This window comes from Pseudophryne corroboree, chromosome 10, assembly GCF_028390025.1.
Source record: "Pseudophryne corroboree isolate aPseCor3 chromosome 10, aPseCor3.hap2, whole genome shotgun sequence".
NCBI classification, from domain to species: domain Eukaryota; kingdom Metazoa; phylum Chordata; class Amphibia; order Anura; family Myobatrachidae; genus Pseudophryne; species Pseudophryne corroboree.
In genome coordinates this window covers 45,837,212-45,962,753 of record NC_086453.1, presented here as the reverse complement: position 1 = coordinate 45,962,753, position 125,542 = coordinate 45,837,212, and the positions used below count along the sequence as shown (strand labels likewise).

The window sequence follows — 125,542 nt, the reverse complement described above, 5'->3', positions numbered from 1 at the left end:
CTCTTGTAACCAAGCTCACACAAACCACCCCACCAACTCCCTCAGTGTCAATTTCCTCCTTCCCCAGGAATGCCAATAGTCCTGCAGGCCATGTCACTGGCAATTCTGACGAGTCCTCTCCTGCCTGGGATTCCTCCGATGCATCCTTGAGTGTAATGCCTACTGCTGCTGGCGCTGCTGTTGTTGCTGCTGGGAGTCGATCGTCATCCCAGAGGGGAAGTTGTAAGACCACTTGTACTACTTCCAGTAAGCAATTGACTGTCCAACAGTCCTTTGCGAGGAAGATGAAATATCACAGCAGTCATCCTGCTGCAAAGCGGATAACTGAGGCCTTGACAACTATGTTGGTGTTAGACGTGCGTCCGGTATCCGCCGTTAGTTCACAGGGAACTAGACAATTTCTTGAGGTAGTGTGCCCCCGTTACCAAATACCATCTAGGTTCCACTTCTCTAGGCAGGCGATACCGAGAATGTACACGGACGTCAGAAAAAGACTCAACAGTGTCCTAAAAAATGCAGTTGTACCCAATGTCCACTTAACCACGGACATGTGGACAAGTGGAGCAGGGCAGACTCAGGACTACATGACTGTGACAGCCCACTGGGTAGATGTATTGCCTCCCGCCGCAAGAACAGCAGCGGCGGCACCAGTAGCACGCCACCTCGTTCCTAGGCAGGCTATGCTTTGTATCACCGCTTTCCAGAATACGCACACAGCTGAAAACCTCTTACGGCAACTGAGGAAGATTATCGCAGAATGGCTTACCCCAAATGGACTCTCCTGTGGATTTGTGGCATCGGACAACGCCAGCAATATTGTGCATGCATTACATCTGGGCAAATTCCAGCACGTCCCATGTTTTGCACATACCTTGAATTTGGTGGTGCAGAATTATTAAAAAAACGACAGGGGCGTGCAAGAGATGCTGTCGGTGGCCAGAAGAATTGCGGGCCACTTTCGGCGTGCAGGCACCGCGTACAGAAGACTGGAGCACCACCACAAAAATCTGAACCTGCCCTGCCATCATCTGAAGCAAGAGGTGGTAACGAGGTGGAATTCAACCCTCTATATGCTTCAGAGGATGGAGGCGCAGCAAAAGGCCATTCAAGCCTATACATCTGCCCACGATATAGGCAAAGGAGGTGGAATGCACCTGTCTCAAGCGCAGTGGAGAATGATTTCAACGTTGTGCAAGGTTCTGCTGCCCTTTGAACTTGCCACACGTGAAGTCAGTTCAGACACTGCCAGCCTGAGTCAGGTCATTCCCCTCATCAGGCTTTTGCAGAAGAAGCTGGAGGCATTGAAGGAGGAGCTAAAACACAGCGATTCCGCTAGGCATGTGGGACTTGTAGATTGAGCCCTTCATTCGCTTAACCAGGTTTCACATGTGGTCAATCTGTTGAAATCAGAGCACTACATTTTGGCCACCGTGCTTGATCCTAGATTTAAAACCTACGTTGGATATCTCTTTCCGGCAGACACAAGTCTGCAGGGGTTCAAAGAACTGCTGGTGAGAAAATTGTCAAGTCAAGCGGAACGCGACCTGTCAACATCTCCTCCTTCACATTCTCCCGCAATTGGGGGTGCGAGGAAAAGGCTACGAATTCCGAGCCCACCCGCTGGCGGTGATGCAGGGCAGTCTGATGCTGACTTCTGGTCCGGACTGAAGGACCTGCCAACGATTACTGACATGTCGTCTACTGTCACTGCATATGATTCTGTCACCATTGAAAGAATGGTGGAGGATTATATGAGTGACCGCATCCAAGTAGGCACGTCAGACAGTCCGTACGTATACTGGCAGGGAAAAGAGGCAATTTGGAGGCCCTTGCACAAACTGGCTTTATTCTACCTAAGTTGCCCTCCCTCCAGTGTGTACTCCGAAAGAGTGTTTAGTGCCGCCGCTCACCTTGTCAGCAATCGGCGTACGAGGCTACTTCCAGAAAATGTGGAGAAGATGATGTTCATTAAAATGAATTATAATCAATTACTCCTTGGAGACATTCACCAGCAGCAATTGCCTCCAGAAAGTACACAGGGATCTGAGATGGTGGATTCCAGTGGGGACGAATTAATAATCTGTGAGGGGGGGGATGTACACAGTGAAAGGAGTGATGAATCGGACGATGATGATGAGGTGGACATCTTGCCTCTGTAGAGCCAGTTTGTGCAAGGGGAGATTGATTGCTTCTTTTTTGGTGGGGGCCCAAACCAACCAGTCATTTCAGTCACAGTCGTGTGGCGGACCTGGTCGCTGAAAGGATGGGTTGGTTAAAGTGTGCATGTCCTGTTTATACAACATAAGGGTGGGTGGGAGGGCCCAAGGACAATTCCATCTTACGCCTCTTTTTTCTTTTTTTCTTCTTTGCGTCATGTGCTGTTTGGGGAGTGTTTTTTGGAAGTGCCATCCTGCGTGATACTGCAGTGCCACTCCTAGATGGGCCAGGTGTTTGTGTCGGCCACTTGGGTCGCTTAGCTTACTCACACAGCTACCTCATTGCGCCTCTTTTTTTCTTTGCGTCATGTGCTGTTTGGGGAGTGTTTTTTGGAAGGGCCATCCTGCGTAACACTGCAGTGCCACTCCTAGATGGGCCAGGTGTTTGTGCCACCCACTTGGGTCTTTTAGCTTAGTCATCCAGCGACCTCGGTGCAAATTTTAGGACTAAAAATAATATTGTGAGGTGTGAGGTGTTCAGAATAGACTGAAAATGAGTGGAAATTATGGTTATTGAGGTTAATAATACTATGGGATCAAAACTACCCCCAAATTCAATGATTTAAGCTGTTTTTTAGGTTTTTTTGAAAAAAACACCCGAATCCAAAACACACCCGAATCCGACAAAAAAAATTCGGTGAGGTTTTGCCAAAATGCGTTCGAACCCAAAACACGGCCGCGGAACCGAACCCAAAACCAAAACACAAAACCCGAAAAATTTCAAGTGCACATCCCTAGTAATATCTGTGACAGTAACACAAGCACCAGCCGTTCTCTAGATATGAAGAAGCATCACCGATGCTGCTCCACAACTAGAAGCAACATAGCTACAATCACAGATGTTGCTCACATTCTATAATATTGGTGGTTACCGTATAGGAGAGCCTCATGCAGGTAAATGTGCTGATACTGAACTGTATAATACACAGCAGCTCTACAATGGAAACAGGAGGTCGGTGTTCCCGAACCACTGCTCCTCGCATGTGATGAACCTGTGCATGTCCAGAGCTGACTGACTACAGTGTAGTTGACGATTGTGGCCAGATTTCTGATGGAATGCTTCCACCTCTCTTGTCATGCATGTAAATGAGTGAGCACTACTATTGGGTAGTGGAGATGCTAATGATATCGGACTAACTCTGTAGCTGTCATCTACTAGGGACTGAAGGATTCAGTATGATATCCCAATGGACAGGATGCCGGCGGACATAATACTGACAGTGGCACCCCAACCATCATTATCCCGACATCCCCCTGTAAAGTACTCTAACTCTCCCCTGCCCTCTACCCTAACCTTCCCTTGTGGATGCCTAAACCTAACCCCCCTGGTGGTGTCTAACCCTAACCCTACCGTGTGGTGCTTAACTCTAACCCTCCCTGCTTGGTGCCTAACCCTAACCTCCCCTTGTAAGTGCCTATACCTAACCCTCCCTCCCCTTACCTTTCCCATCCCTGCACCCTACCCCCCCTTCTCATGCCTAAACCTAACCTACCCCCCCGTGGCAGGACGCCAGTGAGTCCCACTGGAAGAATAATCTGGATTTTGGCTGTCTGGATTTTGGCGCTGGTATCCTGAGCACTGTCGGTATTTAGACACCTGGTTTCTGGCGTCCTTCGGGATTCTGGTACCAGTTTATTGACCGCCAGGATCCCGTCCTTTGGGACATTAACTGTATACCGGACAGAATTGTCTGATGGAGCACATACAGCTGTAAACAGGCCAAGCCATAGTAGATGGGATGGGTCTACAGATCAGTACAGTGAGAAAGCAGTCTGAGCAGACATTGGCAGCATTTTCATCTTGTTTGCTAGACATGTATGTGGAGTCATCTGTTTTGCCTGGAAGCAATAATTTTGTGCTTGGGACAGATGTCACACTGCATCCATGACCTAGCCTGCCCATGCTGGTGCTGTGTCCACTTTAGCAGGTGGAGCCCACATTTTTTTTTACCTGGGTCACAGCTCAGGCTTCATACTGTAGCATTGGTTATAGTTATAGATTTTACGTAGTATGAACTAGAATGTTTCTTAAAATTATTTATTTTAACAAGGAAAAATATGGCTCTCATTATCAACTAAACACAAGACACATTGATAATGATGATGATTGACACAACTATCTTCTCTACTTTAGATTGTGTTTATCTACTTGAGATTGTGTTAATCTTAAAATACAACTTATCATCATGTACAGTATCATTCTCAATCCAGTATCTTTTATTTCAATAATGTTGCTTAGTAAATAAAATCTGGCAGCAATAAGCATCATGCAACGCTGATGATATGTGATCACTAATATATGTCACTTCAGAGACACAAGACATCTGTATTTACATGGCACTCTGATGGAAAGAGACAGTCTTTACTATTTGATCATCAATAAGTAGAAAAGGGTCTAAAAAGTAATTTTCATGGCTTCACCTTTAGTGGGTGACAAAAGTTTTAACAGAACGTAAGCAGAGACATATAACACAGAATTATGGTTTTATATGTGTGTATTGAGTTGCATATCTAACATCACCCACAGCAACCTGATATTGATGTTTGCCATAAATGTCCTCTTATTTGTTTAGTGCACACATATTCTGCAGCACTTTCTGCCCCAGTGGAGCTTACAATCTATATTCCCTACCACATGTACACGCACACACATTCACACTAGGGCTAATTTTAGTTGTGGACCAATTAACCAACCAGAATATTTTTGGATTGTGGGAGGAGACTAGAGAATTCAAAGGAAACCCACGCAAGCACAAGGAGAATATACAAACTCCACACAGTTACGGCCATGGTGGGAATCGAACCCATGACCTAAGTGCTGTGAGTCAGTGATGATACTCAGTACACTGTGTGTGCTGTCAGATTGCATTGGTCTAGAGCACAGGTTCTCAAACTCTGTCCTCAGGACCCCACACAGTGCATGTTTTGCAGGTCTCCTCACGGAATCACAAGTTAAATAATTAGCTCTACCTGTGGACCTTTTAAAATGTGTCTGAGTAATTAATACACCTGTGCACTTGCTGGGTTACCTGCAAAACATGCACTGTGTGGGGTCCTGAGGACCGAGTTTGAGAACCACTGGTCTAGAGAAACTAACTGAATAGACATGCCAAAACCATGTACTCCACAAAGTAAAAACCATACAGCCATGAAAATGCACCAACTTTCATGGCGAAGAAGCATCTGGAATTGGTGGCAACCATGTACCACCAGGATATGAAAAGCAGACCAGAAAGAGGAGGCCAATAAATACAATAGTTTAATATTAATGATTAATATATGTATAAAAGTTTCATAAAAAAAAAAACCTTTATTTTTATTTATACTTCATTTAGTTTTGGATCTACAGTGAATTTGTACAAGACGAAATGTATGCAGCAAAACTTAAAACACTGGTTAGAGTGACACATATCTTGCACTTGTGGCCCATTGTAACTGACTTGAGTGCTTCTGCCAAGTTTAGATCTCAGAACAAGGTACTGTAAAATCTCAGTTTGCCAGAAATTTCATCTCTTACTTGTTTTGTATTAGATACGAGTCCCACAATCGTGATCAGACATTATTTCACAAAGGAGAGGGTAGGGAAAGTGGGCTTTACCTGACCTTAAAAATAAATAAATAAATAAATAAATAAATAAATAAAGTAAAAATAAAATAGAGATGTGCAAAGACCCCCATGTTTTAATTTTGGTTCTAATTCATCAACATGTTTAGATTTTGATGTTTCCGTTCGAATTCGGAGTTCGGTTGATTTAAAAATATTCAATATCTATTGATGAAAAACAATAAAAACAGCTAAAATCATGTAATTTCTGCAATCCAAAACCCCAAATTTACATTTAAAATCTGAATTCCGAAGCGCGGGTAGAGTCGAACTGGGACTCGATTTGGATCGGAACTTCTCGAGGGAACCAGACTGGGTTTTTGGTTCGGTTTGGATCCACAAAATTTAGGTTGATTTTGATTTCTAGAGGACTGAACTGTACAGGACGCCGTCAGGATGCCATAAGGAGGACAGAGAGAGTTGTAGAAGGTAGAGTAGGTGGAAAGTGTACAATCACCTCTGTCAGTGTGTTTGGCAGGCACACAAGCAGCAACCGCAATACAGTGCACCGTGAAACCAACTGTTAGCCGGCTACTGTGTGTTTGTCAGAAAATAGTATAACCTGCAATCCAATGCTGCAAACAGGCGGTGTATTTGTTAAATTGTTCTTTTCTTTCACAAGGATAGCTAAACTGCAGTATATATTGCCACTTGTGTATGAGGGCTGGAAAAGAGTGATTTCAAGAATATTTCTCCAAAAAATACTTAGCTGTGCACCCCAGAGAAGGAATCTTTTCAAGTTATAAATAAAAATAATTTCAAAAAAAACCAACAAAATTTTTTTTTTTGCTGGTGTTAAAAAACAAACAACAAATCATTTCAAGTCTTATAATTCAATGTAAATCATACTTTTTCTCAAGAGTGTGTGTTTCAGAGAGGCAATTTATATAACTGTACTTTGTGATTGTGGAGGTGTGCCCATCAGCTGTGCCCCAAGAATAACAAGTGACAAAAAATACTTTTTTCCTGGTGTTAAAAAACAAACAACTTTTATCATTATTCAGTTGAAACAGTATTTTCCTAAAGAGAGTTTTTTTCAGAGAGGCAGCGTATATTACTGTACTTAGTGGTTGTGAAGGAGTTCCTGTCAGCTGCTAATCAAAAATAACAAGTACAAGAAACCCTTTTTTTTGTTGCTGTTAAAAAAAAAACAAAAAAACATTTCAAGTCTTTTATCATCATTATTCATTGTTATTTTCCTTAAGTGGGTGTGTTTTGGAGAGGCAGTGAATATTACTGCACTTACTGGCTGTGGAGTCTTTTAGTAAAAGTGCATGGTAATGGTAACAGACCAACATTTCCAGACCAACGGTATCTCATTGTGGGCCAGATGTACTAAGCCTTGAAAAGTGATACATTTCACGGTGATAAAGTACCAGCCAATTGGCTCCTGTCATTTTTCAAACACCACCAAGTGAACTTATTCAGGGAGAGTTCCCACTACATTGTCCAATTTTGTTTTTTTCTCATATATCCATAGTTAATATAAACAATCTTAAGGTGGTGCGGAATAAAAAAAAAACCCAGACTCGTATCTTTTGGAACCTCACATGTTCCACCTTCTCAGTCTGAGTCTAAATGTTCAGTATCACCTTTAAAATAAGAAAATAAGTGCACAAAAAGAAGAATACTAAAACTTTGAAAAAAAAATGTGTGCTCTCAAACTTTACAAATCACTGAGGAAAGTCTAAGGGTGTAGAGGCAGAGCCTGGTGTACAGGGCCAGACTAAGGATAGTGGGGGCCCTTGGACAACTAAGTTGTGATGTCCCCACCAATAAAATTGTCTCTTCCCCCACCGCTGACACTGCTATGCTCCTTAGGGAGCAGGAGAGAAAGTGAGGGTAGTGAGAAAGGGACATGTTGTCAGAGAGAGGAGAGAGAATGAAAAAGAGAAAAGGTGTCAGGGAAAAAGAGAGAAAGGATGTCAGGGAGAGAGAGAAAGAGAAGAGGGTGAAAAGGAAAGAGAGACAGTGTCAGGGAGAGAGAGAAGGTATCAGGGAGAGAGAGATGGTATCAGGGAGAGTGGAGAGAGGGAGAGAGAGAGAGAAAGAGAGAGAGAGAGAGATGGTGTCAGGGAGAGAGAGAGAGATCGAGAAGGCAAAAAGAGAGGAATTCAGGAAGAGAATTACCAGCATCTTACAGACCCATAACACTGCTTAATTTAGAATACAATATACTTACAAAGATATTAGCTGATAGGCTGAAATTTACAATCCCAGACATAGTACATGAGGACCAGATGGACTTTGTTTGGGTTTGTCACTCTGTAACAAATGTGCCTAAGGTGCTTTCTTTCATGCAGCATTATTAGGCATTCTCTCCTGGGGGTATATTTACTAAGGTCCCAATTTTGACCGAGTTTTTTTTTTCTTAGAGTGTCATCTCGGGAATTCACTAAACACAATTCTAGGCAGTGTTGGGTCTTTTCGTATTGTTTTCTCCGGCTAAGTTCACAAATACGAATGAATAGACCATCGGTCAAACACGCCTGTTATTTGATAGAACTCGGTAATTTACTAAGAATTTGTATTCACACTAACTGCCGACAATAGGCAAACACTGCCGGTAAAGCATAGAATTCATAAAAAAAAAGAAGTTTTAAAATAGAACTGCTTTTTCCTAGTGTGTTCAGATAGGCATGCACGGATCAGTGAGATGCTGATCGTTAATCAGAAGTGACAAAGAGAAACCTGAGGATTTTTCGCTATAACCTGCTGTTACTGGTGAAAACCCTCACCAGTGAAACTTACCCTTATTAGCAACACAAGTATTATGGCAGTAATTGATGTTTAAATGCTTAAATTGGTATTTAAATGCTTTAATCAGTAATAAACTAAAAACAATATTAGTTCATATTTACCATTTCCTTGTTGATTCATTCAATTACATTTCAATTGAATAAATCTTTTGCTAAAATGTTTCTCAGTTGGTGTTCTTTTAAACAGGGGGGAAGTTGGTCAATTTTATATATTCTGCAGAGCTCATTATCATATAATGACTTACTGTATTTAATGGGTTCTTCAGCTCAATAATTTTTCATGATCATTAAAGTAAACAACAGAATAATAAAATAAATGATAAATGGGGGTACAGTATATAGCCATGAGGCCCATATATTTATAAATCTGCTATACCTGTATGTATTAATAGTAGGGATGAGTGGGGTCGGTTCTCTGAGAACTGAACCCGCCCAAACTTTGAGATTCGAGTCCGGCCTGGTTTTGTGTGCCTGACTCGGATCCGAAAATGAAGCAAAACATCATCATCCTACTGTCAGATCTCGCGGGTTTTGGATTCTATATCAGAGCCGCGTGTCGCAGCCATTTTCACTCCAGACTTGGAAAGCGCACAGTAAGGACATGTTCCTTCTGTGTTGTAATTGGATAGGCAGGTTAGAGAAGGGGGCCAGGAGAGAGCAGAGGGGTTGTTTTACAGGCGAGTTGAGTTGAACTTTGATACTAGGGGTGGTTGTGTAGGTGTGCTGTGTTAGGGCTCTGCACTGCATATAGCATACTGTGGCTGTGTATAGGACCAGGTTTTCTCTGTCTATAAGGGGCTGTGTGACTGTGTGTACAGTCATGTGTCATACTACTAGTACTGCCGTACACTACTGCTATATATCTTCTGCGTGTGATCCAGAGCAAAAAATATATTTCTATTGGTGCATCACTCAGTGACTACTAGTACTGCTGTACGCTACTGCTATATATCTTCTGTGTGTGATCTAGAGCAAGAAATATATTTCTCTTGGTTCATCACTCAGTGACTACTAGTAATGCCGTACACCACTGCTATACATCCTCTGTGTGTGATCCAGAGCAACAGGTATATTTCTATTGGTGTGTCACTCAGTGACTACTAGTACTGCGGCTGCCATACACTACTGCTATATATCCTCTGTGTGTGATCCAGAGCAAAAAATATATTTCTATTGGTGCGTCACTCAGTGACTACTAGTACTGCCATACACTACTGCTATATATCCTCTGTGTGTGATCCAGAGAAAAAAAATCTATTTCTATTGATGCGTCACTCAGTGACTACTAGTACTGCAGCTGCCATACACTAGTCCCTGTTGCTGAAATCATTGGTTTGTCAAAGCGTGCATGTCCTGTTTATACAACATAAGGGTGGGTGAGAGGGCCCATTGACAATACCATCTTGCACCTCTTTTCTTTGCATTATGTGCTCTTTGGGGCATTTTTTGGGCATAGTACTCATTCACTGAGCATCTGTCATCTGTTTGATAAAGTTTTTGAGGTTACAATCTCATTCTATAATTGTGTTCATACTGTATCATGTTCCATTATCATTATTATTATTATTATTATTATTATTATTATTTCTATTATATTCTAAATATTATTTTTTTTACATTTTCTTACATTAATGGGTTTGTAGTTTTTAAGTTACACAAAGAATGCACTAGTAATAATCCCACTCTGTCTGTCCAAACTGCTTTCATTTTAGGTTTCATTTCTCTATGATGGAAAAAATTGTGTACCTTGAATTTGGCTACACACGTAGCATTTCTAGTGACTCATATTTAGAAATCTATCGGATACTGTCTAACATCTTCTACAGTACCATTTATATTTTGGGAATTCCAGGACACAGCTTAGATCTGGATTGCTGGATTCAAGATGAAGAAAGCCAGTGCCATATGGTTCCTCCATCTGGCCATAGCTAATTTCATATGTTGTGCATATCTTCCTTTCAAAGGTGGAGAATAGGCCTCGTATACAGAAGAACATATTTTCAAGACATTGGTGGTCATTCCGAGTTGTTCGCTCGCTGCTATTTTTAGCAGAGTTGCTAATAGGCAAAAAATCCGGCAGTTCTGCCCATGCGTATGCACCGCAGGGCACAAGCGCTAAGTAATTTTACACAAAACTATGCTATTTTACTCACGGGCAAACAAAGCTTTTCAGTCGCTCTGTTGATCGGAGAATGATTGACAGGAAGTGGGTGTTTCTGGATGGTAACTGAGCGTTTTCCGGGAGTGTGCTAAAAAACGCGGGCGTGCCAGAGTGGATGGAGAAACGAGGGAGTGGCTGTCCCGTCGCTGGGCATGTTTGTGACATCAAACCAGGAACTTAAACATCTTAGTGATATTTGGTGGACCCCTTTCTTTGAAAGTAAAGCATTCATAACCATAACCAGAAATAACGACACAGAGACTTGAATTTGGCAGAAAATTGCTAGCTATTTATTTGTCCCTAACCATTAGGAAACCTGTAATAAAAGAGATTAATTTAATATGCCGCTCCAGCTGGCATATGGTGGCGGCCCAAAAGAACGGCTCCTTAATCTAAATTAAACTTAAATAACTCAATCCTATAAATTTACTAAAAGCTTACCATAAACCGGTAATAGGTGACAACTCAACCCCCACAGTGGCTACCCACCGCTCCTGGGTGCCCTGCCGCTGCCTTCCCGGACGGGTGGTCAAGCGGCCATAAGTCGATGGAGGTGAGTGCACCTAAACCACAACAAACTGTAAAACACTACAGTTTTCTCTACCATACGAAACTGCCGTTCTTTTCCGCCAATAAATAGCCAACGAAAAACAGCCAACAACTTAGAGCCAAAGCACCACGTGCCACCATTTCCAAATACCAGGGCGGGTGGGTGGGAAACCGAATCACCAAGAGACTTAAAATGGCTTCACCTTCCCTATATATATCAAGCCCTCCCCTTAAAGAAGGCTGTACTTTCCTTACAGCTAGGTCCACCCCTCCCCAGATGTTTAACCCTTTCCTCTCCTATGCAGTCAATACTCTCTTCTAAACATCTTAGTGATATTTGGTGGACCCCTTTCTTTGAAAGTAAAGCATTCATAACCATAACCAGAAATAACGACACAGAGACTTGAATTTGGCAGAAAATTGCTAGCTATTTATTTGTCCCTAACCATTAGGAAACCTGTAATAAAAGAGATTAATTTAATATGCCGCTCCAGCTGGCATATGGTGGCGGCCCAAAAGAACGGCTCCTTAATCTAAATTAAACTTAAATAACTCAATCCTATAAATTTACTAAAAGCTTACCATAAACCGGTAATAGGTGACAACTCAACCCCCACAGTGACTACCCACCGCTCCTGGGTGCCCTGCCGCTGCCTTCCCGGACGGGTGGTCAAGCGGCCATAAGTCGATGGAGGTGAGTGCACCTAAACCACAACAAACTGTAAAACACTACAGTTTTCTCTACCATACGAAACTGCCGTTCTTTTCCGCCAACAGCGAAAGACTCATCCCCAACAGTCTTTCGCACCGCCACCATAAACCTACCCTAACTCCTGCAAAGCGAAACCTAGATCCTCCCGAAAAAACATCATCCCCTCATTGGATAGATGTACTCCATCGCGCCGGAAAAGGTGGCTGTCTTTTAACCGACTCCTCGGGTGGCGAACCACCCTCCCACCGTGGGACAGCACCCACTTTGCCACCGCTCCGTTCACCTTTTTCCGGGCCTCATCAATCTGGCGACCATCCGCCACACCCCTCCAACACAATCTTGGCACCATCATGGAAAAAACCAACACACAATCGGTCCATGCCGCGGTCACACTTGCCAGATCCTGTATCATGGCCCACCGCAGATCCAAGGATGTCCTCTTCCCCAGGTCGTTGCCACCTAGATGGACAACCAAAAACCCTAGGGACTCCATGCTTGCTGGCCTGACTCACTAACCTACTCCTCAGCTCACCCCACATCATTCCTCGCCAGCCAAGCCATCTGACACCCTGTGCTCCAAGCAATGCCTGAGACCCTTCCGAGGCCACAAACCTGGCCGCCCAGTAAATGTAAGAGTGGCCAACCACCCAAATGGGCAAATAGTCTCCGAACCATCCTGAAGGGAAAAAGAGGGGTAGAATTGATTACTAAGAGGCTTATTAATTGTTTATACTGAAGGATCTGCCAAAAAAGAAAACTTTAGATCTCGCTATTGCAGCAGTCACGGCCTAGCCGACTGCACCATGTTTCGTAGCCAATTTAAAAGCGCAATTAAAGACACAAAGGGGAAAGATCAAATAAAATAAACGAAATAAAAACAGGGGGGGGGGGGGAGGCGGGGGTATAAAATGGGAAACACATGTAATAACTCAGCTGGAGGTGAAACGTAAAGACCTGCTGAGGGACTCTGATTAGACCAAATTAGCCGAATTGTAGATTAGAATTCAGTCCGTCAAGTCAGGCAAAAAATCGCAAATAACTCCAGACCCCCGCTGCCGACTCATGCCAGCAACGGCGAGTAGCTAATCCCTGAGTAGGATAAAAAACAAAAAAAAAACAAAAGGGGTAACACCAACAGACGCACAACACCATAAAATCACAGAACTGTAACAACATAATACATTGCAAATTTAAACAAAGCCCAAGCGCAAACCGACCTCTCATGTGACGGGGCGAATATATCGTCTATAACTTGACGACTTCCATCGCCCCACCGCCTGTATTTCAGTTCTGGAGCAACCCGCCGCAGCAGCCAACGTCGCTGCGCCTATGCGAAAGGAATGGGTACCAAAAACAGTGGGTGGGAGGCCCAAGCCCGCCAAACAGCGACTCAGCATCCATCGAAACTGGTATTTCGTGACTGGCAGCCCATCATAATGCAACAGCCAAGACCCCTCCTTAACGGGTCGCACCACCACGTATTGCCTTGCCAGCCCCACCGGGCAAACGCTCTCCTCCAGCGCTGGAACCATTGTAACCCAGCGCCCTCTCCCCCCTTGATCCGTCTTGGAGCGTCGCAACCTGCACAGCAAGGACCTCTCACCCACTACTACGTCTCCGACCAGCATGCGCGAATCTGCTCTCTTGGAAGGCGCTACCAACTCAGAAACACGAAAGGCCCCGTGGTAAGCCATTGAGAACGCCAAACTAAACAAAAGCGTCTCAAACCTGGACGACGCGACTCGCCCTACTGCCTCGATGACGGCCGGCAACAACGCCGCATCGATGGGCCGCCTCCTATCCGGTGGCGACGGCGCGACTCGCGCCCATCCTTTCATTGCCTTCCGCAGAACCTCGCTTTTTGTTACGTCAGGGACGCCTCGCTGCTTGCAGAAAAATGAGATGCCTGCCAAATACCGCGAAACCACTGCTCGTGACCTACCAGAGACGTAAAGCTGCCACATAAAAGAAAGCATCAGCCGATGCCTGCTCTTACCTTGTTGCTGACGACCTTGGACAAACTCGTCCCACTCATTCCAAGCATGTCCGTAAGCCTTGAGCGTGGCTGGCGCGACTGACCGCAACGCTATACCCTCCAGTCCGGCCCGATCACCTGCCAAACCTAACCGGGACAGTGAAATCCTTGCTCGTTGGCCTCAGGTGCCAACAACCAACACCTCTCCCACTGTCCTCGCGACAAAGCGTCGACAATACCATTCTCCAAACCGGGCGCATGTTGCGCGCGGAACCACAGGTTCCTACGCAAGCATGTCAAAAGCAATTGCCCTAGCACCCGCATAACCACCAACGAATTTGCCCTTTGGTTATTAATCGCATGCACCACGCCCAGATAATCGCATCTAAACAAAATGCTGCGATTAGCCAGCCGATCGCCCCAGACCTCCAACGCCACCATAATGGGAAAAACTCCAGAAGCAAAAGGTCCTTCGTGAAACCCCCGCGATGCCATTCTGCCGGCCACGCGCACCAAGATCCCTCCAGATGGCAACCGAATCCAGAGGCGCCCGCTGCGTCGGTGAACAGCTGCAACCTAGCGCTGTCCGCCATTGGGGCCTGCCATATACACACCCCGTTGAAGTCCTCGAGGAACGAGGCCCATATTGCCAAATCCCTCTTAATCTCTGAGGACAAACGCACGAAATGGTGCGTTCTGGCACACCCCGCAGTCGCCCTTCACAGCTTCCGGCAGTACACACCTAAAAGCGAACTCAAATGAGCCGGAAGGCGCCTGGAGCCTTCTTAGGAACCACTACCACTGGAGAGATGACCAAGTCATCCCCCGAAGGAACACACCGCGTTGTTAAACGCGAAACATTTTCCTTTTGTGGTGGCACGCCCCCCTGCGCGGACTGCCGACCTACCTGACTTGGCCAATCCGCCGTCCGCGCCGAACCCCTGGGAGGACGACCCTGCGTGGTGCCCGTCCGCCCCCGGCTTCCGGGGCTCCTCCGCCTGTAGCGAAGCCCGGGTGACCTTGAGCCCAACCTCAACGTCCTTGAACCCGAAGTCCATGACCTGCAAACCTTCCTGTTGTTCCCTGAATTCCTGATCGTACCTGCGCCACTCCGATCCCGAAGACGTGCGCTGCATGTCATGTATGAGATGCAGGTACCTTATTATATTCGTGTGCTCTGCTGGCCTGTCCTCCAGGTAAGATGCCGCGAAGACCCAGAACCCGGCCAGGCAATTATCGAAGGTACGGAATGCCTCAGCCCCGATGCCCTTCTTTGCGCCGCCACCTTATACTCTTTCTTCGCGACCTTCGTCAATACGAACACGTCCACGAAGTCCCCCCTCCAAATCTTCTTGCGGCAGCTATCTCGCAGCCCCCGCAGTACAGCAGTATAGACGAATCGCACGACACCGGGCAAATTGCGAGCTTCTTGGCCCTACGCGCTTCCTCGCTAAGCCGCTTGCGCCTGTTCCGCTGCCCTCTTGGCGAATTTAGTTGCCCGCTTCTTTGCCCTATTTGTGCTACTGACTTCGGACGCCTGTGACGACATTGAAGATGAAGAGGAGGAAGAGGAAGAACTACGCGAACTAAAGCTCGTGGAGGAACCCGAATACCGACTGCACCACCTTACCTGATGCCGCCGACTCCCCCGACATGGAATCTTCCGGCGCGTCCCGATCGTTGCCTTCCTCCTCGAAATCTGCCATCGCCTCATCCCCGAGCTCCCTTGAAAAAGAGGAAGAAGCGGAGGACCCCTCCAGTACTCGCGGCACATGCCGCGGCCTCCGTGCTGGGGGCGTTGCGGCCGTGAGCTCCCCCGCGTCCTGCCCTGGACCCTGTTGTAATTCTGCGGCGGCCGTCCCGAGCTCACGGCAGGCGCGTGCCACCCGCTGCGCCGCCATAGCCCGCCGGAACGAACAGCCGTTCTAGGGGAGGCAGCCGCGGCTAGCGGCCCTAACACCTTCACCGCTGTGGCCAGGGCCGAGCCAGCGCTCCGGAGGGGTCGTGACTGCCCCAAAGCGCGGTCCTGGGTCCTTCGCCGGGGCCCGCGTGCGACCACGCGCTCGCCGCCCGACATGCGTGTGCCGGGCATCCGACGCACGCTGCCCTTGCGGGAAAGCGGAGGCACCGCTGTCGGCGCCCGCACTGCCCTTGCCTCTGAATTTGTCCCCTCTTCCCGTGTATCGGAACTATCCGATGCCGCAGAGGGGGGGGGGGTGACCGCCGCGAGTTCCTGCGGCGCGTGCAGCAGCCCCGCGGCCACTAACCCATTCCCTGTCCCCCCTCCTCCCCCGCAGGCCGCTAGATTCCGGCCCCGGGGGAGTGATCTGAAAAGACCGGGAACCCCGCGGCGCAGCAGAGCGCGTGCGCACCGCTCCGCTTGCAGTGGACACGGGCTCGCGCACCTCCTGTGCACGCACCCCGTGACCTCTTGCTGCCGCACCCCTTCTCCTTGGTATCGCACTGCCCTGCCAGTGATCATAATTGCCCTGTCTCCCCTCTATCCCCGGCTCCCGCCGGATTCCGGCTGCCTGGGAGATAGCAGGGGAGACAGCAGGGCCGGCGGCGCTGCTGCGCACACACGTGCGCGGCTAGCGGCGCCAAAGGCGAGCGTGGGCACGCGCGCACCTCGGGCGCGCGCCGCACTGCTCTCTGTCACCACAAGGCCTCTTGTCTGGGCTCCTGCATTAAGAGCCCCATTAGCTTAACCTGGTTGATCACTGCCTCTCCCCCTCCCCGCTCCACACCGTGTTCCGGCTGCGGGGGAGAGGGCTGAGGAGACAAGGAGGAAAGCGGCGCCGCTGCGCGCACACGTGCGCGAGCGGCACCGCCGGAGCCGCGCGTGGGCGCGCGCGCGTCCCACCGCTTCCGGTCCGTGCTCTCTCAGCCGAAGCGTTTGGGGATGACGTCGTGCGAGGCCCTGCAACAGGCCTCGCTCAGCTGGCCACCGTCCCCCGCCCAGTGCCCTCCCCCCGCCTGGAACCACTAGCCGGCCCCGGCAAGGGGGAAGAGCTGGGCATCGAACTCAGTCTCCGGTCCCTGGATGAGCGCCCAGTGCGGCGCGCTCCCGCGGGCACCCGGCACTGGGGCTTCCCCGGCCATGCCTGGAGGCAAGGGCTGCTGCCCGCCCACCTCCGTGCGGCCTGACTCCCTCTCTGATCCTCCTCGTCGGCCGCTCCCGCCAGTCACAGCCGGCCCGGCTTCCGCCAGATCCCTCTAGGAGGCCCTAGCCAGCTCGCCCCCGGAACCAGCCCCCACCGCCAGATGAGCGGTAACGGGCTGGGGTCCCGGCGGACCGTCGTGGGCGAGTGGCAGCCAGAGCACTGATGTGTGACCTAAATGCAGGGGGCTGACAATAGAGATGGCTACTGACTCTGTCTCAACACAGTAGCTGGAATCATCAGGAAGTGTGAATGATTCGAGTCACTCACTGTTTCATGAGTCGAGACAGCAGCAGCAGCAGCTTCTCTCAGACAGAGGGAGGAAACTCTGTGTCCTGTGTCCTTCAGTCAGTGTGTTCTGCTGTCTTTAGCTGTGATTGGCCAGAGGCTATACCAGGTGACACCCAGTGGGAGGGGGGAGGGAGCAGTCACGACTCACCAGTCAGTGAGTGCTCTGCTGCTGTGCCTGATCCATGTCATGAATCATGATTCATCCTGAGTCTGCCAGTGAGTGAGACAGTTGTACACTGTGTAGACTCAGTGACTCAGTGGATGGAGCTGATTCATGCAGCAGGAGGTGGAGCCCCTGTGGTACAGGGCTCTCGGCTCAGTGCTCACTGATCCTGCTCAGTGTGATTGTGGGTGGAAAACTCCCTGGAGGCTAGATAGTGGATGATATAATAAATCCAAGCCCACCTAAAATCATCCAATCAGCAAAGTATGCAAGATTAAAAAAAAACGTTTTTATTTGGTTTAGTTACAGAATGAATGATGTGTTTCATGGCTGTTAAGCTTTCTCTCCTCAGCCAGAAGTAATGTCATATTCTATAACTAGTATGCAATAAGTGGTTATTAATAATATATCAACATAACAGTAAATCTATGTTAATATATTATTATCAGGGCATAAGCAGCTGCCTCCCCCAGATACACTGTACAATCACTGCAGCTGAATAACTCCATGAGTCCAGCACTGATCCTCCAGCCCTGGCAACTCACTGATTCATGTGCAGTCTCTGCAACACATTCCACTACAGATGAGTCATGACTCATGTGCCGAGACACTGACTCCAGACACTTCACTGAACTGTAACTGTAACTTGCACAGCAAGAATCCCCTAATAAAACAAAGTTTTGCTTGCACTGCAGCACTCACCAAACCGAATCACCAAGAGACTTAAAATGGCTTCACCTTCCCTATATATATCAAGCCCTCCCCTTAAAGAAGGCTGTACTTTCCTTACAGCTAGGTCCACCCCTCCCCAGATGTTTAACCCTTTCCTCTCCTATGCAGTCAATACTCTCTTCAAACGGACTGAGGTGATCGCAATCTAGGAGTAGGTCTTGAGCTACTCAGAAACTGCAAGGAAATACTTAATAGCAGAATTGCTAATCTTTCGTTAGCAATTCTGCTATGCTAAAATACACTCCCAGAGGGCGGCAGCTTTGCGTTTGCATTGCTGCTAAAAGTAGCTAGCGAGCGAACAACTCGGAATGACCACCATTATGAAGAGTCAGTACTGGTGTACTGTATATTATGTGTGCTAGTGTAAATTTTTTGTCAGCCATGAGTATTGATTGCTGTGCATCGATAATGTGGCCAATTTGGTCTAAGAGTCATAGAACACCAAACCGTTTCCTCACAATTTCAGTACTAATTTGGGTTCTGAGTCTGATGTTGTGTTCCTCATGAAATTTTAAATATTGTGATTTTTGATATTTCTGAGTGTATGGGAAAATGTTTTCATTTAAATACTCACAAAAAAATGAAAATCATCATATTTGTCACAATTTTTTTGATCCCTTTCACCATTATTCTATTGTGCTATGGTGTCATTCTATATAACCTTAAAAAAGTTAAGAGAACACGTACTGTATCTCTCAGCAACCATATAGGATTATCATTTCAGTTCTGACATGTTTCTTCATCTGCTGGTTTCCGTATTACACTTGGCCACTAATGCCAATGATTGACACTTATTGGAAGATAGATAATACAATATATGTAATTTGTGTATGCCTGGCTTACTTCAGCAGTTGCATTAATCCCATCCTCTATGTGTTCATAGGCCAAGACTTTAAAGTGTCCTTTATAAAATCAATACCTTCCAGGCTTGAAAGAACTCTAAATTAGATCTCTACTTAGACTTCACAAGAAAACAAAACACACTGGAGATGTTCCCACTAGGCATGCTTAAAATACTGTATGTCCATCACACTTTAACGATCTCCATTCAGAAGTAAAAATGTACCTAAAACTAATAGATAACTAATTATAATGTACAAAAGGGTCAACTAAAATAAAATACAGTACATTAGAAAAGCTATTTATTTAGGATATAATGTATAAATATATGTACTGTACAAGTCAGTAAACTAAAGTCACCTGAAGGTTGAAAATCCTTGAAACTGTAAAAACAGAATATAAATGAGATACCTTTTACAACGGATATCTGAAACATATAATTGTTACAGTATTTTTAATTGTTGGCACAATTTATTTTGAACTACTGTACAGTATATATATATGTGACCCTCTGGTATATGTCATGTTACTGTAATGATAACAGGGGGAATTATTGAATGCTGTGTGTATATAATGAGCTAATAAGGGAATGGTTATTATAAATTAACGTGTGTATACTAGTATCTGAGGTAACTCACGTGATTGGGGTCATGGAAGTGGTACTAGTAGCTGGTATTACTAATATGTATATATTGACTACTGGCTAGGCACTATAGCCAGTGCGTGACTCTAGCTCAGGGCTGGCCAAACCGGTCCTCCAGGTCTACCAACAGTTCACATTTTCCAGACCGCCTAGCTGGTGCACAGGTGTAGTCATTACTAATTAAGATGTGCTGCATTCATTCCTAACTGACAATTCTACAGATCTCCAGGAGGCCTGGAAAACGTGACCTGTTGGTAGATCTCGAGGACCGGTTTGGCCAGCCCTGCTCTAGCTGATTGAGGGTGCCTTGAGACTGCTACTGACAAGGGGGGTCGCGTGCCGTGAGCGGGAAAAGCCGGAGTTCACAAGAATTTTCCAGCACTATGAGAAAGGGGGAGAGTAGCGCTGATTGCCCTGTTACCAGGGAGCCGCTGAGGAGGCATCTTCTCTCTCCCCTCCGCACTGCACAGAAAGAGCTGTGCTGTAAACATTGTGGCGCTAGAGGGGGAGGAAGAGACCTACCTCTGGCATGGCATCCGAAGAGACACGCCAGAAGCCGCCGAAGTCCCTACAGCGCAGAAGAAGATGGGAGGTGCGGCTGGCAGACGAGGAGGCATCTGCATCAGAGGCACTGGCTGGGAAGCATCAGTGGGGAGGTGGATCAGAGGCGCGGTTATCAGCAGAGGTGGTGCCAAAACCAGAGCTGCTGGCTGGGAGGCTCCTAGAAGGAGGAGAGAAGGAGGCGCTGTCACAAGCCGAGGCAGCATCAGCAGAGAAGCACATAGCCGGGTGAGTGTCAGAAGGAGAAGCCACTGATGACAGCGTGAGAGCCATCAGCAATCACAACTGGGTAGTGAGAGGCGTGCTGGGAGAAGGGAATCCCCCAGAGGAGGACTGCAGTGTCTATAAGACCCATGTCACCCCAACGGTCATCAGTAATTGTTCCCAGCCTCCTAGCTGATATTGAGAGCGGGGGAGCACTGTGAGGGGTAACCCAATATATTTGTATCAGCAGTGAACAACAGCCTCCTAGCTGAGTACGAGAGTGGGGGAGTGCTGAGGACACAGGACAGTTTGACATCATCCAATGGGTGATCAGGGGGAGGAGCCACATCTGAAGTGATTGGTCACTAGCTGGAGTGGTGATCAAAGACGTCTCAGGTCTGTTGATATACACTGCACTGCAGCCACACCACCACTATAGACCACACATTAATTCAGCGAGTGGCTTACTAAAGACAGACCTTACTGACTATTTAGTATTGCCTCTGTATTCTTCCTCAGTGAACTGTAACTTTATATCAACTCATGAGGGACAGGTTAAAATTCCGGGATTGAAGATAAATAATTTATTATCGGCCTTTTGGCTAAGATCAAGTGTAGTACCTGCTCAAGGGAAACACAGGGTGGAGTACCTGTTCTTACACTAGGAGCGTGAGAGGTTCCTAGATGTGGAATGGAGAAACACCTTGTGGAGTACCATGCCGGGGTGTGGCAATGCCTCTGGTCGAGAGGGGAGAAAAACAGGGCTTAGTATCCACCGTGCTTCTAAGGGGATGAAAGAGGGCCCCTTGCGTGGAGTGGAGAATGGCCTGGTCCAGTATCTTCTCTCGTACTGGGGGTTGACCCTGGCACAGAGTGGGTATGAAGCTTGGTCTGGCTGAGAGGTCGGGAGCCGCTAGAAGCTCGAGGTGTTTTGTGCCCCTGGAAGGGACAGGGGTGCCAGAACTGCACTTGGGTTTCAAGCCACCTTTGCACTAAGGCACTTTAGCACTTAGCACTTCAACCCTTCCTTTCTGCACCCACTTCCTTTGCCCTGGCCTTTTGGCTAGGGCAAGGATAATTTTTTATACCCCCTGGCCTTCTGGCTGGGGCTTATTTATTTATTTATTGCCCACGCACGTGTTTTGCACTTCTGCACAACACTAGCACTTTTTATGTTTTTTGTAGTTTGTCACGTCACGGTTTTTGTTTGGAGTTTAGGTGAGACCCTTATGGGCCACCCTCTCCCCTAGTTGCTGAGGCCCTCTACTTTTGGGGAGGGCCAGAGACTGATTTTGATCCCCAGGGGGAAGCTTCGGCCAACCTTGGGGATACACAACGGTCCCTCTGCGCTTCGGCAAGGGGGGATCCACAGTCCCTGTTTTCCCTCAGTAGGCCTTTTGGCTCTGAGGGTTAGGGGAGTAACGGGGCCCTTCACCTTTTGGAGAGGGTCCAAGAACCTATGCCCCCAGCACGTTTGGTCACAGACACTGGCTGATGAAGCCACACACCTCGTGCTTAAAAAAAAGAAAAGAAAAAAGAGTGTGTAACTTTCTGGCACATAGGCTAAGGCAATTCAGACAGTTCTCCTGCACTAAGGATAGGACTGGGGCAAATGATGGCTAACAGTGATAAAGGCTAGTTTCATAAGCAGATGACATGGGGAAGTCCATCAGAGCTCTGAATATACTGTATGTAGAAATCCGCATTTATTTACAAGCATGCAATCTGGAGCCAACTTGAATGTGACCCTGAATCCGCATAATATTTTACTAGATGCTACAGTGTAATGTATACAAGCTTATAATTGTCATGTTTTGCTTGATAACATTATGTACATAAACTAAATGTAGTGTACAACTGTTTTTTTAGCTTACGTAGCGAATAATATCATAGCAATTTTTTTTAATCATAAATATATTTTAGACAGTTTGGAAACTATTTCCTGACTAGTGCAATCCAAATAGACAGCTGTGGATAAACCTCTCGCCCCTCCGCTCACCGCTCTCACTGGATGCCTGATAGTTCACAGACCCCCCCCTATCCCTAACCCTAATGAGTGTGGATCATCAAATCGACAGTGTCTAGGTCGAGAATGTTTAGCTCGACCACTATAGGTCAGCAGTCACTAGGTTGACAGGGTGTGAAGGTCGACAGGGTTTCTAAGTCGACATGTGCTAGGTCGACAGGTCAAAAGGTTGACATGAGTTTTTTTATGTTTTTTGGGTGTCGTTTTCTCCGTACAGTGACCGGGAAGCCCAGTCACTGGGCTTCCCTCACCATGCTTCGGGCAAGGTGTCTCGCTCCGCTACTGCTTCGCTCGACACAAATTAGCATTCCAATCGTAGTCCACGTGGATTAAGTATAAAAAAGTTTTTAAAAATATTTTTTTTAAAAAGACTCATCGAACTTTTGACCTGTCGACCTAGCACATGTCAACCTAGAAACCCTGTCAACCTTCAGACCCTGTCGACCTATAGTGGTCGACCTAAACAATGTCGATCTTCAGACCGGATCCCACCCTAACACCCCCACCGTAGGCACAATATCAAAACCAGGCAAGCCACACTGTACCCCCACCATAGGAGAAAGCCACAAACATACCATGCACCTCTTCTTAACTGCAGGCTGAGCATATGGTGGCAGATTAACCACACCACTGATCATGCAGTAAGAGGTGGAACACAGAGTTTAGAGGGGGAAACATCTTGTAAGACCAGGTGAAGTTATTACAAAACATTAACCTTCCCCCCCCCCCCCCCCCCGTCATGTCCCATTACTCAGCACCTCAACTCACACCCCCTGCAGAGTAAACACAAGAAGGAAATTCTCTCTCACCTTACCACTGAATTTCCCAAAAATCTGCAATTTCACCCTCCTAACACACATACACATAGGTCCATCAATTCAGCACCTGACCTCTCAATGGAGGTCCAGAAATCACAGGAGCAGAAGGAAAAACAGATTGGCACTCATGCACAATATAAAGGGGTAAGTAAGCAGTAGGTTATATAAGACATTAACACAGCACAGGTGAGAGAGATGCAAGGAAAATAAAAGGAGAAATGGGAGGAAGATGGAGTGAAAATGGAGGAAGAGATATTGGGAAAGAAAGTTAGGATGGTAGAGGGAGATAGAGATGGGAGGAAGAGGGGAGAGAGAGACGGGAAACAGCGAGGGAGAGAGATGGGAGACAGCGAGGGAGAGAGATGGGAGACAGCGAGGGAGAGAGATGGGAAGAAGAGAGGGAAATGGAGAGATAAATTAGAGAAAGAGGAAAGTGCGACATGGAAAATGTCTTCAATGTAACATGAAATTTGTTCTATGTAGCGATGTAACATTTACCTGTTTGGTGAAGCTATGTATGTGATTATTAGCAGAGTAAGTGAGACCAAGCTGGATGGACAGAAGCTCTAGTCAATAGCAGGCCACACATGTCAGTGTGCATATGGTCTATTGTTATGTACAGCTACAAGTTTGTAGATTTTAAGAAAAACACAATGTAATATCTATGCGAAATGAGTGGAAAATATTTTATTTTATTTTTTTGGATTGTGCAATTTGTATGTACAGATTTAGCGATCACCGGATGTTATATGTCACAACCTGGCACGCCATGCAGCATGCCACATCGCAGTAAGATGAGTATGGTTACATCTCTATAGTGTGATTCTGCCTCTTTTTTTATCATTTGAAGCTTTGTGTTATGTGTATTGTATGTTACATCATAAAGTGAGTACGATTCAAAAATATTAAAATTGTACAATGTACAAGGAGTTGCTAGTTTCACATTATTCAATAATTACCACTCTGAAATTCTATCATCCTTACCACAATTATCATCCTTATTACCACTTTCATCATCATAGTCATCCTCATCACCATCATCATCATCATCATCATCATCTTCATCTTCTTCCTAGGTCCAAGTCTGTCCCAGGAAATATAATCTTTGTTATATCCAGTCATTAGCATCATGCTGATATATAACTTGTACTGCCTGTTTCCATCAGTAAAGTTAGTTTTTCTCTTAAAATACTTCTCAGTTTATGAATCAAATAAATCATGAGGGGACAGGAGTACTGTGATGCATATTCATTACATTGTGCAATCTCCTAAATATAAAATTGTCTACAAAAAGCCCATCTGCTGAATACATCCCATTTTACAAAAAAACACATTTGTACTAGTGACATGTAAATAAATTTCGTTCACATTGGTTCAAAACATAATTATTATATGTATTTTTATATAGAATTGACAATTAACATATAATGATGAATCATTATATTATTTATATAAAACAATCTAGTTAATATAATAAATATTATAAATAACAAATTATTCTAGAAAGTAGACAACTTTTATAGAGTACTACAGACTTTATGACAGTGAGTGCGGTATTCTTATTACCTTTATGTGCATAACACCTTATAAAAGAGTGTGTGGGCTACACTCTCCTAATTCTATTGATAGTGGTCATGTAAGAGACAGAAGCACCTGAAAGAAACCTTTATGGGCATAAGTTCTCATTTTCAAGTGTGAGTGGGTATCTTTCCTAATTCTATTGAGAGTCATTATGTAAGAGACAGAAGCACCTTGAAGAAACCTTTATGGGCATAAGTAGTTAAGGTCAAGTGTGAGTGGGGGGTGCCAACCCTTTTATTTACTAGAAATTTCCATACAGCGAAATAATATACCTAAATACAACAAACAACAAACACACCTTTATGTATATGCCACATATGTCTCCAGTGTGAGTGGGGTACACCCAATGTTGATGTCATTTGCGTGTGTGATTTGAAACTAGAATATTACGATTTACAGTATCTATTTTTAACACTATAGGGTTTATATATAAAGTTGGGCTGTAAAACTTGTCACTTTGAATTGTGCTGCTGCCTGATATTTAAAGGACAGCGCTTCTACTAGCCATGTCTTGCTAGTAAAAACATTGGGGGTAATTCAGCCCTGATCGCTCACTTGGGTTTTTTTTTTTTGCAGCGCTGCAAACAGATAGTCGCCGCCCATAGGGGAGTGTATTTTAGCTTGGCAAGTGTGCGAACGCATGTGTAGCAGAGCTGTACAAACAAATCTTGTGCAGTCTCTGCGCAGCCCAGGACTTACTCAGCCGCTGCGATCACATCAGCCTGTTAAGGACCGTTATTGACGTCAGGAACCCTCCCTGCAAACGCATGGACATGCCTGCATTTTTCCAACCACTCCCTGAAAACGGTCAGTTGACACCCACAAACAACTTCTTCCTGTCAATCTCCTTGAATAGATTCTTCGTAAAATCCATCGCACAGCAACGATCTGCTTTGTACCCCTGTGATGCGCCTGCACATTGTGGTGCATACGCATGTGCAGTTCTAACCTGATCACAGCGCTGCAAAAATGCTAGCGAAGCCTTTTAAAATCAGGCAGAAACACAATCTGAATTAGCAGGTTTTATAACCTAACTCTTCAAAAATAAACCTCTACAGCTTCCTTTTCTTTAATACAATATGCATGGGGTGAAAGTTTTTTGTTCAGTGAGAAAAAAAAATACTACACATTTGAATTCTTTGTGTTTTATGTCTATGAGAAAGAAGGCTTCCAGCCCTGTCTGCTGAGTAGCACCACCGGGACCGGATACAGCGGAAACAGCGCAAGTGGCCACATCATCACTCACCACCGAGTGAACAAAGAGAACTAAACATTACATCGTGAGGGTAAGTTGCACCTGGCAGGCTGGGACGCCGGCCTCCCAGAACACGACCTCCACCTGTGATCAATTATTGACAAAAGAAACGCCTCTGGGCACACTGTTTAGACTCACACTGAGGGGAAAGGAAATCCCTGCAGATAAAGACTGACTCCTATATATCTGGAACAAAGACACTCCTTTTCTCACAAGCTCTTTTTTTTTTTTTTTTTAAGGATATTCATCAAGCGGCAATACCATATTTTATTTCATCTTGTATTTAATTTCCCTATACATCGGATGTTCACACAATGGCCCTCATTCCGAGTCGTTCGCTCATTCTTTTTCATCGCATCGCAGTGAAAATCCGCTTAGTGCGCATGCGCAATGTTCGCACTGCGACTGCGCCAAGTAATTTTGCTAAGAAGATAGGATTTTTACTCACGGCTTTTCCTTCGCTCCGGCGATCGTAGTGTGATTGACAGGAAATGGGTGTTACTGGGCGGAAACACAGCGTTTTATGGGCGTGTGGATGAAAATGCTACCGTTTCCGGAAAAAACGCAGGAGTGGCCGGAGAAACGGGGGAGTGTCTGAGCGAACGCTGGGTGTGTTTATGACGTCAAACCAGGAACGACAAGCACTGAACTGATCGCACAGGCAGAGTAAGTGTGGAGCTACTCTAAAACTGCTAAGTAGTTTGTGATCGCAATATTGCGAATACTTCGGTCGCAATTTTAAGATGCTAAGATACACTCCCAGTAGGCGTAGGCTTAGCGTGTGTAACTCTGCTTAATTCGCCTTGCGACCGATCAACTCGGAATGAGGGCCAATATGCATGTTACTATTTGCAAATAAGGGCATTTATGTGTAATCCCAATATCAATTATATATGAATTATTGTACCATCTGTTATACTAAGCATTGTGACTTATAAAGGTATTTACAGATCATAGAGATACATCATTTCTCACATACAAACACCAAATAGAGGGTGAGCACAGGTATCCAAAACCTGTACGATAACACTAGCCCTAGAGTCTGGACAACTCTCCGTATACCAGCAGCCCCCTTGAACAAGATACACATACTGTGCGCTCCACGCAAACCCCTTGATTCCTTAAGCTTTTTTTAACTTTTATGCGGCCAGCTATTACATAGTTCTGGGTATGGACAAAAAAAATAGCTACTATTTAAAATTGCAAAAATTTGTGGCATGTGTTGCATCTTATTTATCTTTCTCTCCTTACATAATAAGTTCACTTCTTGAATTCGGGTTGGGATTGCAATGCCGGCGGACGATATGCCAGCGGGTCAGAATACTGACCGCGGCATCACGATGATCATAATCCCGACAGGGGAAGGTAAGTATACTTACCTTCCCCTAATGGCTCCCTAACCCTTCCTTGTAGCAGCCTAACCCTCCCCCTGACACAGCCTAACCCTAATCCTCCCCATGGTGTCTAAAACTAAACTATGGTAACAGTCTGTATACTGAAATTCTTTGATTCCAGTGTGTTTCTGGAAATGCAGAGTAAATTTGTTTGAGCCGGCAAACTGCCACATGCAACCTTCCCAAGTACACTGATAACTAATGCAGCAACATTAGCATAGAGGCACAAACACAACTGCAGCAAAACATGCAAGGCAAGCCACAATTGCCTCCGATTTACAGGGAGTATACCTCCACCCCCAGACTCCATCCTCTCAACAGACCCAACCCTTTTAGGGCTGCTTCCAGATATATTTACAGGGCCAGTGTAACCCACTCCCTGGCACCCTAACCCTAACCCAAACCCTAATCCGCACCCTAACCCTAACCTCCCGCAGCCTAACCCTCCCCTCAGTCTAACCCTCTCCTCCTGCAGCCTAACCCTCCCCTCCCGCAGCCTAACACTAGCCTTCCCTCCCCACAGCCTAACCCTCCCTCCACTCAGCCTAACCCTAACCCTCCCCTCCCGCAGCCTAACCCTAACCATCCCTCCCCTCAGCCTGACCCTCCCTCCGCTCAGCCTAACACTAACCCTCCCGCAACCTAACCCTCCCTTCCTACAGTCTAATTCTAACCCTCCTTGCAGCCAAATGCTAACCCCCACAGCCTAACCCTAACCCTCCCCCGCAGCCTAACCCTCCCCCTGCCCCCGCAGCCTAAACCTTCTCAGCATACTTACGTTCAGGATTCCGGCGCCGGCATTCTGGCGGTGTCAGGATTCTGGTGCTGGTCTCCTGATGGCCGGCATCTGTATGTTGTGTTGCCAACTACAGCCCGCTGATATTATGTTTGTCCTTACTACTACCCCCAACCAGTACCTACCACTACTATGATCACATAGATTACAGATAATTTCTATTGAAGTGTTGTTCCCTACACATCTGGTGTGCAGTGGGGGTGAGAGTTTTTTTCATGTATGGCAGCCTGTCTGTTCCCAGAATTGGCTTAAGCTGTTTTTAACTTGCATGCTGCCAGCTATTACATAGTTCTGGGTATAGACAAAAAAAATTAGTTACTATTTAAAATTGCAAATATTTGGTGCTTGTGTTGCATCTTATTTATTTTTCTCTCCTTACATAATAAGTACACTTCTTGAATTCGGGATGGGATTGCAATGCAGGCGAACGATATGCCAGCGGGTCAGAATACCGACCGTGGTATCCCGATGATCATAATTCCGACAGGGGGAGGTAAGTATACTCACCTTCCACTAATGGCTCCCTAACCCTTCCTTGCAGCAGCCTAACCCTCCCCCTGCCACAGCCTAACCCTAACCCTTCCCGAGGGGCATAAAACTAAGCTATAGTCACAGTCTGTATACTAAAATGCTTTGATTCCAGTGTGTTTCTGGAAATGCAGAGTAAACTTGTTTGAGCCGCAAACTGTCACATGCAACCTTTCCAAGTACACTGATAACTAATACAGCAACATTACTATAGAGGCACAAACACAACTGCAGCAAAACATGCAAGGCAAGCCACAACTGCCTCCGAAGTATACTGTAACCCCCAGACCCCATCCTCTCAACAGACTCACCCCTTTTACAGATGCTTCAGAAATGTTTACAGGGCCAGTGTAACCCACTCACTGCCACCCGCTACAGTGGGCATAATGTGTATACGGTGCACTACTAGCTGTTGGCATTATGTGTATAAGAGGCACTACTACTGTGGGCATTATGTGTATAAGCAGCACTACTACTGTGAGCATTATGTACAAGGGGCACTACTGTGGCATCTACTGTATAAGTTGTTATGTGAATTAGATTGTGCTACTGTGAGGAGTAAATTGAAATGTCTGTGTTATTGTGTGGATAAGTCCCTTCCTTGTGAGACCACATCATTTTATGCAGCACATTATCCCTTTGCAAAGTATGGGAGGGAGGGCACAAACACCCTAGCACTGCCCTGATTGTGCTAGAACATGAATGTCATGTGATACATACAAATCTATTAACTATCTTATTATTTAATATTTAGAGCACCTTCTACTGATGGCTTACGGTCATTAGGTCGACAAGACTTAGGTCGACAGTCATTAGGTTTACCACTATTGGTTGACATGCACTAGGTTGACAGGGTCATTAGGTCGACATGGTCATTGGGTCGACATGGACAAGGTCGACGTGGGAAAAGGTCGACATGAGTTTTCACTTTTTTTTCTTAATTTTAAGAACTTTTGGAGTACAATTAGCAATGGTAACCTGTGAAAAGCACAGCGGTAGCGGAGAGGACACGGTGCACTGGTTACTTTACAAAGAAAACGACACCAAAAAAAGTTGAAAAAACTCACGTTGCTGGCAATGTAGCAGGGGCATGCATCAGCGCTCAACACCGGGGCATACACATTGGGCGGTTTTGAGCTGCTTTCAGCTCAAAATCGTCCATTGTGTATGGGCCTTTGGACTTCAGTTTGCTGCTGAAAGAGCAGTAAGAGAGTCTGCAAATATAAGAATAAAAAAGCAATGAACACTTATTCCACAGAAACTTGTAGTGAGTACCCCATAGCAAAATACTTTATTAAGAAAACAATATACAGTACATCATTAGAAATGTAAATAATATGGACATAAAAGGACTGCAGAAAAGGAATTACTGATTCTGTAGTACTTTATATAAATGGCTTAAAAGTTTACAAAAAAATTGCCACAGTGGGTTTCAACAATGGTGGGAATGTAAGTGCCATCTTACAGCATATAGAAGATTCAAAGGATAAACTGGTTAGGCATTTCAGCGGGGGCCTGCCCCCTTCTTCACACTTGTATGTGCCAATCACTTTATTCAATGTATACTTTTTAAGTATCATTTATTAAGTTCGAGCTCTAGATTCTCATTATCAGAATACTGTAAGTTCCAAGTAGGCTCTGGAACAAAAGCCCATTCAAGCAAAGTCTGGCAGAGTTGAATATGAGTGTCCCTATAAAGTAGTAAGCTGTAAAGTGCCAACCCCACAAAGTTGATATATGAAAAATACAGGGGGAATGGGTGTAGACTGCACACCCTAGTGGTTGTAATAAGAGGTACTATCTGCTGAGATTTTATAGTACTACAAGAGAAGGAATGGGTGCAGATACGCTATGCAAGCATTACTGTCAGTTTCAATATATAATAAGAGGTTGTTAGCATATAATTGGCCAATGATATGGGCTTGCCCACTGCGTCCAGGTCACCTCTATCGAGCAAGTCCTTACACTTTGGGGTTCACATCATTTATTCAGGCATAATACCAAGTAAGTCCTATTATAATTCATATTGTGTCAGTTTTTTGGGGGGGTAAACATTGGGGCGTGGGGTCCCTTGAACTGTTCGATCTGGGCTACTCCAGGGCATCTACACCCATTCCTTCTCTTGCTGATATATGAAAAACCTGATCGTATTGATGGTGAAACATTATACTGTAGCTGGGTAAGGAAATTCTAGCTTTCCACAGTACTGTGGATTGATACTAATAGCAGATGCACTAAACCTTGGGGTCAAGATAAATTACCAGCCAAACAGCTCCTAACTGCCATGTAATAGGCTGTGTTTAAAAAATTACAGTAGCTGGTAAGGAAAGGCTTAGAGTATGGTATCTATTTGTGAATAGTGGGACTGCTAACAGGAACATCTTTTTGTATAAATTCACAGTTTCCCAAGGGCCTCAGAAGTATAAGAGCCCTATGATGATAGCTGAGGGTCCCCTTTCTCCAGGACTATCAGATTTTTTTTAAATTATCCCTAGGGAACCGGAGATATTGCACTTCTGGCTCCTGAGCTCTGATCCCCAAGTCCCCAGTGCCTCCTAAAAGGTGGGACTCTCTAATTATCCCATTAAAAGCTAAGAAATCTATTTCCAGGAACTGGAGATATCTGCAGTCAAGCAAGCTGCCCTCCTACTGGAAAATTATGTATATTAAGTCCACTCGACTATCCACCCCTCCCCTGAGTATTAAACACCCCCTACCACCCTGGAAGTCATGTACTGAGGCCCCTTCATTCAGCCCAATGCCACCTTCTACAGTGTAGTGTTCTCCCTCCAGCCCCATCTCCCTTCATCTGTGCAGTAAAGGAGTAATTAGAAGAAATTACTGCTCCAGGTCATACATGCTGAGCTGAAGATAGAACACCCCCAACCCCCCGCGTGTCATCACAGCTGCTGCTGATAGCACCCCCAATCTCTACCACTGGAGGATGAGTAGGGGGGCCCAGTGCATTGCTGTGCCCAGGGGCCTACACTGCTATTAAGATGGCCCTGCCTGTTAATGCTTTTACGTACACTAAAAGAACTATTGCAAAAGTCAGGCCCAAAAACAGGCATCTTCTGCAACCTCACATGCAGCACCAGGGGGCGCTTCTAGAGAGGAGGGGGCCCTGATGGAGCCTGGACACGGACGGCAGTGTTGTAGACTCTGGGCACTAGGGTCCCTAGGGGACCCTAGCACAGTCCCTCCTCCCTGATTGGCTGAAAGGACCCTCTTTGACAGGAGTCAAGGGGGTCCTGGCAGTCGGGGAAAGAGGTCCGATGTGTAAACATGGGACCCCTTTCAGTGCATGGATCGGGTATGCGGTTTGTTTTTTTGCCAAGTACGTGGATTATAAAAAAAGGACACGACACACTGGATTTAGGTGAGTATAATTTTATTTTCAGGTACCCTGGAATCGACGTTGAGACGTCGGCCGAGTCGGCATCTGAACATAGGTAAGTATGTATGTATGGAGGTGTTCATGTATGTAATAAACTTTTACTGTCACGGTGTGTGTGTCCTGTTTTTTGTTGGGTATTTTTTTAGTAGTAGTACTACAGGTACCAGCGGGTCCGGTTTTCCACCACATGCTGGTACTTGTGGTACGCCAAGTACCAGCTTGTGGGGAGGCTTGCTGGTACTTGTAGTACTGCTACTAAAAACAATATTCTGATTTTTTACACTTGGATATCAGCCCCCCATCCACCGCCCTTGGATGGGAGGGACAGCCTCGGGTTTCACCCCTGGCCCTTGGGTGGCTGGAGGGGGGACCCCTTGATTTAAGGGGTTCAGACTCCTCCAGGGTACCCCAGCCAGGGGTGACTAGTTGGGGATGTAATGCCAGGGTCACCAGGACAACAATAAAAGTGTCCCCCATCTCTGGTATTACGTACCTGGCTAGTGGAACCCTGCGCTTTTTGTCCCCCGTATTTTTTGCACCAGGACCAGGTGCAGAGCCCGGTGCTGGTTGATTAAATATGGGGGAACCCCAGTCATTTTTTTCCTCATATTTTTCAACCAGGACACTTTTTTTTTCTGAATTTGACATAATTTCCCACCCATTCCCACTGATAACCATGGCCCTCATTCCGAGTTGATCGCTCGCAAGGCGAATTTAGCAGAGTTGCACATGCTAAGCCGCCGCCTACTGGGAGTGTATCTTAGCATCTTAAAATTGCGAACGATGTAATCGCAATATTGTGATTACAAACTTCTTTGCAGTTTCAGAGTTGCTCCACACTTACTCGGCATCTGCGATCAGTTCAGTGCTTGTCGTTCCTGGTTTGACGTCATAAATACACCCAGCGTTCGCCCAGACACTCCCCCATTTCTCCAGCCACTCCTGCGTTTTTTCCGGAAACGGTAGCGTTTTCAACCACACGCCCATAAAACGCTGTGTTTCTGCCCAGTAACACCCATTTCCTGTCAATCACACTACGATCGCCGGAGCGAAGAAAAAGCCGTGAGTAAAAATACTATCTTCATAGCAAAATAACTTGGCGCAGTCACAGTGTGATTATTGCGCATGCGTACTAAGCGGATTTTCATTGCGATGTGATGAAAAATACCGAGCGAACGACTCGGAATGAGGGCCCATGCACGGATATCATGGATCTGTGCATGACTATCAGAACACCGTAAAAAAAAGCAGGTCTGTTTTAAAACTGCTTTTTTTCTTACGATTTGTATTTTTTCACGGCAGTGTTTGGCTATTGCCGGCAGTGTTTGTGAAATACACTTTTTAGTAAATTACCGAGTTGTATGAAAAAACAGGTGTATTTGACCGATGGTGTATTCATTCGTATTATTTTTCTTTGGTTTGAGTTTAGTAAATTACCGAGATGACACTTTGAAGAAAAAATACCATCTCTGTCAAAATCAGGAGCTTAGTAAATATACCCCATAGAGCCTTCTTTCTGCTCGAGTGTACTAATATATTCTCAGTGACTCTTGGGAGAACCAACAACTGACCTATATAAACACATTTAAGTGAATGAAAACCATATGTTGGTTCCAATTAAACTTTGCCAAGCAATATACAGTAACATACATATTCAAAAGGAATACAGATCAGTGCTGAACCCACACCATATTACCTTTTAACCTCCCAGAGACTTAACGTGCCTCACTCCATGTAAAATATTTTTACTGTACAATTTGCGGTCAAATTCCCTTTTATATTTATGTGTTCAGATTCCACCTTCTACTCATATGGAATTTGATGTTATCATGTTAACCGCCCACCCTTTATTGACCAGTTATTGTCTTTTATTAAATCCTGGTTATCTTATGATGTCTACTGGCTAAACTGGCTAGCTGCATTTAAGATGATACTACTCCCTAAGCTTATGTATTTATTTCATGCTTTCCCTAAGAGGTATTTAAATAAATGTCAGGCACTATTGACCTCCTAAGTTTGGAAAGGTAAATTTCGATTCTTTCAGTAGCATGGTGACTGGTCTCTCTCTTCTCCTCATGTCTAGAGATGAGCGGGTTCGAATGTAACGCCAGAATTAATGCCAGTTCGGTTTTATCCGGATGTTTCTTATTGGCTATCCAAAACACGTGAAGTCCGTGAGCCAATAAGATGCCGTTTTGAGAACTGAGTAAATCCGAGTAAAACCGAGTAAAACCGAACCCGCTCATCTCTACTCATGACCCGTTATTTGTTGTATTATGTAAGCCAGTGACTGGAGCCTCTAATACCTTTGAATAAGCTTCTTTGCTATATATTAAATGCAGCCAAATTGTTAATTGTGGCATACTGGAAGTACGCTACTGCCCTCTTATGCACGTACTCATTAATAAGATTTGGTATGTTGTTTTATGGAAAATATCACAGCCTTACTCCACAACAAAGAGGATACATTTCATGACATCTGGGTTCCCTTGTACCAATATTTTCAAAGACATATCCGTGGGAACAAATAGTCACTTTTTTTAGTTATGTCACAGGATTTTGTCACTTTGCCTCCAAAACGCTTGTACCTATTTTGCATGTCACAATCTGTAACAGTGATTACCCCTCTCTCTCCTTCTTTTCTGCAATCCCCCTTCACCCTTTCCTTTTGGTGGCTATGATATTTGACGTTCCTCAGTTGGTAGCAAATGGTTTCTAAAAATACAGTAACAAAACTGGACAGTTCGTTTTTTGTAGCATTCACTTTATATCTTATTTTATGACATTTTTATTGTCACTGTAATGTGTATGCGTCTGACCATTATACTGTATATGCTCATATTCCACTTTCATAAATATATTTTACAAAAAAGCAAGGTGGACTAGCTCTCTCAGATCTTTTTCATTACCAAGAAGTTACTGTATTACTCAATTGCAAGATACGACATGCCCCCCAGCTGCTAAGTATTGTATGGCCTTGGAGTCAACTACTTGTGCTGGCTTCCCACTTTCTGATCTCCTATGGACTCTCCATGCTTCCAGCCTTGCTATCCTCTTACCTCGTCTACTGTGCTGGCATTTTTGCAAGCCTTGCATAGATTAATTTCTTGTGCTGCATTGTGGTGACCAGTATACTACAGTACTTTAGTCCAGTGCTGCATCTCGTTGCCCAGTATCAGTTCTAGTCAGGGCCGTAACTACGTGTGTGCCAAGGGGGCTTGGCACACAGCGCAGTTGCCCTGGGGGCGCACGGCCAGCGGCATGTAATGAGTCAAATTGACTCGTTACATGCCGCCAGGGGTGTATCTTCCTATTGGCCAGGATGGCACTCGCCAGGGGCGCCAGGAAAGGAGGGGGCGCCGCCTGACTGTGCCACCCGTGGCCAAAGGATAGAAAAGCAGTACTGTCAGACTGTACCTGGTGAGAGTCTGTTACTACTACTACTACTACAGTAACAGACTCTCACCAGGTACACAGCAATTGTTAGATATTGTTAAGATAATAAAAAAGTGTCAGTGTTTGGGAGAAGGGACTGTAGTACCTGGAAAACTACACGATTTTCATGTATGTTAGATGTAAGTAAGTAGAAAGTAAATGAAAACTTTAACTTGTTGAGTGTAATAAACAAAATACATATCTTATCTATTTCAAGGCCATGTTCAAGGAAATGTATATCAGTTAATTGTATAATTGATCAGTTTATCTTGGAAGTGATGGCACCCTGATGTCTTTTTCTAACAGGAAACACTCCTTGCATCCAACTAATGGTGTTTGGTTAATGGCTGGGTCAATTTGAGGCTCATCTCACAGCATCTCATTAGCATTTCATTCAGGATGCAGTCAAGATACCGGCATTTGGCATCCCGGCGGTTGGAAAGCTGACGCCAGCATCCCGAAACTGCTCAGAATGCTGATGCTGGCATCCCAACATAGATAGCGATGCAGAATGCCAAAATCCGGATCGAGTTGGTGCCAAAGTCTCCACTGGTAAGCTACGTGGGAGGGTTAGGGTTAGGCTGCAAGGGCGGAAGGGCTAGGGTTAGGCTGCAGGGAGGGAGATTAGGAAGGGTGGGTTAGGGTTAGGCACCACTGAAGTGGCTTTTTTTTGGGGGGGGGGGGGTAAAGGTCAGGCTGTGGGAAAGGTGGGTTAGGGGGGAGGGATGGTGTAACGTGAATACGAAACACTACTGTGCGGTGTAATGTGAATAAGGGACACTACTGTGTGGCATAATTGAATTGGAAGTACTATTGTGTCCACTCCCTTCCCCCACAAGACCATGCACCATTTCCAATACTCACACCTTATTCCAAATGTGTGTAGGGAGGGCGCCAGCTCCCTACTTTGCCAGGGGCGCTCGGACCCCTAGATACACCCCTGCATGCCGCCTCTGAACTGCGCCGTGCGCCGCGCTGGAGGAGAGAAGACAGGAGCGCCGGGCAGCGGAGGAGGAGGGAGGGGGAGCAGGGAGCTGCAGCAGCGCTATTTGATTGGTAGTAAGCGCCGCTGCAGCATCCCCCTCTCCTTCTGTATTGGCTGCCTGGCGCTGCTGTGGATGCATCCCAGCATCCACAGCAGCGCCGGGCAGCCAATACAGAAGGAGAGGGGGATGCTGCAGCAGCGCTTACTACCAATCAAATAGCGCTGCTGCGGCTCCCTGCTCTCCCTCCCTCCTCCTCCTTCTCAACTGACTTCACACTACACAGAGAGGAAGATGCACGAGGAGCCTGTCAGCGGGGAGAAGGTAAGTATATCCCCCCCTCTCTCTCTCTCTCTCTCTCTCCTGCAATGTGTAAAAAGGGGTCCCATCTGCTGCAATGTGTAAAAAGGGGTCCCATCTGCCGCAATGTGTAAAAAGGGGGACTGGCTGCTGCAATGCGTAAAAAGGGGTCCCGGCTGCCGCAATGCGTAAAAAGGGGTCCCATCTGCCGCAATGTGTAAAAAGGGGTCCCGTCTGCCGCAATGTGTAAAAAGGGGTCCCGTCTGCCGCAATGTGTAAAAAGGGGTCCTGGCTGCCGCAATGTGTAAAAAGGGGGACTGGCTGCCGTAATGTGTAAAATGGGGTCCTGGCTGCCGCAATGTGTAAAAAGGGGGACTGGCTGCCGCAATGTGTAAAAAGGGGGACTGGCTGCCGCAATGTGTAAAAAGGGGGATGCTGTCTGCTGTAATGTATAAAAGGGGCTCTACCTGGTGTAGTGGCGCTACTGTGCAGCGTAATTTGAATAATGGAGACTACTGTGCACCGTAGTACGAATTGCTATTATTTTGTTGCCACGCCCCTTCCCGTGAAGCCACGCCCCTATAGTTTTCGCGCGACTACGGCGCGCACTGCGCCAATCTTGTACGGGGGGGCGCCAATGTCAGTTCTTGCACACAGCGCTAAAATGCTTAGTTACGGCACTAGTTCTAGTATCCACATCAGTGCTCAGTATCACTACTCATTGTCTTCTGCTGCATTGTGGTGACCAGTATACTACAGTACAATAGTCCAGTGCTGTTCTCACTGCCCGGTGTCAGTTCTAGTATCCTCATCAGTGTTCAGTATCACTACTCATTGTCTTGTGCTGCATTGTGGTGACCAGTATACTACAGTACATTCCTAAAAGTCCAGTGTCTTGTGCTGCATCTTGCTGCTGTAGGGTGCTGTGGTAGTGTCCTTTCACTGTGCATAGGTCATCATCATTCCAGTCACAGTGGTATCTGGTATCTATCTAGTGGTATCTAATTCCAGACATTACTGCAGTCTAATTCCAGATATATTACTGGCATATAATTCCACACATTAAAAAATGGAAAACAAAAATTTGGAGGGTAAAATAGGGAAAGATCAAGATCCACTTCCACCTAGTGCTGAAGCTGCTGCCACTGGTCATGGCAGAGATGATTCAATGTCATCAACGTCGTCTGCCAAGGCCAATGCCCAATGTCATAGTAGAGAGCATGTAAAATCCAAAAAACAAAAGTTCAGTAAAATGATCCTAAAATCTAAATTAAAAGCATCTGAAGAGAAGCGTAAACTTGCCAATATGCCATTTACGACAATGAGTGGCAAGGAACGGCTGAGGCCCTGGCCTATGTTCATGGCTAGTGGTTCAGCTTCACATGATGATGGAAGCACTCATCCTCCCGCTACAAAAATGAAAAGAGTTAAGCTAGCAAAAGCACAGCAAAGAACTGTGCATTCTTCTAAATCACAAATCCCCATGGATAGTCCAATCGGTTGCGATGCCTGACCTTCCCAACACTGGATGGGAACAGGTGGCTCCTTCCACCATTTGCACACCCCATGCAAGTGCTGGAAGGAGCACCCACAGTCCAGTTCATGAAATTCAAATTGAAGATGTCACTATTGAAGTACACGAGAATGAGATTATGGGTGTTGCTGGCGCTGTGAAGGAAATTGACAAGGAGGAGTCTGATGGTAAGGTGGTTTGTTTAAGTCAGGCACCCGGGGACACACCTGTTGTCTGTGGGATGAATAAGGCCATTGACATGCCTGGTCAAAATCCCCCCAAAAAACACGTCTTCGGTGTGGAATTATTTAAACAGAAATGCGGACAACAGGTGTCAAGCCATGTGTTGCCTTTGTCAAGCTGTAATAAGTAGGGGTAAGGACGTTAACAACCTAGGAACATCCTCCCTTATACGTCACATGGAGCGCATTCATCAGAAGTCATTGACAAGTTCAAAAACTTTGGGTGACAGCGGAAGCAGCCCACTGACAACTAAATCCATTCTTCCTCTTGTACCCAAGCTCCTGCAAACCACCCCACCAACTCCCTCAATATCAATTTCCTCCTTAGACAGGAGCGCCAATAGTCCTGCAGGCCATGTCACTCGCAAGTCTGCCAAGTCCTCTCCTAACTGGGATTCCTCCGATGTATCCTTGAGTGTAATGCCTTCTGCTGCTGTTGCTGCTGGCACTGCTGTTGTTGCTGGGAGTCGATCGTCATCCCAGAGGGGAAGTCGGAAGACCACTTGTACTACTTCCAGTAAGCAATTGACTGTCCAACAGTCCTTTGCGAGGAAGATGAAATATCACAGCAGTCATCCTGTTGCAAAACGGATAACTCAGGCCTTGACAACTATGTTGGTGTTAGACGTGCGACCGGTATCCGCCATTAGTTCACAAGGACTTAGAGAATTGCTTGAGGTAGTGTGTCCCCGGTACCAAATACGATCTAGGTTCCACTTCTCTAGGCAGGCGATACAGAGAATGTACACAGATTTCAGAAAAAGAATCACCAGTGTCCTAAAAATTGCAGTTGTACCCACTGTCCTCTTAACCACGGACATGTGGACAAGTGGATCAGGGAAGACTAAGGACTATATGACTGTGGCAGCCCACTGGGTAGATGTATTGCCTCCCACAGAAACAACAGCAGCAGCGGCACCAGTAGCAGCATCTCTTAAGCGCCAACGCGTTCCTAGGCAGGCTACGCTTTGTATCACCGCTTTCCATAAGAGGCACACAGCTGACAACCTCTTACGGAAAATGAGGAACATCATCGCAGATTGCCTTACCCCAATTGGACTCTCCTGGGGATTTGTGACATCGGACATTGCCACCAATATTGTGCGTGCATTACATGTGGGAAAATTCCAGAACGTCCCCTGTTTTGCACATACAATAAATTTTGTGGTGCAGAATTTTTTAAAAAACGACAGGGGCGTGCAGGAGATGCTGTCGGTGACCCGAAGAATTGCGGGTCACTTTTGGCATTCAGCCACCGCGTGCCAAAGACTGGAGCACCAGCAAACCCTCCTGAACATGCCCTACCATCAGCTGAAGCAAGAGGTGGTAACGAGGTGTAATTAAACCCTCTATATGCTTCAGAGGATGGAGGAGCAGAAAAAGGCCACTCAAGCCTATACATCTGCCTACGATATAGGCAAAGGAGGGGGAATGCACCTAACTCAAGCGCAGTGGAGAATAATTTCAATGTTGTGCAAGGTTCTCCAACCCTTTGAACTTGCCACACGTGAAGTCAGTTCAGACACTGCCAGCCTAAGTCAGGTCATTCCCCTCATCAGGCTTTTGCAGAACCAGTTGTAGAGAATGAAGGAGGAGCTAAAACAGAGTGATTCCGCTAGGCATGTGGGACTTATGGATGGACCCCTTCATTTGTTTTATCCAGGATTCACTGGGGATCAATCTGTTGAAATCAGAGCACTACATTTTGTCCACTGTGCTTGATCCTAGGTTTAAAGCCTACGCTGTATCTCTCTTTCCGGCAGACACAAGTCTGCAGATGTTCAAAGACCTGCGGGTGAGACACTTGTCATGTCAAGCGGAATGTGACCCGCCAACAGCTCCTCCTTCATTTTCTACCGCCACTGGAGCTGCAGGAAAAGGATAACATTTCCAAAACCACCAGCTGGCGGTGATGCAGGGCAGTCAGGAGCGAAAACTGACATCTGGTCCGGACTGAGGGACCTTCCAACGATAACTGACATGTCGTCTACTGTCACTGCACATGATTATGTCACTATTGAAAGAATGGTGGAGGATTATATGAGTGACAGCATCCAAGTAGGCATGTCAGTACATATACTGGCAGGAAAAAGAGGCAATTGGAGGCTCTTGCACAAACTGGCTTTATTTTACTTAAGTTGCCCCCCCTCCAGTGTGTACTCCGAAAGAGTGTTTAGTGCAGTCGGTCACCTTGTGAGCGATCAGCGTAGGAGGTTACTTCCAGAAAATGTGGAGAAGATGAAGTGTTCATCAAAATTAATTATAATCAATTCCTCCGTGGAGACATTTACCAGCAATTGCCTCCAGAAAGTACACAGGTACCTGTGATGATGGATTCCAGTGGGGACAAATTAATACTCTGTGAGGAGGGGAATGTACACAGTAAAAGGGGTGAGGAGGAGGAGGACATCCTGCCTCTGTAGAGCCAGTTTGTGCAAGGAGATACTGATTGCTTCTTTTTTAGTAGTGGCCCAAACCAACCAGTCATTTCAGCCAGTCGTGTGGCAGACCCTGTCGCTGAAATTATGGGTTTGTTAAAGTGTGCATGTACTGTTTATACAACATAAGTGTGGGTGGGAGAGCCCAAGGACAATTCCATCTTGCATCTCTTTTTTTTAATTTATCTTTGCATCATGTGCTATTTGTGGACTATTTTTTAAGTGCCATCCTGTCTGACACTGCAGTGCCACTCCTAGATGGGCCAGGTGTTTGAGCTGCCCACTTGGGTCACTTAGCTTAGTCATCCAGCGACCTCAGTGCAAATTTTAGCACTAAAAATAATATTGTGAAGTGTTCAGAATAGACTGAAAATGAGTGGAAATTATGGTTATTGAGGTTAATAATACTATAGGATCAAAATTACCCCAAAATTCTATGATTTAAGCTGTTTTTGAGTTTTTGTTTTTTTTTTAAACCCAAATCCAAAATGCACCCGAATCCGACAAAAAATCTTAAGGGAGGTTTTGCCAAAACACTTCAGAATCCAAAACACGACCGTGGAACCGAATCCAAAACCAAAACACAATACCCGAAAAATGCCAGCTGCACATATCTAACTAAAGGTAATATCTAAATTCTTATAATGTCCATCACAAATGTTAATGGTGTTTTCCATTCATATCTGGATCTAATTAAAGTATAGGTCCAGCGAAGGTCCAGTTTGGTAAATACTTTTGCCCCTTTAATCCTATCAAAAGCTCTGAGCTCATGTTTAAGGTGTATCTGTCCCTTATGGTGATTGCGTTTAGTCCTTGGGAATCAATGAAGAGCCTAAGATTTCTGATTTTCCCATCTTAATATACTCAGATACTGCCTGTGCATCAAAACAGAGGTAACACTCTACTTTGAGGAGGCAGTTTACTGGGTAACAGGTTGACATGGCAGTACCATTCCCAATGAACAGGTAGTGTTTCAGCTGAATTTTTTTGCTGAGCACACCTCAGAAGAACCAATATGGAGCCAGCAGGATGTCATCTTGTGAGATGGTGGTACTCTGAATGACTTGCTGTGAAGATATGATTGCAAGTAAGCATCTCTGATGGCATTGCATTCCCCAGGACAGAATTTGGGGATTGCTCCAATCTAAGAAAGTCACATGTAACAATGACCGTGGTAAACTCAAAACAGGACTCTCAGATGATGGAAAAAAGTACAAGATTAATTCCCTGTTGAAAGCACCAACCTGCATGGTTAGATTCTGTGTTTGACATTAAATGGTAGCTGTTTGAAATGCATTACCATTTAGGTTGATTATACAGGGATCTGCAATGGCAAACAAGAAATGCTTAGTTTCTGACCCTTCTTGGCCATAATAACATTTCTGTTTGCATTGCAACCTAGAAAGGTCTTGAGTTGCAAGGGCACATTAGGTTGGAAGGGCATGTTATGAATTTTTTTTTAAATTGGTAACACACCATGAATGGCCATGTAGGGGCCCCTGTGATTTGCTTTGTCAAGGGCCTACAATGTTGTTAAGAATGCCCTGATCTGGGCCTGGTCATGCTCTTGCTGCTCAACTCTGGCAAGAAGATGTTCCAGTAGTTCTTTAGGTGACATTCCCAGTGACAACCTTGTTTGGACCAGTGTATTTTGTGGCAAACTCACAGATGTGTATCATGGATGCAAACCTGTACTCCATGATTGCTGATATGCAGAACAGAGGCACAGAGGCTAATTTGCTGGTGATATTCACCAAGGACCCCCACAGGGAGGTTTGGGTATTGCTACACCCAACACCCAGGTGGCGGTCTTTTGTCTGGGTTCTTGTAATCTGACATGATGTGTATAGTAACAGAGTCATCAGTTTGGGTCAGACCGGATGGAAAAACTTGGGAATAGTGGCAGAAAGAGGGAACAGGAGACTGGAGTGGCAGAAACTGGGAACCGGACACAGGAGTGGCAGGGACTGGGAGCAAAACACAGGAATGGCATAAACTGAGAACAGAAAAGAGGAGTGACAGTAACTGGAAACCGAATTTTACTTGGAAATTCGCAAGCAAGCACAGAGGCTTTAATGGCAAAGTATGGTTTGGCAGCATATACTCTGGCACAGAAGAGTATCCAGGAACTTCCTTTTATAGGTGGTGATTCAAATTTGGCTCCATAACTGATATCCCATTTCAGCTTGCCTTTAGTGTGCAAAAAGACCATGCACATTCAGCAAATTAATGGACCCAAGGGAATTACTCTATAGTTAGGACCACCATTTAAATAAACAAACAAATAGGTGACTACAGATAGACAATGCTGTGTGCAATTTTGAGTGGAACTTAGAATCAGGGCCATTTTGTGTTTAATGGTTTTGATAGCAGTCTAATTCCATTCAAAGAGTTACAAGTGTGTCCTAATACATTTTTGATCCAAACAGATTCTCTCTGCGTGCCAGGCTTCAACATATGTTTTTTTGCTTAGTACAGATGTGTCTTATTAGTGATGTGCACCGGAATTTTTTTCGGGTTTTGTGTTTTGGTTTTGGATTCGGTTCCGCGGCCGTGTTTTGGATTCGGACGCGTTTTGGCAAAACCTCCCTGAAAATTTTTTGTCGGATTCGGGTGTGTTTTGGATTCGGGTGTTTTTTTACAAAAACCCCTCAAAAACAGCTTAAATCATAGAATTTGGGGGTCATTTTGATCCCATAGTATTTTTAACCTCAATAACCATAATTTTCACTCATTTCCAGTCTATTATGAAAACTTCACACCTCACAATATTATTTTTAGTCCTTAAAATTTGCACCGAGGTCACTGGATGGCTAAAAAGAGGTGCAATGAGGTAGCTGTGTGACTAAGCTAAGCGACCCAAGTGGCCGACACAAACACCTGGCCCATCTAGGAGTGGCACTGCAGTGTCAGACAGGATGGCAGATTTAAAAAATAGTCCCCAAACAGCACATGATGCAAAGAAAAAAAGAGGTGCAATGAGGTAGCTGTATGACTAAGCTAAGCAACCCAAGTGGCCAACATAAACACCCGGTCCATCTAGGAGTGGCACTGTAGTGTAAGACAGGATGGCAGATTTAAAAAATAGTCTCCAAACAGCACATGATGCAAATAAAAAAAGAGGTGCAATGAGGTAGCTGTGTGACTAAGATAAGCGACCCAAGTGGTCGACACAAACACCTGGCCCATCTAGGAGTGGCACTGCAGTGTCATACAGGATGGCAGATTTAAAAAATAGTCCCCAAACAGCACAAGATGCAAAGAAAAAAAGAGGTGCACCAAGGTCGCTGGATGGCTAAGCTAAGCGACCCAAGTGGCCGACACAAACACCTTGCCCATCTAGGAGTGGCACTGCAGTGTCAGACAGGATGGCAGATTTAAAAAATAGTCCCCAAACAGCACATGATGCAAAGAAAAAAAGAGGTGCAATGAGGTAGCTGTGGGACTAAGCTAAGCGACCCAAGTGGCCGATACAAACACATGGCCCATCTAGGAGTGGCACTGTAGTGTCAGACAGGATGGCAGATTTATAAGTCCCCAAACAGCACATGATGCAAAGAAAAAAAGAGGTGCAATAAGGTAGCTGTGTGACTAAGCTAAGCAACCCAAGTGGGCGACACAAATACCTGGCCCATCGAGAAGTGGCACTGCAGTTTTCTAGCGAGAGGATGAGTGCTTCCATCCTCATGTGAATCTGAACCACTAGCCATGAACATAGGCCAGGGCCTCAGCCATTCCTAGCCACTACGTGTCGTAAATGGCATATTGGCAAGTTTACGCTTCTCATCAGCCGCTTTTAATTTTGATTTTTGGGTCATTTTACTGAACTTTTGTAGTATACTTGATGACACAGAGGTAGAGCAGTGGACTACTGTACCGTACTGCTATAGGTGGTCACAGCAAAATTCTGCACTGCCCTACTACTATATACTGCACACAACTAAAATACAGCACAGGTATGGATGCATAGTATACTTGACGACACAGAGGTAGAGCAATGGACTACTGTACCGTACTGCTATAGGTGGTCACAGCAAAATTCTGCACTGTCCTCCTACTATATACTGCGCACAACTAAAATGCAGCACAGGTATAGATGCATAGTATACTTGACGACACAGAACTAGAGCAATGGACTACTGTACCGTACTGCTATAGATGGTCACAGCAAAATTCTGCACTGTCCTCCTACTATATACTGCGCACAACTAAAATACAGCACAGGTATGGATGCATAGTATACTTGACGACACAGAGGTAGAGCAATGGACTACTGTACCGTACTGCTATATATATATATTGGTGGTCACAGCAAAATTCTGCACTGTCCCCCTTCTATATACTGCGTACAAGTAAAATGCAGCACAGGTATGGATGCATAGCATACTTGATGACACAGAGGATACTGTACTGTACTGCTATATATATACTGGTGGTCAGTAAAATTTTGCACTGTCCTTCTACTATATACTGCACACAACTAAAATGCAGCACAGGTATGGATGCATAGTATACTTGACGACACAGAGGTAGAGCAGTGGACTACTGTACCTTACTGCTATATATATACTAGTGGTCACAGCAAAATTTTGCACTGTCCTCCTACTATATACTGCGCACAACTAAAATGTAGCACAGGTATGGATGCATAGTATACTTGATGACACAGAGGTAGAGCAATGGACTACTGTACCATACTGCTATATATATACTGGTGGTCACAGCAAAATTCTGCACTATCCTCCTACTATATACTGCGCACAACTAAAATGCAGCACAGGTATGGATGCATAGTATACTTGACGACACAGAGGTAGAGCAATGGACTGCTGTACCGTACTGCTATATGTATACTGGTGGTCACAGCAAAATTCTGCTCTGTCCTCCTACTATATACTGTGCACAACTAAAATGCAGCACAAGTATACTGTGTCGTCAGTATACTTGACGACACAGAGGTAGAGCAATGGACTACTGTACCGTACTGCTATATATATACTGGTGGTCACAGCAAAATTCTGCACTGTCCTCCTACAATATACTACAATGCAGCACAGATATGGAGCGTTTTTTAGGCAGAGAACGTAGATATTTTCAGCACACTGAGCACAGATATTTGCAGCACACTGAGCACAGATATTTGCAGCACACTAAGCACAGATATTTGCAGCACACTAAGCACAGATATTTGCAGCACACGGAGCACAGATATTTGCAGCACACTGAACACAGAAACTGAGAGAACGCAGCCACGTCCTCTCGCTATCGTCTCCACAGCACGAGTGAAAATGGCGGCGACGCGCGGCTCCTTATATAGAATACGAATCTCGCGAGAATCCGACAGTGGGGTGATGACGTTCGGGCGCGCTCAGGTTAACCGAGCAAGGCGGGAAGATTTGAGTCTGCCTCGGAACCGTGTAAAATGGGTGAAGTTCGAGGGGGTTCGGATCCCGATGAACCGAATCCGCTCATCACTAGTCCTTATAAATCTATCCTCAATACTTTACGCCACGCAATGTCAGATGTCTGATGGGAGTAATATGTCAGGTTCAATGCAACTCTGCTAGCATTGGGAATCTTTTATTGCAGAGAAAGCATCTTAGTCACAATGCACCAGGAAACACTAATAAAATGAATCAGAGACTAAGATGCATGTTTGGCGGATCACTCATTTAGAGGCAAGATGTATGAGGATACATCTGTACTTAGCAATAAACATCAGTTGTGGCCTTGGATGTGGCATCATTTTATAGTCCATTTATAGCATTAAAAGCTGCTATGATTGTTTCATATTTATAAGCTTAGAATGTATTTGCTTTTGTTTTGTAACCGACAACAATTTCAAGGCATGAGCAATCTTTTAATCTAATCAATCTGAGTCACACCAATGCATGTTAGATACTCAGATTATACACCCATGTGAGTACAGTGGTTTTTTATATCACAAAGATTATATTTATTATCACAAGGAGCTTAAATATAAATTTGCTCTTGGCAACTCTGAGATATGATAATTAGCAAACACTAAGGACACTGAAGGATCTTTAATGTGGTGATTTCTTCCATAAGGATACAAACTGCCGCAGCAATAACAATCTCAGGTAAGAGTCCAAAATATTCCATCCATTATCATTTGTAGATAAATATATGGAAAATAAATTTCACCAGTATATGCTGAAATTGTCTAAACAAAATTGGCTATCAAAATAAAATACAGGTATAAGGATAAAGCAGATGCTGCTTTGTAAATCAAGAGTAATTTGTTTGTTTTACAGTATTTAAAAAAAGGCATCTCTTTGAATATAGTAAAATGTAATTGATTATTATATATCAATCTATTAGTACATTTTGCTAAAACACTAGACAGGTTGAGTATCGCTTATCCAAAACTCAAAATCCCACATTTTTGGGTTCCCTACTGAGATAATGGCTTACATATTATATTATGTGTACATATATATATATATATATATATTACATAGGTATATAATATAATATACATATATATGTGTCGTTATCTCAGTAGGGGAACCAAAAATGTGGGATTTTGAATTTTGGATAATGGATACTCAACCATATATATATATATATATATATGAGAGAAAGAGAGAGATGGTATGCAGTTAATTTCTCAGCAGTTTAAATACCGACAGCGGAAACAATGCCGGCTGTCGAAATCCCGACAGATGCCCAGTTTTCCCTCTAGGGTGGTGGTTCATGCCACCACCCGAGGTGAAATAGAATAGTGTGCTGAGCTCGAAGCGCTGTGTCAGGATTTTGATTGTTGGGATACCAGTGTCGGTCTACATACCGCCAGGATCCTGACAGTCGGGAATTCATACTGAATCCATATATATCCTTTAACTCAAATTGCACAAAACCCTAATAGTTATATACAGAGGATGCAGATATGAGGTAGACATTAGTTGAAAGTAGCACTGATTGAAAAAACCGCATCACAAATTCTGGTAAAAAAAGTGCCTTATATACAGCTGCTGGCTAAAATTACTGCACACATACAGTAAGTAGTGTCCAGAGGGTGAGTGCTCACCAAAGCATTTTGTTAACCAGGACTTCCTCAGGGATGCAGGATCCCATGGTACCAATGTTCTGGAGGAGCTTCCATCCTCTGGATGAAAAGATGTTGTGGACAGTCAGAGCCGTCTTAACAGCAGTGTAGGCCCCTGGGCACAGGAATGCACTGGGGCCCCTACCCATCCTCTAGCGGTAGGGGTGGGAAGTGCTATCAGCGGCAGCTTTGATGTCCCACGGGCGGTAGGGGGTGTTCTATCTTCCGTTCAGCATGTATGACCTGGAGAGATAATTTCTGCTAATTACTCCTTTACTGCACATATGGGGCAGGAAGGTGAACACTAAACTGTATAACGGTGACATTGGGCTGAATGAAGGGGCCCTGGCATATGACTTTCAAGGTGGTAGCAGGTGTTTAATACATAGGGGAGGGGTCAATAGTGGAGTGAGCTTAATATTCATAATTTTATGGTGAGATGGCAGCTTGCGTGACTGCAGATATCTCCAGTTCTTATATAAAAAAACTAGAGAGTCCCACCTTTCAGGAGGTACTGGGGACTTGGGGATCAGAGTGCAGGAGCCAGAGCAATGCACCAACAAAAATATAAAACTGCATCCCAGGCATGTGAAGCTGGAGCAGGGACCAGCTACTGGAAGGCTGGTATCTCTGGTTACGGGCATAGTAGAGACAAGCTGCCAGTGTTCACCAAAAGGGGAGAGTCCCAGCTTTTGGATTATATCCTCAGACAGAACCTGAGATATCTGGCTGGGAAGAACAATTAACAGGCTTGGATGGGGATCATTGCTTTGAAGTTGGATATCTCTGGTTCCCCTGGGCCGATTTTCAAAAATCTGGTACCCCTGGAAAGAGGGGACCCTCAGCTATCAGCCAAGGGCATTTTTACTCCTGGGGCCATTGGGCAAGAGCCCATTGAGCATTGAGCCCATACAAAAAGACGGCCCTGTGGACAGTCAGTCTGTTTGGGGCTGCAGCTTTTAACAGATGAACACACTGATCAAGTTTTTAAATTGATCACATTTTAAATAGAGACTATAAAAATGAACTACATCCAAAAGCATTGTGAGAGATACTGTGATAGGCTCCTAAGCAAGATATGGATGGGTATGCAAATATGTTATTGTCAGAGAAGCATCCATGAGGAGTTAAAATACTACAATATGAGCATCTTTTTTGTTTTTTTCTTTTGTAATTTCATTTTGATCCATGTCTGGCTTCATCCTGAGGAGATTGGCCATATTTTTAATCTGAGTTATGTGTGGGTTTTTTTTTGGTTCATCTGACTGAAGGAAATAGACACAGTGCAAACATTTGACTAAAATAAAATAAAATAACTTAATTATACAAAGTAACAAAAAACAAGAGTACTACACAACTTTTGTCTAAGTTATCAGACAACACTGATTCATCTTCTTGACACAAGAGGTAGTTCAATTCCAAGGCATCCCATCTTTTGTATAGAATTAGCCAATAATACTTTGCAGTATATTGAAATATCTCCTGCTAAACCATATAAAGTAATAGCTACTGTACTTGATACCATTGATGCCAATGATAGGTAGAATAAGGCATCTCACCTAAAGGATGCAACCAATCTCAGCCTGAATAGATTCTTCTTAGAGCCTCAAGGGTCGCTAATTATGTATTAGTGCAGCACAGTCTATATTATATAATTATATATACAGTATGTATCTGTACCTGATTTCTTAATTACTAGTAATCACTCTTCATAAATAACACACAGAGCATACAGAGTGTGCTGGTGGAAGAGGCTGATATAAAGAAGTTTTATAAACATTGAAAACATAAAGAAGCTGGGTTAATTAAAAAGGCAGTAACACTTGGCAACTGGTAATATCTGAAGAAAAAGATTATTACAGGTTGAGTATCCCTTATCCAAAATGCTTGGGACCAGGAGTATTTTGGATATCGGATTTTTCCGTATTTTGGAATAATTGCATACCATAATGAGATATCATGGCGATGGAACCTAAGTCTAAGCACAGAATGCATTTATGTTACATATACACCGTATACACACAGCCTGAAGGTCATTTAATACAATATTTTTTATAACTTTGTGTATTAAACAAAGTTTGAGTACATTGAGCCATCAGAAAACAAAGATTTCACTATCTCACTCTCACTCAAAAAAGTCCGTATTTCGGAATATTCCATATTTTGGAATATATGGATATGGGATACCCAACCTTTATTATTATTATTACTATTATTATAATAATAATAAATATAAGAAGAAGTAGAAGAAAAAGAATAAGAATACTACAGATTGAGTCTTCCATATCTGAAATACTTGTAGCTAGTAGTATTTTGGATTTTTCTGTATTTTGGACTATCTGCATCCCATAATGAAATAGCTTGATTATGGGACTCAAGTCAAAACATGAAGTGTATTTGTTTCATGTACACCTTAAATAAATACACCAAACCTAACGGGTATTTTATACATTATTAAGTTTGTGCATGAAAAAAAAGTTTGTTTACATTGAAATATCAGAAAGCAAATGTGACAATACTGAATCTAAAAAAAAAAATTGGAATTCGGATATCAGATTATCAGACATGGGAGATTCAACCTGTAGTAATAAGTGTTATTCCAATTTTAATTAGAAAGTAAGTATTAGCAAGCTATTACTTTGTAACTACAGTATCTAATTAACGGCAATTAAACTTGCTTCTCCATGGTTGTGTTTGTTTTGTATTCCGGTTTTTGCAGATATCTGGAACGGCTGATATTCACTGAAACAAAAATGAAAAACCTCTAAACTATCAAAGATATTTGAACAGAATTTGTGAAATTTCCATTCTAAGATAATAAAGTAAGGAAAATAAAAGTAATCAATCAAAAGAAAATAATATGTATGTACTATTGACAATGTATGAACTTAAATACAGTGAGTGCGGTATGAAAGTAGAATGGATAGATTAAATGACAGCCATTTACATCATTAGCAAATTGGAAAAAATATCACTATCACCTGTTAACAAATGCTGCTTATACAGTACAATAATTGCTGAATTAAAATTTGATCTATTGAACTACTAAATAAATTAATATTAATGAGTATCAAAAAATAGAATACATTACCAAAATTATATATACACATCTAATAAAAATAAAAAGTTTTGTAATCACTGCCAAATACTGGAGGATCTTTTTACAGACAAAGAAAATAATTAGTTAACCAATAATTTATAGCCTTTATTTTATTTAAAATAATGAGGTAAATGCAGTTATTACTAAGAGTAGCGTAAAGTAATAATTTTATTATTATCACAAGAGAGCGCATGTTAATTTTAATATCAATTAAAATATTAACAATTAAAACACATAAACATATATAATCCACGCATCCCTTTTTTCCATATTAAATAAACTTCAGTAATATTTATTTATTTGCAGTTATTTATATAGTGCACACATATTCTGCAGCGCTTTACAGAGAATATTTGGTCATTCACATCAGTCCCTGCCCCAGTGGAGTTATCACATGTACACACATTCACAATAGGGATCATTTTTGTTGACAGCCAATTAACCTACCAGTATATATTTTTGGATTGTGGGAGAAAACTGGAGTACCTAGATGAAACCCATGCAAGTACAGGGAGAATATACAAACTCCACACAGTTAGGGCCATGGTGGGAATCGAACCCATGACCTCAGTGCTGTGAGGCAGTAATGCTAACCATTACACCATCCGTACCGCCCAATATATAATATTTTAGTAAGTAGCCTTAATAAATTATTGTGCAACAGATTTCTCCTTTAGAAAGTTCAAGCTGATATGACTGCATATATTTGTGTCCACTCCAGCTCTCAGGGGCAGATGTATTAACCTGGAGAAGGCATAAGGAAGTGATAAACCAGTGATATGTGCAAGGTGATAAAGGCACCAGCCAATCAGATCCTAACTGTTAATTTACATATTGGAGCTGATTGGCTGGTGCCTTCATCACCTTGCACATATCACTGGTTTATCACTTCCTTATGCCTTCTTCAGGTTAATACATCTGCCCTTCAGTGTACAATAAACAGCTTCATAGCATTTAGATGTAATTATCTAGCAGTCATGCTATGGTCAACACCCTTTTCAGAATGCACAGTGAAGAAATAGGTCACCACAGGTACAGAAGTCTCAGGCTCATGCAGATCACCATGTGATGGAAGCTGATGACACAACCCCCAGTCAGAGTCTTTCTCATGTGTACTCCCAGCGCTGAGTGTATACTCTAGATCCAGATCAGTCCTTCTGTGAACTGTGAGCTGACTATGACCAGAGTGATCCCCTTACAGTCTGTTAGTTGCTTGTCTTTGTGAGCAGGAGAGAAGGTAGGCTTATCACCTCATCCCTTTAATTCTGTACACATATTAATTACGCAGGTTCTGTGGCTGATTAAAACCAGGTGAAATGGAGTCTTGAAGGCAGACAGCCACAGATCCTGTGTAATTAGTATGTGTCCAGAATTAAAGGGATGAGGTGGTAACCCTAAACGGAGGGAGATTGTAGCTGCAAAGACACGCCTTAGTTGCAGATAGTAGCAGGCTTTCCCAGGTAGAATAAGTCCATGGAATGTGGGTTCCACTCTCTTTAATGCATTTCTCTGCCTCCAGAGCTTGGCAGTTTCATCAAAAGGAGTCCATAGGTGTGAATTAGTTCCAGGTAGTGTATTTATACTGAAAGCAGACAATCAGCTGTCATTTATAATTAGTACACCTGGGTATAAACGGTGATCAACATAAAAGTGAAATAATTAATCACGAAAATAGAGGTGAGAAGAATTTACAACATATTTTAAGACATTTAAACTATAAACATCATTATATGTATCAGTATATAAGAGATACAGTAAGCACATAATTATTTATATGTTACTAGAACTAGGCATCACTGATCCACTTTGAAGAGATTACTTATTCTTGTTAAATATGCTTCAAATAGTTGCCCTTAATATGCCATCCTTGTGGCTTAGCTGACTAGAGCCACATCTCTGTCACCAAGTGGTCCGTGATTCAAGTACTGCCTCATTTTGAGGTTTTTATTTTTTTATTTTTTTATAATTACACTCCATTTTAACTTAGAAAATTGCGTATATTTATATTAACCATCTAATCACAGTAAAACAATATTGCATCTCTATTCCATTTTAGGGAGATAACAATTATATTAAATATACTTTTAATAGCTGATTTCTATAACAATCTCTGTGGCTCAACAGGTCAAGACCACATCTTCATTATTACAGGGTTCATGGTTCAAATCTAACCCCAGTTGAAGTTCCATTATTTTGTTATTATTTAATGTGCAATGCATAAAAAAGTACCGTGTGTCTACATTAAACTTTTAATCACAGTATAGCAAATTTTCATGGTTTAAATGGCATAACAAACAATCACCAATATTAAATCAATTAGAAACATTATTAATATTATCTGTCTCACTACTCTACTCAAGAAGATGTCATATTATATGAAACTAAATATGTCTATAATAGTTAATTTGCACAGTATGTTGTATGGCCCACTGGCTAGAGCTATGTCTTCATCATCATAAGATCCACGGTTCAAATCTCACCTAACATGGATTTTTCCTTCATCATTTATAGTCTATTTATTATTATTATTATTATTATTATTATTATTATTATTATTATTATTATCATTATTATCATTACAAGGTCAATTATATAATAATAATAAAAATGAGGCCCCATGACCACAATAATCCTGTCATATCTTCTTCTATTTCAACAATTTAATAAGCTGTATCTTGTTAAATAAGCACCACTCATAGTTAGACCAATTGATTCATGGTAACATGAGAATTCTCTTACTAAAGCACCTAATACCAAATTGAAATTCCCATATATATATATATATATATATATATATATATATACAGCAGGCAGGTCCGGCTCTCCCATTAAAATCAAACAGCGCTGGGTGCCCTCACATGAGATGAATACATACAGCAGGCTGGTGCGGCACTCCAAGCGACTCACAAATATACCATGTAGTCCTCGATATAGACAACGTTTCAAAGCATTTTAATATTGCTTTTTCATCAGGTCCTGATGAAAAAGCAATATTAAAATGCTTTGAAACGTTGTCTATATCGAGGACTACATGGTATATTTGTGAGTCGCTTGGAGTGCCGCACCAGCCTGCTGTATATATATATATATATATATATATATATATCAGATATTAATAATATCATCTCAATATTTTAATTTAAACCAATTGGAGACAGAGCATTAAGAGCAAAAATCCAAAAGGCTTTTCTCTTGCAGAGAAGGTTAAATCTGTCTCCTTCGCTTATGGTGAATCCTGACAAGCTATGAGTGTTGATACCTTTAATCACATTAAGCCTATGTTCCAAAAACCTCATTTTTAGGGATCTCCCCACATATTGAGCTCCACATGTACAGGTAATCAGATAAACCGCATACCTTTTTTATCAATTAATGAAATCCTGAATATCAAATGGTTGTCCTAAAGTTTGCGATTCAAATTTACTACTTTAATGTTTAATAAATTTGTAAGTTATACATCAAAAATGTGAACATTTATAACAGTCTTCTGGTTATACAAAGAAATGAAACCGGTTATTTTCTATATATTCTGAGATTGGTTTTAATGGAATAGGAGTCAAATGACTAGGAGCAAGATAGCCTTGAAGGTTTCTGGTGTTTTTCAGCTATTAAAAGTAAAGATCCTCTGTATTTAATAAATGCTTCTTGAAAAGCCCTTTTTAGTAAAACTTCTGGGTATCCCTGTTCTTTAAAGGCATCTTTGAGTTCCATTGCTTGTATAGCAAATTAAGAATCATCAGAACAGTAATGGCACAACCTATAATATTGAATCTTGGGAATATTTTGCATCCAAGGTGCAAAATGACAACATGTCTAGTTTAAAAATATATCAATCAACTTGTTTACTATAAGTAGTAGTGAATATCTCTTGACCCTCAATACGCAAGGCAATATCAAGGAAATTGTTGTGCAATGAATAGTTCAAGTGAAATACGTTCCAAATGAAACAGTGTTCTTGTGAATTAGTGTTTTAATGAATAGGGAGTGAATAATGGGTGTGGATGTTGAGACGTAGATCTTGTGAAGAGAGGAGATGTCAAGTTGGGAGATATTTTGAGATAAGTTAAGAAATGTACATTGGTGTAGTTAGTTTAATGGCCTTGTGTGTGAGTAAAAGTATTTTATATTGATTATGGTAGAATACATGTAACGAATGGAGGGAATGACAGAATGGATCTGCAGCTGATGATCATCTAGCAAGGAAGATAAGCCTCACAGCTGCATTCAGAATGGATTGCAGTAGTGAGAGTCTCTTTTTGATAAGACCAGTAAGAAGACTATTGCAATAGTCAATGCAGGAGATAATGTGAGCATGGATTAGAGTTTTTTCAGTGTCTTGTGTAAGGTATGGTCGTATTTTGGATATGTTTTTAAGATACATACAACATGATTTTAAGAAAGATTGAATGTGGGGAATAAAGGACAGTTCAGAGTTAAGGATGACACCTTGGCAACGAGCTTGTGGGATAGGACTGATTGTCGAGTTCTCAACAGTGATAAAGATATCAGGTTGGTAACTACTATTGGCTGGTGGAAATATAATTAACTTTGTTTTGGAAATTTTAAGTTTGAGGTGGCAAGTTGACATCCAAGATGAAATGGCAGAAAGGCATTCAGTGACATGGCCCAATACAGATGGTGACAAATCTTAGGAGGATAGGTAGAATTGAGTATCATCTACATACAGATGATACTGAAATCCAAAAGAGCTGATTAGTTTGCCAGGATAAGTGGTACAGATTGAGAAAGGCAGAGGACCTAAGATTGTGCCTTGCGGTACTCCAACTGAAAGAGGTAGCAAAGAGGAGGTGAATTAAGAAAAGTGGACACTGAAGGAGTGATTAGATAGAATGAGAACCAAGAAAGGATTTTGTCTTGCAGACCTAGGGATTGCAGTGTTTGTATGAGAAGAGAGTGATCAGCAGTGTCAAATGCAGGAGAGAGATCTAGAAGAATAAGAAGTGAGAAATAGCATTTAGACTTCACAGTGACCAGATCATTCACTACTTTAGTCAGTGCTGTCTATGTGGATAGGGAATTAAAGCCTGACTGAAGTGGGTTCAATAAGTTGTGTGAGTTAAGAAAGTGTGTGAGATGAGTGTAGGCAAGTCTCTCAAGTAGTTTGGAGAGGCAAGGGAGCTGAGAGATTGGATGGTAGTTTGAGAGAGAGTTAGGGTCAGAATAATTTTATTTTCATAATGGGAGTAATCACTGCATGCTTGAACAGTGAATGAAAGAACCTAGTAGCGAGGGACAGATTATATATATTAGTTAAGGTTGGAATGATCACAAGAGACAGATATTTACTTATGTGTAAGGGTATAGGATCAAGAGGAGAGGTAGTAGAGTAGCAGGATGAGCAGAGCATTGATACTTCATCTTCATTTGTGGGTTCAAATGAAGAAAGAGTGCCAGGGAGTTCAGCTAGATGATTGAGAAGGTCACTACCATTTTATCTCAGATCTTATCAATCTTGTAATTGAAGTAGGAAGCAAGATCTTGTGTCTTAATATTGGCAGGTGGGTTGGGTGAGGGAGGCAGGGCTGGCAGTAGAAATCTTGGGGCATGGTACAGTGATACCTCTGGGGGCCCCCTCAGATTATTATATATATATATATATATATATATATACATAAGGTATATATATATATATATATATATATATATGTAAAGACAATGGAGGAGGGAACAAGTGCCTGATAGTAATCACATGCTGGCATTGTAGAGATTTGCCGAGCTACCTTTCCCCCAACCCGGTGGTATTGGTAGAGTAAAGACCCTCCATTGTCCACTGTCACAGGTATATGCAGTACAGGATCTTCATCTGATTTTCCATTGTGCCAAATAAAACAAACTTACATAAGAAAAGGGAAATATCCCAGAATCACGTCTGTTTACAAATATATCTAGAGACCAACTTTGCTGAGAGCAATGCAGAAATGGTAGCTGTCCAGAAACCACAAGTTTAACCGCATAAGAGGTATCATAAAGATAGTGGACACATGTCTTGGGAGCTGCTTCATCAATGATCTAACTACAGGCTGATGTAATTCGGAGAATCTGGTATGGGTACTACCTATATTGTACATGTGTGTTGTCATTGTACCCAAAGATACTACACTATCAGGCGCTTGTTCCCTCCTCCACTGTCTTTACAGATTACCCAAGCAAGCACATACCAAGTGTTATATAAGGAACTGAACTGCCACCCACAGAGGAATCTGAGGTTCTAGAGTTGAAGTCACTACTTGAGCTACTGCTGAGTGAACTACCTTTACGAACAATCTTCATAGATAAATACAGTACAGGAAGGAGCGCATCAGCGTAACTAATCTTCTCATATATATATTATATATTAAAGCACAACAGATTTTCTGCACTATATAAGAAACTGTTTATATATATATATTTATACACATATATAAATATGTATATCTACAGAATTCTTACTCACCCACATTCACCACAGCCTGTGTCTCCCTATCTCTCTTTCCTCTCACACTACCCACAGTCTGCCTCTCCCTATTGACTCCATGCTGCATTCACAACTCCACCACCCCATCCCAAAACCATTTGTCCCTTCACCAAGCCACTCTTACTCTGGTGAAAGGCTCACCTGCACTGTACTCCCTAGTACCCAGACCTGAATACCGCCAAGCAGACTCCACTAGTAGAGGTCGGCTCAGGGCACAGGAATCCTGGCTAGCAGATATGCTGCCATGTCCCATAACTGCCTGCAACAGAGCTGGACCCGATAGACTGTGTGTGAGAGGCTCCTGTCACTCTGAGACTGTGGCCACACTGCCTATAGCTCATTGCCCTATTTGGACAAGACGCCTCACAACCCTGTCCGGCACTAAGCAGCATATCCTTGGGGACCCTCTGATCCTTGGGACACTGTACAGGTGTCCCATTTAAGCCCCTCTGTCGCCAACCTTGAATGGAGGGGTTAGAAGTTATTTAAATGTATTAAAAAGTAATTTTGAGTTAGAGGCTTGAGCAGAGATTAGAGTTTGAAAATATGTTTGTTTGGTGGTGTCCAGGGCATTACAATAAGAGCAGTAGACTGTTTTATATATGAGAATAAACTTAGGTAGTCATTTTTTTGTAATTTTGTACTTATAATATTTCTACCTCCTTATATAAAGATATATTGAATTAATAGATTATCTAACACATATTTTCCTCCTAACCAATTGACCACCAGCAGTTTATACAGTACTATGATGGAATTATTTGTACAAGACTCTACACCAACCGGATTGTATACCCTCTCTTTTTCTCCCTCTTTTTCTCCATCTGTTTTCCCCTCTTTTTATGATGATAGAAACTGTCCATCTGTGGCAGGTGATATTCATGTAAATATAAGCATATAATCTATTTATGGTTTTGGGAACTATATATTGTGTATTTAAACTCTCTTTGTACATGTGTTTATATATTTTTCTACAATATTTGATTTTTGGTTGATGTTGTGTTTTTACTGAACATCTATAACAAAACTGCAAGCTTACTTAGGCTGAAATACCTTTCAACTAATTAATCGATTCATTGGACTAAACTGTGGATCAAGGATTTACACAGCTTCCTATACTGCATGAGAAACCTTCTTCTTAAGAAAGCTGCCAAGAGCAGAGAAATGCATTGAAGCCTCACGCAGAGTGATTTTTAAAGCACAGCACTATTGCCAGCTTCCCCACAGAATATCAACATTGGATGACAGTGGCAAATGCAGGATTTGCATGGGGGGGTTTCCAGAACTGGGCGGAGCCAATCACGAGGGTGGGGACTGAGGTGACCCAGTATATGCTGGGTCCGTAAAACTAGTGTGTCTGTGTGTGTGTGTGTGTGTGTGTGTGTGTGTGTGTGTATATATATATATATATACATACACACACACATACATATACACGGGTGGTCTTCAATATGCCGGCGGTCGGGCTCCCGTCAACCAGCATACCGGCTCCGGGAGCCCGATCGCCGGCATACCGACACTTATTCTCCCTCATGGGGGTCCACGCCCCCCCTGGAGGGAGAATAGAATAGTGTGGCGCGCATAGCGTGGCCAGCGCAGCGAGCCTGCAAGGGGCTTATTTGCGCTCGCCACAATGTTGGTAAGCCGGCGGCCGGCCTCCCGGTGCCGGTATGCTGGTCGCCAGGAGGCCGGCCGCCGGGAGATCGTAGTGAACCCATATACACATATACATAGCATATTAAACATGCATACATATATATATATATATATATATATGTACACACATACAGTACACATATATATACACATGTATATATATATCATATGTGTGTGTGTGTGTTTATATGTATGTATGTATGTATGTATGTATGTATATACATGTGTATATATGTATGCACATGGATATATATGTACTATAATTAAAATAAAGTAAACTTTTATTGCACTTGCAAGTGCCACCAGGAAGACAGCAGGCTGCAGAGGACGCTAGCCAGTCATTAATAATACTCATGCAGCAGTGGAGGGGGGTTTCTGGGTACTCGGAAACCCCCCCTGGGTGTGCCACTGGATGAAGGGTGATATACCCAGTTGCACCACTGGCCCTGGTGAGCTCCTAAGGAGATCATTACCTCCTGCTAAATTAAGTTACATTCCAGCAGGTTATACATCGCTCGCATATGTGCCCTGCTTTGTTATATATTACAATGCTACCTATGTGCCTAACACCCGGATTCTCTTAAACAAGCCACTTAACAGAGAACTCCGGTGAGTGACACTTTGCTGTGTAGAGATTGATGGGACTGCACTGAGAATCTGCCCAGCATTAAAATGTATGCCAACCACTGTTGGTACTACTATTATCATAAATTCATGTGGATACAAAAAGCTACTGTTGGCCAATTTGTATTGTCATTTTGTTTGCTAAAACAGTATCTCTGAGATCTATTAATATACAGCCTTTAATTAAAAAATAAATTATTTACTGTTTTTTTTAAACTGCTGATGCAGAGCTACATTATTTTATCCAAATGCAAAAATGTTGCTCAATATAGCCTTATTCTTTTTTAAATAAATAAGTTGTTCAAAATTGTATACAGTGTGTTATGTTTGTGCTACAGCAGTGCTGCAGATTTCTTTCTGATAGCCTTTTTATTAGAGGGTTTGCACTCCTCTAGACAGCCAGGCAGCTGCAATTTCACATTTGCTACACTGGTTATAATCACTAACTTGTGCCAGGACTGAAATATACCTTTTATATTTGAGTAAGTCATTGGAATATGAGATTTATACCACTGATATTCAACTTTGCATAAGATTTTTTGTAGGTGTCTTGTTAATTCAGAGTGCCATTGTTGGCATCTAGACCTATGTAGAGTGTGATGATTAGCTGGAGCTACTTCATCAAGAGCTATTTCTAGAGTCTGGTTCAGGTGTGATACAGCCATCTCAGGAGAAGTGAATGCAGAATTAGGCTAAAGCAGTTGTTGCAGAGAGGTGGAAAGTTCTTGAAAATTATTTGCATTAATATTTCTGTGTGTTTGAGAAGGATTGGAATACTTCAGTGACACTGAGTTTGTAGTATTGGAGGAGAGCATGCAGGTGGTAAGATTGTGATCTGAGAGCGGTAAAGTAGTGTTAGTGAATTCAGAAACTGAGCATAGTCCGGTTAATGCTAGATCAATGCAGTGACCCTCCTGATGAGTAGAGGAGTCAGTTTATTGGGAGAAGCCGAGAGTGTAGTTAAGAGAGAGTATAATGGGGGCATGAGCAGCAGATTTCAGACTATCAATAGCAATATTGAAATCACCCATGATGATGGTGGAGACACCAGAAGATAGGAAGTGAGGGAGCCAAGCAGAAAAATCTTCCAGAAATTGTTTATGTTAACAAGGTGGGCGATAGCTGCAACACACAGAGAGAAACAAGTGTAAAGCTTGCTAGAATGTACTTCAAATGATGTAAATGTGAGTGATAGAACCTGTTGTAGAACTGTGTATGCGAAAGATTGGGAAAGTCCAACTCCACCTCCTTTACAGTTATCTGGACTGGAGGTCTGTGTGAAGTTGAGACCACCATGTGACAGTGCTGCAGGGGAGGCTGTGTTATGGATAGATGTTAATTTGGTAAAAACAGAGCTTGTGGACTTCCGGTTCCGGGTTCCTGCTGTGAGCAGTGTGTCCGTGCAGCTCCCGGGACGCACCCACCTCAATCAACATCTAATGCCACCCCCTCTCCCCCCCACTGACCAGGGACGAACCCCCCCCCCCCTCTCCCCCAGTGCATGGAGAAGTTTCTGGCTCCATCCACCTCCGCCCGCATGCAGTTGTTTCGGCAGGAGAAGCGCCGAGCAGAATCAAAGATGGCGCCGGACACAGACTCGCCGCCAGCGTCTCCGGCACACAAGAAAGCCGCTCCTGAAACAGATAAGTCTGTCACACAGAGACACCCTGATTCTTCCATTACACACTCTGATTTGGCCCAAGCTATAACGGCCACGATGGGGCCTCTTTTGTCACAGGCTGTCACTGAAATTTCCACACAGCTTAAAAATCTCACTCATAGAGTGACCACAACTGAGACGCAAATGGGGAAAATAGCTCACGACATGGCAGATGTGCAGCACGACATTATCTGCCCGCAAAAGGAAAATTATCACCTTTGAAATAAGCTTGATAATTTTGAAAATAGATCCAGGTGAAACAATTTGAGAATAATTGGTATTCCTGAATCAGTGAAAGACATAGCCCTGGAGTGCTTTGTTAGTAACATGCTACCGCAGCTGCTACATGCCTCCGACGCTTGCAAAGACATTGTCATGGAAAGGGTACATAGAATCGGCCCCAACCTGCGTCCTGCAGACACCCGTCCCAGAGTAGTCATTTTCCGCTGCTTAAATTACCTTCATAAGCAAGCCCTTTGGACTGCCTCTAGACAAGTATGCCCACTGATTTGGGAAAAAAATAAGCTGCTTATTTTCCAAGACTTTTCCCTTGAACTTATAGGCCTTCTCACCAATTTGTGCTCAGCTGGTACAGATGAAACGGAAATTCGCACTCCAATATCCATCAAAACTACGCATATTTATTGGAGATTCATTTTATGATTTCTCCACCCCTGGCGATGCCGATGCATTCCTCAAAGATGAAGCTCAAGGACACCATGAGGACATTTCTGACGCCACATAGCAATCTAGATAGTTATCATGGTCTGCTATTATCCTCCTGTGCTCATACTCCGAATGACAGCTCTGTTGATATTTACCATTGTTAACTGTTACCGTTGCTTCAAACATACAACTAGTGCTTGCAGGTCTTTCTTAGCTATAGTACTAAAATACACTTGGTATAAGCACTTCCTTGTTCCATTAGCATTTATGACATTATTATATGCGTAACTATGTATCTTATAGGTTGATGTGCTGCCTTTTGATGTCACTAACGACATACAGTTTTCAGTTGCAGCATACACTCATAATTTCCTCTCAGCATCCCCCGCTCCCACCCACCCTTACCCTTCCACCTCCCCCCCCACTCCTCCTTTTAATTCAATTGTTTATTATGACTACAAACGGTTTGTTCCCTCCTCCTCATTATAGCCTGGTGGGTTTGCCCCGGGCAGCTAGGGTCCTCCCGAGGTTATGTCTTCCTTTATACTGATGAATCGGAAGTTGGTATGCTGGTCATACCGCAAATCACCTAGGTTACCCCCTAGTGCAGTCCTACGCAGGACATTATTGCAATATGTTTTGTTTATCACAATTATATTATCTCTCTTCTTTCAAATCTATCTTCTTTCCTTCTACCTATCCACTTCTCCCTACTCAAAATATGGCCTACATAGCTCCCTCTCTCTGTCCCCTCCTTACATGGTAACTTTTACATATGACACCCTCCCACCTTAAGGTGGGCTCTCTGAACGTGGGCGGCATAAACTCCCCAGCCAAGCGTCATAGAATCCTGCAATACCTAACTAAACAACACTTAGATTTAGCATACCTACAAGAAACTCACCTAACGGATCTGGAGTCGAAAAAACTAGGAACCATGGGCTGGACAGTTATAGCGGTAGCTCCTTTTTCTTGCAAGGCTCGTGGAGTTATAATCTTAGCCAGATCATATCTACCTCTAAAGGTGACCAGTGTTACACCTGACCCTAATGGCAGATTTATCATAGCACATGTTACCTTACAAGACACATCATATGTACTGTGTAATATATACGCACCCAACAACTACAAAAAAATCATTTTTTTCCACACTGATAGCTAAATTATCCCCTATCCTCCAAGAAAGACTAATTATTGGTGGTGATCTTAATCTAATTTCCTCCTCGCTCCTTGACCGCTCTAACACTACTTCTAAATCCATTTCTTTACCAATATTTGGTATACCCCACTTTGCCTCCTCCCTCCAAACCACTGATGTCTGGAGGGCCTTCAATCCCGCTGACAGAGAATACACATGCCTCTCTGCTGCACATGGCACCCTGTCCTGAATAGATTACTTTTTAATTTCCCACATCTTAATTCCCGATATCATTTCTACTAATATAGAAACCATCTCTCTCTCAGACCATGCACTCATCTGGCTTGACCTTCAACTTTCACATGATCCTTCTGTCACAAAAATCTGGAGATTCCCCACTCATCTATCATGCTCACAATTGTTTTGTGAAGCAATAATGGCGAAATGGGATGAATTTTCATCTAACAATATATCTCACCTCACTTCTAACCCCCCAATATTTTGGCAAACAGCCAAATCAGTTTTACGGGGCATGATCATCTCATATGCATCTAAATCTAAAAAACATCTAGCCTCATCCTACCTACAACTACAGTCAGAATTAACGTCCTCATTCCAACAATTCAAGACATCACCCTCACCTGCAAACAAAGATTTATACACAAATGCAAAAAACAAATTTGAAGATCATCTCCATTCTTTAGGTGATAAACATCTCTTTAATATAAACTATAGATATCACAAATTTGGCAACAAAACTGGCAAGCTCTTGACCAACTTACTTCATGGTTCTCACTCTCCTTCGCTCATACACCCTCTAAAAACACATGATGGCAAAATAACAACCTCTAACCAACAAGTTACAGAGGTGATGAGATCATTCTACGAATCGCTATACTCTGCTCCTTCTTCCTCTCCTCATACAGATACCCCATCCCAGATTACACCCCCTCCCTCACCTATATGGGAATACCCCTCACTCCCTACCATTCCGCAATCCCTCTTTGACTCTCTAATGGCTCCCATCACGGCCAAGGAGATCCTTTCAGTTATCCAGCATCTCTAACGAGACAAAGCTCTAGGCCCTGACGGATTTTCAGGTGAATTCTATAAACTACTAGCCCCCAAAATTATAGACACTTTAGTTTTGCTATATAATCACCTCCTTACAAACCTTAATCCCCCACTCTGCTTCACCTCAGCAATAATAAAAACTCTACCCAAACCAAACCGCGACCTGTCTCTCCCTAGTTCTTATAGGCCCATATCTTTACTTAATCTTGATTACAAAATTTTGACTAAAATTCTATCCAATCGCCTCCAACCGATATTACCTCACATAATCCACCAAGATCAGACCGGCTTTATTTCCGGCCGTCACTCTGTGATAAATTTAAGGAGGGTCTTCTCGGTCGTCCAGTGTATGAACACTTCTCCTCCCACCAAGCCAGCTATCATTCTATCACTGGACCCCGAGAAGGCCTTCGATTTAGTGCTATGGCCTTACTTATATCACACGCTACATAAGTTTGGTTTCCCTAAGTCATTTATTGATATAATATAACAGCCTTATACTCCAATTCCACCTCTCAAATCTCCTGTAATGGGTTTCTCTCTTCCCCCTTTCCCATAGCTGGAGGCACCAGACAAGGGTGTCCACTATCACCCTTACTATTCAACATAGCCATTGAACTTCTCGCAATAGCCATTCGCAACTCGACCAATATATCTGGAATTGTCATTGGGTCAATGGAATTAAAGATTTCTCTGTTCGCAGACGACATGATTCTATTTCTTTCTGACCCTTCTTCCTCAGTTCCTCAAGTTATGTCCTTTATCTCAGCTTTTGGCCAAACTGCAGGCCTCAAAATAAACATATCCAAATCCGAAATCTTACCCATTAATGGCCCTCCCCGCACCACTCAAAACATCCCATCCCTCTCTAACTTTCATCTAGCTAAGGAAGGCATAAAGTACTTAGGGATCAAAATCCCACTGTCCACCGCCAACATCTATAAACTTAACTACACCCCCTTACTAACAAAAATAGCCACCCTATATGATAACTGGAAGGATCTCCCATTGTCACTCTTGGGTCGCCTCGCTGCTGTAAAGAGTATTATATACCCCAAATTTTTTTACCTCATTCAAATGTTACCACTCTCTTTGAAAACCTCCGACTTTGCCACCTTTAATAAATTAACCTCTAGATTTCTATGGAAACATAAAAAATCCAGAATTTCTCTGAACAAATTGCAAAATCTCATTAAACATGGAGGTCTCAAAGCCCCCAATCTTCGCATGTACACACATTCTGTCATGTTCCGTTACATCTCAGACTGGATTTTAGAGTCCTCCACATACACAGATGTAAATCTTGACACGGCCATGTTCACACCTTACTCCCCATGTGCATTACTCCACTCCAGAAAGAGGAAATCCCAACACATATCTACAACAACATCATTTTCACAGATACGTACAAAACATGGATCTCCATTAACAAAATCTTACACCGAGATCACTCTTCGTCCATATGCATTCCACTGTGGGGCAATCCAGGGTTCCCACCATCCTTAACCAATCGCCTGTACCTTGAATGGAAGGCTAAGGGACTATCGACAACTGCAAAAGTATTTGACCCCAGGGGGAATACCACTCTCTTTCTCTGCCCTCCAACAGGCATACCAACTTCCTAACAACCAATTCTTTATGTTTCTACAAGCTCGCCATTTCGCAATATCCCTACACACACACACTTTCCTTCCCGACAAACAGGATCTCATACTATTATTACTCCAATCTCTAGTACACAGACCGTACAAGACTAACCTTCTATATCCCAAATTAATGCTCGCTATGCGCCCTGCCTCCCCATCATCAAATGCTACTAGCTGGTCTCATGATATACCCATGATCTCTGAAATCACTGATTTATGCCCTACTCTTAATTTATCCATGCGTTTGCTTAACTCCTCATATTTACAGGCGGTTCACTTCAGAACTATCCATAGGGCCTATATTTCTCCTGCACAGAGAAGCCATATGGTTTTGGAGGAATCAGGAGACTGTCCAAAATGCTCAGTACACCAAGCCAAATTTTTACATTCCTTTTGGTCGTGTTGAAAGATCAAAAAATTCTGGCACAAAGTTATACCTTACATTAATAGACTATCTCATGCCAGGGCACAACCTGACATTCTAGCATGCCTATGTGCAAATTTCACTAATTGGAGAATTGGTCCGCACACATCTCAGATCAACCCTCTACTTACTATCGTAGTGATGATTGCAAAAAAGATAATCCTCATCCACTGGACCACCAAATCCACACCATCCCTTAATGAGGTATTGCAGAAACTTAGACAGCTATTTCTCTTCGACAGAAGATCTGTGATTCTGGCCAGGGGAGAGAACCTTTCTAAATTTCTGAACAAATGGAACTATTATCTTCTGTCCCTACCAGACGAAGAGAGAATCTCGCAAACCAAAATGTTTGACATAACTCAATGGTCTCTCCATTAAAGTATTGAATATATTTTTTTCTCTCTTTCAACGGACAGATTCCATTGTATACTTGAAGGCTCAGCACCCTCTATACAGTATCCTTCCTCACCCCTATAGTGTGTCGCCCGGGTTCAGAGAGTCCACCCCTTCTCCTTCACTTTTCTCTCATACTCCCATTTACCAATCTTTGAAGTATTTGTTCTGACAGAGATAGATTAGCACAATGCGCTTATACTGTGATATCATTAAGAATTTCCTCACGCGCAAATACACCTAGGTAGAGCTGTATTTTTTTGATCCTTGTTTTATCCTTTCATATTACTCCTTTCTCTCTCTTTTCCTTTTATTTCCTTTTCTTCTCTCCCTCCCTTCCGCTCCTTTCTTTACTTTCACTATTCCTTATCTCACCTTTTCTTTCTATCTATCCTTTCCTCTCTCATCCCTTCTATATTGGCATACTTCTCTTTATTTAGTACTATGGAGTAACATTTTATGGCTACTATGCTATACAAATGCCATCTACCATTTGGCATTCACTTCCTTCGACTTTAATACATCACTAGCTCTTTCTCAGGAACAGACGGCAATACTTTGACATGCCGGCTATTAATAGTGATAATTGAATAGTTCTTAACACTGTTATATTTTACCCTTGGTTACATAATATTAGTAAACGGGTTCCAGATAAGATGACATGATACTACTTTGGCATTTGGATTTGTCTTCAGTATAATATATATTGATCTGTTCCTTCATCATATATTGCTATTAATGCACAATTCCCAATCAAGGACGACAAGACAAGACTAGCCTACACTTTCATTATTTGAGTAACTCTTGCTCCATGTCTTATTGAATACAAATGTTGTAATATGGATGTATACCATTAATAAAAATTGTTATATAAAAAAAAAAACAGAGCTTGCATTCCATAAGGCACATTTTAGCGATTTGGAGGGTGAAGGGAGATGTGATGTGTATGACGTTGGCAGGATTTCTACATTGCTGTAAATCAGGTGAATGTGAGTGGGACAAGTGGTGTGTTCCCTTATTTGGTGAAATATCACCAGATATCAGAACCAGGAGAGAGAGAGAGAGAGAGAGAGAGAGAGATGTGAGTGTAGGAGGTGTTATGCACACCAGTGCCTGCAGGAAAGTACTGGTGTCAGAACTGTTATGCACTCCAGTGTCTGCAGGAATGTACTGGTGTTTGAACTGTTATGCAAAACAAATGGACTCACAGACAAACTGGGGAATATGACATAACGTACACAGAAGGTGATAGGGTAACAAAATACACACAAAGTGAACAGAGAAGCCCAGAGGCTAAGGAACTGGGTATCTCCCTTGTATTAGAACTGCTCAGATAGAAAAAGCAAGATGTTGTGTTTTAATACGTAGAGAACCCGAAATGCTGTTGCTAAGGGCAACAGCAAAACCCTAAAGGGTTACCAACGGGTGTGGCAGTAAACTCCTTGGTCAGAGATGGAATGATAGACACAAGGAGAGTCTCCACAATCCTATTTCTCACTTGCAGTGCACAGGTTTTAGCTTACTGCCACTAAACTGACCCCTGACACCTAGCACAGTGAGACAGGATTAGACAGGCAAGTCTTAGAATAAAGCCGCAAACTTGCTAAGTTCACAGAGTAGTAACAGAACCCCAGCAAGCTAAACGACTGACTCCAGTCTTACTGCTAGGTCTGGATTGGCAGAGTGTAATACCAAATCCCCAGGCCTATTTGCAGTAAGCAACAAACAAATACAAAGCTACACAGTACTGGCTAACTTTCATGAACTGACTAACCAACAAAGATTCAGCAGCATCTGCTTACTCTGAAAAGAGGCCTTATAAAGCAGGTGCTGTCCACGCCCCACTCAGACCTCACAGACTGTGAGCACAAAAACCAGCACCGGATCCCCTGCCGTGCACAGAGCCTATAACCACTGCACAGCAAAAAACCCGAACCGGAGTATCAGCTGCGCTCAGGTTACTCCACTAGCACTTGTCTCCCGGTTGCCATGACGACGTGGCAGCACAGGGCAGGAGACCCTAACAGGAGGTTTGTGAATGTTTTTTTTATGGTGACAGGTTGTGGATGTTATTGTTAATGTATAATGATAAGTAAAAAGCTCATGAGTGTTAATAAGAGGGGAGTGGACAATTGAGAAGGAAATGTGTAGATATGGGTGAGTGGCAGGGAGAGTGAATTATGTAATTGTTTTGGAAAGGATACCAAGGAGTGAAATGCAGGGAAGCAATTTGTTGTACATGATGGATTTGAAATAAAACTATTTAGTCTTAGAGAATAATAAAGTTGCAATTGTTACAGTTAAACATTTAAAAACCTGTTTTGATTGTGTTATTCCGCTGTTCATTTTCAAACACTTAGATTATGAACAATTTATAAAATAGCTATGGGGAAGTAATAGTCATTTATTTTTAATCTCTTAATTTAAATGGATGTCATTTACTAAGTTTGTAACAAATTACTTTTGTGAACAGTAATATGTATTTTAGTTTTTATGCTTGTTTACAACCTTTTAAATGTCTATGATACTGCACATTATTGATCTGTTTGTAGGGAAGAGCCAACATGGAGATTGCTGATTTAAATCAGACCTCAAAAAATTGGACAGAGCAGGATTTCACTGTGTAAGTATATTGTTTATGTAGAAAAAGTTATTTCTATATGTGAAAATGTTATACATACGGTATTTAGGTATGGTTTATCCCAATGAAAATTTTGTTACCTTTTCTATTTTGCACATTTGTGGTAATGAGTGATAATGTACTACTTTTTCACAAGTTTATTTACAGGTTTTACTCATTTTACTATTAGATAATCAAAGTACAAATCTTTAGTCTATGATTAAAACAAAAAAAAGTAAATTAAAAGCTATTTTAATGCTAAAGAATATGCAATTTGATTATTTAAATATATAAAAAATAGGTTCAAAAGTGACTTCTATACAAATTCTAAAACTTTTCAGTAGTGATTATTGCAAACTGGTGATGAAAGACTATGATGTAAATTTACTTAGCATTGGTTTTGGATTCAATTAATAACCAATGGCTTTTTAGTGTCTAAAGTGTTTACCAAGAATTGGTTTTGATTGTGATTTAAAATCTGCCAACTCATGGCTATCCATTTTAAAGCTCTTCTATCACAGCAAAACCCATTAAAGCTGCTGTCAATCAGCAATGGGTGTCAAGCACTGCTCAGACCCATAGTATCTGTACAGATTTTGATGTATAAAAAGTGCAAAAATTGGATAATTAAAACAAACGATGTAAGGACCCCTCCCCCCCAATTTTTTTTATAACTAATCCCAGGCTTCCTAGTACAGGCTTGGCTAGTATTGATAAATATGGTCGCAGTTAATATACTGCTTGATGCAATGCTGACAAACATAATATCAGCATAGGCGGGCGCAGCTAATTGTATTAGGGGGTGCACCGCTGGAGAGGTGTGTCTAGCACCACCTTTTGGGCATGTCTAACAGCACACAGGGACATGCATAGAACTATTTTACATTCTTGTAGTAAAATCACACGGCTTAATCTAATTTCTCCCTAGTTCCTAATAGAGATGAGCGGGTTCGGTTTCTCTGAAACCGAACCCGCACGAACTTCATGTTTTTTTTACGGGTCCGAGCAGACTCGGATCCTCCCGCCTTGCTCGGTTAACCCGAGCGCGCCCGAACGTCATCATGACGCTGTCGGATTCTCGCGAGACTCGGATTCTATATAAGGAGCCGCGCGTCGCCGCCATTTTCACACGTGCATTGAGATTGATAGGGAGAGGACGTGGCTGGCGTCCTCTCCATTAGAAATTAGATTAGAAGAGAGAGAGAGATTGTGCAGAGTCAGACAGAGTTTACCACAGTGACCAGTGCAGTTGTTGTTAGTTAACTTTTATTTATTTTAATATAATATATCCGTTCTCTGCTATATCCGTTCTCTGCCTGAAAAAAAACGATACACAGCAGCAGCCAGTCACACAGTGTGACTCAGTCTGTGTGCACTCAGCTCAGCCCAGTGTGCTGCACATCAATGTATAAAAGGCAAAGCTTATAATAATTGTGGGGGAGACTGGGGAGCACTGCAGGTTGTTATAGCAGGAGCCCCCAGGAGTACATAATATTATATTAATTTAAAATTAAACAGTGCACACTTTTGCTGCAGGAGTGCCACTGCCAGTGTGACTAGTGGTGACCAGTGCCTGACCACCAGTATAGTAGTATATTGTTGTATGTATTGTATACTATCTCTTTATCAACCAGTCTATATTAGCAGCAGACACAGTACAGTGCGGTAGTTCACGGCTGTGGCTACCTCTGTGTCGGCAGTCGGAACTCGGCAGGCAGTCCGTCCATCCATAATTGTATTACAATATATACCACCTAACCGTGGTATTTTTTTTTCTTTCTTTATACCGTCGTCATAGTGTCATACTAGTTGTTACGAGTATACTACTATCTCTTTATCAACCAGTGTACAGTGCGGTAGTTCACGGCTGTGGCTACCTCTGTGTCGGCAGTCGGCAGGCAGTCCGTCCATCCATAATTGTATTATTATTATAATATATACCACCTAACCGTGGTTTTTTTTTCATTCTTTATACCGTCATAGTGTCATACTAGTTGTTACGAGTATACTACTATCTCTTTATCAACCAGTGTACAGTGCGGTAGTTCACGGCTGTGGCTACCTCTGTGTCGGCAGTCGGCAGGCAGTCCGTCCATCCATAATTGTATTATTATTATAATATATACCACCTAACCGTGGTTTTTTTTTCATTCTTTATACCGTCGTCATAGTGTCATACTAGTTGTTACGAGTATACTACTATCTCTTTATCAACCAGTGTACAGTGCGGTAGTTCACGGCTGTGGCTACCTCTGTGTCGGCAGTCGGCAGGCAGTCCGTCCATCCATAATTGTATTATTATTATAATATATACCACCTAACCGTGGTTTTTTTTTCATTCTTTATACCGTCGTCATAGTGTCATACTAGTTGTTACGAGTATACTACTATCTCTTTATCAACCAGTGTACAGTGCGGTAGTTCACGGCTGTGGCTACCTCTGTGTCGGCACTCGGCAGGCAGTCCGTCCATCCATAATTGTATTATTATTATAATATATACCACCTAACTGTGGTATTTTTTTTTCTTTCTTTATACCGTCGTCATAGTGTCATACTAGTTGTTACGAGTATACTACTATCTCTTTATCAACCAGTGTACAGTGCGGTAGTTCACGGCTGTGGCTACCTCTGTGTCGGCAGTCGGCAGGCAGTCCGTCCATCCATAATTGTATTATTATTATAATATATACCACCTAACTGTGGTATTTTTTTTTCTTTCTTTATACCGTCGTCATAGTGTCATACTAGTTGTTACGAGTATACTACTATCTCTTTATCAACCAGTGTACAGTGCGGTAGTTCACGGCTGTGGCTACCTCTGTGTCGGCAGTCGGCAGGCAGTCCGTCCATCCATAATTGTATTATTATTATAATATATACCACCTAACCGTGGTTTTTTTTTTCATTCTTTATACCGTCGTCATAGTGTCATACTAGTTGTTACGAGTATACTACTATCTCTTTATCAACCAGTGTACAGTGCGGTAGTTCACGGCTGTGGCTACCTCTGTGTCGGCAGTCGGCAGGCAGTCCGTCCATCCATAATTGTATTATTATTATAATATATACCACCTAACTGTGGTATTTTTTTTTCTTTCTTTATACCGTCGTCATAGTGTCATACTAGTTGTTACGAGTATACTACTATCTCTTTATCAACCAGTGTACAGTGCGGTAGTTCACGGCTGTGGCTACCTCTGTGTCGGCAGTCGGCAGGCAGTCCGTCCATCCATAATTGTATTATTATTATAATATATACCACCTAACCGTGGTATTTTTTTTTCTTTCTTTATACCGTCGTCATAGTGTCATACTAGTTGTTACGAGTATACTACTATCTCTTTATCAACCAGTGTACAGTGCGGTAGTTCACGGCTGTGGCTACCTCTGTGTCGGCACTCGGCAGGCAGTCCGTCCATCCATAATTGTATTATTATTATAATATATACCACCTAACCGTGGTTTTTTTTTCATTCTTTATACCGTCGTCATAGTGTCATACTAGTTGTTACGAGTATACTACTATCTCTTTATCAACCAGTGTACAGTGCGGTAGTTCACGGCTGTGGCTACCTCTGTGTCGGCAGTCGGCAGGCAGTCCGTCCATCCATAATTGTATTATTATTATAATATATACCACCTAACTGTGGTATTTTTTTTTCTTTCTTTATACCGTCGTCATAGTGTCATACTAGTTGTTACGAGTATACTACTATCTCTTTATCAACCAGTGTACAGTGCGGTAGTTCACGGCTGTGGCTACCTCTGTGTCGGCAGTCGGCAGGCAGTCCGTCCATCCATAATTGTATTATTATTATAATATATACCACCTAACCGTGGTTTTTTTATACCACCTAACCGTGGCAGTCCGTCCATAATTGTATACTAGTATCCAATCCATCCATCTCCATTGTTTACCTGAGGTGCCTTTTAGTTCTGCCTATAAAATATGGAGAACAAAAAAGTTGAGGTTCCAAAATTAGGGAAAGATCAAGATCCACTTCCACCTCGTGCTGAAGCTGCTGCCACTAGTCATGGCCGAGACGATGAAATGCCAGCAACGTCGTCTGCCAAGGCCGATGCCCAATGTCATAGTACAGAGCATGTCAAATCCAAAACACCAAATATCAGAAAAAAAAGGACTCCAAAACCTAAAATAAAATTGTCGGAGGAGAAGCGTAAACTTGCCAATATGCCATTTACCACACGGAGTGGCAAGGAACGGCTGAGGCCCTGGCCTATGTTCATGGCTAGTGGTTCAGCTTCACATGAGGATGGAAGCACTCAGCCTCTCGCTAGAAAACTGAAAAGACTCAAGCTGGCAAAAGCACCGCAAAGAACTGTGCGTTCTTTGAAATCCCAAATCCACAAGGAGAGTCCAATTGTGTCGTTTGCAATGCCTGACCTTCCCAACACTGGACGTGAAGAGCATGCGCCTTCCACTATTTGCATGCCCCCTGCAAGTGCTGGAAGGAGCACCCGCAGTCCAGTTCCTGATAGTCAGATTGAAGATGTCAGTGTTGAAGTACACCAGGATGAGGAGGATATGGGTGTTGCTGGCGCTGGGGAGGAAATTGACCAGGAGGATTCTGATGGTGAGGTGGTTTGTTTAAGTCAGGCACCCGGGGAGACACCTGTTGTCCGTGGGAGGAATATGGCCGTTGACATGCCAGGTGAAAATACCAAAAAAATCAGCTCTTCGGTGTGGAGGTATTTCACCAGAAATGCGGACAACAGGTGTCAAGCCGTGTGTTCCCTTTGTCAAGCTGTAATAAGTAGGGGTAAGGACGTTAACCACCTCGGAACATCCTCCCTTATACGTCACCTGCAGCGCATTCATAATAAGTCAGTGACAAGTTCAAAAACTTTGGGTGACAGCGGAAGCAGTCCACTGACCAGTAAATCCCTTCCTCTTGTAACCAAGCTCACGCAAACCACCCCACCAACTCCCTCAGTGTCAATTTCCTCCTTCCCCAGGAATGCCAATAGTCCTGCAGGCCATGTCACTGGCAAGTCTGACGAGTCCTCTCCTGCCTGGGATTCCTCCGATGCATCCTTGCGTGTAACGCCTACTGCTGCTGGCGCTGCTGTTGTTGCCGCTGGGAGTCGATGGTCATCCCAGAGGGGAAGTCGTAAGCCCACTTGTACTACTTCCAGTAAGCAATTGACTGTTCAACAGTCCTTTGCGAGGAAGATGAAATATCACAGCAGTCATCCTACTGCAAAGCGGATAACTGAGTCCTTGACAACTATGTTGGTGTTAGACGTGCGTCCGGTATCCGCCGTTAGTTCACAGGGAACTAGACAATTTATTGAGGCAGTGTGCCCCCGTTACCAAATACCATCTAGGTTCCACTTCTCTAGGCAGGCGATACCGAGAATGTACACGGACGTCAGAAAAAGACTCACCAGTGTCCTAAAAAATGCAGTTGTACCCAATGTCCACTTAACCACGGACATGTGGACAAGTGGAGCAGGGCAGGGTCAGGACTATATGACTGTAACAGCCCTCTGGGTAGATGTATGGACTCCCGCCGCAAGAACAGCAGCGGCGGCACCAGTAGCAGCATCTCGCAAACGCCAACTCTTTCCTAGGCAGGCTACGCTTTGTATCACCGCTTTCCAGAATACGCACACAGCTGAAAACCTCTTACGGCAACTGAGGAAGATCATCGCGGAATGGCTTACCCCAATTGGACTCTCCTGTGGATTTGTGGCATCGGACAACGCCAGCAATATTGTGTGTGCATTAAATATGGGCAAATTCCAGCACGTCCCATGTTTTGCACATACCTTGAATTTGGTGGTGCAGAATTTTTTAAAAAACGACAGGGGCGTGCAAGAGATGCTGTCGGTGGCCAGAAAAATTGCGGGACACTTTCGGCGTACAGGCACCACGTACAGAAGACTGGAGCACCACCAAAAACTACTGAACCTGCCCTGCCATCATCTGAAGCAAGAAGTGGTAACGAGGTGGAATTCAACCCTCTATATGCTTCAGAGGTTGGAGGAGCAGCAAAAGGCCATTCAAGCCTATACAATTGAGCACGATATAGGAGATGGAATGCACCTGTCTCAAGTGCAGTGGAGAATGATTTCAACGTTGTGCAAGGTTCTGATGCCCTTTGAACTTGCCACACGTGAAGTCAGTTCAGACACTGCCAGCCTGAGTCAGGTCATTCCCCTCATCAGGCTTTTGCAGAAGAAGCTGGAGGCATTGAAGAAGGAGCTAACACGGAGCGATTCCGCTAGGCATGTGGGACTTGTGGATGCAGCCCTTAATTCGCTTAACAAGGATTCACGGGTGGTCAATCTGTTGAAATCAGAGCACTACATTTTGGCCACCGTGCTCGATCCTAGATTTAAAGCCTACCTTGGATCTCTCTTTCCGGCAGACACAGGTCTGCTGGGGTTGAAAGACCTGCTGGTGACAAAATTGTCAAGTCAAGCGGAACGCGACCTGTCAACATCTCCTCCTTCACATTCTCCCGCAACTGGGGGTGCGAGGAAAAGGCTCAGAATTCCGAGCCCACCCGCTGGCGGTGATGCAGGGCAGTCTGGAGCGACTGCTGATGCTGACATCTGGTCCGGACTGAAGGACCTGACAACGATTACGGACATGTTGTCTACTGTCACTGCATATGATTCTCTCAACATTGATAGAATGGTGGAGGATTATATGAGTGACCGCATCCAAGTAGGCACGTCACACAGTCCGTACTTATACTGGCAGGAAAAAAAGGCAATTTGGAGGCCTTGCACAAACTGGCTTTATTCTACCTAAGTTGCCCTCCCACAAGTGTGTACTCCGAAAGAGTGTTTAGTGCCGCCGCTCACCTTGTCAGCAATCGGCGTACGAGGTTACATCCAGAAAATGTGGAGAAGATGATGTTCATTAAAATGAATTATAATCAATTCCTCCGCGGAGACATTGACCAGCAGCAATTGCCTCCACAAAGTACACAGGGAGCTGAGATGGTGGATTCCAGTGGGGACGAATTGATAATCTGTGAGGAGGGGGATGTACACGGTGATATATCGGAGGGTGAAGATGAGGTGGACATCTTGCCTCTGTAGAGCCAGTTTGTGCAAGGAGAGATTAATTGCTTCTTTTTTGGGGGGGGTCCAAACCAACCCGTCATATCAGTCACAGTCGTGTGGCAGACCCTGTCACTGAAATGATGGGTTGGTTAAAGTGTGCATGTCCTGTTTTGTTTATACAACATAAGGGTGGGTGGGAGGGCCCAAGGATAATTCCATCTTGCACCTCTTTTTTCTTTTCTTTTTCTTTGCATCATGTGCTGATTGGGGAGGGTTTTTTGGAAGGGACATCCTGCGTGACACTGCAGTGCCACTCCTAGATGGGCCCGGTGTTTGTGTCGGCCACTAGGGTCGCTTATCTTTCTCACACAGTCAGCTACCTCATTGCGCCTCTTTTTTTCTTTGCGTCATGTGCTGTTTGGGGAGGGTTTTTTGGAAGGGACATCCTGCGTGACACTGCAGTGCCACTCCTAGATGGGCCCGGTGTTTGTGTCGGCCACTAGGGTCGCTTATCTTACTCACACAGCGACCTCGGTGCAAATTTTAGGACTAAAAATAATATTGTGAGGTGTGATGTGTTCAGAATAGGCTGAAAATGAGTGTAAATTATGTTTTTTGAGGTTAATAATACTTTGGGATCAAAATTACACCCAAATTCTATGATTTAAGCTGTTTTTTAGGGTTTTTTGAAAAAAACACCCGAATCCAAAACACACCCGAATCCGACAAAAAAAATTCGGTGAGGTTTTGCCAAAACGCGGTCGAACCCAAAACACGGCCGCGGAACCGAACCCAAAACCAAAACACAAAACCCGAAAAATTTCAGGCGCTCATCTCTAGTTCCTAATAATAATGCAGTTATAATATGCCCCAGACAAATAAAATGAAACATGATGATGCGACCGCCGGCCAGTACTGACTGTCTGCTACAGCATACCCCTGAGCCCTAGCTGCCGCTGCTCTCTATCGCTGCTTACACTTCTCCAACCTATCCCTGACCCAGTGGCGGAACTAGAGAGTGGTGGGCCTAGGTGCATATGCATTCCGCTAACCCACCACACACACCTAACCCCTTGCATACCCCAGCACCTACACCCTGAGTTTGAGTGGACCACTCTGAAAAATATGGCAGATTTAGGGGGCCAAACATTTTAGTTTTAATATAACACAAGTAAGGTTTCTAATTTACACATGTGCCACTAGCGCCACATCTGCCTCTTTCTATGATGACAGCCTTCTCCTACGCAGGACAGCAGCATTTGTCACACATGTCCCCATAATCACCAGCTACTGACAGTAGTGCCCCTTATTCCCATTATGCCATACAGTGTGAGACAGAATTCACATTACACCACACGGTATACGACAAAATTCACAATACGCCACACGGTATGAGCCACATTCACATTATGCCACACAGTATGAGCCACATTCACATTATGCCACACAGTATGAGCCACATTCATATTATGCCACGCGGTATGAGCCACATTCACATTATGCCACACAGTATGAGCCACATTCACATTATGCCACACAGTATGAGCCACATTCACATTATGCCACACAGTATGAGCCACATTCACATTATGCCACACAGTATGAGCCACATTTACATTATGCCACACAGTATGAGCCATATTCACATTATGCCAAACGGTATGAGATGAAATTCACATTATGTCACATGGTATGAGATGAAATTCACAATACGCCACATGGTATGAGCCACATTCACATTATAATACACAGTATGAGCCACATTCACATTATGCCACACGGTATGAGCCGAAATTCACATTAAGCCACACTGTATGAGCTGAAATTCACATTATGCCACACAGTATGATCCGAAATTCACATTAAGCCACATCGTATGAGCTGAAATTCACATTACGCCACACCGTATGAGCCAAATTCACATTGCGCCACACAGTATGAGCTGAAATTCACATTATGCCACACAATATGAGCCGAAATTCACATTACGCCACATGGTATGAGCCAAAATTCCCATTATCCCACACAATTTGAGCCAAAATTCACATTATACCACACAGCATGAGCTGAAATTCACATTACACCACACAGTATGAGACGAAATTCACATTATGCCACATGGTATGAGCTGAAATTCACACTACACCACACTATGAGCTGAAATTTACATTACGCCACAAAGTATGAGCCAAATTCACATTACGCCACACAGTATGAGCTGATATTCACATTACGCCACACATTATGAGCCACGTTCACATTAAGCCACACAGTATGAGCTGATATTAACATTACACCACACAGTATGAGCTGATATTCACATTACGCCGCAGTATGAGCTGATATTTACATTACATCACATAGTATGAGCTGATATTCACATTATACCACACAGTATGAGCCAAATTCACATTATACCCCCAGTGCTCACCGTTATAAGTAAAACACATTACGAGGGATATAAATAATCTATAGTAATGAAAAATAGAAATGTAACATATATTAAACACACGTGTTACATAAGGTGATTTACGGTTTCATTCGGCTACGACTCCGAGCCCTCCCGAGAGGAATGCTGACCTGATGCCATAGCTGCACACCGGCACAAGAGGAGAGAGTGCAGTCTGGAGGGGGCAGAGAAAGCACGGATGGGAGGGAGGAGAGCACAGGCGGGAGGGGGGGAGAGCGTGGATGGGAGGGAGGAAAGAGTGTGGAGTGGGGGAAGAGGACGTGAAATGAAGGGAGGAGAAAGAGCGAGTACCGAAGGGGGGAGAGAGCATGGATGGAAGGGGAAGAGAGAGAGCGTGGATGGGAGGGGAGAGAGAGAGCGTGGATGGGAGGGAGGAGAGAGGGCATGGAGGGGGGAGAGAGCACGAATGGAAGGGGGAGAGTGCACGGACTGAAGGGAGGAGAGAGAGAGCGTATGGGAGGGGGGAGAGAGAGTGCATATGAGAGGGGAGTGAGAGCGTGGATGGGACGGGGAGAGAGAGCACGTATGGGAGGGGAGAGAGCATGTACGGGAGGGGGAGAGAGAGTGCGGACTAAGGTGGAGAGAGCGTGGCCAGAAGAGGGGAAAGAAAGCATGGATGGGAGAGGGGAGAGAGAGCGTGGATGGGAGAGAGGAGAGAGAGCATGGAGGGGGGAGTGAGCGCGGACTGAAGGGAGGAGAGAGAGTGCGTTACAGGATGGAGGAGAGAGAGTGCGGATGAGAGGGGGAGAGAGAGCATGGACGAGAGGGGGAAGAGAGCACAGGCGGGAGGGGGGAAGAGAGCATGGCTGGAAAGGAGGAGAGAGAGCACAGAGGGGGAAGAGAGAGCGCAAATGGAAGGGGGAGAGAGCGTGGACTGAAGGGGGCGAGAGAGTGCGTATGGGAGAAGGGAGAAAGAGTGCGGACGGGATGGGGGAAGAGAGCGTGGATGGGAGGGAGGAGAGAGAGCGCAGAGGGGGGAGAGAGAGCACAAATGGGAGAGGAGAGAGAGCACAGACTAAAGAGAGGAGAGAGCGCATACGGGAGGGGGGAAAGAGAGTGCGGATGGGAGGGGGAGAGAGAGCGTGGACTGGAGGGGGGACAGGTAAATATTAGTCCGTCCTGACTGGGTGGTGGGAGGGGGGCACAGAATCGAGCAGCGATCACTGAGCTGCAGGCGTAGCGTGTGGGGGGTGCCGGACATTAGGAAGTGCCTGTGCGCACCAGGCACCACCTGTGCGCACACCTAAGAATATCAGCAACCAAATCACAAACAAAAAAATTCCAACAGGCACACCAAAGAAACAATCAATATACCAATACAGCTTAAAAACCAGCACACCTCAAATACCGACACTCAAAATACTGAAAGGTCAAGATGATAATAAAAAAAATTATAACACAAAATACCGACACTGTGAAGACACAGAAACAGTGAAGTCCCTGACAAATCGAAATACCGGTAAACACAACACTGACAGACCACCAACCCCCCAGTCAGAATACCAAACACTGACATTTCGACATACGAAATATCAACAACCACAACATGGCAAACAATATACCAACACTAACACAATCCCGATAGTCAAAATACCAACACCAATACAATACTGACAAACAATATACTGACACTAGCACAATCCCAATAGTCAAAATACCGACACCAATACAATACTGACAAAGAATAATCCCAGCACTCATGCTGACAGATGAAATACCTGCAATCACAAGACTGACAAACAACATACCGATGCTAACACAATCCCGGTAGTCAAAATACCAACACCAACACAGTATTGACAAAGAGTAATCCCAGCACACATGCCGACAGATGAAATACCGGCAATCACAACACTGACAAACAATATACTAACACAATCCTGATAGTGGTCTGGTCTCACTTATTAATATATTATTATGTCAAAGCATGAGTTCTGAATATAAAGCATAATGTTAAGGCAGTAGAATCCAAGCTCATTATAAATGAGCAAATACTGTAGCAAATACTCATTATACCGTAGCAAATACTGTAGATATAGATCTCTTAAAGTCATTTGTATTCACCAAATAAAGATACTACAGTATTCACACGAAGTTCTAAAGTCTAAAACGAATTTCCAAAGCAGAGAATACAGGTAACTATCCAACATTTTCAGTCTTTTATGCTTGTCTAGTAAGTCATATTCTGGTAAGATTTGTGTGCATACTGTACACACAATAGAATTGTAATTCATACACATTAACATCTAAATGAACGTAGCACAATCTATATGGAACTGTTACAGTTGTTTACTGGTAAATGATGAGTGAAGCCCTGTTTGTCTCCCACCTTCTGCAGACCAGTTTTGAAGTGTCAGTCTTTTTAGAAAAGAAGTGGATTGTCTTTAGCAGGACAGAGAGTGGCCAGATGATTTTGTGAAATAACATACCCTAGGGTTGTGAGCTTCACCACAGATAGGTTCATATTGCAGATGATCCCTCTAGCTACCTTAAACTTAATTACTCGATTAGTCTTTAAATGCTTTAATTGTTTAGGTAACTAATCTTGCAGCTACTAATTCATATTTACTATTATTATGGTTTCTTAATCTGATTAAAAGAGCCAGATTAATAAATTAAACTGTTTCTAAATTAGTGTCCTTATTTAACCTGGGGTAATTGGTCAAATTAATTTATTCTGCATAGCTCATATATTTAAATAATTTCTCCTTTGTTAAAATAAATTTCCTTTCAAATTTATACAAGAAGAATATTTGACTGCTAGGATTTGAAAGGAAAAGTCACTTACCCGTGTAAGTGTTATAACTACTTGATTTATTAGCATAAACCCTTCATCTATTATTCTCAACTGTAATACAATAGAGAGAAAAATACATCAGGGGATTAAGTCATTACAGCAGGGGATTAAATCCGATTGGCCAGTCTCCGTTAATCCCACTAAAGGTCAAGATAAATGTGGATTTATCTGTACATGACCACATACTGTTTGTTCCACAAAAATTTGTTTCTGGATTGTATCACAAACAGGTAAAAGAAGGGGATGCTCACATTATTGCTATTAATGGTTCATAACACACTATTATTATATACAGGTATTGCAGATTTTTTAATATATGGGCCTCATGGCTATATACCCCCATTTATAATTTAATTATTATTATTTTTTGTTTACATTAATGATCCTAAAAAAATGATTGCACTGAAGAACCCATTAAATAAGCAATTATATGATTAGGAGATATACAGAATATATCAAATTGACAACTTCTGTTCCCATTAAAAAAAACACCAACTGAGAAACATTTTAACAAAAGATTTATTTTTACTCAATTGAAATGTACAGTCTGGGTCACACACAGACACATGCATATTGTACAGTACTTTACATACAGTTAGGGTCACACACAGGCACAGACAGACAGAGGTACCGCTCACAATGATTGTTCTCCCTAGGGTTGCTAAGAAGAACAAAAAACACTGGTAGCAGGCAGGCCCTAGGTGGCTGCTTGTACTGCAGTGTGGGAAATCCGCCTCTGGGTATAATGAAGGCTCCTGTGCAGTGTGAAGTTATTTCTGCTGAGCTGGTAAGCCAGATGAAACATGTAGGCAATAGCAAAAAAGTCACCAGTGACCAAAATACACTGAGATCAGAAGATAAAAGTGACCAACAGCTTTGGATCAAGTTGCAGTTCCAACACTTCCTCACACCATGAGATTTGAACAGCTAAAGAGAATTCACTATTGTGGTAAGAAGACAGTGAGGGATATTCAATTGTTTGAAAAGTCAGATGGGTGTCTGTTTATCCTATCTATTAGACAGGAAAAAAAACAACACCCAATCGACTTTTCAAACAATTGAATTCCCCCCACTATATACTTCAGGAACTAAACCTCTAAAGGTTGAACTCACTGGGGCATCACTCACACAATAACTTACCAATAAGCTAAGCTACTACATAACTTGTGCCCCATATACAGTAGATAGGGCTACATTATTTCAGCTAAGAAACACTGAGCCGCAATGCACATGACTCTGTATGGAATATGATAGAAGAATGAATAAAACATAATGCATATGCACAGAAATATTACTGGAATAAAAAAAGCATAAAAGACAATACATATGATTGAGGGTAAAGTAGAAGGCTACATACCTGCATTCATGTATTTGGAAATTAATTTTAGACTTTGAGAATTGATTGTGAATATAGAAGTCTTATATTTCAGAAATACAATTTATGTTAAGTGATAAATATAACTATATGCAGCTCTTATCTACTGTATACTGTAACTAATCAGGACACTACTGCCTTGCTTTTATATTTTAATATAAGTGTATTAATAACTCTTTTACCTTTGTTGTTTTCCATGTATTTTTGGACAATTCATATACATATATTAATACAGTATATAGATAATTAGACATGTATAATTTAAATGATTTACTTTAGCAGTTGTCAAAATGCTAAATAGAATTTCATTTAATTCATACCATACATTCTCTATAGAGCTTTAAATAACGTGTAGAGAGATAATTATACTGCAAATAATCCCACTCAGATTTCCAATACAGTATGTCCATCTCACATTGTTGTTCACTAGTACAAATGATTAACTAACTATTGATAATAGTTAGTTATAAACCATCTTAACAGCAGTAATGTCCTTATTCCACTGTATATGTTTGTGATACAATCTAGAAACTGATTATTGTAAAATATATTGTATGTACTCATGTGTATACCGTATGAACCTTATGTTAAATTGGGTGCATTCTAGTTAACTCAGTGCAATAATATAGCTTTAACTGAGTTATTCTTTTAAATTTTGGTAGCCACATATTCTTCTTATGATTTTATGATTAAACATATAATTTCCAAGACAATGTTAAATTAGTTTGTTGAAAATGAAGAATCAATTACAGTATCCTATATAATAAAATGCTAATGCTGCTCCTCACCTCTATGAGGGTGATTTCAAGTGTTGCTCTGTTCAGGTGTGCACAACCCTATAAAAGAGAAAATTATTTAGACATTTCTGACTATGGCCCTCATTCCGAGTTGTTCGCTCGCAAGCTGCTTTTAGCAGCTTTGCACACGCTAAGCCGCCGCCTACTGGGAGTGAATCTTAGCATAGTAGATTTGCGAACGAAAGATTAGCAGATTTGTGAATAGACAGTTCTTAGCAGTTTCTGAGTAGCTCGAGACTTACTCTGCCACTGCGATCAGTTCAGTCAGTTTCGTTCCTGGTTTGACGTCACAAACACACCCAGCGTTCGCCCAGTCACTCCCCCGTTTCTCCAGCCACTCCCGCGTTTTTCCCAGAAACGGCAGCGTTTTTTTTGCACACTCCCATAAAACGGCCAGTTTCCGCCCAGAAACACCCACTTCCTGTCAATCACACTACGATCACCAGAACGAAGAAAAAACCTCGTAATGTCGTGAGCAAAAATACCAAACTTAATAGCAAATTCACTTGGCGCAGTCGCACTGCGGACATTGCGCATGCGCATTAGCGACTAAACGCTCCGTTGCAAAAAAAAATAACGAGCGATCAACTCATAATGACCACCTATATTTCTACACCTGTCCATTCTAGTGCTATTACTTTATCTGATTTTGTCCAAAATACATTATTCTTCTAGGATTAAAGTACCCTAGTGTAACATTCAATGCTTAAAGCACAGTACAAGCAACACTAGAGACTTCATTATCATATCCCACTAACTGCACATTCTGGGATAATACAACTGGTACACACAAGAATATATTCATATCTGCCCTCTGACTGCACCCTCTTCTTCAAGTCACGTCAGTGAAGAATTGCTTGTCAATGCTTTCCCATTTTTCTATAAGTCTGATCTGTTTATTATACTGTAGCTTTCACTCTTTTGTTTGTTTATCATCCTTACCTGCTTTATTTCTTTTATTTTCTTTTTTTGTGTCCTTTCCTCTTTTCCACAGCTCTCATCTTCTGACCCCTCCATCCCTTCACACTGTGCTGTGACTCCTACTGCTTACACTGCACACACAAACACTACACACACATGACTACCTCAAAGTGGCAAAATGGTTCTGTCATGCTCTGGCTGACCAGGGATCTTCAGCAGCGCCATTGTTCTCTCTGTCAGCAGCCCTCCTTGGTCTCATGCAGCTACACTCCCCTGTTCACAAGTCACTCTCCCTCTCCTCTCTTGGTAAAAAAAAATGCCAGCTGCTCACATAGAGTGGGCATCAGGGATAGGGGGAGCCTATGGTAACATCCCCAGCAAGGCTGTGCAGGGCTGGCAGCCTTTTAACATGAACAGGGACCAATGGCAAAGTACCAGGTAGACCAGATCCCTTAATGAGCAAATAGATTGCAGCTGTAATGCTGCACATACAGTACACACAGAGGCATGCTGGCTGCTTGGTAACAGCTGGGACCAGGAATCAGCGCAGCCAAATAACTGTAGGGACCATCAGACAGTACGGCTTGCATGACGTGGTGTCCCGGTCACCTGGCAATTACCAGACCTGCTACAGCCATGAGCCGCAGCTGCTCTTAATGGTATGACTGTGTTGCTGTGTACCAAAAGTAATTTTCTATAGTGAAACTTGTTTAAAGAAATACTGACATTATTAAACCTATTGCAATTATACTTTATAAAGTACAAGACAACTCAAGATCTCTTGGATAACATCACATGCCTTGATTTTCACTGGTTCATCAAAAAACATTAGTGTTCATTTTGAGTTAATGACATATAGTACACCAAGGGTTAAACATTTTTATAGGCCTTATGGAGGCATTGGATTGAGGACTTATACTGCAAAATATATTGTAGCTGCGCCTTTGTACTGTACCTACTGGAAGTGTGTGGAGTAGTTAAAAAAAATATATTCCATTTTGTGAAGCAATGCAGAGAGGGTAATTCTTGATTTGTGGAAGAGCAAATAACATTATTTAGGAGTTTTTTATTTTCAAGTCTTTTTTTTTCATATTTTTAATGGGACTATTTCCCATCTTCCACATTTCTAGATGCACTTTTCCGAACTTAAGAGAAGTATTAAGCATACCACAGTTTTACATAGAGCACATACAGCCCTGATTCTCATGTTAGTTCATTAGAGCAAAGTGAATAGTATTTTAAGAGCAAAAGGGAAAAGGTTATTGCACAACCCTCTAACCTTGGCACACTGAGGTTTGCTGTATTACCACCAATTATGAGAATGTAAGTGTGGCCCTGAGTGGGCCATTTATGTAAAAGTGATCAATTCACATTTAAGCCACTACAAACACTACAGTATTTGCATTTGTTATTTCTGTATATTGAGACAGATGGCAAATTACATGTATAAAATAGAACTGGATAATTGATAATATTTTATTTTTATCTCTTTGTTTAATTGGATGTCATTTACTAATTTTTAACAATTTTAGTGAACAGTAAATGTATTTAGGTTTTTATGCTTATTTAATGCCTTTAAAATACAGTAAACTTTACATTATTCATTTGTTTGTAGGATAAAATCAATCTGGGAAACTTCTACATATGAGTGTTTTGGGTAAGCATATTCATTTATATATTGTAGATAAAGTTATTTTTCTATGTACACATTTTATACATAACTATGTATGATTTATCACAATGCAATAATTTTTAATATTCGATTTTGCACATTTTTCACAAATTGATTTGCAGGTTTGACTCATTTTATTATTATTAAAACAAAAAAAGACATTTAGAGGATACAAAATATACAGTTTGATTGTTAAAAACAAATTGACATTACAAAAGTTTTTTAACATTTTTAAAAAGTTTGTTCAAAACTGAAATTTTTTAACTTTTTTAGAAGTGGCCATTGTAAACTTGCTATGAAACTCTATGACGTAAATGTAGTAAGTATCAGTTTTAGATTCAATTCATAACCAACAATAGTTTAATTTCTAAGGTTTACTGTAGCAGAAGCATCGGTTTTGAGTGTCATGTAAACATCAGCCAGTGATGGCCATTGGATTTGAAGCCCTTCTCTTACTTTAAAAGCCACAAGAATCTGCTTCAGCAAATTTTAGTCAGTGAAAAGATCAATAGGATCTGTGCACTCTTTCATGTATAAGAAGTTGAAAAATTGGATAATTTCAAACAGATGATGTGGGAGTCCCCCCAAAATGATAACTATTCCCAATGAATGAACAAGCTGAATTACACATAATATAAACATTTTTATAGCAGCAATTATATGAATATGAGCTCTGCAAAATAAATTAACTAGACCAACTGTCCTAGGATTACAAAAACACCATCTGAGAATTATTTTAACAAAGACTTACTTAATAGGTTCTTAGAATTGAATTAAGCAGCAAGAAAATATAAAAAAAATGTACTAAAATCTGTGTTTTAGTAGATTACCAATTAAAGCTTTCACAGACCAATTAATGCATGTAAAACTTATGGTATATAGAAGATTCCTGTGAAGTTAGTAGCTATTTCAAATGAAGCCTTTAAGCCAGGTGAAATATTCAGGCAACTGCACAAACTCATCAGTAACCAAAATATACCAAGTCCAGAAGAAAAAAGTGAGCAACAACTTTGGAGCAATCTGTAGCTCCAATACTTCCTTACACTGTGAGATGAGAACAGTGTGGTAACAAGAACTAATGTGGTAAAAAGAACAACACTTCAGGACCCCTAAAAGTACATATCCTTGTTGGTGCACCAATGTATTGTATGTAGCTCTGGCAAGTCCAGGAGAAAATCACAGGTGTTGCACCACAACAGTGAATGGGGAAGAGGATACAAGTGTCAGAAATATGGCTTTGAAATGGCTTACCATGGCATGTACTAGGTTGTTCAGTGCCTCCATGCAACTATAAAGTGGTGCCCTATGCCACATATATAAAAACGTAACAATGCACACTGAAGGTGCAAAAAGGGGGTGTGATCTCACATGGAAGGGGTATGGCCACACATTAGTACCCCCAATTCAATTACACCACAAAGTAGCACAATGTTATTCCCACAATGTTAGAATAAGACAATGTTAGAATAAGCATCTGCTCTAACCCAACCGTAAACCTCCTGCCCTTCTGCTTCCAGCACCTCTGTCTGTCATACAGATTGACTGTGGGAGTGTCAGCCAGCAGCACCTCATGTCACTGTACACAGTAGCAGTGTAGCTCTCCTGCCCACCATCTGCCTGCTTTGTAGACTCTGCTGAATGGTTTATGATGGCCCTGTTGCTTACAATTCCTTCTCAGTAAGGATCTAATATAAAATACCCTGGAGAACAGTATCTAGGGTTGACCAAATTGAGAAAGCCATTTCCAGCAGAATGTGCACATCTTTGGACACACCAGGGCATCTCCTGTGCACATAACAGACAACTGAACAACAACACCACCCTGTCCTTTTAAATCTACAGGTACTTTTTATTTCTGGGTTTCCCTGTTTGCTCATGTGAGGCTGCTCATTGATCATTTGCACTGACTCATAACTGAGGATACAGCAGGTACACATTAGCATCAAGATTCTCACTTTTTTCCTTCCATGGGGATTAGCATATATTAAATCACTCACCTGTTGTTCACTGTGTACTCACATACACAACAGGCAGCAGCATTGAAATTGTGTACATTACTCATATCTGTGATACTTATACTGTCTCACTCTTCACTCCGATGGTTAGGAAACTGTGCACATTCAGGACCCATTTTGTGCATGTGCAGAATTGGTCTTGAGATCACATTGTAGAAATGAGAATGCCTCTGCCTGATTGACAGACAGAGGAAGTTGGGGGAAGTCCGGGTGCGGGGGCAGCTGGCATTGCAGGAAACAGGGTCGTGTTGCCCCCATTTTCTTTGAGTGGTGAGGCCAATTACTGTGTCGCAAGACACAGTTTCCTTCGCCTTGCAAGCCACCCTGTGATGGCAAGCCTGAGTAAGCTCATGCTTACTCAGCCTACTGTTGCAGATGAACTTCACGACTAATGGTTGCGATATTCATCCTGTTCTGTGATCACATGTACTGTATCGCAATACTGCTATTGCAAATGCAGGAAGGAAGTGCTTTGCACCTCCTGCTGCATTTGCATTACAAAGGATTGGATTTGCAATTTGCAAAGCTGCTGCAATTAGGCCCAGTATATACCTACTCCAAGCTCCCAATCACAGGAGAGCAGAGACTCGTAACAATGGCAAGGAAGAGAACCTACACGCACAACTGCTGCGGACAACTAAACCCACATGTTGACTTTTCCAGTGAATCCAGGCTACTGCATATTATAGAGAACAGAAGTAGCAGTGTATAGAGGACATCGACATCCAGGCCCAGCAATTGCATGGACTAAGGGGGATACTGTTTCAGGCCCAGAGGTTCTGAGGTGCTGTGAGACTTCCATGACCCCAAAATACCCTCTACTCTCTCTAACCTCTCTAGGACTCTCACAATGGACTAACTCCTCTACTCACCAGGAGGGCCACAGCCTTGATCTAGTATTCACCAGACTATGCTCCATTTCTGAACTCACTAACACTCCTTTCCCTCTTTCAGATCACAACCTAATCACCTGCATGCTCTTCTCTAATACTTCAAACTCTGTGCCACTGACATCCTCCAATCCTCCTCAAACCTGCAAAAAATATTAATGCAATTAATCTTCAAGAATTTTCCACCTCACTGCAACAACAGCTTTCACCTATTTCTGCATTCACTTTTCCTGAGATGGCTGTATCACCCCTGAACGAGACTCTGGAAATAGCCCTTGACGAAGTGGCTCCATCTACCCATCACACTCCACGTAGGCCTAGATGTCAACCGTGGCACTCTAAAGTAAAAAGACATCTACAAAAACTGTCACATAAAGTTGAATGCTAGTGGCGTAAATCTCGTATTCCAAGTGACTTCCTTACATATAAGACTGTCTACCATTCTTATCATAATGCTCTGGACACTGACAAACAAACATATTTCCAAACTCTCATCTCTGCTCAAGCCTCTAACCCCAAATTACTTTTTAATACATTTAAATCATTTCTCAACCCTCCTGTAACTAACCCGCCAGCCACTATCAAGATCTTGCTTCCTACTTCAAGGACAAGATTGACAAGATCCAAGATGAAATGGAATGCTCTTCCTCATCCAGTGATCTAATCAATTCATTACCTGAACCCCCTGGCACTTTCTCTTCATTTGATCCCACAAATGAAGATGAAGTATTAACACTCTTCTCATCCTGCTACTCTACTACCTCTCCTCTTGATCCTATACCCTCACAAATAAGTAAATCTCTGTCTCCTGTGCTCATCCCAACCTTAACTAACATCTGTTATCACTCTCACTCTACTGGTTTCTTTACTTCACTGTTCAAGCATGCAGTGATTACTCCCATTCTGAAAAAACGTAATTCTGACCCTAACTCTCTCTCAAACTACCGTCCCATCTTTCAGCTCCCATGTCTCTCCAAGCTACTTGAGAAACTTACCTACACTTGCCACACATGCTTTCTTAACTCATACAACTTATTGGACCCACATCAATTAGGATTTCACTCCCAACACTCCACACAGACAGCACTGACTAAAGTAGTGAATGATCTGGTCACTGCGAAGTCTAAAGGTCATTACTCACTACTCATTCTTCTAGATCTCTCTGCTGCTTTTGACACTGTTGACCACTCTCTTCTCATACAAACACTGCAGCCCCTAGGTCTTCAGGAGTCAGCCCTCTCTTGGTTCCTATCCTACCTATCTAATCGCTCTTTCAGTGTCCATTTCTCTGAATCCATCTCCTCTTTGCTACCTCTTTCGGTTGGAGTACCACATGGCTCAATCTTAGGTCCTCTGCTTTCCTTAATCTATACCTCATCTCTTGGGAAACTAATCAGTTCTTTTGGATTTCAGTATCATCTGTACACAGATGATGCTCAAATCTACATATCCTCCCCTGATTTGTCTATCTGTATTGGATCGGGGCACTGAATTCCTCTCTACCATTTCATCTTGGATGTAATCTCGCCACCGCAAACTTAATATTTCCAAAACAAAGTTAATTATATTTCCACCGGCCAATAACAGTTACCAACCTGATATTTCTATCACTGTTGAGAACTCTACAATCAACCCTACCCCACAAGCTTGCTGCCTAGGTGTCATACTTGACTCAGAACTGTCCTTTGCTCCCCACATTCAATCTGTCTCAAAATCATGTTACATGCATCTAAGAAATATATCCAAAATACAATCATACCATACACAAGATGCTGCTAAATCCCTAATCCATGCTCTCATTATCTCCCGCATTGATTATTGCAATAGTTTTCTTACTGGTCTTACTAAGAAGAGACTCTCACCATTACACTCCATTCTGAATGCAGCTGTGAGGCTAATATTCATAGCTAGATGTTCATCTTCTGCAGACCCACTATGTCAGTCCCTCCATTGGCTACCGGTATTCTACTGTATTTAATATAAAATACTGTTACTTACATACAAGGCTATTAACCATACTACAACAACATACATCTCTTCGCTTATATCAAAATATCTCCCAACCTGGCCCCTTCACTATTCACAAGATCTACATCTCTCATCCACACTCATTACTTGCTCCCATGCACGATTATAGGACTTTCTATGGGCTGCACTCACTCTGTGGAATGCCCTACCGCGTAAAATAAGACTCTGCTCTAGTCTTCAAACCTTCAAGCATTCCCTGAAAACTCACCTATTCAGACAAGCTCATCAAATTCCAGAACCGATCACATTACCTTCATAGCTTTTCTGTCCAATGATATCCCCACAGTACAGTACACATATATCCCCCACATATTTTCTTTCTTTACACTCCCATCCTCCTGACCCTGGTTCATCACTGCTGTGATGTGATATCATGCAGCCCACCAAGAACCTTTGCAATCTGGTGGACAACTATGCAATAAACAGCACCTATCCTTGTGTATTAATGCCTATTTCCCCATAGATTTTAAGCTTGCGAGCAGGGCCTTCCTACCTCTATGGCTGTTTGTTTTTACCAAGTTTTGTCTTATAATTGTGTCCAGTTGTAAAGCTCAATGGAATTTGCTGCGCTATATAAGAAACTGTTAATAAATAAATAAATAATAAAAAATACCCAGTGGTAGCCAATGGAAGTGGGTAGGGTATCATCAGTGTGTCGGTGTTGCATGGGAACAATATAATGAGAAGATTAGATGACAGTGTGTCCATCTGTTACTTAAACTCCCCTGTTTACCCCTTTGCTGCGGTGCCCTGCATATTGCACAGCGCATTTGTGCAACCCAGCATGATGGCATCATGTGTGGTACAGTGCTTCACCTGGGATAGCTTTCCACCTGAGAGATATTGAACTATGCCTGCAAAAAGATGACCATGTTCAAAAAGGTGAGACAAACCTCACTATGCTTGCCCAAACCACGGCCTGCAACAGTGATTGCAAATTGTATGACATCGCAATGGTCTTTGAAGTCTTTTTGGATTTTGGGGCATGCTTGATGAGTCGATGTGTGTTTGATGTTGCATCACTGGTGGAGTTGTCATAGCCTGTGTTCAATCTGCACCCTCCTCAATATAATCATAATAATAATTTTATTTATATGCACTCTTTCTTCGAGAGGACTCAAGGAACTTAACAAAATTAACATAATAGAGTACAGAAACAATGTAGTACAGAAAAGCTTTTCATAAAATACAGAGGGCATGGAGATATTAAAGGGACAATATGGATTGGCTTCAGTAAACAGGAAAGTCTTGAGTCTGTTTTTGAGGGTTTCTTGAGTTGGAGCCTCTAGAACTGTTTGGGGAAGAGAGTTCCATAGAGTCAGAGCCACATGGCTAAAAGCTCAAACCCAGACGAATTACAGGACATTCTAATTACTGCTAAAAGTCCTTCATCTACAGATCGTAATAATTGAGCAAGGCAGTATGGGATCAAGAGCTGCTTCAGGTACGTAACTTGTGCACTTGTCATGTAGTGCTTTGAAAGCCTGTAAAATAAATCTTGAAGATGATTCGCTACCTTACAGGTAGCTAGTGGAGGGAGTAGAGAAGAATTTTATGTGGCTGGAATGGGGATGGTTGATTAATAGCCTAGCAGCTGTGTTTTGTACCAGCTGTAAGCAGTGCAATTATTTTGCTGGGTGAACAAATGTAGAGGGCATTGCAGTATTCTAATTAAGATGATACAAATGTATGTATGACTTTTGTCAGTTCTTCAGGGGGAATTAAGTGCTTGATTCTGTCTATTTTTCTCAGATTAAAGAATGAGAATTTGATTGTGGCTGATATCAGGGGCCAAATGTAATAGAGTGAGAGTTTCAGAAAGTGAGAGATTTGGTAAGGCTTTGCAGTTTTTTTCAAAAGTGGCAATCATTTACACAGCATGATCAACCTGGTTTTGCAGTGTAAATGATTGGCACTTTAAAAAAAAACCTGAAAAACCTTAACAAATCTCTCACTTTCTGAAACTCTTAGTCTATTACATTTGGCTCCTGAGGTTTAAGTGTCAAGCCACCAACCAGGACAATGCCAAGATTCTGCACATGATCAGTGGTTTGAAATTCTGATTCCCCAAGTGTAAGTCCAATTGGCTGGCTATGCTGCAGTCTTGTCCTTTAATGCTGCAGTCTTCTCCTTTATCATAAGGACCTCTATTTTATCAGGATTTAGTTGCAGCCAAGTGGCACTCATCCACTCCTAGATTTAAGCTAGATAGCCATTTAGGGTTGATATTGGATTCTCAGTACATGGAGCAATGGACAGGTACAGTTGTGTATCATCTGCATGGCAGTGGTAGACCAGGCCATGGCATCTGATTATATCACCCAGTGTTAGCATGTATATGGCAAAAAGCATGGGGGATAGTATAGAACCTTATGGAACACCACGTGGTAGTGGCACTGGTGATAAGTGTACTCCAGAAGAAAACTCTCTGTAACCTGCCAGTGAGAAATTATATGAACCAGCAAAGGACTGTGCGATCCAGTCCAGGGAAATTTTTTTTAGATGCTCAATCAGAATCCCATGGTCCATGGTATCAAATGCTGCAAAGAAATCCAGAAGAATTAAGATTGAACAATCACCTCTGTCTCTTGCCATGGGAAGATCAATTAACACACTAACCAGGGCTGTTTCAGTGCTGTGTCTTCCCCTGAATCTTGATTGTAATGGATCATACTGTAAATATCATGGATTGTCAGGCAGGTTTCCAGTTAATTTGCAACAACTTTCTCAATAACCTTTCCTAGAAAGTTGGTCATGCAGTTGGGATCTAAATTAGTTTTTTTTTAAGAGGTCTAACAATTGCTGCCTTCAAGGGTTCAGGAGGACTTCCTGTCTACAGAGAGCATTGACCTATTTTTGCAAATACAGGGACTATTATGTGCATACACCCTATTAGATGATTGGCTGAGGCCGGGTACAGATCACAGGTGTTGGGACGCAACATTCAGGCAATTTCAGCAATGTCTTTTGCATCCATTGGGTCAAAACTGGTCCATGATAACAGGTGGCTTAGATTGTCCGGCTTGGTAATTTGGCACTCCTTTGATGGCACTGTGGAGATTCCACCCTGGATGGCAGATACTTTTTCTGAAAATAAGTTCTTGCATCTTACCTTAGAGAATGGTTTATCAGGCTGCAGGAATGCTGGCTTGCAAAGAATCTTCAATGTATGGAAAAAGTGAACTGGCCTACTGTTTTCTGCTGTGATCTCATGTGCCAAAAACTCTTAATTTCCTATGGGTGAGTGTGTATTAATATTCCTCTACCAGGTTTTCTTCCTGCATGTCTTTCAAGTCTACGCCCCCTCTTTTTGAGATCATTAATACTGTAGGGAGCTTGTCGATGTGGTTTGCGAGAATGTATATGCATAGTGGCAATAAAATCTATCAGTAGTGTCTCTTGTTTTACTCAGTTAAGCGGGGAATGCTTAAACTAATACAGATGTAGTCACACTCATTAATATAGTGATGCATATGGTTTGAGCACCAACACAGCTGCAATTGCAGTAGTGTACATCTCTGAATCAGGTCTCCTACCATCACTAAATACCAATTTACATTGTATAGTGATTACTCCCCAATTTGTATCTATCTACAGTATCTATCTATCTATCTATCTATCTATCTATCTATCTATCTATCTATCTATCTATCTATCTATCCTAGCTGACTTTGAGGCAGCCAGAATGGCACAGAGAGAGTGTGACATGGCATAAGTGGGTGGTGTAGGGTTGTGATGGCATGATTGCTTCATAGTGATTCTGCCTCCCGAATTACAAAGCAGTGATTACCAGCATTATACAGTGGTGGTAAAAAGACTCAGTTCAGCATGAAACTCGTCATAGGCAAACCCGACTTCCAACTTCACTCTGGAATGAGTGAAGTGGGAAGATGGAGCGTAGCTCCATCTTTATCTACAGATCTGTCTTCATACACCATTCCCTTTTTAATTAATTTGTCACAAAATGCTTAGCATGGCTAAGACGATCCACCACTAGTAGTGATTGGATGGATTCCCATTTTTTTTTGGTGCAAACAAATTTGTATAAAGTAGCAGATTAAAGTATCAGATCTTAAGAAAAACCACAAAGCATTGCAAAGTCGCAAATTCCATTGCATGGCTAATTTGGCCAAATGGCTTAAATGGGGAAAGGTGTATGTGAAAACATGTGTATGTCTCTATCTATCTGTCTGTCTGTCTGTCTGTCTGTCTGTCTGTCTGTCTGTCTATCTATCTATCTATCTATCTATCTATCTATCTATCATACTGGCATTATTTTGACACATGTATTGTGGTCTAATATATAAAAGTTCTTCTCATGATCCACCACAGACTTTCTCCAGATATCCTGATAGTTGTTATAGTATGTATTGCAAATAACAAATCACCTAGAAATGTTAACAGTTGTACAATGTGAATTGTTTGAAGGTTTTTCCAGCTGGGTTCCAATGTATCAGTAACCGGACTATACTGTAGATGCATGAGCAGTAGCGGTTTACAGCTATGCGATGTGAGCTGTTGGCAGTTAATTTAACATACCAACAGCTTTATACTAAAATATAGGGCTGGATGTAATGAAGGCCGAATTGGCTGGTGGTGCAAGTTCCCGGCTGAATTTAGAAAAAAAATGTATGCGCCAATCATGTACAAGTCAAAACCATGCATTGTACATGATTGTTGCTTTAAAAAAAGTGTATGTTCAGCCAGGCACCAGCACCTCCGGCCAACTCAGACTTTATTACATCTGGCACATAATGTTATGTCACAAATGCATATGTTATATAACTGCTGGCAGGATTGCTCTCACTTACTGTACTGTAATTTATGTTTGCTATTTTTTAACATCAATTTGTCATTTATGTATGTTGTGTTAGTTCCAAAAGCAGTAGCAGTTTTTCATCTCATAATTTGCTGTATGTTAGTAATCTAGTTATAGTTGTTGTATCAGGAGGCAATCAATTGACCGCTGGATGGGATTGGTCAGAGTCCCAACCCCCGGCTGGTTTTCCCACTTGGGTTTTGGTCCACACCACCACCCTTTGGGGAATAGAACCCTGTGATCATCGAAGGTTGCAATCGGTCCCAAAGCAAGGCAAGCGCAGCGAGCCCACAAGGGGACATGCTGCACTCACCGCCGGGATCCAGACCGCCGGATCTCATACTGATCCCATTGTATCCCATCCTATTTTTTTAATTAACTCACTCATTCACTGAGCTGCTGTCATCTGTCTGATACAGTTTTTGAGGTGATTATGTAATCATGTGACTCTGTGCATATCATGTTCCATTATTATTATTATTATTATTATTATTATTATTTTAGTTAACTTTTATTTACATTTATGAGTTAAATAGCAAAATATAAATAAAGTATCATTCCTAAGTTATTTTTCTGGCATCGTAGTTTTTAAGTTACATATAGAATGCACTGAGTAATAATATCGCTCTTTCTGCCCAAACTGCTTTCATTTTAGGTTTGGAATTCAATACACCAGGACGTTCAATGTTACGGAGAGTGACGGCTTTAACTGGATTTACAAAACCGCCATATTTGTCCGCTCATTTTTTGAAATCTTTCGGATCCTGTCTAATATCTTCTACAGCATCACATTTGTTTTGGGAATTCCAGGGAACGGCTTAGTTATCTGGATTGCTGGATACAAGATGAAGAAAGCCAGCGCTGTATGGTTCCTCCATCTGGCCATAGCTGATTTCATATGTTGTGCATCTCTTCCTTTTAAATTTGGAGAATGGGCTTTGTATATAGATGATTATGTTTTCCAGACATTATGCAAAATCAGTACCGGTGTACTGTATATTACCATGTGTGCTAGTGTCAATCTTCTGGCCGCCATGAGTATTGATCGCTGTGCATCGATAATGTGGCCGCTTTGGTCTAAGATTCATAGAACACCAAACCGTGTCCGCACAATTTCGGAACAAATTTGGGTTTTGAGTCTAATGTTAAGTGTTCCTCATGTCGCATTAAATGTTGCCTATATTGATATTTCTGAGTGTATAGGAAAATGTTTTTTTCCAGCTCATGGAAAGATGATGAAAATCATCAGATTTGTCACAATGTTTTTTCTTCCTTTCACCATTATTCTGTTGTGTTATGGTGTCATCCTTTCTAAACTTAAAAATGTTAAAAGACCAAAAAAATCTCAGCGATCGTACAGAATTATTATTGCAGTTCTGACGTGTTTCTTTATCTGCTGGTTTCCATATTACACTTGGCCATTAGTACCAATAAATTACATACCATTGCACATAGATAATACAATAAATATTATTTGTGTCTGTATGGCTTATTTCAACAGTTGCATTAATCCCATCCTCTATGTCTTCATAGGCCAGGACTTTAAAGAGTCTTTTATAAAATCAATACCTTCCAGGCTGGAAAGTGCTCTAAATAAGATCTCTACTTAAGGGCCCTACACTCATAGCGACCTGCCACTGAGCTGCCTGATGACTGATACAGCAGACGGGCGACCCGGCGGCGGTGGGGAGGTGATGGGCGGAGTGAAGTTTCTTTACTCCCCCCATCACCTGGCTCCATAGCAATGCATGCTAATATGGACAAGATTGTCCATATTGGTTTGCATGTTTAAACGAGCTGGCACCAGCGATGAATGAGCGCTGGGCCGCGCATCGTTCATCGCTGGTGCCTACACACTGAAAGATATAATTGGTACCTCGTTCATTAATGAACGAGATTGTTCATATCTTTCACTGGTATTGACCAGTGTGTAGGGCTCTTTAGACTTCAGAAGAAAGATAATCAGACTGAAGATGTTCCCACTAGGCATTTTTAAACTATGTCCATCAAATGTAATGATCTCCAATCAGAAGTATAAATTAACCTGAAACTAATAGATATCTAATTATAGTATACAAAAAAAAGAACAAAAAGAAAATATACAAGTAATAAGTAAAGCAATTTATTTAGGTTATACTGCAAGAGGATAAGAACTGTACAAACCAGTAAATTAAAGTCTACTGAAGGAGGAAAATCCCTGAATTTGTAAAGACAAAATACAATGATATAACTGTTACATTGGATATCTGAAACAGCCACCCAAGGGCCAGGGGTGAAGCCCTAGGCTGTCCCCCCCATCCAATGGGCTGCGGATGGGGGGCTGATAGCCTTTGTTTGAAGTTATGAATATTATCATTGTTTTTAATTGTTGACACTATATACACATTTTCTATAATTAAATTTTTACTATTATGATTATAAGATCAAGCTCAATAGTTATGATGCAAAGTATACTAGACATATTGGCTGATTCAGTTGCACACATGTCCACTTTGCCAAAGGATCTTGCAAGTTTTTGCATTGCACACGCTCCATAGTCAAGTGTAAGAAACTTTGAGCAACTACAGGAATAACAGAGTTTTCAGAGTCACAGGCACCTCAGTGGCTAATTCACTTGCAGCAGACTGTGTGTAACGTTCCGTCACATAGGCTGAGGGATATATTTACTAAAGCTTCTCAAAATGAAAAGTGGTGATGTTGCCCATTGCAACCAATCAGATTCTGTCTATCATTTTCTAGAATGCAATAGACAGAGTTGCGATGGGCAACATCAACACTTTTCATTTTTAGAAGCTTCAGTAATTATACCCCTAAGTGTTCCGAGGGCGTGTAGATGGAATGGCAGGCAAATCAGACAGATCTCTTGCACCAAGGATAGGACTGGTGCAATTCTGGCTAACAGTGATGAATGCTAGTTTCATAAGCAGATGACTAGGGGAAGTCCTTCCAGCTCTTAACATAGGTGGAATTCTGCATTTATTTACAAAGATGCAATTTGCAGCCAACTTGGACATGACCCTGAATCAGCGGCATAATCTTCTACTTGTCAGACTTTACCATAGTTATACTTTTCATGTTTTACTAGTTGACATAATGAACAATGCAATGTATACAAGCTTATTATTGTCATGTTTCACTTGAAAACATTATGTGCGTAAACTCAATTTGATATATTATATATTATTTAGCTCATCTAATGAAATATGTCAGACAAATATTTTTAATGATATAACATCTACTGTATATTATAGACAAGCTGTTGGGGGAATTCACTAATCACCAAAATATTTTCGTAAGAAAAAAATGTCTTTTACTGCAGTTTTTTGACCAGTGTGAAGGGGGGGCAATTCAATTATAGCCCTTTGTTTTTTCTCTCCCAAAAAATGTCCTAATTTTGGGCAAAAACACATATAGTAGATCTGGGATTAGTTCCGAACACATGTGCTTTCAGGGTCTCTGTTGCAAAAACAGGGCACTTTTCCAGTCACCCCCCCAAAAAACAGATAAGTTCCGGCATCAGGCTACTTTTGGAGGATCAACTAGCCCATGGTAAATAACCATGGTCAATTGAATCACCTCCATTGTCTGTCTTGCGCAAGGCAAGTAGAGACCCGGGGAGAGATCCCTTCCCTATCCCCTGTCTGCACTCACTGGATACCTGACAGGACACAGCCCACCCCACCCCCCAAACCTAACACCAAAATATCCCAAACCAGGCATGTCACACTGCACCCCCACCATAGGAGAACACCTCAAACATCCCATGCAGCTCTCCTGTACTGCAAGCATAGTATGTGAAGCCAGAAGACCCATGCTACTGCTCATGCAGTTCGAGTTGAAGCTATGCACCTTTTACAAAGCATCCCACCCAGAAGTCAGTACCCCAGCACACAACCCCTGCAGAGTTTACACATATAGAGACTACTCAAATTCTTTCCCACTGGAGAGCCCATAAATCAGCAACTCTCACCTCCATCCCCCAGCAAAGGTTCATCAATTCATCAACCCACCCACCAATGAGAAAACAGAGGGTGATATGGGAGGAATATGGAGTGAGAAGGGAAGATGATAGAAAGGCAAGAGTGAAATAGGAGGAAGAGGGGGAGAGAGATGGGTGGAAAAGGGGAGAGAGAGATGAGAGGAAGATCAGGAGAGAAAGAGGGAGGCAGAGAAGTATAAAGAGGGTTGTATGGAAAGGGAGGTGAGAAAAACAGCAGGAAGAGGGGGATATGATGGAGACAAATTTGAGAAAGATAGAGTGGGAGATGGATGGAAGAGGTGAATGAGATGTAATAAGCTTTACAATTAACATATAATTAAATGTGTTCTGTGTATGAAATGTAACACTTGCCTGTTTGGTCACGTTATGTATGTGACTATTAGAGTAAGCTAGACCAATGGACAGAAGCTCTAGTCAGTAGCAGTCTACACATATCAGTCATCTACTGTAATGTACAGCTACAAGTTTGTACATTTGAAGAACACACTGTAAGAGCTATAAGAAACATATGTTAGAAATATAATTATTTCATTTATTTTAAGGAATGTGCAGTTTGTATGTATGCAGTAGTCTGAATTTGCATTTTTTTTACTTTGAAGCTTTGTGACATATACTGTAAATAGAATGTTACTTCTAAAATATATAAGATTTAATAATATTAAAATTGTACAATATAGAAGGAGTTGCTTGTTTCATATTATTCAATAATCATCATCATCATCATCATTACTATCATCCTCATCATCACTTTCAATTCATCATCATCACCAGCATCTTCATCACCTTCATGATCACCGCTACCATCACTATCATCATTATAAGTCATGCTCATCACCATCATCGCCATCTTCATCATCATCATCATCATCATCATCATCAGCATCATCATCATCTTCTTCTTTTTCTTACCGGGGCAAAATAAATCCCATGAAATATAATCTGTAAATTTATATTATAAAATGATGTCCAGTCATTAACTTGGTGAAGTATTACTTGTACTACACATCATGTGGGACATGAGTACTGTGTTGCCTATTCGTTACATTGTGCAATTTCCTAAATATAACATTGTCTACAAACCCTTCCTGTTGAATAAAGCACAGTGACCTGTAAAATATCCCATGAACAGTGGTTTAAAAATCGAAATTATTATATGTATTCTTATATATCATTTACAATTAACACTAAATATACTGTATAATGATTAATCATTATATTATTTATATAATATATTCAAATGAATATAATAGTAGATAAATAACTAAGGGGTCTATGCACTAAGCCATGGAGAGATAGAAAGTGGACAGACATAATGTACTAGCCAATCAGCTACTAACTGCCATCTTACAGACAGTGGGGCAGATGTATTAACCTGGAGAAGGCATAAGGAAGTCATAAAGCAGTGATAAATGCAAGGTGATAAACACACCAGCCAACCAGCTCCAATATGTAAATTAACAGTTAGGAGCTGATTGGCTGGTGTATTATCACTTTGCACTTAACACTGCTTTATCACTTCCTTATGCCTTCTCCAGGTTAATACATCTACCCCAGTGTTTGAAAAATGACAGTTAGGGTTGGTTGGTACTTTATCTCCATCCACTTTATCTCTCTCCAAGGGGTCTATTCATGAAGCAGTGAAAAGTGAGGAGAAGTGAGCCAGTGGAGCAGTTGGTTATGGCAACCAATCAGCATTGAGGGGACATTTATAACTTGCATACTATACAGTTGTACGGAGCAGCTGATTGGTTGCCATGGGCAAATTCTCCACAGGCTCACTTCTCCACTCTTTTCACTGCTTCATGAATAGACCTCCAAGTCTTTGTACAGAGAACTCTAATTGATAAAAAAAATAGACAGTGGAGTTCCTGCCCCCAAATTCTTAATCAGCATCAGTGTTAGATATACTGAGCTGCTTTCCTAGAAAACACAAGGTGTTATTCAGATGAGGATGGAGTGGCATCCTGCCTCACAAAGTACCAATTATCGGTACGTTGTTCATGCTGTGCATGTACAAACAGGTCCTGTGATGTAGGAAACAGGACGGCAGCAGTCTGTCCGGAAGGGGAGGTAGCAGCGTCAGCCTCCATTTCTTAAAATGGAGGTGCGTCGTCGCCATTTATGGGGAGAGAGGAGGCCAGGGATCTCTGTTATACTGTAGGATGGAGATTTCCTGGCCTCTGCGATGCAAGGCGTGCTCGTCCCCATGGGTGCCGCAAGTCGCCTGATGGTGAATGAGTGATCAATTGTTGTGTCCTAGGATGCAGGTCAGATCATTACTGCAGCAGGAGGTGTCTAATTGTAATAGACACCTCTTTCTGCATTATCATACAGCTGCTTCCAAGGAAGGGATAGCAACTTCACCCACATCTGAATTAGGCCCATCTCGAGATTGGTTAGCACTGTGCTAGTCACTCTCCTCCAGTAATTCTCCTCCAATTGGCTACAAGACCCTGCCTAGTATACCAAAAGATTAAAGAACAATGCAAACACACAATTTTCTACTAAAACTATAATTGATTCAAACATTGAACCGCTCATAAGCAGTTTTCATGCTGACTGCTTGTTACTGGGTATTCCGAAGGTATTGACCATCCTGAACTGGATATGTGCTAGATCCAGCCAGTTCATTTTGTTATTTTTATTTATTTTATTATTATTATTTTTTGTCTTTTTTCTTATCCAGTTGGACTACAATGATTTAGAAATAACTAGGTTATTTATTGCACAAAAATGTAGAACTACTGTAGGGTTTAGATGGGTCAATATTTTATTTAATAAAGGCATACAGTACCACCCATTGCATTTTTTTTAATCAAGTGTTTATAGCAATAATGCCCTAAGCGTTACATTTGAGGATGGAGATATTGAGAATGTGTGTATTAAATGTGTCACTTTTGAATGATTGATAAATTGCTTTAAAATAAGCAAAGTATAACTAGAAATTCACTTCTCTGTTGAAGTGCAACATGTGACATTAAAGGTCTGAGCTGGCTCAAACATCAACTCATTTTGCAGAGCAGAAAGTGTCTCAGCGCAGGGATTGCTTTGAAAATCTCCTCTGCTTTATATCATATGTTGTATCTAGCTGTGTACAGTGACATCTCATCTATGCACGCCTCTGCAAATTAGGCTCATTGGTGCAATTACTTGGTATTCAACTCCTTCCACCAGACTGGAACAAACTGCTCATTCTCTGCATTGTCCATTCTATAATATCACAAACTCATGTTCTTTGGTGTAAATCTATAGGCACCGGCAAAATCTGAAGAGCATGGTAATACCATAGAGGTAATTGGCCTGGGTCTCGGCCAGTTTGCACTTCATAAATTAGATACAATGGGGTAAATTTACTAAGATGGTAGTTCTATTTAAGATGGGATGTTGCCCATAGCAACCAATCAGATTTGACTTCTCATTTATCTAGCACCTTCTAGAAGATAATACCTGGAATCTGATTGGTTGCTATGGGAAAAATCCCATCTTAAATAGAACTCCCATCTTAGTAAATTTACCCCAGTGTATGCCAAATGATGGCTTGGGAAAACTGCATTAGATGAGTGGAATTACAGTTGCTAAAATATGGGATATGTGATGTCCCTATATGAGACACTTGGTTTTACTGTAAGTTAGTGTTTGTTTCTACTGTATCTCTCACTGAAATAATTGTGAAACAGATAGTACTGTACGTTTAATGTCTCCTATCCGGACAGATACAAATCTACAGTACTGATCTTCAATAACAACTGCAACTTTGATAAACTGTATTATCCAGAGGAAGGAATTTGCTGCAAAATCTTAGCACTCAATCTATTTGCTAAACAGTTATAAACTGTTGTAATAAAATACTGCATATTCATTGTTGTGCTGCTCTGAGAGAAGAATACTATGAATATGAAGAGACTCACTTGGGAACAGAGAGGTAAGTCATTCTTAGAGTGATTCACATACAGTGTACACGTATACAGAAGAGCTTTCCTTAGAATTAATGTAGGATAAACTCAGCTAAAATGAGCAAGTTTACTCCTGGCTCTGGGCAAACCATGTTACAATACAAGGAATGAAAATGCACTTTATTTGGCATGCATGGAAATTGCCTTCTTTTCCGCATAGAAACAATGTATCTCAGAAATAGGTGAAATAAAGTAATGCGTGACAATTTATCACCTGCTACATCTGTAGTATTTTTTACGTCATCTCACATTTTCTACAACATATATGCTTATAGTCATTATCAACAGGTCAACTTTCTTTCGAGGTTTAGTTTTCCATTGATCACATTTTAAGAAGACAAACTTTAAATTAAAATTTCCCATGAGTCAAAGAAAATATTTTCTGTTACTGGAACAGATTGGAAATTACATTTATGTGCAGAATAGCAGACATGCGCCCTCATTCAGCATGGATTGGTAAATTTCAAAAACGCAAATAGTCCGATTGTCAGCAAACTGTGTGTGCGCTACGAATGCATTTGTGGGGAGTGGTTGTGAAAATGCAGGTATGTCATGGCTGTTTTCGGAGCGTATATATATGACGTCAGGTGCCATCGCTTGCGATTAAAAACATGGCACCGGTGCATCTGAATCCGCATTATTCTGAGTAGGCATGGGTCAACCGCAACTGTCAATAGTACTCAGTTTCTGTGTATGGATCGCAATTCTGCAAATGCATATGCAGAGTTGCAATTGCATCGGTGGGCATCTTTTATAATTTCATGGTGACTTTCCACATGCAATTTTTAGAAGTAGCAGTTTTTAGGTAATCGCAATTTCAGTCTCAATAGTGATCTATGCTGAATATGCCCATGGTTCTGTATGTTTATCAGTTTACATATATGATGTAGAAGTACATAGAGCAATAATAAAATATTCTCTCTCCTTGTAAAGTTAAATTATATGCAACAGAATAAAACACCCATTAAGTTTTTAGAGTGTTGTAAAGGGTTTAGTCTAGATTTACTTGTTGTCAGGCATAGAGGACTCCAAAACAATTAATAAGATACATTGCTGGTGTTCTCCGAAAAAAAACATGCAATTGTCATGGCTAGGCAGAGTATGGGGGTTATTCAGAGTTGTTGGCAAACTAAAAAAGTTAACAATTGGGCAAAACCAAGCTGCACTGCAGATGGGGACGATGCAACATGTGCAGAGAGATTTAGGTTTTGGTGGGTTATATTGTTTCTGTGCAGGGTAAATACTGTCTGCTGTATTTTTACAATGCAATTTAGATTTCAATTTGAATGAACATACCCCACCCAAATCTAACTCTCTGGGCACATGTTACATCTGCCCCACCTGCAGGGCAACCTGGTTTTGCCCAATTGCTAACTTTTTTTGTTTGCTAACAGTTCTAAATAACCCCCTATATTTTCTTATTCATTAACAAATATTTCCTTTTTTTCACCTATATGCCTAGCCCTGACAATTGCATGTTTTCTTTCGGAGAACACCAGCATTGTAACTTATTCTTTGTTTTGAAGTCCTCTATGCCTGACAACAAGTAAATCTAGACTAAACCCTTTCCAACATTCTAAAAACGTAATGGGTAATTCCTTTGTTTCACCTACAGTATATTCCACTCTATTAGATAGAAAAATTGCCCCAACATACAAAGCTACAATAATTACAGTACACTTTTTTTTTTTTTTAATAAAGATAGACAATTGAATACACTGTGGGTCTGATTCCGGTTAAGAGTTAATGCAGCTAGAACGGTCAATGTTTCATTTTTGCAAAAGGAAGATGGGTCCCGCATCTTTTAATTTCTCAACCGTAATAGAGATGACCATCGAGTATTGATGGCTGGCAACAATCAATGGTTTGCCTTTAATGGTTAATAGATTTTCCATTGATGGAGGAGTTCAGATAGTTCTCTGCCATCAATGGCGGAGAGGGCTGCAATTTTTTTGTTTGTCCCACAGCATGGGGTACCTATCACAGTTGTTCTTTTGATGTCAACTAAAGATTGTGCATAAACCTCAATTTATAATAGTATTGGGCTCATTTATCAACGAGTTATACATTTCACTGTTAGTGATAAATACTTATTGCATATCATGAAGTGTGTTCCAGCGAATCAGCTTCTAACTTTCATCTTTTTGAAAAATGACAGTTGGGAGCTGAATGTCTAGAGCTAATTTATCATACAAATTGAGTTTTATCACTCACATTGCAATTTGTCACTCGCTGATAAGTAAGCCCATATGTACACAGTGGCACACCCAGTGGGGTTTCCGAGTACCCAGAAACCTGCATTAGCTGCATGAGTATTATTAATGGCTGTCTAGCATCCTCTGCAGCCTGCTGTCTTCCTGGTGGCACTTGTAAGTGCAATAAAAGTTTACTTTATTTTAATTATAGTACATATATATCCATGTGCATACATATATACACATGTACATACATACATACATATAAACACACATGATATATATATACATGTGTATATATATATATATATATATATATATATGTGTACTGTATGCGTGTGTACATATATATATATATATATATATTTGTAGATGTATGTATGTTTAAAATGCTATGTATGTGTGTGTGTGTGTGTGTGTGTGTGTGTGTGTGTGTATAGTCACTGCTGTTCTGGAGAGCCTGTCAGACCACAAAGCCTGACCAACATAGTTGTGGTTATAACTGGTAGAGAATACAGCATTGAGATCCTTTTATGACATTTTTATATTGGCCTGATTCGTTGTCCAATACGGACGAATTCAACGTTCTTGTTGTGTTATTTCCATACTGATATCCATGTGGGAACAGCATTACTGATAAATCGGTTATTGATCCCATAGAGCCCTTTCAACATCTATTGATATGAACCCCTGATGAAGTCCTGTGAGAACATCAGACACTCATTGAAAGACATTATTGGATGAATTCATTTAGAATTTTTATGTCAGGTTGTGTATCAAAGTCTGTATTTTAAACTTTGTCAGGTACACATTACTCACGGCAAATGTACTGTTCAAGGACAATATGTGAATAAATTTATTTTAATGATTCTGTGGTCAAATAATCTTGGAAAAGAACCTACATCTAAAGTTACAATTGCATAGCTCACTTAGACATTTTTTTGTTTCTTGTATCCTACCTCAGAACCCCAGCTAACAGAGGGTACGTCTTAAGGTTGAAGCTCACCCATTAGCGCGGAATTAGGTCTACACCACATCCATATATATATATATATATATATATACACACACACACACACACACACACACACACACACACACACACACACTAGTTTTACGGACCCAGCATATACTGGGTCACCTCAGTCCGCACCCCTGTGATTGGCTCCGCCCAGTTCTGGAAACCCCCCATGCAAATCCTGCATTTGCCACTGGTACAATGTTAAAAAGACAATCACACCCATTAGTGCACATCTCCTTGCATAAACATTAGCAGCCACTTATCCAAGAGAGGTCGAGCACGCCACTGTCCTATGTTCCACTCGGTGGGTAAGAACATTACAATGGCAGAGACATTATAAATGTCATACTTGCTTATACTAATGTTGGCAGCTATGCTGCAATTCAGCGGCCTTGATAATAGGTTCAGACCGAAGGGTAATTTGGTAATTTCAATGGGTGGTCTTCAGTATTCCGGCTGTCGGGATCACGGCGCACAGTATACCGGCGCCGGGATCCCGACAGCCGGCATACCGACACTTATTCTCCAGCATGGGGGTCCACGACCCCCCTGGAGGGAGAATAAAATAGAGTGGCGCACGTAGCTGCCACCGTGCCCATAGCGTGGCGAGCGCAGCGAGACCGCAAGGGGCAGATTTGCGCTCGCCACACTGTCAGTAAGCCGGCGGTCGGGCTCCGGGCGCCGGTATGCTGGTCGCCGGGAGCCCGACCGCCAGCAATCCGTAGTGAACCCAATTTCAATATGTATTAAGGTGTATATATAAATATACATCTTGGTTGTATTATATTGTATAATAAATATTTTAAATGTTATGCGCTCTCTTTTATATAAAGAAAGGATATATATATATATATATATATATAAATATGTGTGTATGTTAAAAAGATGGCATATTTATTCTGTGAATTACTAACAATAACTTAATTATAAACAAATAAATAATGCTGTTAATTCCTAAGTTATTCATGTACTGTTATTATTATTGTTCATGTTTTTTAATGAAATGTAAGTATTAGCCAACAACTGACGTTGGTATTGTACAATTATCTAAAAGTATTTAAAAATACAGTACACACATTTTTGTTTGTCTGTTTAATCATCTTCCTATTTTTTAGTGCCTTGGAACAGCTAGTAATTTGTGAAGACAAAACTTTTTTTTAAATATTCACTCAAAAACATCTACAATTTTGGTTTTGGTCTAATACAACAGAATCTGTGGCATTGTCATTCTAAGGTAAGGGGTCAAGCATAATAAAAATAAAAATAAGAAAAAATGAATTATAGATATATAGTGGTTTTGCATGCCCCAAACTGAATCGTACAATATGTGTGTGTGTTTGCGACATAAGAAATTGTAACATGAAAATAGAATAAACTCATGATATTTTGTTTAAATTTAGTATACAGAATATAATGGTGGAAATTTACTAAGGTCCTGCTTCTATTCGAGTTTGCTTTTTTTCTAAGTGTCATATCGGGAATTTACTAAACACAAATCTCGGCAGTGTTGGGGCTATTCGTATATGAAATATACGAAATATGAATCAATAGACCATTGGTCTAATGCGGCTGTTATTTTATACAACACGGAAATTTACTAAGAATTCATATTCTCAATCACTGCTGACAATAGCCAAACACTGCTGTGAAAGTATGGAATTCGTACAGAAAAGGAACTTTCAAATAGAACTGCTTCTGGCTGGCATGTTTTGATAGTCGTGCACGGATCAGTGAGATCAGTGCATGCTTCTCTGTATAAAAGTGTTTGAAAAAGTTAAAAATAAAAATAAAAAATTGCATAGGGTCCCCCCTCCTAAGCATAACCAGCCTCGGGCTCTTTGAGCTGGTCCTGGATGTTAAAATAAAGGGTGAAAATTGCGTAGGGTCCCCCAGTATCTATACAACCAGCACCAGGTTCTTGGTCTAGTCCTGATTCCAAAAATTCAGGGGACAAAAGATGTAGGGGTCCCTCAGATTTTTGATACCAGCACAGGGCTCCACTAGCCACAGCCGGGGGACACATTTTTATGTAAGTCCTTGATGCTGTGGCATTACCCCCCCAATTAGTCACCTCTGGCCGGGGTTCCCTGGGGAAGTGGAGACCCCTTAAATCAAGTGGTCCCCCATCCAGGCACCCAAGGGCCAGGGGTGAAACCTGAAGATGTCTCCCTATCCATGGGTGCTGGATGGAGGGCCAAAAATTTGTAAAAAAAAAAAAAAGAATGTCGTCTTTTGCTGTGGAACTACAAGTCCCAGCAAGCCTATAACGCATGCGTGTACTTGGAGAACTACAAGTACCAGCATGCAGGGAATTAATTAGCCCACTGATATCTGTAGTACCACAATAAAAGAAATACCCCCAAAAACACAGGACACACACACCATGATAGTACAAGTTTAATATTCAAACATGCACACTTACACACTCACACATACTAACCTATTGTCCTACAGAGCCCATCGCTCCCCTTGTCTAGTAGAATCCATGGGGTACATGTAAAAAAAGCTGAATATACTCACCTATTATCCTGTGTACATCGGTCCTCGTGGTACCTGTAAAAAAATCCCAATATACTCACATATTACGGATGGCGGACAGCCTCAGGCTTCACCCCTGGCCCTTGAGTGCCTGGAGGAGGGGGACCCCTTGAACCCTGGCCAGGGGTAACTAGTTGGGGGGTAATGCTATGGCCACGGGGACCTACATAAATGTGTCCCCTGGCTGTGGCATTATCTCCCTGGCTAGTGGAGCCCAGTGCTGGTTTCAAAAATACGGGGGACCCCTATTTATTTTGTCCCCAAAACGATTGGAACCAGGACCAGACCAAGAGCCCGGTGCTGGTTGCATAAATACTGGGGAACCCCTACACATTTTTCCCTGATATTTTAACAACCAGGAATGGCTCAAAGAGCCCAAGGCTGGTAATGCTTATGAAGGGGGACTCCACACAATTTTTTCTTTTATTTTTAACCACTGTATTTCTATACTGTACACAATAAAGCCCTGCATGGATCTCGCTGATCCGGCCAGGCTTTATTGTGTTAAGTCTGGCAGTGTTTTACTATTCTCTCACGTAAAACACTTCCGACATTGCTAGCTCGTGTGGTTCAAGGGGGGGGGGGGGGGTGATTCAGGGTTAAGGATAGATTCATAGAGAAGAGAGATAATTCTCCTATCAGTAGGGTTGTAAATGCAGAATCTCTCAAGAGGTGAGGGAACTGGTAATGGGAATGGTTAGTGTAGAGAAGAAAGAAAGTGACGGATTTGTAGATATTGATCAAACAGAGAGTTGGGTAAATCATATGTGTTTTGCAAATCGGAGAATTATTTAATGGTGTGTGTCCCTGTGAAGTGGTGAATTCTAGCTTATGAAGATTAATGTGATGAATAATATCGACAACGCGTATAGTATTCATTTTCAAAAAGCATCTAAGAAACTTATGTCTTTACATGGGTTATAGAAACAAAGTATTGTGCATTTTAACAAGTATATTATGCGGACTGAAATACAGTTAAAATAATTTGTCCATTTTGAGAACTGTGCACAGATCAGCTTGGCTCCACCTCCTTGTGTTAATTGTATAGTATTTTTGATAATACTGATTATTATTATTTTATATTGTTATGATATTTTAGACCGGTCTAATTTTTTATGTGTATTAAAACATATGAAATATAGTGAAATTTGTAGTTTGATCATTTGAACGCCAGCCATACCATAATAAATAGCGCAGAGAGTTAATTGGTAAAGTAGCTTTGGGAATTAGCATAGGGATCACCTGTGCTAATTATTCTGACTTGAAGACCCCGAGTCAATAGCTCTGTATTGCAGCTTGATAATAACTAATTGATGATGTATTAATTGAATTCAACCATTCATTAGCGCCTGGTTGTAGTTTGTGTGTAACGCATCTAGTATTGTCAAGTGCCTGTCTGGACGGGACGAAGCCCACCTGGTCAGGGTGTATGAGCGAGGGAAGAATAGGGTTAAGTCTATTAGCCAATACTTCAGTGAAGATTTTCAAATCAGAGTTCAGAAGTGATATGGGCCGGTAGTTAGAGAGAAGCTGGGGGTCTTTATCGGGTTTTGGAAGCATAGTATTAGTAAAACTAATTAGTGTGGGAGTGGAAGGGAGACCCATCCAGTATAAGATTAAATACTGTTGTGAGGTGAGAAAGTAGTGCAGGTTGAAAAGTTTTATAATAGGACATAGGAAAGCCTTCTGGGCCTGGGGCTTTGGAAGGCTTCTGGCATTTGATAGTGAGGTCGATTTCTTAAGGGGTAATAGGTTTATTGAGGTCCGAAGAGGTATTTGAGTTAATACAGGGTAGGTTAGAGGATGTTAAGTAGCAGAGGTCGTGGGGTGAGTCGAGTTCAAAGAAGATGAGGTGTCAGGCAGATTGTAGAGCCGCCCGTAGTAAGTCTTAAAAATAGATTTAATAGTCGTTGGGTTGTATTGGCAACAGCCATTGTCGTCCTTAATAGCCGGGATAGCAGTGTGCGCCTTCCGAGCTCTCAATCTGCTCGCAAATAGTGTATCAGCTTTGTTGCTCTTTTCATAGAATTTTTGTTTTAACCAGCGGAGAGAGTGCTCAGTTTTTTCGGCCAGTAAAGCTTTCAAAGCCTCCCTGGAAGACATGAGTTGTGTGTAGAGAAAATGCGAGGGCCGTTGTTTATGTAGGGTTTCCAGGTTGTGAACCTCATCTGAGAGGGATGATTTTTTTGCTTATGTTCCCTGTTCCTGTATGACGCATAGCTAATAATGTGACCTCTAATGACAGCTTTGTGGGCTTCCCAGATTAATGGGGTACAAGAGGAGTCAGTAATATTTAAGGAGAAATAGTCAGCGATAGCTAGATTCATTTTTTCTTGAAACTTAGGGATTTTCAAAAGTGTCTTATTCAATCGCCAGTTGGGGCGGGTTGTCGGAGTGTCGAGAATGTCGAAGGTTGCAGTGATGATGGAATGATTGCTTAGCTATAGGTATGTCTAGTGGGACTACAAGCGCCAGCAAGCTACACTGCATCTGCTAATTATCATATATGAATACCATGAATGCTTAGCTATAGGTATGTCTAGTGCAGTGGTTCTCAAACTCGGTCCTCAGGACCCCACACAGTGCATGTTTTGCAGGTAACCCAGCAGGTGCACAGGTGTATTAATTACTCACTGACACATTTTAAAAGGTCCATAGGAGGTGCTAATTATTTCACTTGTGATTCTGTGAGGAGACCTGCAAAACATGCACTGTGTGGGGTCCTGAGGACCGAGTTTGAGAACCTGTGGTCTAGTGGGACTACAAGCGCCAGCAAGCTACACTGCATCTGCTAATTATCATATATGAATACCATGAATGCTTAGCTATAGGTATGCCAAGTAGGGACTACTAGCGCGAGCAAGCTACACTGCATCTGCTAATTATCATATATGAATACCATGAATGCTTAGCTATAGGTATGTCTAGTTTATTAATCATTAGCAGATTTAAGCAAACTTTATTGTTAGCATTTGGGAAAAGTGTGATGGTTTCATACCCCCACACCATTTGTCTGTGTAAGTTTTATTGCTTTAAATGGGTGATGGGCTAGGGGTGGGTCCAATCAATCAATGTGCTCACAAACACACGTTTGTTGCTCTTTATATTAGTTTGTAGTCTAGCTGAAACAGCGTAGCTGATTCAGTGTGGGTTGAAAGATTCCAAAGGGAGAAAATTTCTAAGGGTGTCATCTGTGACTTTTACTGGATGGAAACTGAAAGGAAACACCATCAATTGCAAAAAAATCAACACAAACCACCAATACTTGGACTGCAGCTACAAATGTTTGTTTACTCCTACTATTCTCCAAACCTCACTTATTCGGGAAACTATACATTCACTTTCTGCACAAACACCTGCATTGCAACTTTTACTCTGACCCTGCAAATACCTGGAAAACAAATGTTTCACTGAGAAGCATATTTACTGAAGTAACACTGACTTGCAATTTGCCAACACTGTGTAATTTTCCAACTAACATCAGCAAATATTTGAGTTACTGTCAACCTGTAGATACTAATGACAGTTTAAAATTGAATTTTATTTCTACAAACTTCACTGCTCTCTTCAGCCACCACTCCTCCTCCTACTCTCATTTTGCTACCACTATTTACCCCAGCCACACTATGGCCATGCTGGCAACATCCCCCATTAATCCTCGTTTTCCTATTCCTTTTTTCTGTCCCCTGTTACCACCTCTATCCCTCTCTCCTAGTCTCCTACATCTCATGCTCTCTCCTCTCCTCTGTCTGCCTCCCTTCCTCTCCTCATCTGTTTCCCCACTGCAATTCACTTCTGCCCCTTCACACCATTTATATCCCACCACTCAACCCTGCTCTCTCCCTCCTTTGCCTGTCACCTCACCTCTCCATCACCAGTATCGTACTACACTCCCTCCCTGCCACACTCCTGCAGTCTCCCTTCCTAGCCAAGGCCCCAGCACCATCAATACACCCTCTTTATCCCTTCCTTCCACATCAATCTTACCTCAACGCTACAGCAACCCTGATAATCTCATTCACATCTCTCCCACAAACTCCTACCCCCTATCCTGTGCCCTCTGGAATGCCAGATCTGTTTGCAACAAACTGGCCCCCACTCACGACCTCTTCATATCCAACTCCCTGCACCTCCTGGCCATTACTGAAACCTGGATTACTCCCTATGACACCACTTCTCCTGCTTCTCTCTCAGCTGGGGGCCTCACATTCTCACACACACCCCGTCCTGGGGGTCGTCATGGGGGTGGTGTTGGGATCCTTTTACCCTCAAGCTACACATACCAACTTATACCTCCAGAACCATCTCTTACATTCTCTACATTTGAGGTCCATGCAATTCGCCTCTACCAACCCACTAATCTTCGAGTTGCTGTCATTTACCGTCCACCTGGCATTTCCTCCAAATTCCTCAACAACTTTGCTTCCTGGCTACCTCACTTCCTCTCTTCTGACATTCCCTCCATTATCCTAGGTGATTTCAACATCCCTATCGATAACCCCACAAAACCACCTGCCTCTAAACTCCTTAACCTCACATCTTCACTTGGTCTCTCCCAGTGGACCACCTCACCCTCCCATGTGAACGGGAGCTCACTGGATCTGGTTTTCACTCACCGCTGTGATATTTCTGATTTCTCCAACTCCCCTATTCCCCTCTCTGACCACCACTTGCTCTCATTCAACTTATCTATCTCTGCTCTCCCATCTCTCCCTCCTAAGGCTACCATCACTAAGCATAACATTGAGGCTATTGACACCTCATCCCTATCCTCCCTGTTTGACTCACTTCTCTCTCCTCTTCTCTCTCTCACATGCCCTTACCAAGCCACATCTCTATACAATGCGTCTCTTACCTCAGCCCTGGACTCTGTTGCTCCGCCAACCACTATTCACCCTCGCAGATCAACACCTCAACCCTGGCACACCAAATGCATCAGATATCTACAAAAATGCTCATGTACTGCCGAGCGACAGTGGAGGAAATCACGCTCTCAAGCTGACTTCCTCCATTTCAAATTCATGCTCTCATCCTTCAGTGCTGCCCTTTCCCTCGCTAAACAATCATACTTCAAAATCCTCATCTCTACCCACTCTTCCAACCCCCGGCGCCTCTTTGCCACTGTTATCTCCCTCCTCTGCCCACCACCACCTCCTCTCCCTTCCTCATTGTCTGCTCTTGACTTTGCCACTTTTTTCACATCCAAGATTGACTCCATACGTCAGGACATCACATCCCACCAGTCCAGCAACCAGCCACCACCCATCCTTTGCCACCCCTCCCCTACCCTCTTACCAACTCTGACATCTTTCTCCCATATATCTGGCGAGGAAGTCATGGCCCTCATACACTCCTCCCCTCCCCACAACCTCCCCACTCGACCCTATCCCCTCCCACCTCCTTCACTACCTCTCTCCTTCTGCCTGTTCCCATCTTGCCCACCTTCTCAATCTCTCCCTCTCATCAGGCACTGTCCCCTCTGCCTTTAAGCATGCTCTTGTCTCCCCTATTCTTAAAAAACCTACCCTTGATCCTAACACTCTCTCCAACTACCGACACATCTCTCTCCTCCCCTTTGCCTCCAAACTTCTTGAGCGTATTGTCTATAATCGCCTTACTGCCTTTCTTTCCTCTCACTCGCTGCTTGACCCATACCAGTCTGGTTTCCGCTCTCTCCACTCCACTGAAACTGCCCTCACAAAAGTCTGCAATGACCTCCATGCCGCCAAATCCAAGGGCCACTACTCTCTGCTTATTCTTCTTGACCTCTCTGCTGCTTTTGACACTGTGGACCACCCTCTCCTTCTGCAAATCCTTCACTCTCTTGGTCTACGCGATACTGCCCTCTCCTGGCTGTCCTCCTACCTCTCTGATCGTTCCTTCTCTGTCTCCTCTCATGATGCTACCTCGCCCCCACTTCCACTAACTGTTGGTGTCCCCCAAGGTTCTGTTCTTGGTTCTCTCCTTTTCTCTCTCTATACGTCCTCTTTAGGTGAACTCATTAGTTCTTTTAATTTCCAGTATCACCTCTATGCTGATGACACTCAAATCTACCTCTCCTCCCCTGATCTCTCCATGGCTCTCCTCACTCATGCCTCTAACTGTCTTTCTGCTATCTCTTTCTGGATGTCCCAGCGCTTTCTTAAACTCAACATGTCTAGACTTCCGGTTCCGGCTTCATGGAGTGAGGAGCTCCGTGTCTGATCTCCGTCTCCCACCCCACGGCACATACCCTTTACAAGGCTCTCAAGCCTCCACCCGTACCCGGGGACCTCCGCACTACCTCAGACATCAGCAACGATCCGGATGGATCGATCCGCTGCTCCGCAGACACCGCCCGCACTGTCTCCCCAGCAACCGCCGCAGCCGCCTCAGCCTCCACGCCAGGAGAAAAAGCGCGCGGCGGAGAACATGAAGCGAGACACTGCTGCAGAGAACGTTCTCCCGCTACATAAGAAGCCCGCAGCAGAGGGATACTCCACAAGTGGTCATGTAAGTCTGGGCTCTGCTGCCCCAGTTACATGTAAAGATGTGGTAGACGCCATTACAGCTACAATGTCCCCACTGCTATCCAAAGCAGTTGCCGATATAACAGGCCAGCTGCAGCAACTCACACACAGAGTATCTGAAGCAGAGCAACGCATTGCTGGAGTCTCTCATGAAGTTGAGGACTTACATCACTCAGTCAAACGCCTTACCAATGAAAATCATCAGCTTTGGAACAAGATCGACGTAACAATATTAGATTTGTCGACCTCCCTGAATCTATCAAGGGGACTGCATTGTCTCATTTTGTCCGCAACTCCCTCCCCTCGCTCCTAGGCATAGAAGCGATTTGCCAAGACATGGTTATCGAGAGGGTCCATAGGGTAGGACCGACACCGACCCCTAACAGGCCGAGACCACGTGTTACCCTGTTCCGATGCTTAAACTATTTACACAAAACAGAAATCTGGTCAGCGTCTCGCAAGACAAAATCACTATCCTGGGAAGGACACAAACTTCATATATTTCAGGACTACTCTGCCGAGTTATCTAGGGCTAGAAAATCCTTCTCCCCTGTGTGCTCCCGTCTAGTAGCGGAAGGGCACAAATTTGGCCTTTTATACCCTGCAAGGCTACGCATTTACGATGGTACCTCTTTTAAAGATTTTTCCAACCCCTCTGATGCTATGGCGTTTCTCCAAGAACTTGCTCAAGCGACGGCCTCTGATGTAAATGACATTGCGGATTGACACAAAAGAACCTATCTCTACCATTTTGCAAAGTTATGACCATCCTCACAATAACTTTTTTCTTTGCTTAGTTTCTCCTTTATATGCTCAACATTCATACTGAAGCAAGAAATTGTGTAACGTAATCCACAACGTTACTTTCTTTTTTTTTCTTCTTCTTTTCCATTCTCTATATTTGTTATAGTTAATAGTGTGGAGGCCCCCGAGCCTCAGGTATTCTTTTCAAGTGCCCGAGGGAGAGGAATGGGGCACCTTCTCTCCCCCCCGGATGTATTACAATAATATTTTTCTGTTGTTTTTTATAAGTCTAGGAAGTCTGTCGTCACTTCACTTGGAGTGTCGATTTTCTCTCTCATTGATATATACACCCCCTTCCTTTTCATCCCCAATATACCTTCCTTCTCTCTCCCTCTACCCCTATGCGCTGTCCTATGCTCTCCAGATACTCACGATGAAGATGGTACATGCTGGCTCAAAGTTATGACGGCATACTTACATTTTCCACTAGTTCCTTGAAATATGCCTGATCTACGCTGCGCCACTTGGAATGTTGGAGGCATCAACTCCCCGGCCAAGAGGAGAAAACTCCTGTTGTTTATACAGAAGAGCGGAGTAGATGTCGCATTCCTTCAGGAAACTCACTTAACTCCAGTGGAAACTGCTAAATTGGGTATGTTTGGGTGGTCTGTTCTGGCATCTTCCTCTTACAATTCCAGAGCCCGTGGGGTAGTTACCTTAATCCGACGCTCTCTCCCCTTTGAGATCACACACAATACCCCTGACCCTAAAGGCATATATGTTATAACGTCTGCCACAATAATGGGTAAACACCTCACATTAGCCAACATATATGCCCCCACCCCCTATTCTAGGGCTTACTATAGGCAATTGATAACCCTCTTGACCCCCTTCATGGGCAATAATTTAATAATTGGGGGAGACTTTAACCTGGTCTCATCGACTATGCTAGACAAATCCATGTCTCGCGGAACTCCTCCATCCCTCCCTAAAATAAGCGTTCCCTTCTTCTCAAAAACGTTGCAGGTCATAGATTTATGGCGAGCCTTACATCCCACTGATAGGGATTACACCTGTCTCTCAGCAGCTCATGGCACCCTTTCACGTATAGACTACCTCTTTGTCTCACATGTACTGTTCCCCCTCATCACTGATTGCACCATAGCTCCTATTTCCCTCTCTGACCATGCATTGGTCTCCACCACAATACACTTCCCGGATGAGCAAAGCTCCCCGAAATTATGGAAGTTTCCCTCCAGACTCAACCGATCTTCCACGTTCAAAACTATGTTGGAGACCGCGTGGGATGACTTTAGCGCGTCTAACTCTGGGCACATTGACACCGACCCCTCTTTATTCTGGATGTCGGCGAAGGCTGTGCTCCGGGGGACGATCATCTCGTTCACCGCAGCCTCTAACAAACGTTATTCAACCCGATACCTATCACTGCAGGATGATCTGTCTATAGCATTCCAAACTTATAAAATGTCCCCATCGCCCTCTACAAAGCAAGCCTATCTAATATCCAAGACCAACTTCGAGGAATACCTGACTGAAATGGGTGACAAATATCTCTTCTCGATCCATCACAAGTTTCACAAATTCGGAAACAAATCTGGGCGTCTGCTCTCTAACTTACTAAGAGGAACCTACTCCCCATCCACAGTACACCCCTTACGCAATTCCCAAGGTTCGCTAACCACGACCAATAAACAAATAGCTCACATCATGCAAAGTTTCTATAAACAGTTATACTCCCCCTCCCCCCCCGCCGACGCTCCCTCTACTCTTTCCTCCAATGCAGACACCCAATCCCTACCCTCTTTCTGGGATAAACTTCCCCGCCCCACCCTCGGGACTGACATGATCTCAACACTACAAGCCCCTATCACCTCCATGGAGATCCAAAAAGCAATTAAGCAATTAAAACCCAACAAGGCCCCAGGCCGTGACGGTTATAGCGGTGACTTCTACAAGCTGCTGCTTACTCGCCTCAGCCCTATCCTTGTTGCGGTATTCAACTCAATATTAACATCAAACTCCCCTCCTCCGCATTTTAACTCAGCCGTTATCAAAGTCCTCCCTAAACCAGGCAGAGACTTATCACTCCCGGGCTCCTATCGCCCAATATCACTACTAAACCTCGATTACAAACTCCTGGAAAAAATTCTAGCGGAACGCCTCAAGGTACTACTTCCCAACATCATCCACCCAGACCAGACTGGTTTTATAATGGGCAGACACTCTGTAGTGAATGTACGAAAAGTGATCGCGGCCCTCCATAACTGCAACAATTCTGCGTCCCCCGAAGGACATGCCATACTCTCCCTAGATGCCGAAAAGGCCTTTGATCTCGTAGAATGGCCCCACCTCTATACCACAATGCGTCAATTTCTCTTCCCAGACTCCTTCATACAAGCAATCAAAACCCTTTACTCTAACCCCACCTCATATGTCTCATGCAATGGGTTTCTCTCTGAACCCTTCCTCATTGGAAGGGGCACGAGACAGGGCTGCCCTCTCTCTCCCCTCCTCTTCGTCATTGCACTAGAACCCCTAGCCTTGGCCCTCAGGCAGTCAAAAATTTATAACGGCATTCAGATTGGTGACATTGAACTAAAGGTCGGTCTCTTCGCAGACGACATGTTACTATTCATCTCTAAACCGCTCTCCTCTGTTCCTGAAATTATGCACTTGATTTCGGATTTCGGGAGGACGTCGGGCTACAGAATCAATGTCACTAAATCTGAAATGCTACCAATTAATATCCCCTTTCCAGACCTTACCTCCCTCACACTTACCACCCCTTTCAAGATCACTCAATCACATTTTAAATAATTAGGTGTTAACATACCCTGTGATATATCTAAGATCTATGATCTCATTTTTTCCCCAGTCATTAAAGATACACTTACCAGATTAGAGGGATGGCTTAATTTACCCCTCTCACTGCTGGGAAGAGTAGCAGTCCTTAAATCTGTTATTTTCCCGAAAATATTCTACATCATCCAATCCCTCCCGATATGCCTACGGGAATTGGACGGGCATAGATTGCGGAAGGCGATGACTCACTTTCTGTGGCAAGGGAAAAAACCTAAGATTGCTTTCCTCAAACTTGTGATGGATCGAACTAGGGGTGGAGCGGGCGTCCTCGACCTCCTCTCTTATTCCTTAGTGGTTTTTCTCCGATATGCTGCTGACTGGTTATTTGGACGAAGCACATATACTGATTTAGCCCTAGACTCGGCCATCTGCCACCCCTTCTCCCCTTGTGCCCTACTACACTCTAAAAGACCTTGTATCCCATCCTCCATAATGGACCACCCTCTCTTCAAAGACACATACCTCAGCTGGGTGAAACTTCACAAGAAACTGCGCAGCGACCATACAGCCTCTTCATATGTAACCCTATGGGGAAACCCTTCATTCTCCCCTTCCCTTCACAACTCTCAGTTCAACCGCTGGAGGGAAAGAGGACTATGCACAGCCTCTCTGGTGTTTGACCCTGGGGGACACATTTCACAGTTTACCACACTGAGAGACAGGTACTCCCTCCCCTCCTCACACTTCTTCATGTTCCTACAATCTAGACATTACATCTCCTCCTTGTCTCTCGAGCCATATATCCCTATCCCCACTTCCCCTTTAGCAAAAGCCCTCAGATACTGGGAATCTCACCCCTATAAACTGAAAAACATATACTCCCTTATAGTAAACGACCCCGCCACACCTTCCATACAAAAACTGATTACCTCCTGGACGACAAATATTCCTGAAATGCCTCCATATGAAATTGTCACCCAACACTTTCTATCTACCATGTCAACCCTGGGATCAGCCTACCTGCAAGAGGTTCATCTCAAATCCATACACAGAGCTTACCTCCCTCCATGTACCCAATCTTACATCGACCCATCTGTCTCCGACAGATGCCCAAAATGCAAGGGAGCTAGAGCAGACTTCTTTCACTGCCTCTGGAATTGTACCAAGATTAGGCGCTTCTGGAATAAACTTTTTGGGTTTATCAATAGCCACTTCTCGCTTACCCTGAGACCTGACCCACTGGCATGTCTTTGCATAAACTTTACAATATGGCATGAAATTAAGGGCCTCAAACCCCTGCTCCCCATGTTCACTATGCTCTTTACGGTCGCAAAAAAGACAATTCTGAAACATTGGATTGTTAGCTCAGCCCCTTCAATACGTGAAGTTTTTAAAATTATGCTACAAAACCTCTACCTAGACCGCAGGACCGTACAGCTCCCAGATCACCCAGGCCTTGAGAGATATCATAGAAAATGGGACCCCTATATATCCACCTTAGATCCCCAGACTTATTCCACATTTATCCAGTCCTTTGAAAATACTTCTTGGACCATGACCGGATAGTTTCAGAGCCCCGACCCCTCTCATGTTTCTCCTCAGTATCCCATATCTCTCCTCCATACTCCCCACCTACTTTGTGGTTTTAGACCGACTCCCGCAATACAATTGCTTGCATAGATTTCCTGCCTTCAATATGTCTTATTACCGCACATGTGGCTATCTTCACTAAAATATTACTCACCGTGGACACACACTCTGGTAGCGCCCCCCCATCCCCCCCCTCCCCATTTCTTCCCATACCCCTCTTTATAGTTAAGTAGTTTGTTTGTCTTTGCCAAGACAGCTCCAGTTGTACACTATTGTTATTGGCCAGCTGTGGCCCTTTCTTACTGAGTATTCGTTTATATCTGTTATGATCTTCCTTATATTATGTCAATATTATCATTGTGTATAAATATTCATCCAACCTGACAAAAACTACAATAAAACAGTTTTTGGAAAAAAAAAAAAAAAAACTCAACATGTCTAAGACTGAGCTGATCATCTTCCCACCCTCCCGCACAACCTCACCTCCCACAATCTCATTATCTATTGATGGCACGACTATCTCCTCTAGCCCCCAAGTATGCTGTCTTGGTGTAATCCTTGACTCCTCCCTCTCCTTCAAACCACACATTCAGCACCTCTCACAAACCTGTCATTTTCATCTCAAAAACATTTCCAGGATCAGACCTTTTCTCACCCAGGATGCCACTAAGATCATTATTCACTCACTAATTATTTCCAGACTGGACTACTGTAATCTCCTCCTAACTGGCCTCCCTGACAATTACCTCTCTCCACTTCAGTCTATCCTGAATGCTGCTGCCCGGCTCATCTTCCTGACCAAACGCACTACGTCCACCTCCCCTCTCCTACAAACTCTTCACTGGCTTCCTTTCCCTTTCAGAATCCAATTCAAACTTCTCACTCTCACTTACAAAGCACTCGCCCACTCCTCTCCCATTTACATCTCTGACCTTATCTCCCTTTACTCTCTCACCCGTCCTCTTCGCTCTGCTAATGCATGCCGCCTCTCCTGTCTCCTGATTACTTCCTCCCACTCCTATCTCCAAGATTTTTCACGTGCTGCTCCCTTCCTCTGGAATTCTTTACCTCTCCCCCTCAGACTCTCCACCTCTCTACAAAACTTCAAACGGGCTCTTAAGACCCATTTCTTTACCAAACCCAGCCAAATCTCATTCTAACCCTCTGTTCCACGCTCTCTATTTACCCCATCTGTGTCACCCCTGTCTGTCTACCACTCCCCTTAGAATGTAAGCTCTCACGAGTAGGGCCCTCTTCCCTCTTGTGCTCACCCTTTTCTTACTTTAATTATTCTCATCTGCCCAAATCAGGCAGTTTTTTGGCCACCTGGAACTTATCTCTGTCATTTACTGGTGTAGTTATGCTTAGTTACCCTGCACTTGTCCTAAATTGTTTTCAACTGTAAGTCACTGTTTTCCTGTTTTGATTATGTGCATATGTACTCTGTAATTGGGTGCTGCGGAACCCTTGTGGCACCATATAAATAAAGGATAATAATAATAATAATAATAATAATAATAATAATGGACTGACCAGGGGTTAGTAATAATAGAAGATTCTGTTACATGTTTAGAGACTAAAGTGCCACAGAAAAAAGGTCGATTCGGAAGTATGATTGATGTGGGATCGAGAAAAAGGTATAGTCACTAGCTGTTGGGTTAAGGGCCCGCCAGACATCGAAGAGGTCAGATTCGTGAATGTTTGTTTAAGGATCGTGAGGATGAATCGTGCTGTGGGCAGGCCGGACCAGAAGATTTATCTAGGTCGGTTCCTGGAACGGTGTTGAAGTCTCCCCCTAGATTTAAATAACCTTTTCTCACTTTAGTCAATTCTGTAAAAATAAAATAAAAAGGAGGATTGCCCAAAGTTGGGGGCATAAACAGTGGCGATCGTGCATTTCAAATGTCCCAGTGTGCCCATCAGAATGACATACCGTCCATCAGTTCCATGTGAGTCAAATGTAGTGAAAATGGAACTTTGGAGTGAATCAAAATGGCAACCCCATTATGTTTCGATTGACTTGAGGAATAAAAAGCGTCTGGTGGACAGGGTTGGATGCAACTGAGATTCAAAGTGAGTTTCCTGAATAAATACTATTCCCGCTTTAAGAGTCTGGGGAGAGCTGAACAAGGAAGAATGTTTCTGAGGGGTATTGAGACCCTTGGCGTTCAGAGATGCCAAGACCAGGGGCATCTTGGATGTTGCCTAAAAGGAGGGGTAATGGGGAGGGATGTGGGAGAGAGAGAGGGAAGAAAAAAAAAGGGGGTGTGTGAAGAAAGGACCCCGACTCAACAGAGGAGAGAGAAGGAAGAAGAGAAAAGAGAAGGGGAAAATAGGTACTGAGAGAAGGTGTCAGGGGAGGGAGGAGTCTGTGCAGGGGTTCCTCACAACCAGCAAAAAGGAACAGGCACAGAGAGTAGGATTAAGGGATCCGGAGTGGAGGAGTGTCGGGTAACGACCGTACTCCCTCCATGGAGGGGAAAGGATAGGGAGGCGGGCCTAGAGGCTAAAAATCAATAGTGCAAACTTGTGTGGTAGGTAAAGGTAGTGGGGGAACACGACCCTTCAGTGGTGGTCTATGTGAAATTTGCAACAGAGGCCATGAGGTGTAAGAACCAGTGTGTGAAAGACATGTGGCAGGGGAGTAGCATACAGAGCCTAACATTGGCCACATTAATAGCAAAACTGCAGTAATATAAACAGCAAAGTTACTAGAAAACTTATCTATACATCCTGGCGTATATACATGATTATAAATTATGCACTAGCACCAATTGTGCGACAGTAAGTACCGCGTAAGCAGTGCTAATAAAATAGATTTAGCTGCGGAAATATGAATTCCAGGGCTAGAAAAGCAGTATGAGAGAAAAGAGGGCAGACAATATACAGTAGGCATTCAATAATAACCAGGATAATAAACTGAAACAGATCAAACAATCAACGTAGCAACTAGAACAGTATAACAAGTAGAGTGTTGACAGAACCACAGTTGCAAAAGTGTTTAGGTCGTCGAGAGCTGGGAATGGGCCCGGTTGGAGGGTCTGAGTCCTCCAAGTGTGACGGAAAGTCCCCCCCCCTTCTCTCGGGTCTTTGATGATGATCGTTTTGCCATTGTAGTCAACCAGAAGTTTAAAGGGGAATCCCCAGCAGTATCGAATCCCGCATATGAGGAGCGCGGAGGTTAAGTCCCTGAGTTCTCTCCTTTTAAGTATTGTAGAGGGAGCTAAATCCTGAAAGAACTGTGACTTGGAGTCCTCAAACATTACATGCGGCTTGTCCCGAGTTGGGGTGAGAACCAGTTCTTTATCTTTGAAACTGAGAAAGCGCATGATAACATCCCTAGGGGGATCGCCATCATGAGGTCTAGGTCGGAAAGCCCTATGAGCCCTTTCCAAGGGCAGCTCCCGAGGGTCCATACTTGGTATGAGACTGGAGAACAGCCTTTGTAAATATGCCTTGAGGGCCACTGGGAGAATAGATACTGGGATATTGCGGATTCTGAGATTATTTCTCCTTT

The 125,542-nt window shown here is 42.7% G+C and overlaps 1 protein-coding gene across 1 annotated transcript; it reads left to right on the top strand.

The window, feature by feature from the left end:
- Positions 1 to 38,589: 38,589 nt before the first annotated feature.
- On the top strand, positions 38,590 to 98,262 carry LOC134965178 (C3a anaphylatoxin chemotactic receptor-like). Its single transcript, XM_063941694.1, has 4 exons — positions 38,590 to 38,785; positions 62,154 to 62,245; positions 69,758 to 69,828; positions 97,308 to 98,262. The coding sequence occupies exons 1-4, from the start codon at positions 38,590 to 38,592 to the stop codon at positions 98,260 to 98,262; spliced, it is 1,314 nt and encodes a 437-aa protein (XP_063797764.1).
- The last annotated feature ends 27,280 nt before the right edge of the window (positions 98,263 to 125,542 follow it).

Bases quoted from the DNA above. Each gene is read 5' to 3' on its own strand.
- LOC134965178 (XM_063941694.1), top strand. From the start codon at position 38,590: ATGCCTGACCTTCCCAACACTGGATGGGAACAGGTGGCTCCTTCCACC. The intron at 38,786-62,153 runs GTAAGGTGGTTT...TTCCTGAATCAG, and splicing joins TGACAAGGAGGAGTCTGATG to TGAAAGACATAGCCCTGGAG. The intron at 69,829-97,307 runs GTAAGTATATTG...CTTTCATTTTAG, and splicing joins ACAGAGCAGGATTTCACTGT to GTTTGGAATTCAATACACCA.